Source organism: Heterocephalus glaber, unplaced genomic scaffold (genome assembly GCF_053883595.1).
Source record: "Heterocephalus glaber isolate CG9 unplaced genomic scaffold, H.glaber_assembly_v1.0 deba00000347, whole genome shotgun sequence".
Lineage (NCBI taxonomy): Eukaryota > Metazoa > Chordata > Mammalia > Rodentia > Bathyergidae > Heterocephalus > Heterocephalus glaber.
In genome coordinates this window covers 54,405,330-54,549,508 of record NW_028258143.1, presented here as the reverse complement: position 1 = coordinate 54,549,508, position 144,179 = coordinate 54,405,330, and the positions used below count along the sequence as shown (strand labels likewise).

General features: G+C 36.1%; 3 protein-coding genes across 6 annotated transcripts; all 3 read left to right on the top strand.

Annotated features, from left to right (window-relative positions):
- Positions 1–12,205: 12,205 nt before the first annotated feature.
- On the top strand, positions 12,206–15,305 carry Atp5mc3 (ATP synthase membrane subunit c locus 3). Its single transcript, NM_001279860.2, has 5 exons — positions 12,206–12,263; positions 12,452–12,561; positions 13,727–13,804; positions 14,319–14,512; positions 15,045–15,305. Exons 2-5 carry the CDS (start codon positions 12,523–12,525, stop codon positions 15,157–15,159), a joined length of 426 nt encoding a protein of 141 aa, NP_001266789.1. The 5' UTR covers positions 12,206–12,263; positions 12,452–12,522; the 3' UTR covers positions 15,160–15,305.
- Positions 15,306–24,400: 9,095 nt separating this feature from the next.
- On the top strand, positions 24,401–115,146 carry Atf2 (activating transcription factor 2). Its single transcript, XM_004857710.3, is given in 15 exon segments — positions 24,401–24,559; positions 42,426–42,518; positions 56,052–56,126; positions 57,325–57,394; positions 70,040–70,136; positions 73,573–73,691; positions 73,826–73,954; positions 77,987–78,165; positions 78,740–78,854; positions 81,050–81,136; positions 93,589–93,738; positions 97,481–97,687; positions 107,776–107,881; positions 112,615–112,820; positions 112,822–115,146. Coding segments are annotated over 13 exon segments (1,521 nt in total). The 5' UTR covers positions 24,401–24,559; positions 42,426–42,518; positions 56,052–56,094; the 3' UTR covers positions 112,846–115,146.
- Positions 115,147–127,841: 12,695 nt separating this feature from the next.
- LOC147829969 (uncharacterized) lies at positions 127,842–143,933 on the top strand. Of its 4 annotated transcripts, XR_015447155.1 has the most exons (6): positions 127,842–134,513; positions 135,318–135,380; positions 138,063–138,199; positions 141,858–141,934; positions 142,281–142,350; positions 142,456–143,933. XR_015447155.1 is itself a non-coding variant. In XM_087200640.1 (5 exons), exons 1-4 carry the CDS (start codon positions 134,478–134,480, stop codon positions 142,324–142,326), a joined length of 282 nt encoding a protein of 93 aa, XP_087056766.1. In that variant the 5' UTR covers positions 127,842–134,477; the 3' UTR covers positions 142,327–142,350; positions 142,456–143,933. The 4 variants fall into 4 exon arrangements, 2 of the variants coding, with proteins under 2 accessions (XP_087056766.1, XP_087056758.1); XR_015447151.1 differs by having other exon boundaries at positions 141,858–142,350; XM_087200640.1 differs by lacking the exon at positions 141,858–141,934.
- The last annotated feature ends 246 nt before the right edge of the window (positions 143,934–144,179 follow it).

Here is a 144,179-nt window from a genome sequence, read left to right as displayed (position 1 = left end):
TAGACAGTCAAACAACATAAGATGCAAAATGCCTTCAAAGAGAGTAAGCTGTCTGGCAGTAGATCAAAGACATTGCAAGAAAAAAAAAAAAAGAAGCGAAGTGGACAACCACAGCCAAATATTGCATACTCCACAACTCAGCCTTGGAACTAACTCTGCTTCAGTTTGTGTCTCACTCCCACCAATATTCTGTTTTATCATGGCATGAACCAAAAAAGGATTTTAATGGTTTTCTTTTTTATATGAATTCTTTAGGTAAATGAGAGTTGAAATACAAAAACCTTCATATATACATATGAAGAAACTTCCAAGTATTTTGAACAAATTCATCACCACAAATTTAAAAATATAGTACTCCTTTGGTTCTCTATGTTTGCATTTTGCAATACTAGAAAGAAAAAGAAATTCCAAAGTTCATTCTAATTTGTCCCCAAAGATTCAAGTCTTTTTTAAAACCAGGAACAGGACTTATTGCCCCAAATAATATCTGAAAGCAGGGAGTAGAGAGCATTAGTCAAGGCCATTCTGGATATTAACCTTATACCAAACCAGTCAAGCCCCCTTCCAAGAGACACCTGTGACATTACAGAAGAAGGTTGAACTTCACACCCAAGACCACATGTATGAAAATTCTAAGTACAATAAAATGAGCTAGACTTATTATAAAATATTTACATTGCAATCTAGATATGAAAGAAAACAACCAAGTCTCTGGGAAACTATACCAGACATTACATATTCCAATATATCAAAATATATTTAGGCAAGACATTTTAAACCATTGTCACCAACAAAGGTGTGATTTAATTTTAGCAACTGTTTCTATGATGTTGTGAAAAAATTAATCCATTACTATGTCATAAAATACCTTGTTTCACTATCCAAAACTTCATTTGGAACAAGAAAAGATCTAGAATAGCAAAAGCAATTCTAGGCAACAAAGACAAAGTAGGAGGTATCACAATCCCGAACTTGAAACTACAAAGCTACTGTGATAAAAACAGCATGGTACTGGCAAAAAAAAAAAAACAGACCTGAGGATCAATGGAACAGATAAGAAGATGCAGAAACAACTCCAGACATATTCAGCTACCTCATCTTTGACAAAGGCACCAAACACCCTCACTGGAGGAAAGATAGCCTCTTTAATAAACGGTGCTGGAAAAATTGGGTTTCAACTTGCCAAAGGTTAAAACTAGACCTATATCTCTCCATGTACTAAAACAAAATTGAAATGGATGAAAGATCTAAATGTTAAAACAGAAACACTAGGGCCGGGGATTTAGCTCAGTAGTTCTGCCACCTGCCTCACAATCCCCGGTACCAATAAATAAATAAATAAATAAATAAATAAATAAAAAATAAAACAGAAACCCTAAACCTGCTGGGAGAGGGGTTAGGTAGAACTCTTGAAGACATTGGCATAGGAAAAGACTTCATGAACAAAACCTCAGTCATATGTGAACGAGCACAAAGCATAAACAAAAGGGATCTCATTTTATTAAAAAGCTTCTGCACAGCAAAAGAAACCACCAAGAGAGTAGCGAGACAACACACAATCTGTGAAAAAAATTTTTACCAGCTGTTCCTCAGACAAAGGTCTACTATCTAGAATATATAAAGAACTTTAAAAAATCAGACCTTCCAAATTTAAAGACCCAATCCAAAAATAGGCATCTGAAATGAACAGACATTTCTAAGACAAAGAAGTAGAAATAGCAAATAAACATATGAAAAAATGTTCAACATCACTGGTCATTCGAGAGATGCAAATGAAACAATGCTGAGATGTTTACAGTGGCACAGTTTGTAATAGCTAAATTTTGGAAACACTCCAGTTGCTCATCAACTGGAGACTGGATAAAGAAGATGTGTGTGGGGTTTTTTTAATAAAATGGAATATTTCTCAGCCATGAAGAATGATAAACTAGCCTGGCCCAGAGGAAGGGGCTTCTGAGCCACTGTCCCACCACTCGCAGCCTAGAGGAAGGGGCTTTTGGCCACTATCCAGCTCGCCGCTCTGGGCCCAGAAGAAGGGGCTTTTGGGCCGCCATCTGTCCCACTGCTCCAGGCCAAGAGGAAAGGGATTCTGGGCCACCGTCCATCCCGCCGCTCCCGCCCACTGTCCCACCTCTCCCAGTTCAGAGGAGGTCAGCCAGGCAGGCATCAACAGCACCGCCCCCGCCCCCACCCCCACCCCCGGTCAAAATGAGAAGACATGTAAATAAATCTCAAAACCAGACTTCCAGATCACCTACAGCAACCCCAAAGGGAAATGAGATGGAACTCTCTGATACTCAACCACCTGGACCCACTGAACTGGCAACAAAAGGGGATCTGGAAAAAATGAAATCAGAAATAATTTCTCATATAACAACAGAGATTGTGCTCCTAGTGCAAGACGTGATTAAGAAATCTAGAGAGGAGCTGAGGAACATGATGGAATCCCAACATAGGAAACAAATGGAATCCATAAAACAGATGCAAATAGATTTCCAGGAGATGAAAATCTCCATTGAAAGTCTACACAGTAGAATGAGCCAATGTGAGGACAGAATTTCAGATACAGGAGATAAGATTGCAATTAGTGACCAGGAAAAGAAAAATTGCTTCAAAATTAAAAGGGAACATGAGAAATCAATCCAGCAGCTGCTAGATGATGCAAAAAAGAACAACATAAGACTGATTGGAGTCAATGAAGAAACAGGAGAGAGTGGAGATGACATAAAAAATCTCTTCACAGAAATAATGGCAGAAAACTTCCCAAGCAGGCGAAAAGAGCTTGACATACAGATAAGTGAGACATATAGGACTTCAAATAGCCTTGATCAAAAAAACTCTATACATAGGCATATAATTGTTAAGATTCCAGAAACTCAACAGAAGAACAAAGTTCTCCAAGCAGTCAGAGAAAAGAAACAAATCACATACAAAGGAAAGCCCATCAGAATCACAGCAGACTTCTCAACACAAACCATCAAGGCAAGAAGAGCTTGGAGTGACATATTCCAAGCCCTAAAAGAAAACACCCACCAACTCAGATTGATGTACCCTACAAATCTATCTTTCAAAATTGATGGAGAAATAAGATACTTTCATGACAAAGAGCACCTTAGGAACTTCGTGAATACCAAACCAACACTCCAAAAAATTTTACACAATATCCTAGGAACAGACATTGAGGATCACAACCCCAGGAAGCAAAGCAGAAGGAACCCATCTGGCATGACAAGAAATTAAATGTAAAGGGGGAGAACCCAACAAAAAGAAAAAGTCATGGCAATGACAAGTCAATACGTTTCAGTTATAACCATCAATGTTAATGGTCTCAATTCACCAATCCAAAGAAATAGACAGGCAGAATGGGTCAAGAAGCAAAATCCAACAATATGCTGCATACAAGAAACACACTTCATTCAAAAGGAAACTCATAGACTGAAAGTTAAAGGATGGAAAACAATACTCCATGTGACAGGAACCCCAAAAAAAGCAGAAGTAGCTATCCTCTTGGCAGATCAAGTAGATTTCAAACCAACACTGATTAAGAGAGACAAAGAAGGACACTACATCCTTGTAAAGGGAACAATCCAACAGGAAGAGATGACGATCATAAATATCTATGCACCAAACAGTAGTGTGCCCAACTATATAAAACAAATACTAACAGACATGAAAAGTCATATATGCACTAATACAATTGTAGTGGGGGACCTCCACACCCCACTGTCACAAATAGATAGATCAACTAGACAAACAATAAGTAATGAAATACTGGAACTCAATCGAACTCTTGAACAAATGAACTTAACAGATGTTTACAGAGTGTTCCACCCCACAAAATCAGAACACACGTTCTTCTCAGCTGCACATGGGTCATTCTCCAAAATAGACCACATACTCACAAATAGAACATGTTTAAGTAAGTGCAAAGAAATTGAAGTTATCCCCTGTATATTATCAGACCATAGTGTGATAAAATTGGAGATCCATAGCAAAAGAAACTAAAAAAATGTCATAAACATGTGGAAATTGAACAACACACTTCTGAATAACCAATGGGTCACATAGGAAATTAAAGAAGAAATCAGACAGTTCCTTCAATTAGACGGCAATGACAATACAACATATCGGAATCTATGGGACACAATGAAAGCAGTTTTACAAGGGAAATTCATAGCAGTGAATACGCATATTAGGAAAACAGAATGAGCCCAATTAAACAACCTGATGCTGAATCTCAAGCTTCTAGAAAAAGAAGAGCAGGACAACCCCAAAGCTCATACAAGGGAGGAAATTATAAAGATCAGAGGAGAAATCAATGCAATGGAGACTAAGAGAACGATACAAAAAAATCAATGAAGCCAAGAGTTGGTTCTTCGAAAGAATAAAAAAAATTGACAAACCCTCAGCCAGCCTGATCAGAAAAAGGAAAGAAAAGGCCCACATCCATGCAATTACAAATGAAAAGGGTGAAATTACAACAGACCCAGGAGAAGTCCAGAGGATCATCAATACCTACTTCCAGAACCTATATGCCAATAAGACGGAAAACACAGAAGAAATGGACAGATTCCTAGATATATATGAATTACCAAAGTTGAATAAAGAAGACCTAAAAATTCTATACAACCCAATATCAATCAATGAAATTGAAAATGTAATTAGAAACTTATCAATTAAAAAAAGCCCGGGCACTGATGGCTTCACTACAAGACATTTAGAGAGGAACTACTGCCACTACTGTTTAAACTCTTCAATGAAATTGAAAGGAAAGCAATACTCCCAAATTCATTCCTGGAAGCAAGCATCACCTTGATCCCCAAAGCAGAGAAAGACCCAACCAAAAAGGAGAACTATAGGCCAATCTCACTAATGAACATAGATGCAAAAATCCTTACTAAGATATTGGCAAATAGAATGCAGAAGATCATCAAGAAGATCATACACCCTGATCAAGTGGGATTCATCCCAGGGATGCAGGGATGGTTCAATATATGCAAATGTAATACACTCTATCAATAGAGCCAAGGACAAAAACCATATGATTATCTCCATAGATGCAGAAAAAGCATTTGACAAAATCCAACATGCATTTATGATAAAAACCCTACAAAAAATTGGAATAGACAGTCTCTACCTCAAACTGATAAAAGCCATCTATGAAAAACCAACATCCAGTATCATACTAAATGGTCAAAAAGTGAAATCCTTCACAATAAAATCAGGAACAAGACAAGGATGTCCACTATCACCAGTCTTGTTCAATATAGTTCTGGAAACATTAGCCATGGCAATTAGACAAGAGAAAGAAATAAAAGGAATAAAGATAGGAAATGAAGAAGTCAAATTGTCATTATTTGCAGATGACATGATATTCTATATCAAAGACCCCAAGAACTCCACCAAAAGGCTTCTAGACTTAATAACCAAATTCCAAAAAGTAGCTGGTGACAAGGTCAACACACAAAAATCAATAGCTTTCCTTTACACGAATGACAGACTCACTGAGAGAGAAATAGGGCAAATAATTCCTTTCACAATAGCATCCAAAAAACTGAAATACCTAGGAATCAACCTAACGAAAGAAATCAAAGACCTTGTCTCTGAAAACTATAGCATTCTGAAAAGAGAGATTGAAGATGATATCAGAAAATGGACAGCTATCCCCTGCTCCTGGGTAGGAAGGATTCATATAGTGAAAATGGCCATACTTCCAAAACTGCTATATAGATTCAATGCAATTCCAATTGAGATCCCAGCAGCATACTTCATGGACCTTGAGAAAACAATCCAAAAATTCATTTGGAACAAGAAGAGACCCAGAATAGCAAAAGCAATTCTAGGTAACAGAGGCATGGCAGGGGGTATCACAATCCCCAACTTGCAACTATACTACAAAGCTACTGTGATAAAAAAAAAAAAAAACCCATGATACTGGCAAAGAAACAGACTTGAGGACCAGTGGAACAGAGTAGAAGATGCAGAAACAACACCAGACACACTCAGCCATCTCATCTTCAATAAAAGAGCCAAACACCCTCACTCGAGGAAAGATAGCCTCTTTAATATATGTTGCTGAAAAAATTGGGTTTCAACTTGTCAAAGATTAAAACTAGATCTATATCTCTCTCCATGCACTAAACTAAAATCCAAATGGATTACAGATCTAGATATTAAAACAGAAACGCTGAACCGGCTGGAACAGAGGTTAGGTAGAACTCTTGAAGAAATTGGTGTAGGAAAAGATTTTATGAACAAAACCTCAGTTGCCCATGAACTAGCACAAACAATCAACAAGTGGGATCTCTTCTTATTAAAAAGATTCTGCACAACAAAAGAAACCACCAGCAGTGTGAAGAGACAACCCACAATATGGGAAAACATCTTCACCTGCTTTTCCTCAGACAAAGGTCTACTATCTTGAATCTGTAAAGAACTTAAAAAGATCAGACCTCCCAAATTTAAAGACCCAATCTGAAAATGAGCATCTGAAATGAACAGACATTTCTCAGACAAAGAAGTAGAAATAGCAAATAAACATGAAAAAAAATGTTCAACATCACTGGTCATTCGAGAGATGCAAATGAAAACAAGGCTGAGATTCCACTTCACTCCAGAAAGAATGGCTGCTACCATGAAATCAACCAATACGAAATGCTGGTGGGGCTGTGGGGAAAGAGGAACCCTGCTCCACTGCTGGTGGGAGTGTAGACTGGTGCAACCACTCTGGAAATCAGTATGGAGATACCTCAAAGAACTAGGACTGGAAGTTGTATTTGACCCTGCTATTCCACTGCTGGGTATCTTCCACAAAGAATTAAAAGAATCATACCACAGTGATATATGTGCACCTATGTTCATAGCAGCACAATTTGTAATAGCTAAAACTTGGAAGCAGCCCAAATGCCCATCAACTGGAGACAGGATAAAGAAAATGTGGTATTTTTAAATAAAATGGAGTACTACTCAGCCATAAAAAATGAGAAATTAGAGACATTTATAGCTAAATGGATGCACATTGAGGCAATACTCTTAAGTGAAATAAATAGGACACATATGTATAAATACCAAATAGTTTCTCTGGTGTGAGAAACTGAAAGTGTAAATAAGGACTAAAACTTATAATAGGTAATGTGAAATAGGAAGGAAAGGGGCAAAGGGGAAGGAAGTGGGAGGGGTAGGGGAAGGGAAAGAAGGGAATGGAATTAATATGAGAAAATGGAAAATAGGAACAAAATCTTTGTAAATAGGGAGGGATGGAGGGGTTGAAGGGAGGGCTAGGAATGGGGAAAAAATAAGAACCAAGATGCATCATGTAAAGGTACAAGTTCCCAATGAGAAATGTAAATGTGTTGTATACCTAAAATGTACCAATAATAGAATTTAAGTAAAGAATGATAAACTAGAGACATTTATAGCTGAATGGATGCACATTAAAACTATACTTTTAAGTGAAATAAATAGGACACACATGTGTAAATACCAAATAGTTTCTCTGGTGTGAGAAACTGAAAGTGTAAATGAGGACCAAAATGTATAATAGATAATATGAAATAGGAAGAAAAAGTCCAAAGGGGAAGAGGAAAGGGGAAGTGGGAGAAAGGGGAAAGAAAAGAAAGGAAAGTAAAAAAATATGAGAAAAGGAAAGAAATGGAAACAAAGCCTTTGTAAATAAGGAGGGGTAGAGGAGTTGAAGGGAGGGCAGGGGAATGGGGAAAATAATAAGAACCAAGATATATCATGTAAAGGCACGAATTTCCCAATGATGTAGATAAAGATTCAAACTGTAATTAAAAGAGAAGTATAAAATTATTGCAAATTACCTTCTACATGCTATTTACTTATTATTGAAGATATTTATCGAGTGACTACATTTAACACTTTCTATCAGGTGCTATGGAAGTCATAAATAAGAATTAAATGTAATTCTTGCCCTTGAGAGTCTTACCATCTGTGCTAGTTACTATTTCAGGGCTTTTCAGACACAAGTCCATCCTTGCAGTTTTGCTTTGTTATTCTGGAGCTGGACAATGGAGATATTTCTGCTTTGACAATTAGTAAAAAGTTAAAATTTGCCAACAGAGGGTGATGAGGAGACACTGTGAGGACTGCAGGAGGGAAGGGCTTTCTTGTCTTCTGCATATTGTTTTTTTAGTGGCCTGGTTTGCAGGACAGGCCTGGAGTGTTTGCCTCACAGTCCTTAGGATTCAGTTAGGGCTCTATGTTAGCCATGCCCTCTCCTGTAAAAGTCTAAATTTCTTCCTCTCTGCTCAGTCTCAGCCACAGGCAGTAGCTGTGCCTGTAGCACTACTTGTGTACGTCTTAGAGACCACTCGACACCTCCCACTGGTCAGCAACTTTTTATATTAAATTTTTCCTGTTCAAATTATCAGTATGGTTTCTGTCTCCTGGTTGGTTCTTACCATATATATTATTGAATAAAGAAGAAAAGAGAGATGTAAATCAATATAAATTCTGTGTGAGAAAGGCAATGTAAGCTATAACCACAGCTCAGAGACCAAACAACTTCCGAGATATAAAGCTATATAATTATATATCAGACAGGGCTATATTTGGCTAAGTATAACAGAAACTAAATTCAGGGTCATATTCAGAGGTGGGGCCTTGTTAGAGAAGCTAGTCACTGGAAGTGTGACCTGGAAGGATGCATTATTGTCCCCTGCTCCTCCCTTCTCTCTCGGCTTCCTTACTTTCATGCCAGGAGCATCCTCTGCCATGCTGTCCTGTCATACCATATCTGCCTTGGAGCCAGCCAACATGGACTGAATCCTCTGAAGTTAGGAGCAAAATAAACCTTTCCTCCTTTAAGTTCTGTTGGATATTTTGTCCCAGTGATAAGAAAGTGGTTAATACAAACCATATTTGGAAACAATCTATCATGCTTGTCTTTTTTACCTCATTCCTTGATTTCCTATGACCTATCACCCAGGCTTAGCAGATATTGCTAAATTATGATGTCTCATAACTGCTCACAATCCATGAAAAAGCAGAGAGAAATTAGGTCTTTCTCAGGTAAGCCCTGTTAATTGTTTTTGTTTGTTCATTTGTTTTGTGCTTTTTTTTTGAGACAAGGTCTCACTACGTAGTTCAGTCTGGGCTGGAACTCACTATGTAGTTCAGGCTGGCCTCTAACTCACAGTAATCCTCCTGCCTCAGCCTCCTGAGTGCTGGGATTACAGGCATGCACTACCATGCTTGGCTGGCCCTGTTCACCTTGATGATCTCACCTTAGTCCTCTCAGGAGTTGCTTATTTTCTTCAAACTTCTTCAGTGCAAATATTCTCTGTCAACATGAGGCAGTGTCACCTTCCTTCTATAATGCAAACCCAAGCAAAGTCCAAGTTAATCTATCTGGAATAGCTCTGTTACCATCCTGCTCCAGGGTTCTTCTCTCAACCCAGAAAGAATTATGAGGCAGACTCAAGAGAGAAATGAGCAAAATAATTTATCATAGAGTGAAAGCAGAAAGCTCTCGATACCAGGAGGAGACTCAAGTCAGTTGCTATAGGATCTCTTTGTCTAGGGGTTTTTATACACAAAAATGATTACATCTCACACCACTCTGGGCCGAGTTGAGGTCATCCTATGAGGTTATAAGCAGGAAAGTTTGACTTAGAAGTGGGCTTAACTTAGAACTCCTTAGAACCTGGGATATGTAGCAAGCAGAATTTTGCAAGCACCATTAATTATAACTTCTCTAAAATTACCAGCATGAGTAAAACAAAGGCACTCTTCAGAGGGGAGTAAGAATGGAGGCTTGGTGGGACTGGTTATCTATCACCTTGTTTTTATCACAGGAGGATCCCACTAGTTTAAATGGGACCCTTGCTCATCAGGCCACCAGGGTCCTGGCCTTGGCCATCATGTCCCCATCCTGGGGCCTGGGTTTTTGTTAGTTCTCAGTCCCAGGCTTCATTTTATCTTGTCCTTCTTTGGATCATCCTGACTCCCTCTGGACTTGGCTTTTTCCTGTCTGCCTGTCTTGCCTGATGAACACTCCCCTCATGGGCTAGTATCTCTCTGTAAAATCTTCTCATCTTCCCACAGGGTCCTGCTTGTTGTCCTCAACATTTTCAATTACACACGATGTTTTCCTGGAACTGATTGCTTAAATCACTATTGTGTGCCTCTCTGTAGGGAAATGGTACCTAAGTCTTAAGAAAATGAAATCCAGCTGGGGATTTAGCTCAGTGGTTCCACCACCTACCTCGAAAGCCCAAGGTCCCGAGTTCAATCCCTGGTACCAAAAAAAGAAAAACCCAAGGCCAACTGGAAATGTATAGAGGACTCTTGCTTCATCTCCCCCACATCATTTCAAGCACCATGAAAGGAGGCATGGCCATGGTAGGGTCCTCAACGTAACTGATCAGCTGGACTTCAGAACTTTGTGCTTCTCCTTGTCATAGGCATCGAGTGCATGGAATCTGGCTTCTCTCCTGCCTTCTCAATAATTACTGCGGTTGATTTTGTGCTGAAGAGATAGAAGCATCACTTAAAATAACTCTGCATACAAATCCACTTAAAATGACTTTTCCCCGTAGACTATCTATTGTTGAAATTATAGGTCCCTATCACATTAATTCTACGGTACACACCACAGGACAGCATATACTTCAGGTTAGAACGCCATTTACTTCAGGTTAAAACTGAGCACTTGAGAAACTATACTAAAATCTCTTGTTGAACTGTACATGTGAATCACCTCTATCTTATGGGGTAAATATTGAGTCTAAAATATTAGCCCTAGTGTTATTTTGAACCATTTGCTTCTGAACTTGGATCAGTGAATTCTTAAACTTTTTTTCTTCTTCTTTTGGTACTGGAGATTGAATTCAGGGGTACTCTACCATTGACCTACATCCCTGGTCCTTTAAAAAAATATTTGGGGGGCTGGGGATTTAGTTCAGTTGTTCCGCCGCCTGCCTCGAAAGCGCAAGGTCCGGAGTTCGATCCCTGGTACCAAAAAAAAAAAAATTTTTTTGAGAGAGTCTAAGTTGCTACAGCTGGCCTCAAACTTGAGATCTTCATGCCTCAGCCTTCTGATTAGCTCGGTAACAGGCATGTAACACCATGACTGGCTAAAGTCTTATTTTTCAAGTTTTAGTTCTAAGGGCTTCTCCTCAGGGTTGGTGCTAGATTATATTGTTCTTTTATGCTAAGTAGTAAATAGATGATCTTCTGCGTTAATAGTTTCACACAAGGGCTCTAGGCAGAGTCCAGTGCCCAGCCATCTCCTTAACTGGATTTCCGGCATGCCTGGTTTTTGTCTGTTGTTTTTTTTTGTTTTTGTGGTGCTCGGAATCAAACCCAGGACCTCACGCATGGTACGCAAGCCCTCTCCTCTGAGCTACATCCCAGCCCCTGGATAGTTAATCTTTTGTGTTGACTTGTATCACTTAATGTAATTCAAGGATCTATAACAAGATGAGAAGCTCAGGAAGAGCCATTTCTTTCCGAGATATTTCTGGATTCATCTGAAGAAAATGGTTTGTTCAAAGTTACCAAAATTCAGACGTCAAAGTTGAGTTTTAAAAACGTTTTTTAGTTCTAAATTCCTCATAAAATAATTATAATTCCTTAATTCTTCCAATTATAGAGGTAGAAGAAAAGTTAACCACCCCCACTTTACCCCAAGGCAACCCTGTGCTCCAAGTCACAAAGTTGTTAGGTCTATTCATTCGGTCATCCCTCTGTCTGTCCTTGATCAGGTCCTCTTTCAGGTAAAGGATTAGCCACACTTACGGAACCCTCTTTCGGATTCCTTGAAAGAAGTATCTTCAGTTTGTTGGGGGTCCTAATTTCTTGTCAAATAGTAAATTAAGCCCTTCCCTCCGACTCCTTTTTTTTTTTTTAAACAGAACGCTCAGGAAGGGAGCAGTAGCAACCAGTAAACGGCCAAATCCCCCAGATAAACGTAAAGAAAAAGGCCCATTATCCTCTGGCCGGCTCAGAGCAAAGGCGAAACACCTGTTCAGTCTTCTCTGCCAGGGCTCGTCCTGGATTTCTTTTTCTCGCCCCTGACTGCCAGCCCCACACCGAGTAGCTGTCTTTGTCCTTCCCGGTAGTTATCAATAAAGTTGTTACAAAGTGACCTTGAGCGTCTCCCCCCGCCCCGTAGATCCGCCACCCCGCCTTCTCCATCCGGGTGCTACGGCGCAAATAAGAGCCGGATTGCGCGTGCGCGCCCAGCTCCACTCCTTCGACCTCTGCCGCCGCAGCTGCCGCCGTCACCTCGTGGAAAGGTAAGTGGAGGGCGCGGGAGCCAGGCCCGGTCCGGGCGGAGCAGCGCCCAGAAGAGACCCATTCATTCTCCTGGCGCCTCGCTGGGCACGCAGCCCAAGCTGACGGCGTGTACGGGAGCCCTCGGGGCCTGGGTGGGAAAGACCGGCCCCTGGAGGACACATGACCTTAAGCTTCTTTGCCTCTGCAGAGAGGAAGCGGGAGAGGAGCTCACGTCGCCTGTTACCCACATCCTCCAGCCGCGCCCCTCCGAAGACTAAAATGTTCGCCTGCGCCAAGCTCGCCTGCACCCCAGCTCTGGTGCGTAGCTCCGCTGGCCTGGGGACCGAGGGCCGCGCCTCTTGGCCTGCAGCGTCCACGTCGTTGAATGGGGCAACCTGCGGGCGGGGCACACATCCCTCTCGGGAACAGCTCTCTCCTCGCTCCCTAACCCGATGCCCTTTTCTTTCTAATTTGGGACATCGCATATCTCTCCTTCCCTCCATGAGGGCGAAGAAGAGCGGCCAAGGCCTAGCTGTCAGGCCTGTTCGGCGTAGGTCAAACCCTCCATGCCCCGCGTTCCTGAGTCCCCCTCCCCCACCTCGGTAGTCTCTTCTTTGGGCTGGGGTCAACGCCAAGGTTGGGATATGGAGAGAGCGGTGGGGGTCGCTGAGGCCTAGTTCTCCTCAGCAGCTTTATTTTCCATAGCCTCCCTGTAGGTCAAACTAACTGCTGCAGAGGGAGGGACTTTGCCTCACCAGTGTGTGGGCGGAGGAAGGTGGCAGAGGAGCCCAGGCAGAGCCTTTCTTCCTGCCTCTGGGATATTATTTCCATAATCATTTTGGAGGCTTTCAGTTAAGTCTAATTCTGGAGGATTTGCCTTAGAAAATCAAGTCTTGGTTCTGAAGGGATTTTTCTGTGACCTTAGTGTAGTGGACACTCAAGGGCATAGAAGCTATGCTGAAATATGTCCTTGTGATGAGACTGTCTCACTGGTTGGTCTTAAACTAATACAGATTTGCTTATGCTTTTTTTAAAAAAATGTATAACTAATAGGCATACAGGAATAACCTTTGGGATAGTGGGAGCTCATATTAACTGCTGGGCCATTTTAACTGGCAGTGCTTATAGTAACACTACTAATGCACTTGTTGGTCCACATAACTTACAAAGAATATGTGGGTTTTCACCGAATTATGGTATTACAATAATTGAAATGTCACTAATAATGCTTATTCTCTTTTTAATTGTTTTTAGAATTTTTGTTCAGAGTACTACAAATACATTATGTAGCATGTTTTGCAATTTTACTAGCAATGAAAACTTGTTAAAATCACTTCATGTATTGAAAATGACCAAGTAGCCAAGATGATTTATTATAGACAAGTCTCTTACTTCTGTTGCTTGCTTTAGAACTCTTGGTACAAGAAAGGTCATTGATGTCTTAACTGTATTTTTAATACTTGGAATTTTTTTTAATTAATAGATCCGAGCTGGATCCAGAGTTGCATACAGACCAATTTCTGCATCAGTGTTATCTCGGCCAGAGACTAGGACTGGAGAGGTAAGAGAAGTAATTGTAGAAATTAGGTGATACTGCCAAGTAAATCTTGTAGTTTTGCTTACAGTAGCTGGGAGGGTAAACCTCAGTAATGAATGGTTTCAGGGCAGTCCTTTTTCACTCTTTTATCTAAAAACTATGTAGAGGATGACCCAGTGAGAGGATGTTCTGTATCTAAAACTTAGCCACCTCAGTAGGTTAATAAATATTGTAGTATTTATTTTGAAGTTTATAGTTTTGAATTGCATTTAAGAGTCTAATAGCCATTAACCAAAAAAAACTACTCTATTGAAAAGCATATTCGTGTATGCTGTTTCATTTACCTTTTAGCAACCTTATGAAGTGTAGAAATTGTTATCCATATTCTGTGAGATCAGAATTATTTTAAGCTCTTGATTTTTCTGTTGTGCTGTAAACTACCCATTTACACTTAGCTACAGTAGATATCTTGACAGTACAATATTTAAGATCGCTATTATTACTGATTTAACCTTTGCCTTTATTTCCTGTTCTCTAGGGCTCTACAGTATTTAATGGGGCCCAGAATGGTGTATGTCAGCTAATCCGAAGGGAGTTTCAGACCAGTGCAATCAGCAGAGACATTGATACTGCTGCCAAATTTATTGGTGCCGGTGCTGCAACAGTAGGAGTGGCTGGTTCTGGTGCTGGAATTGGAACAGTCTTTGGCAGCCTTATCATTGGTTATGCCAGGTAATCATTTCTCTCCCTGAGTAAGTTAAAGAAATAGTTGAAAATTATGCTTATAATACTTGGAAACTTAGAAAAGTAGTGAAATAACCAAAGCTATTTTGTATTAAGTGCCTACTGTGTGTCTTGCATTATATTTTCAGGACTTTGTATACATTATCTCACTTAATCAGAGGAATAAGAAAAATGTCAAGATCCATTTATTTATTTATTTTTTTTTTCTTTTTTGATACTGGAGATCAAACTTGGGTCCTTGCGCTTGCACAGCAGGCGGGGAAACCACTGAGCTAAACCCCCGACTCAAGATCCATTTAAATTGATACAAGGGACAGCTCCTTATCTTATACCATATGATTAGGATTGGGAAGAAAGGAATGTGAATGGCAGAAGGAAGCAAAAGAGATCTAGGCAAATACTCTTCCAGTAGACTTTGCAGTTTGCAGATATCCTCACAAGTAATTTGATTCTTTAACATTTATCAAAAATATTGAAATTAATATTTCAAAGTAACAGTCATGTGTTGTATCTCTTTTAGAAACCCTTCGCTGAAGCAGCAGCTGTTCTCATATGCTATCCTGGGATTTGCTTTATCTGAAGCTATGGGTCTCTTTTGTTTGATGGTTGCTTTCTTGATCTTGTTTGCCATGTAACAGAAATTACTGCGTGAAATGTTGGTATTCATAGTAATTACGGATATAATTCTGTGTATCTTACTGTGACTCCGAAAACTGTAGTGTTGGTGTCATGGAAATGTACATTATTTCCAAAGTGGTTTCATTAAAGATGAAAACTTTAATTTTTGCTGTGACTTGTACTTATCTAAATTTAGATCACCACAAAGAAGATGCATTCAGGCAGATACTGTCCCAGTTCAGAGGAAGCTGTAGCAGTTGCCCCAAGAAAAAGAGCCTACTGTAATTTTTATGGGAATTCTTTTATATAGTGTTTTGTACACTGTAATTTACAGGGCTTTTGTTCACATAAAGGAGAAATATTATAGTTCTTTGAGCTCCTATGAAATATGATTAAACCAAGATAATTGCTGAAGATGGTTTTGTTTTTAAGGGTTAACATGAATTAGAATATTTGGAAACAGCATCTTCCAAGTTGACTTAGGCTTACACAGCTGGAGCTAAAAATAAATATATCAGTTTTTTAAGTCATGAAGCCTTAAACTGGGGGGGAGGGTGATTTTTATTTTTCAATAAGTCTCACATTAAGCAATTGTGTGTTTATAATGAATCACCATGTGTCTTCTGACTGGCAGCTAGTTTCTTATTTGCACAAGACTCATTAAAAACCAATTATCAAAAAGTGAACTGAGATTGGCTACATTTTTAAAAACCGCAAGTTGCTAGTTCTTCTCACTGCTACTAACGTGTACAGTAGGAGTCTTAAGAATGATTGTTGGTTCAGCAGTATTTTGATTCTAATGTTGCATGTTGCTGCTTGGTCAAACTTTCCGAAAAGGAAGAAAGTGATGCTACTATAGAGACTGCCTTTTTACCCTAGAAAATAAACCATATCATCATATATTTGTCATCTAAGTTTCAAGGTTTATTTGAAGATTAAGACAATTAGGAAAGCTACATTATACTACTTGAGCGCTCTTTGATTTGCCTAATCTGATTTCAACTGAGAAAGAGTAGTTAGATACAAGAATTTCTGAAGTATGGAAAACCTCAGGGAAGATCTCCAAAAGAATCATGTAGGGTGCTTATTTAAAATATAAATCCCTAATCTCTAGACCTACTGAATTAGACTCTTTAGCCATGAGATTTAGCAATCTGAATTTTTAAAAAGACTTCTTTGCAGACAATTTTTGAGCTTAACTGTTTGAGAATCACTACTTACATTTGCTACCTTCCATAGAATGAAATGAGGCCCAAAAGGAGAGCTAGAACTACAGCTACTTAGTTGACTAATCATGTAGTCTATATCATATAAAATTACTGGAGTCCAAACTATTTCTTGAATAGTACTACCCAGTATTTGAACTTAGCAATGTCAAACATTTTATGTAACCCAGCAATTCCATCTTGGATATATACCGAAAAGAATAGATACTAATAGTTATTCAAACAAAAACTTCACAAATGTTCATAGCAGCACTATTCATGGTAACCAAAAGGTGAAAACCAGATGTCCATTAATTGGTGAATGTATAAACAAAATGTGGTATATCCATATATTATTCAGCCATAAGGAATGAAGTAAGAATACATGTAAAACATGAGCAATCCTTGAAAAAGTGCTAAGTACAAGAAGCCAGATGGAAGGCTACATATGCATGATTTCATTCAAGCCAATAAGCAGTTACTAGAGATGGGAAAGGGAAGGGACTTCTTAATGGGTGTAGTTTCATTTTGAGGTGAAGAAAATGTTACAGAACTAAATAGTGGTGATGGTTGCACAGCACTGTAAATATACTATTACTGAATTGTACACTTTAAAATGGCAACTACATGTATTTTACTACAATTAAAAAATAACTACTATGTAACAAAGTATATGGTAAAATCCTAACAATTTTAAAATCATAGGGAAATATTTAGATTAATCCTGTGGTCCAAGAGTTAAAAAATCAGTCTTGGTGCCGACCTATTCTTGGTGCTGGTTTGGTGGTTGAAACTTTTCTTCTGGGACAGGCTTCTTGCAAGAGATGGTCCAGCTAAGAGATCCTCTCAGTATGAAAAAATACCTGAGTTGTGGCTGCATAGTCTTCAGGTTACAGAGTGAAACAAAATTCTATCTAGGCAGGCAAAGGAAATACTGCATCAAAGGGCCAACATCCTGGAGTATATCCTTTGACTTACTATTTTATTTTTTATTTCTTTCATTTCTGACAGAAAGTACACCACTGGAATACATCTACTGTCAGCAGATATATTTATTATGTACCATTTATATCAGGTACCACCTCCCTTAGTTTATGAGCTTTGCAAACAAATGTTAGTAGTAAATGCTTTTTACTACCTTGTTTCTGAATACAGACTGATAGAGATGTTACTTTCACACCAATCAAACAAAATGAAGAATTTCCCTGTTGATAATAGTTGGTTTATTTTAAAACTCCAGCAGAGCACCTTAGAGGGTAGCAATTAGACCATATTTACTCAAAATATTCCTTAATAAGGCATTTCAGATTTCAGGCATCCTTTTTGTTTGGTAATATGTTGTTTCTTTAATGCAGCAGTGTATTTTTTATGTCTTTGGGATTCACTCAAAAAACAGATTTGAGTATGACGTCTGAGCTAAAGAGAAACTTGTCATTGAGGGACAAACACATACGTAAATGAAATTCAAAGTGAAATGGAATTCTGTGGGAATGGTTGTTAAGTACTAAGATGTTCAGAGAAATTTGAAATATTTTCCAATGAAGGAACACATGAAAAAGTGCTATTTGTCAAATACCAAGTGCTATAGCAAATACAAACTTGATCTGTTAAAATGAGGACAGGCCAATACTCTTAAGTGAAATAAATAGGACACGTGTAAATACCGAATAGTTTCTCTGTTGTGAGAAACAAAGTGTAAATAAGGATCAAAATGTATAATAGATAATGTGAAATACGAGGAAAAGGTCTAGCGGGGAAGGGAAAGTGGGAAGGGTAGGGGAAAGGAATAAATATGAGAAAAGGAAAAAATGGAAATGAAGTGCAAATAGGGAGGGGTGGAAGGGTTGAAGGGAAGGCAGGGGAATGGGGAAAAAATAAGAACCAAGATATATCATGTAAAGGTACAAATTCCCAATGATGAGTGTCATCATATTGTATACCTAAAATGCACCAATAAACTTAATGAAGGAAAAAAAATTAAAAAAAAAAAAAGAGGACAGGCCAGAAGAGGAGGATATCTTGGCTAGTGAATAGCCAGGGAAAGATAAATCAGCCAAACGTTGGTATGTGAGAAAAGAGTTGCCTTGGGTACGGAGGGAAATAGTGTGAAATAAGGCTGAAAGGTAGACTGGGACCAAATTATGTATTCTGGCAGATACAAGACTGGATTTTAATAATATGACCACAGGCAGTCATTGAAAGTTTAAAGCTATGTTTTAGAAAAGTTGATTTGAGACCAGTGTGTAGGATAGACTGGAGCCAAAATGACCAATGGCAATTCCAGTAGCTTTGCAGAGAGAAAGAGGCCTCATCTAGGATGGTGGCAGTAAGTATTTTAAGAGTCTGGCTAGATTGATGCCTAGATCTCTAGAACAAGTCAGGAGAGGAGAAAATGTGTACAGCTATGAATGCTAGTCCCTATGTTAGAAGCTTTATATATACTCTTTTAGCCCTCAAGACAGCCCTGCCAAGTTGGAATTCATTTTCAAGATGCAAAGGAGTTAAACAATTCCCCAAATCAGTTAGGCTGAGTCAGGATCCATATTTAAATCTTTGCTGATTCCAATGTCCATGCTTTGATTTGCAGTGTGACTCTGTTAAGGATGACAGGGGAAACAGGTTTGAGGAAATTTGTTCTTTTATATAACTTTAAATACAAGAGGTATATCTTAAAAGTGGACTTGACTAGAAAGAGGAATAGCATAGTGGTCAGTGTGGAGTAGATGTAAATAAAAGAACACAGCAGTAGTAAGGACCTAGTTCAAGATAGATGACAAATCCATAGTGAATCTTACTAACCTAGATTTGTGACTCTGCAGCAGTGTTGGGAAGCTTGTTAATCCAAACTGATACAAGGAACAGGGAGCATTATCAGGGCTGAGCACTGACAAAAAGAAACGACCGAAGGTCAAGAGAGCTGTAAGCAGAAAACAAACAAGTATATTGTTCAACAGGATAACCTATGAACCCCAAACAGCAACAAGTGAAGACACAAAGGTGATAAACTAAAATAGAAGAAAGGGCTTAAGGGCCCAGAGGTCTTAGTAAGGTTGATGATCCATTTCAGTAGGAGCTAAAAAATAATCAGAAATATAAATAGCTTCAAAATTCAAGGTCTTGGAAATCAGGTGGGTTCAAGGAATGATCAAACTTTTTGTCAAGTTGCTAAGTGACCTAAGGTGGGTAAAAGTAAATGTCACTGTAGTTACTGTTAAGGATTGTAGGCAAATAGGAAATACCAGTTGAGAACCAAATAAACTATATTCATACTTTTGCTTTAAGTTTTAAGATCTGTTAGAGAAGTTTAGCCAATATGATTTGGTTTGGGTGTTAGGTGTTTGGCAGAGGGAAATTTGTATTGTTATGGTGCTAAAAGCCTTTTAAAATACGTGATTTCTGCATAAGAAATTACAAAGAAATTGAATTCTCCATACCATATCAACTTAATAATGTCATGTATTATTCCAGTGATAAATTATGCACATAAGAGCCAAGCACATGGTCCATCAGTTACTTGCCCAATCTTTAGATTATTAAAGACAATTTATTTATTTTTTTTCAGATCCAATACCAGTCTCTTCTGGCTCAACAAATTATGGCAGTTGGATTCGGTCTCTGCCAACACTACGCCTTAGCTTGCTTTGATGTAGTTATAGTAGCCAAAACTTGTCATAGAAAGGGTTTTTTAAAAAATGCATTGATTTCATGTACTTTTAAAAGTAGGTAGTATAAATTTATTTATATTCCTCTCTTCTCTCACCCATTCCAATCCCCCCCATACACACACACACACACACACGTTCCCTTGCATATGGATGTATTTCATAATGCACTAGAGATTGCTAGTCAGTGAGGTCTGGGTCAGCAGCACCACCTGACAGCTGGCTGGAAAGGCAAGTTCTGGAGCCCCACTCAGCATGTGCTGGATCAAAATTTGCATCTCAGGTGTAGGGATCTTAGGTGATTTGTGTATATATTAAACTTTGAGAACCATTGTACTAGAATACTCTTAATTCCCAGGATGCCACAATTCACACTCCTTATCTTTTAAAATGCTGTCCCAAATTCAATGGGAGATATTCTCTCCCTCCCCACTGCCAAACTGGAATGTACTGCTAACCCAGTGATTCTCAAAGTGTGGTGTGATGACTTCTGGGGGCCTCAGGATCCTTTCAATGGGTTAATGAGGCCACCTTATCTATGTATTTAGCTGTTATATTAGGCTTTCCTTATGGGCTTCAAAAGAGAAGCAGATACAAGAAAGCAGTTGTCTTTTTTGTTTGTTTGCAGTTGTCTTTATTAAGCATGGCATAGCAACATACAAAAATAAAACCAATACTATCTTATTGTTTGTTTTGGAAAATACAGGTGTTTTTCAAAAATACAGTAATGTGCTGTTATGGACCCTGTCCAGGGTCCCAGAACCAAAAAGTTTGAGAACCACTGGTAAAATCTGTCAGTGAAAACACAAATTCTAATATATGTGCCATTTCACTTATAACTCTATACAGTTGTCAATTTTGTAAACTGAGGATAACTCTCTCTCCCTAGGTCACATTCTTTCAATTTACCAATCTGTTTATGCTCTCTAAAAACTGGCCCACCTTCCTTTTTTTTCTCCTGAGTGACATAAGTAATGTCTCCCCTGAGATGTTTGAGATGTTTAGTAAGTAACTTTTTTTCTCAAGGGACCTTGAATATTGAAGAGAGGAATTGACCTAAGATCAGCAAGGACTCACAAATCCAAGAGCTTTTGGTGGTTCCTTCTGTTAGCATGCATGAGCTAGCCTTGTACAACTGATCTCGGACAGAGACTCCTAACAGGACCGATAGTTATTGGCAGTGGTTGCTTTTCAACAGCACTTTACAGCCATGGAGATTCCAGGTTCTCTTATAGTTGAGTCCCAAGGTTTGCTTCCTCAAATAACTACAGTGGACCCTCAAAGTTACGATCAACCTGACATGTGAACAACTTCGGTTAATTAGGTTAATGCAAGGTTCATTTGCCTTTTGTTATCTATAGCATGTACTCAGGTAAACATCCAGATCTCAGCTGTATGATTTACAAGCAACTTGAGTTACATCCCACCCTTGGGAACCAATTGAATTTGTAAGCCAAGGGTCCCCTGTACAGTGGTTGGTTGAGTCTCTCAGTTGGTAGGCAACTCAGTCTCTCAAAGCTTCTATCTAAAGTACAGCTCACAGAAATTTCCCATTCTCTGAAGTTGTATAAAAAGACCAAGCTTGTAATATTCCAGGTTGTCACAACCCTGCTCTATTTCCACCATTGTACTTAATTCTGTTGAAATTAACATAGTTATATATTTAGTGTACACTGTCCCCCTACAAAAGTCTCCTTAAGGGACTCGGTCTTATTTAGAGTTGTAGCCTTAGAGCCAGGAGCAGTGCCTGGAATATTCACATTCAGCAAATACTGATGTTTCATGAGTGGAGACAGAGCATTCATTTGACAAATTGATCTAAAAGGTGGTATCCAAGGTAAAAATGTTACTGGAAAGAGCAGATTTTAGTCTAGGGAGGAAAGGGGAGGGGGTCCATTTGTAGAAAAGCTATAGTGAAGGAAGTGTTGTGGAACTAGAATTATGTAAAGTGTGTCCCTATGTTCTCGAGGCTGCTAATGGTAAAAATCAGACTTACGTAGTTTCCACCAGTTTCCCCTCTATCACTTTATTTTTTTCTCACTTCGGGCATGCCTTATCTTTTAAAAAGTTACTGAAACCAAAATTTCAAAACATGAATCAAAATACTCTTCATATTAGTAAACAACTTTTTATCTAAAAGAACTCAAAGACTCTTTAAAATAAAATGTTCCTCTAATGTGTAGTGTAGGTAATTGACTGCATGGTAGCAGACTAGAGAAGTAGGACTGGGAAAGAAAACTGTAATACAAATGGTACTGTCAGTTGAAACTGGAGAAAGAAATTAGATTTCTTAATATATATGAATGAAAAAGTAATTGTTTTTTAAAATTCTGCTCTAATTGACTCAAAGTACCTTTGAAAGGTGTTAAGGTTTATTGTTTTTTCTCACATTATATATTTTGTTAGATGGAAGGAGAAACATCATTTTACTGAATATTTTCTGGACCTAACAGTTTGTGTTCTGTTAGTCACATGTTCTTGTCTATCATTTTCACCATCAGTAGTCTGAGCAGCTGAGGTTTTGTTGATATATTTAGTGGTACCCTACAAGTAACACTACTACAGTGCTACTTATAGGCTGGTACTTCCATTTTAATTTAAGAACTAAACAGTGTTAATAATTTGGCTTCTTTCAGTGTTCTCCAGTAATTAAAACTGGTTTTAAAAGAAGATTGAGTTGGCTCACATACATATATACTGGCCAGAAACCTATTAAAAGGTCCAAAGCCATTATAATTTTACTTTCATGCCAGAAATCATTATTGAATTTCAGGTTCATTAACTCTCCAATACCATTCCCCACAATCTTCCAACAATTTTAGTTTCACTTTGAAGAGTGTGTTTTATGTGAATAATCTTTATTCTTAATTTTATTATAGACTAGAAATCACCATTTAACAAATGGAAAAATAAAAGCACTGAAAAAAACTTGTTTTTATTTGATGAGGTTTTTGAGATAAGGTGGCTGTGGCTGTCCTTTAAACTCACTATGTAGCACAGGCTACCTTCACTCCTGGAGATTCTCCTGCCTCAGTCTCTAAGTGAGTGCTGGGATTACAGGTGTGGTGGCTTTTTTTGAATAATTAATGCAAATTTTCACAGGGCCATTTATTGTATTTTTCATCTTGAGCCAGTTTATTGAACATCCAATATCCCCACAGTTAACATGGAAATCTTTGAATTGTATACAGCCATAAAATATCAAGAAATATTTTCAGCTCTGTCTGTCTTTGTTTTTAGGAGGGCTCTTGGGTTAAATGTAGAGCTGTTAAAGTAGCTTCTTTCTGTACTCGTGTTACATTAATCCAATGATCTTCTTGCATCCTGCCTTTCCCCTCGTTTTAAAAATGTTACTTTTAAACTTAGTGGGGTTTTCTTTTCATTTTTGCACTGCAGACAACCTAAGCAAGATAGTATTGTGGGAAGAGGTCCATTTCTATGCCATACTGAGATTGTTATATTTTAATCTGTAAATAAAGGAAAATTGATATAGTAGAACACTCCATGATACAGAAGATTTCCTCACAGAAACAAGTCATGGCATTGTTTTAAACTGAGGTGCTATACTGGAAGATACCGTATTTGTTTTGGGTAAATTCCTTCCAACATAATAAAGCTAATATCATACACTGTACTTGGTGCTGGGAAAAAGAAAAATGAAAAATCAGTTCCAGTTTTAGCTTTGCAAAATTGGGAGGGGTGCAATCAGAGTAAAGGCTTTTCTTTTTCTATTCAGAAATGATTTGGCTTCCTTTTCCCGAGTCGAGTGTGTGTGTGTAGGGGAGTAATTACCGTCGAACCCCACCTTGCCCAAACCTTAGCTTAGCAGAAACTCCCTTCTCGGGCTTCCGGAGAGCAGGAGGGAGGGTTTAGGAGCGCGCCTGCCTACACTTTACCCACATCCCTAGTGAGGGCCGGGAAGTGACAGCAACGGAAATATCCTACTTTGGGGGCTGGGCTCGAAAGTCGCTCCCTGTTTTCACTGCACCTTCGTGCAGCTCTTCCAGAGCTCACCTTTCGTCCCCTCCCCGCCAACTCCCTCCCGCGCCCTCTACCTGCTCCAGCGCCCGGGCACCATCCGGCTGCCAGCTAGTTGCCAATCACAGCTTTCCCCAGCTCCCTGGAGACGGAGACCACGCTCCTTCGGCCCAGGCCCGCCCCCTCCAGCACTGCTTCCCGCCCTTCAGGCTTTTTATCCGATCATCAGCTCTCGAGTGTTCCTCAGTGCCCGCCCTCTTAATCCCCGCCTTCCTGAAGACCCGGGCTTTTCTTGAAGTCTGACGGAATCACCTGACCCGGAGGCGCTGGCTCTGAAGGAAGGCAAGAAGGGGCGTGTGTGGATGGGAGGGGCGCGAAGAGAAAGGGGGATGCCGGGAGTGGGGCGGGGAGAAGGTTTGTCAGTCCGATCTCGCGAGAGAGGACGGAAGCCTGTGGGATCCCGTGGCCTTTAAAGTGCGGTTCAGCCTTTTCCTCCAGGGGTAGTTTGTAAACACGGCTGTGCTCGGGGCTCCCGGGTGACCGAAAGGATCATGAATTAGTGACCTGGACAGGTGAGTAGGGATGGACAGAGGGCCACTGGACTGGAGACCGTAGGGATACTGAGAAGGCGCTAACATGGCGACGTCGCTCACCGTAGTCCCCACCCCCCGCTCCTCATGCCCTAGGGCGCTCCTGCCAAGGTCCCGAGCCCTCTGGGCGATAATGGCTGTGCCGCCCCCTCAGAGGTGCGCGTGACTTCGGCCTCTGGAGCCGGACCGGCCGGGCGGGACCGTTAGGTAGCGTGTCCCTTGTTCCGGCCCCTCCCTCTCGCGCGCTTTCCTAACGAAAAGAAAAAGGAATAACGGCCCCTCTTAGACCCCTCCCTCCGATTTGTCATTTCCCCGTGCGGTCACTTCAGAGGTCTCTGGGGCGCACGCCTGATCCGCCCAGCACTCGGGGGACCCCCCCCCCCCCGCGCGCGCGCCCTAGTCCTTGGATGGGCAGGAAAAGGGCCACAAAGATTTCTCACACCCAGGACTCCCGCGGTGGAGACCGTGTGTTTGTCATGGTGGCTGGGATGGGGGATTGGGAAGCGCGGCAGAAGATAGGGTTGGGTCCCTGACTTCGGTGGAACCTGATGGAACGAATAATGGAGAACGTGGCAGCTAGAGGTCTCGGTCTTTTCTGTCCTTCTGCCACCCTCATACTCCCGCCATCCCCCACTTTTCTTCTAGGTGGGGCGGGGCTGAGATGTGGTTGTATGGTGATTCTGGTATTTTCCCCGATATTTTTAAACCTCCCTGAGTGAACTACAGAGCTTCTGTAGGGGAATAATTTCTGCTCTTTATCAGTGCCCTAGAGAGCAGGGCCGAGAGAGAATGTACTCGTGTGTTTTCTGTGCTGGATCTGTGAACTGAACCGAGGAGGAGGAGGAGCTGGGGCCTATTTTTGTGCCCCTAGGTAGTATAAAATTGTCTTTCCCTAATGGGGAGTCTTAAAACTGGCGAGCGCCATGAGTTAACCTACCTAATTATGATGGAGTAAAAGGTATTATTTTTTATTCACCTTGGGCCTATTGACTAATCCCTAAAGTACATTGTGACAGTTCTCATTTCTTCAAGATTATAAATTGAGACAGCCACAATACATACATCTAATGTATATATTTGAAATCAGAACAAAATATTGACTTCCTCTGAACATAGTTTTTGTCCTGTTTGAAGAAACTCTTAACCACCGTTACTCTTTTGTAGCCAGATAGACTTGATCTGTTGTACCAAATTATGAAGGTAAGACTGCATTTTTGTAAAGCTTGTTAAAAAGCCAATGCTACAGGAGTAAGTGCCCTAACATACTAACAAATAGCAGTTGTGGGGAGGGTGGGGTTTGAGACAAGTTCTCACTCTGTAGCCCAGGCTGGCCTTGAACTCTAGATCCTCCTCTCTCAGCCTCCCTGGTGCTAGGTAGGATTAGACATACATCACCATGCCCAGCTAACAGTTTTATTTTGTATTTAAATTTGTTTCTATTGAACTCTTTTTCAGAACTATAGAAACATCCTTGGTAAAGTATGTTTAAAAAAATGATACCCTTCTGCAGGTCAAGAATTAAGACAATTCATGGATCTTTAATTACTAGTAAAGCATTCTAATTTTTGTGAAAATTTCTAAAAATCTTCCAGATTTCCAAGTGATGTGGATGCTACTTCGTGAGACATCTTTAATCTTGCTTTGAGGATGCTGCTGTCTTTAAGTTGTTAAAAAATTATTTAAAATTTAATGTTGTGGTAATTTAGAACTTAAGTGTTTTGTATTTTGTCAGTAAGGAACTTTCTGAGACTTTTTGTCGGTGTGATTTAAAGTATGTAATACCTTCTGTAGATAGGATTGCATTCCTGGTGATCCTTTTTAAAATATGTACCTTTTTAGCAGAGTGGTGGCACATGCCTGTAATCCCCACACTCTGGGAAGCTGAAGCAGAAGGATAAGCCTGGGCAACTTAGTGAGACCTTGCCTTGAGATAAAACAGGTTGAGGGCTGAGGATGTAGTTCAGTGCAAGGATCTTGGGTTCAGTCCTCAGTACTACAAAATTTTAAAAATAAAATACCTTATTAAAATGTTTATTTTGTATTTGGCTCATTATTATTGCTTCTTGGCCTTTTGGCTAAGGTCAACTGTATTTGGCTCATATTTTATGGAAGGGGATGTGTTTTATTGGTATTCAGGATTTGGAAGCTATAGGTGTATTTAAAAATGATATGCTAGCCACCAAACATCTACTGTATGTAACTAGCACTAATTCTCCAGATAGCGTCTAAGTTTTTTCTGCCTTAATGTTTTGAAAATCTTGTCTTTTAATGATTTATATGTCATCTGCTAGTAAATTGCTAGGTCAGGTACACAGTCCCACCACAACATGGTGTATCCATTCATTTTGTCTTCAAGCTCTTCTAATATGAAATATGTATATAAACTGATAATTCTTTGTTTTTGAAATGTCTTTAGTTTATTTAAGACCAACTTTTTACCAGAGTCTCCCTTGTTTAAAACCCAGTGAAGGGTTGGGGATTTAGCTCAGTGGTTCTGCTGCCTGCCCCACAAGCGCAAGGTCCCGAGTTCAATCCCCAGTACCAAAAAAACCCAGTGAATAGGTTGGGTGACCCAAGCTACTTTGGAGGATAAGGCAGAATCTAAAGTTTGATGCCAGCTTGGGCAATTTAGCAAGACCCTCTCTCAAAAACTTAAAGGGCTGGGGCTGTAGCTCAGCACACCTGGGTTCAATCCTTAGTATAATTCATTCTTTTATAAATAAATAATTTGAGGGCCGGGGATTTAGCTCAGTGGTTCTGCCGCTTGCCTCGCAGTTGCAAGGACCCAAGTTAGATCCCCGGTACCAAAAAAAAAAAATGAATAATTTGATATTCAACTGATCCTTTTAAAAATTAATATAGTACTTGTTATACTATTCCCTATATTAAAATATCCTAGAACAAACCACTTTTCATTGTTATAGTCAGTAGCTTATTTTAAAATTTGTTTATCTTAAGCTTATACCTATTCCTTGAGGAAAAGAGCTTGTCTAAGAATGTAATTTTTAATATTGAAGAAGTAGTGGTAGTAGTCATCTACTTATACCTATAGGAAAAACATCACAAAACATTTCATTTCCTTTGTTCTAGTTCTCAGAGTTACAAAGTTATAGTAAAGGGCTGGGGATTTAGCTCAGTGGTGCCTCTGCCTTCCTTACAAGCACAAGGTCCTCAGTTCCATTCCAAAAAAAAGTTATAGTAAGGTATTATTGTATCAAAAATGAAGGTAGTTTATGAATCTTTAAGGCTATCAATAATTGTAATTATTTGTATTATAAATATATTAAATATATATGATTATAATACATGCATATTATATGACTTGTTTTTGTTGACAACTTTCAACTGCTATGTTCATTTTCATTTTAAAGTAGATTTAGTGATGCTTGTTTTCTTCTTGGCATTTTGGCAGTAATAATGAGGCTTTTTTTCATCAAGAAGAAATGAAAATGCTTTTGAGGCTGTTCCTCTCTGTCTACATTCTATGTCTTAACAAAGATATTCCACTTCAACCTTTGTATGTAGTGTGTGTGTGTGTGTGTGTGTGTGTGTGTGTGTGTGTTTTGTTTGGAGTCTTTTGGCCTTAGTACCCAAGGAATAAAAAACACCTGGAATGTAGTGATGACTTGCCACAAAGAATCTGAACAACATTGGTGGAAAAGGCCCGGGGATTTAGATCAGTGGTTCTGCCACCTGCCTCTCAAGCACAAGGACCCGAGTTTGATCCCTGGTACCAAAAAAAAAAAAAAAAAAATTGGTAGAAAAAGAGTGGAAATAATTGTGAATAACAAAATACTGTGAGAGGCTGAGGTAGAGCATCACGGTGAGGTAGAGCATCACGGTGAGCTCGAGGCCAGCCTGGGCTACATAGTAGCGAGACTCTGTCTCAAAAAAATTAAAAACAGACAAACTACCAAATGGACTTTGATTATTTAGGTAGTATATGGTTAACTTCATCTATAATATCTTAATTTTTTAATTATTTCAGTCTTTTTTAGTTTGCCTAATGGAACCTAAACTTTCACGTTCTAATTTTATAACTTTGTTCTTCCAATCTTATAGCTTTGTATTTTAAAAATTTTACTGTTTAGGCTAGCTTGATCTTGTATTTATTGAACACTTGTTAAAAATCAACTCCAGTTTTGCCATACTAATAAGTTATTGTTTTCATTATTTTTGTTTCCTTCTTCTTTGTGCATATTCACTATAGATTTTACAGAATTAATAACAGATAAAATTTTTATTTCACTTATCTAGCATTGTATTTTCCTGTTCTATAAGTTTGATAATATTTCATATTTCAGTATTTATGTGACAACAAATCACTTTTTAAATTTCCTCAATTTTAAGTGCTAAAAAGGAAATGTTTAAAATTTCTGCCTGTTTTAACATTGAATCTTTATGCATATTATCCTTTTGTTCTTTTGAATTGTTTCTGTAGGATACTAATCTCAAATGCGATTACTGGCCTTTCTACAGTTGCCAAATTATTGCTTCCCCTTTAAGAGCTGAGCAAGTTTACACTGCCTATTTTTGCTAAATTTTGGAGTTGTGATTATTGGTACAATGTCATTACTTAATTGGGAATTATTAATGGGAATAAGTTGTATTATTTAGTTGTTTTAAAATTATTTACTTGACTAATTTTGTTATTTTTATAACAGGGAACAATATAGTGGGATGGATATTGTGTGTTTTGTATTTTATCATTTCACTTTTTTTCTTAAAGTTTACTGAAACTTCTGACAGGCTAGTAATAATAACCCTTAAATTGTATGTAGTTTTACATAGCTGGCACATTGGATGTATTTTATTTTATGAGCTTTCTGAACTATAGATTTCATAGAATTTCGTGAATTTGTAATTTTGAATTATCAAGATTCATAATGAGAGATTCTTTACATATAGGTAACTCTTCAAGTACAGAATGTGTGTTATAGCCAAATTTATTTTTATTTAATATCTTTTTCTGACACATATAAGTATGAAATCAGTGTATTAGGAAAGTTATTGGAAGCCAAATTGTCATGAGTCTACCACTTATAAGCTATGTCATGTCAGGCAAATTACATGTTCTTTCTGTGCTTTAGGTCCCTGTAAGAAAAATAATACTTAACTCATGGCTTTGTTTTAAGCATACATATGCAGTGCTTAAAACTGTCATGAACTTAATGGATATTCTGTATATGGTGTGGAAATTATTATTGTTGAAGATCACTCTGAAGTAATAATCTAGCACAGCCCCGCAAGGCACGCTCATCCTGAAGCATAGAGACAGTACAGCAACCATCCATTTGGTAGCTTTGACAACAAAGTTGGGTTTTCTGTAGGGACATATAATTTGTGATAAAATTTGTTACCTTAGAATTTTCATAAATCTTTCTAAGATGTATTTTTGTTCCATGTACACCCCTTTTCCCTAAGGTTTTTTCTTTATCAATTTTATGTAGTAATACAGAATATCCATATTTTGAGGAGATAAAATTGCAATACTGTAGTTTCCATAAAATCCAGTTATCTTTTTCTTCAACCATAAACATTCTAGTGAGACCTATTCTACCTGCTAATAGAAGAAATTGTGATTAAAATACCACAGTTCCAATGTTTGTTCTTTTGAAGTCCTTACTAACTAATCAACTCATGGGTGGGGGATTTAGCTCAATGGCACCGCATCTGCCTTGCAAGCACAAGGTCCTGAGTTTAATACCCGGTACCAAAGGAAAAAATAATAACTATTCAAGTCATATTACTACGTCATGAATTCTCAACCACAGTGCTGAGAGTCACTGATGTCTGTTGTTTGTAAGATAGGTTTTAATGTTATTCAAGTACAAATAATTGGTTTGAGAGTTTCTCCTATAATGTCATTTTCACTTTCTTAAACTTCAACATATTGTGAGAGAGGAGTTTACCAGTGTTTTAATGGTAATCATGTATAATCTGTAGTTTGTCTTGTTTGTGCCCATGTTGTAATAAGAAATTTTTATTGATATGCTCAGTGATGGTGACTACTATGAATTATTATAATTTTTGGTGAGATGTTTATTTTCTAAAAAACAGCTTTATTGAACTAAAGTTTGCATACTATACAATTTACAAACTTAACATGTATGATTCAGTAGATTTTAGCATATTGATAGAGTTGTACAACCATGACCACAATCAAATTTAGATCATTTTTGTTATCCCAAAACAAAGTGCACTACCCACTAGCTGTCTTCTCTTAAACCCTCCCCACTAAATCTGAGCAACCACTGAGCTACCCTCCATCTTCGTAGATTTTTCTATTCTGAGATTTTTTTTTTTTTCAAATTAGACTGTGCTCATAGGAACAATAAAAACCGCAACATACCCAAAGAAATGGAAATCCCAGTCACCGTATTGGAGTGAAACTGGAAACCAATAGCAGAAACATACTTATAATACATACTTTTTTATTCCTCTCACCTCTTGTTACATCTTTTAATTCATATGTTATATATTAACTTTTTCATATAAAGGAAACCATGTGGTGTTCAAGCTTGTATGTATTATATATTTAATATTATGGTCTCAAGGTGTATCCATTTTCCTGCAAATGCCTCGAGTTTATCTGTCTTTACTGCAGAGTACTATTCCATTGTGCATAGATACCACATTTTCTTTATCCATTCATCTCCTGATGACCATATAAGCAATTTCTAAGATTTAGCAATTATGAATTGTGCTGCTGTAAACATGGGTATACATACCTCACTGTGGTAATGTTTTTAACTCTTCTGGGAAGAACCTAAAAAGAGAATACCTAGGTCAAATGGAATTTCTATTTTTAGTCTTTTGAGGAATCTCCATACTCATTTCCATACTGGTTGTATCAGTTTATACTCCCACCAACAATAAACAAATGTTCCTTTCTCCCCACAGCTTCGCCAGCATTTGTTGATTTATTGATGGTAGCTATTCTTTCTGGGGTGAGGAGGAATTTTAATGTTTTAATTTAGATTTCTTGAATGGCCAGTGATGTTGAACATTTTTTCATATATTTATTGGCCAGTTGTATTTTTTCATCTGAGAAGTGTCTGTTCCTTTCAGATGCCCATTTTTTGATTGGATCCTTAAATTTGGGGAGTCTTGATTTTTTTTGAGTTCTTTATAGATTCTAGATGTTAGTCCTTTGTCTGAGGAGTAGCTAGCAAACTTTTTCTCCCATCCTGTAGGTTGTCTCTTCACTTTGTTGGTGGTTTCCTTTGCTGTGCAAAATCTGTTTAATTTAGTGTGATCCCATTTGTTGGTGGGTTTTATTCAGAAAGTCTTTGTCTACACCAGTGTCTTTGAGAGTTTTACCTATTTTGTCTTCCAGCAGATTGAGTGTTTCTCTTCTAGTATTGAGATCTTTGATCCATTTTGATTTTAGTTCATTGTATGGTGAGAGATCTGAGCTTAAGTTCAACTTTTGACATGTGGATAGCCAGTTTTCTCAGCATCTTTTGTTAAAGAGGCTATATTTCCACCAGTGAAGAGATTTGGCTCCCTTGTCAAAAGTAGGGGAATTGAGTGTACCTGGAGTTGTTTCTGTATCTTCTATTCTGTTCTATTGATGTATAAGTCTGCTTTTTGCCAATAGCATGCTGTTTTTAATCAGTGTAGCTTTATAGTATACCTTGAGGTCTAGGATTGTGATGCCCCTATTCAAGGTCTCTTCTGGTTCTATATGAATTTCAGGATTGTTTTCTCCAGTTTTGTGAGAAATGTTACTGGTATTTTGATTGGGATTACATTAAATGTATGTAACAGTTTTGTAACTATGACCTTTTAAACAATATTGGTTCTACCTATCCAGAAACAAGTGATACCTTTCCATTTTCTGTTATCCTCTTCAATCGCCTTTTTCAGAGTACTGTAGTCTTCATTGTAGAGGTCTTTCACTTCCTTGGTTAAGTTAATTCCTAAGTATTGCATTTTTATTTTCATTTTACTTTTACAAAAACTAAGTTTTTGGTGAGAAGAAAAAAGTATTTTATCATCTACTTAAGCAAAAATGATGCTGTGTACATTATATCACATTTAATGCATGACTAAATCTAAAATGGTACTATTAGAAACTTGCACTACCACTTTTCATAAGTCATAATTTTAAAGTAAAAAACTAGAACTTGCTTACCTTACATTACCCAGGGAATAGAGGTCTGGGGATAATCAATATTCACTTTAAAAAAATAAGTTTACATTAAGAATTAAATCACTGATATTTTTATTAAAGAATAGTTTTAAGATACTGGGCTGATTTCAGTGTTCAATGGCCTCATAATGCAGTCAAGAAGTGTGTCATGCTCTTTATGGATCTTATCAACTTTGAGAGGAGTTTCATCAAAACTAATATACTCTTAGGAATTGTGATACGTGTGAAAGACATCGGCCATGTGTACTGAGTGGGGAAAAAATTAAAATTACTACATCCTTCATTAAATTTGAGCCTTTTTTTTTTCATTTCTGAGTTTTATTTCCCTATATTGATGAACTAAATGTTACATGTCCAATAAACTTGTGGATAGTATCTGATCCATGGACTGGGTGTTAATTTAATTTTCACAGACGATTTTGATATTAAATATGTAGTTTAGTTTCTGGCATTAAAAAAATAAAGAGTAAGATTTGCTGTTAAGCATTGGGAAAATATAAATTTATTAAAGTCAAAGTAAATGTTGTAAAATTTAATATACACTATTTGATTGCCATATACTATACTATGTTTAATATATACAATTTTCATAGAATATAAACTCAGTTCAAGAGCCGAGGAAGAGATAGTGTTTTCAGCAAACAGCACTAGAACACCTGGTATCCGTATATAAAAAATTAACCTCAACCCTTTATTTCCATACATGAAAATAACTTGAAGGGATCTATGAACCTAAATATGAAAGCCTAAAAGTATGAAACTTTAAGAAGAAATTATAAGGGAAAAAGTTTATGAATTTAGGGTAGGCAAGAACTACTTAGGATACAAAAAACATGATGTATAAAAGAAAAAAATTGATAAATGAGATTCCATCAAAATTTAGAACTTTAAATGATATCATTAAAATGAAAAGTAGTCCTTAAACAGACCATATTTACAATGCATATAACCTATGAGCAGAATATATAAAGAACTCTTAACAGCTCATTAATAGACAACCCAATTACAAAGTAGACATAAGATGATAGATAGCCAGTATAGCACAAAAAAAGGTGTGCAACTCTAGAATCAGAAAAATACTAATCAGTACAAAATGCTAATGTTAAATAATCTTTCAAAATTCAGTGGACCATATATTTGTGGTTCTATTTCTAGATTATCTGTTTTATTCCAATGATTATACGTCTTTCTTTACACCAACACTGCCTTGATTACTGTAGATTTAGAAGAAGTCTTAAAATTAGGTACTAAACATCTTCCAACACTGTTTTTTGTCTTTTTTTTTAAACTTTTCTAGGTCCTTTGTACTCCTACATAACTTTTAAATTTCAACATCCAATTCTTCATTTTTAGCACATATACACAGACCTGAACCACTGTGCTAAATCCCCGGCCCTCCTAGAGATTTCTTAGTATTTTCTGTGTAGATGATCATTTCATCTACATGTAAAGATTTTGCTTCTACCTTGCCAATCCTATCCTAATTGTGTCATTTTATTGCCAGCCTATTTTGGTTGGGCCTAGGTTTCAAAGTTTAATGGACAGATAAAGAGTAAGCATATCTGCCCTTGTTCCCCACCCTAAGGAAAAAGCATTGTATCTTCTCCATTCATATAAGGTGTTCTCGCTGGAAATATGGAGTACATGTCTTTAATCTGTTGAGAAGGTTCTGTTCTACTTCTAGTCTCCTGATAGCTTTTACCATGAACAGCTGTAGAATTTAGTCCAATACTTTTTCTCCCAACTAGTGACAGGATCATATGGCTTTTTCCTTTCCTCTGTTAAAATGATGACTTTTGGGGGTGTATCTTCCAGTGCTGAACCAACACTGCCATCCCTATAACAAAACCACTTTCTACATCCTGCCAGATCTGACTTCTAATAGTTTGTTTTGTTAAACAAATTTCTATCTATGTTCATACTTTTTTCTTCTGTTATCTTTATCCAGTTTTAGGATTAGCACAATGTTGAGTTCCTAAAATGAGGGGAGAAGTGTTCCTTCTTTTTTCTGCTTTAAATGTTTGATATAATTTATCAGTTAAAATGTATATGAGCCTGCTGTTGTCATATAGGTAGGTTTTCAAGCTAGGAATATACTTTCTTTAATAGGTACTATTCAAATTTTATATTTCCTCCAGAGTTAGTTTCATTAATTTATCTTCTAAGTTACTTCTTAGAAGTTATCAAATTTATTTCAAAACAGATTTTTGAAATATGCTTTCTCTACCCTTTTAAATTCTGTAAAATCTGTGGTAATGTCTCCTAGATCTTGATATTGTAATTTTAAGAATGTATAATTGATATTGTGTAATAGGAAGAAAAGGTCTAAAGGAGCAGGGGAAGTGGGAGGGGTAGGGGAAAAGAAAGAAGGGAAAAGAAAAAATATGAGAAAAGGAAAAAAATGGAAAGAAAGTCTTTGCAAATAGGGAAGGGTGGAGGGGGTGAAGGGAAGTCAGGGAAATGGGAAAAAAATAATAACCAAGATATTCATGTAAAGGTACAAGATCCCAATGATGAATGTAACTGTATTTTATACCTAAAATGTACCAATAAACTTAATGGGAAAAAATAATAATAATTTTCGTTAATTTTTGACAACCCTGAAATACATTATTTACAATTGAAGATCTTAGTGAAATATTACTTATGTTTCCCTAATATAGAAAATTGAAGGTGCTTTAACCTGGAAGGGAATGAAGTGTTGCTAGGTTGTGGCTACAGGTTTTCAAACTCCAGGATTAAAAAGTGCTGCTACCATTGAAGTCCTGGAGTCACACATCCATCCTCCTGATACCTTAAAATTTTTGTTTACTATATTAATTTTCTATTCCTATCTCAAAATTACATATGTAACATCTTAATACAAATTTATTATGTCATGTTTTTGTATGTTGAAAATCCAGTTATGCTAAGCTGGGTTCTTTACATGGCTTTTTTATGATACATAAAAACATGAAAATTGTACGTGATAGTGTGGGGTATTATGTAATGTTTATGGGGTTAATGTTTAAATTAGTTTCAACATAACCTGTCTCAAACATGAATTATTTCTTTATGGTGAAAACATTCAAAATAATTTATTCTAGCTTTTTGAAATGTACCATATATAGTTGTTACCTACAGTCATCCTACTGTGTAGTAGCATATTAGAACTTAATGCTATCTAACTGTAACTCGGTACCCATTGATCAGTGTTTTCCTATCCTTTGCTCCTCTCTAGCCTTTCCAGCTTCTGATACTCACCATTCTACTCTTAACTTGTATGAGGTTTCTTTTTTTCTTTCCTTTTTTAATTCCACATTCAGTACTTGTCTTTCTGTGCCTGGCTTATTTCACTTAACATAATGATTTCTAGTTCCATTTATGTTGTCACAAATATCAGAATTTCATCCTGTTACGAGATTCTCAACAAAGCCAAAATCAATGCATCGACTGTGTTGTGTTCCTTTTTGGAGCCTCTAGGGAAGAATCCATTTTCAAGTTCATTCAGGTTATTGGCTTGATTCAGTTCCATGAAATTGTAGGATTGCCATCCCTCTTTGCTTGCACACTGTTAGTCAAGGGTTACTCTTCTAGAAGGTGAAATGCTTTCTATGTGCCCATCTCTAGTAATGGCACGGCAGGTCCCTTTGATGCTTCTGACTTGTCTGATTTCTTTTTTCTGGCTGAATCTCTCTGACTGCAGATGGAAAATTTCTCTGCCTTAGATTGGACCCACCTGTATTAACCCAGAATACTCTCCCTCTTTAGGATCTGTAATGTTTTTACACCTGCAAAATTCCTTTTGTTATGTAATGAAACCAGTAAGCACATTTCAGGAATTAGAGCATGCACATCTTTGAGAGGGGGAGAATTATCATATTCTCCTGCAAACAAGTTTGAGTAGTCTTGAACATTCCCAAGTTGATTCCCAAAATTTAAATATTTGAAAAGTAAAGTTTCTGACTTTTCTAGATATGGACACCACTCTGTTGTAAGTATCAGATATCATAGTGATTTGATAGTGTCACTAGCTTTAGAAACAAACTGGAATTAACTCATCTTTATCAGTTGAAAATTTTCATTATTCCTTTTTAAAACTGAAACTTTTTCCATTCCTTCAACATAATTTTATTTGAATCCAGTGTATTCTGTTTTAAAATATTTTATTGATAATTTATTATGCTTTTTGTAACAAATACAAGTTTAATTTGTCAAAAAATTTAAAAGTTTCTTTATTTTCATGGTACTCCCTCAGGACAATGCATTTTTCGATAGTATTCTAACAATGGAAAAAACAGTCTTAAAATAAAAATTGCTGGGGCTGGGGATTTAGCTCAGTGGTGCCATGCCTGCTTCACAAACGTAAGGTCCTGAGTTTGATCCCCATTACCAACAAAAAATAAAAAGTAAAAATTGCTACTTTTCTTATCATCACATTATATATCTAAATTTGGGGCCGGGGATTTAGCTCAGTGGTTTCGCTGCCTGCTGTGCAAGTGCAAGAACCCGAGTTCAATCTCCGGTACCAAAAAAACAAAACAAAACATTATATATCTGAATTTAAAGTTTCCCTGAACACAGGACAGATAATGTTGCTAAAGCCAGATTTTGCCTTTAGCAAAACTATAAGGCAGAAATAGACATAAAGCTGAGGGTTAGTGATGTCTTGATTAATGGAGGCTTTAAGACACTTTAAATTATCCATTTGTTTTGTTGCATGGAAGTTTGTAGAGCCTGGGGCAATGTTTTTAAACAGGTTTGGGGATGGTTGAGACTATATTTGGTTATTGTTGGATTTTGGTTGTTTTGTTTGAAATATGTGAGAACGAAGATTCAGGGAAAGTAGGTAAATCATTTTTAGGAAAATGGACAAAGGGAAGTTGAAGATTTGGATGTGCAGGTATCCCTTGGAAGGCCTTCTTATACCTTTAGTAATACATATCCCCATTTGAATAAAGCCATTTTGTAAGACTCTCCTACTCCTGCCTAGGTCTTGTACATTCATGAGGACAGAAGTCAACTTGTCTCTCCCATCCAGGATTGCCCTTGAGTATGCTAAACTTCTGTGATCATTCCCAAGAAAGGATTAATTGTTTCTAACATTAATGGGTATCTTTGGGGCCCTGTTTCATGGTACAGTATTTAGCTTTTACCAGGAAACTCATTAATAGTGTTTATAACTTTCAGTGGAGAGTGAACAATATTTATACCCACAAATTAGTTATATCAAGTAGAATAAATACCTTACATCTGTGATATATTAGCTTCTTTCCTGACACTGGACAAAATATCCAGTACTTACAACTTAGAGGAGAAGTTTATCTGGCCTGTGTTTTCTATCAAGGTTCAGTCCGTGATTGGGAGGCTCCCAGGTAGAAACAGAATGTTGAAAGGGAATAGGAAAGCTGTTCACTGAATGGTGTCCAGGAAGCAGAGAGAAAAGGGAGGAGCTGGGGATAAGAATACACCTCTGAAGATTTCACTTCCGGTGACCTACCCCCTCTGGCCAGGCCTCACCTCCAAACATAAGACTTTTAGGGGACATTTTAATCTAAAGCATAATATTCTGCCTCTGGCCCCCAAAAGGTTTGTGTGCACCTCATTTTGTATAATCTAAATATATTATTTCTAAAAGTCACTAGTCTTTTTTTGGTACCGGGGATCAAACTGAGGTCCTTGTGCTTTCAAGGTAGGTGGCGGAACCACTAAGCTAAATCCCCGGCCCCTAAAAGTTACCATTCTTAACAGTTCCAGCATTGCTGAAAAGTCTGAGTCCGGTCTGTCTGAGACATAAGACAAGCTCTTAGCTGTGAGCCCCTGTAAAAGTCAGAAAGTTAAACACTTCCACCCTAAAATGGCACAGGGTAAACATTGCCATTTCAAAAGGGAAGAATAGAGGAATTGACAGAAATTAGACCAAAGCAAGACCAGAACTCAGCAGGGTAAACATTAAATCCATGTCCAGCACTCAGTACCGGTTGTGATGAGATATGACCTTCACAGGACTTGGGCCCCTATGGTCTTGCTGATTGTAGTCCACATGACCTCTTCATTGAGCCAGCTCTGCTTGCTGCCTGTGGCTTTTCTCAGCAGAGTTTCACATTCCTGGCATCCTCAGCTTCCTGAGGTCTCCACTGTACTTTCTACTTTGCTCACAGCTTTATGCACTGCCCTCTCCTGCATGGGCTCACAGGCCTTCTGAAATCTGGGTGAAAACCCTCTGTAACCCTACAGTTTTTGCCTTTTACATACCTAAAAAAACACTGCATGGATTATGCCTAGGTGTGCTGCCAGTGAGAGCAGTAACTGGCCTCCTTTGGACTGTGACTAGAGGGACCTCTGAGTGCCTGAACAGCTAACCTCTGGGAAACACTTCCCTAGGCAGCCCTGAATGAGCTAGGCTCCCTGGGGCCCTCTTCTGGTGTTAAGTTGTGTACACTTTTATACTCTTGGACCCTTAAAGATTGGATCTGGTGAGTTCCTGAGATGCCTTCAGACCACCTTTCCTGTTGTTCTTATGCAAAGTACTTTTTTTTTTTAATAGTCTTTTCAGCAGCTGTGCTCTCTTTTGCCCCAACTTTACATGTGCTTCCATTCTGGCAAAACTGCAAACTTTTCAAATCATTCAACTTTGCCATTAACTCCTTATTCTCACTGCAAATCTGGCTGAAAGCAGCCAGCAGTATCCATGCCACAGCCCAAACATTGGGCTGTCTTGAAATTTCTTCTGCCAGATAAATTAGTACACCACCCTTAAATTCAGCCATACACACTCTTAGCATACATACAAAATGTAGAGAAATTCTTTGCTAGAATGAAACAGACATAATCTCTAGTACAGTTTCCAGTACAGTCCTCATTCCCATCTAAAACCTCATGAGCCTGCCTTTACTGTCCACATTCCTATCAATATTATTGGTCTTCTGAGTTCTGACTAGAATCATCCATCAATCTCTGCTTACAGCAATCTAGGCTTTCTCTAGCCTAGTTCTCCAAACATTTCCAAATTTCTCCACAGATAAGTTCCAAAGGCTTTGGAACCACATGTTCAGATACAGTGACCCCAGTTTTCTGTATTAGGTTTCCTGTTACTAGGACAAAATACCCAACACCTGCAACTTAAAGGAGTAGAGGTTTATTTTGGCTCACAATTCCAGTGGGTTCAGTCGGGTAGGCAGACTCCAAGACAGATGTAGCATGGTCAAAGAGCACATGGAGAAAGGCAGGCAGACAGGAAGCTGAGAGAAAGGTAATATCAAAACAAGGTATACCCTTCATGGTTTTACCCTCAGTGACCCATCCCTGTGACCAGGCCTCAATTGTGAACATGAGACTTGGGGGACATTTTAGCTCTAAATCATAACATGCCCCTTTCAAGTTAAAACAAAAGACATTATTTTTAATATTTTTCAAAGTCCATCATTATCCCTACATTGCATGTGTAAATCATAAGCCACAAGGGCCAGGTATAGCTGATGTTTGAAGTGGCAGTAAGGCCATTCGGTCTTACTGTTTTTTAGGGTGCTAGTTCCTGATCATTTTGAAGAGCTGTTGAAATAACACAGATCTCTTTACAAATGGGAAAACATAAAGCCGTACTTACAAAATAAACATTTCTGAAAGAGGCAATTTACAGAAGTTCATCTCTACCTAGAATACATGAACATTTACATTATCTCAGAGAGCCATGTGTCCCTTGAATTGCTACTCCATTTATAGTCCCCAATTTACATTTATATAGCTGAATGTCCTATTTGCATCCTATTTCCTATAAGGAACAGTTTGTATTTAATTTTTTTTTTTTGCCAGGTTTGAAAGGAAGAGTCTTTCTAGTTTTTGGTATTCACATCGAAGTTTTTAACATTAACAATGTTAATAAGTTCTTTTTCCAACAGTCTGCAGTAGGGAGATCTCCTAAGTTTATACATGGCCTGATAATAGCTCAGTCTTGAGATAATAGTAGAGGAAGGTCTACTTTCCTGTTAAACATTGTGCTTCTCAGATCATTATCTTTTCCTAACGCAGTTGATAGCTGAACAGAAGTTCAGCGGAGTTCTTACCTGATCTCACATAATAGGGCTATCTAGTCATTTCTAAGTTTTGTGCACTGCTTGTGTGAATTTACGCTCCCAAACTACAATGATTTAGATTGTTTTTATGCTCTTCCATTGTGGTTCTGGTATTCAGATGTTTCTCTCCTTGTCACCTACAGATGAGCCTTGGATATTTAGGGAAATCTTTATAAAAGTTTGTCTTTTATCTGCCACTAGCAAGACCTGCTTTTAAAAGAGCACTTCAGTAGACTGCCCAGGCAGTCTATGAGGTATCCAGCCATCTTGCATTTTAGAATGAAATGAGTGTGACAGAAACAACTAGTTGTCCATGAATATTCATTTCCTTTTGTCCTATTGATAGGAACTGCAGATTTTTTTTTCTTGTTTTTTTGAGACAGGGTCTCACTATGTAGTTCAGGCTGCCTTGAACTCACTGTGTAGTCTGGGCTGGCCTCAAACTCATGGTAATACCCTTGCCTCAGCCTTCCAAGTGCTGGGGTTACAGGCGTGTGCCACCATGCCCAGCTAGGAACTGCAGTTTTTAAGTGTCCTGTATAGTGAAATGTTTTCTGGTTTCCCTGCCAGCTTTGGCCACGTGACTTAAGTTCTACCACATGGGAGGTGAATGAAAGTTTGCTATGAGATTTCTGAAAAGTTTTCCTAAAGGGAGGCTGTTGCTCCTGTCCTTTCTTCTCTTGCTCTCTGATCAATAGATGTGATGGCTAAAGCTTGAGCAGTTATTTTAAAACCAAGATATAGAAGACACATCTTGAAGGTAATGGAGCCACAAAATAGGTCTCTTGGTTCCAATGGTCATGGTTCTGGACTATCCTTGTTTGTGTGAGAGAATTAAAATTCTAAAAAAAATAAAACATTGTTTGCATTTTGTGTCATTAACAGCTGAACCTAATCTTACCATGCAAGCATTAAAAAACAAAGATGTTTTGAATAAGAACATAACCTGGGTCCCATACAGTGGAGTAGCACTGACACAAGGAAAACTGCAAACCTCTGCTCCAAAGAATTTTGATGATTAGATTTAGTACTACCATTTCATTATTATCGATAATTTCTTCCCCCTTCAAGCTTATTATGATTAAAATAGGGTTTTGTTTTCTTTTTTTCCTTCACCACAATTTCATTTCCCTACTTTTACCCTTGAAAGTCTTACATCTCTCATAAGTGATATGAGAGGCAACAAGACATGCATCATTTTAGACTATTGAATATTTTGGAGGAACTTGTTTCTTTAGAGCCACTGGAGATTGAACCCAGGACCTCACACATGCAAGGCAAATACTACCGAGCTACATCCCTAACCCAGAGAATTTTAATTATGTGTTAGATAATATAGAATGGAAGGCAAAAGTAAAGTGTATCTTTTAGTATATGTGCTGCCAAAGCGAGCACAAGTGTATCTTTTAAATATAAAATGAACTTCTGAAAATTTCGTAATGAAAAAAAAGTTCATAATGTAACCAAGATACATCATGTAAAGGTACAAGATCCCAGTGATGAATGTAACTGTATTGTATACCTAAAATGTACCAATAAACTTAATCAAAAAAATTTCATAATGGAGTTGAATTGCACCAGATTATTTCTTCAGCTCCCACAGAATAATCCATTCTTTTCTGCCTTTTCTCTTCTCCAGGGATATGGAAACTTAAGAAGCACTATTCACTTGATAAGAGCTGAGGGATTCCTAGCAGCAGTCAGTAAAACTCATGGCCCACCATCTAGAAAGGTAAGCAGTGTTAAGTTTTTAATGCAAAAGTGTTCTTTTTATTTTAGTTTAATTTCTCAAACATTACAGATGTTACCATACAATAGTCCTCAGATTACTAGTGACCCATATTGATGGTGTTTAGTTTTTTTAAACAAAAATTCAGAAATATTTTTGGCAAAATGTTTACCCAATTTAAGGTTGTACAAACTAATTAAAATGTCAAATTTATTTGGATTAAATTATATCAACTAAATTTATTACCATGATGCTTTCATGATGATCAGAAATATTAATTTGAAGTTGTATAGCCCTTTAATCATACCTTCTTTGAACACCATGACAGCCATAGCATGGTGATGTTAGAGACATAAAGCACTATAGTTTCTGGTCTCAAGCTATTTATAGTTTTGAGATGTAGCTTCAAAATATGGAAATGAAGTACTAGTTTTAAAAAATTAGTGTGGTATGCAGAATCTTTTGAAACATCATGGTTCAATAATAGATTTTTGTCAGATATATCAAGACACAGAAACAAATTGCCCTGTGCTTTCATACCTAAATCTGGAGGTTCAAATCCAGAGAAACTGTATAAATGGATTTATTCTTATTTTGACAAAATTTCCAAAAATAATTGAAGTATATGTGTATTTAAATTTTTAAAAATTGAAGCAAGCATAAGGAAGAATGAGTGGCCGTACTGAATAAACGTTTCTTACTGATACCTGCTGTCTTAAGTTACTTTTCTCATTGCTGAGACAAACTGTCCAACACCCAAAGTTAAAGGGTAAAAGGTTTATTATAGCTTACAGTTTATGGAGGTTTCAGCTCAGTTGACTGGCTCTAAAGCAAGGTGGCATAGCAGAGGGAAAACAGTTCATGGCAGGCAGAAGACGCAAGCAGTAAGCTATTACTGACAAGCAGGGACCCTCGTTATGTCCCTTATATTTTATCCAGGCTATCCACCCACAGCCAGAGTGGGGCACCCTTAATCCTACCTAGAACTATGCCAAGCCCATCAGTGGACTAATTTAGTAGTCACACACCCTTGATCCCAGCATGACACAGTCTAGATCCAGCCACTTTTAAAAAACCCCATCTATGACCGCATGAGGCTTTAGGGAGACATCTAGATATAAAATGTAGTACCTACATTAAATAATTTTGAGCTACTTGGATACCTTGAATATTCAAGTTTATAGTCTGCTAAAAGTATTCTCTATACAATGTAAATTCCACAAAGGCAAGAGACTATGTCTGAATCATCGTCACTGGAGTCGAGCATAGTTCCTACTCTGTGTATGTGCTCAGTAGTTTAATCAACTGAATGACTGACTAAATGAAATCTGGATTTTTTTTTTCTTTCTTGAGACAGTCTCACAGTGGACTTCAGGTTGGCCTTGAGCTCACTATGTAGCCCTGAGAGGCCTTGAACTCATGGTGATCTTCCTGCCTCAGCCTCCCAAGTGCTGGGATTGCAGGCATATGCCACAGTGCCCAGCCTGAAAGCTGGATTTAAGGGTATAGTAGTAGTGGATGATGGGAGATCAGAAGTGAGTGGTGTTAACCAAGAAAGGGAAGGATGAGTAGGAAGTGAGAGCATTCTAGCCCGCATAACTAGAGTCAGAGAAAGCATGAGTTTGGAGTAGGAAGCAGTGGTCATTCCATGCAAGAGTCTGGGATCAGTGCTAAGAATTTAAGGCTTTATCCTGAGAGCATTTTTCTTCTTAACTGCTCTTTTCCTCATATTTAACTAGCACTACTTGAGTTCTGACCATCACCTCTTGAACTGAGCTGTATCTTGTCCTGGTTTTCTTAGACATAGTTTTACTCTCTTATCCATCTTGATTTATATAGTAATCTTATCAAATTAAAATTCTTAAATTTCTTGCAGCAGGGTTAGGCAAACATTTTCTTTAAAGAAGTTTTATAATAAATATTTTAGGCTTTGTGGAAACATTGATCTCTACTGTATATTCTTTGCCCAGTCCCCTGCCCCCAACTATTTAAAAAAAATGTGAGAAACTTTCATAGTTCAACAAATGAACTAAGGTCATAGTTTATAGCCTTGGTTTTGGAGGAGAGGAGGGTAGTATGGTAGGGTTGGGGAGAGAGTTGAACACTGACTCCTTCCCATGGTATTAAAAGCCCTTCAACATTTGCTTTTCTCTCTGGCCTTACCTCTCTTCCTTTAACCTTATGCCCCGTGCAACAAGAATCAGAAGGTCTTATAGACCTCTCAAGTGTACTGTGGTGTATACTTCAGCATGCTGTCTCTTCTTTGTAAAATAGCATTCCTAACTTGCTGATCCTTTGAGAAGATTGAACTCAGGCATTGCTTCTTTCAGTAGCCTTCTGGAGGGAAGAGAAGGCTCATAGTAAAGTTTTTAGGGACTCTCGGGCCCCACCCCATCACAGAAATTTCCGTTTTCTTGGCTGTGGTTTTTCACCTCTATTTTTCTGTGCCTCCTCCATTCTGGCTTTTATTAATTCTTTATCAGGATGAACATGACCCCAAAAGTCCATCAATCCTAAGGTCTGATTTTGGATTTCTGGTGCCCACCTATTAAACTGAAGATGTGGTCTGATTGCTTTAACTTCAGGTGTCTCCCCAGATTCGCTTGAAGCAGGTTTGTCAGTGTTAGAGATATATAGGATCACCCTATACTGACCACTATGTATAGGCAGATCAGGGTGTCTAAAAGGGGAGTATGAGTGCTGAAGAGAGATGACCAACTCCAGCATACTCATGTTCCCATAGTGCCATAGTGTCTGTATTTTACTGTGTGTGCTTGTGTATATATAGTACTGAATTATTTTAGTCTATTATTAAGGGCAAAATCTGAATCTTATTTTCAACATGGTATCTGATGCAAAATAGGGAGTCAGATGTTTTTCAAATAAATTTCACAAAATAAATGATTTGAATTGGAAATGTTTGAGAATGGTTATATTGTATGTAACATTTAGTATTATCCACATATTAGAAATTTGGTTTTAAGTTTGGAGGCATGATTGAAAGGTAAGTTTACAAAATTTGTAGTTCTATAACCAACTAACTAGAAGATCAAATTCACACCCATTCACATTTTTATAAATTCATTTGCCAGCACTGTTTTCTATGAAGTGAATTGTTTTCCTTCTTAATCTGTTTAGATAGAAATATAGGAAAAGCAAAATCTTTATCAGCTAAACTATTTGGGTGATAGAATTCAAAATGGCATGAGAAGCTGGGGATTTAGCTCAGTGGCTCTGCACTTGCCTTGCAAGTGCAAGGTCCTGAGTTCAATCCCCGATACAAAAAAAAAAAAATGGCATGAGAATTTTGATTCTATAGCCTAAAGGATCTTCTGTTTTCCTTAATAGATTTAACCCACATTGCATATCTTAACAAGGTAACTAATGGGATAAATTATTGTCTAGTATCATCCCCTTGAGTCTTTATTCAGATTTTTAACTGTTCTAACGTAGTATGATTCTATTTACTGTTAATCTTACAATATAGAATGTAGTTCTTCAGTTCTTTGGTATGTCTCACAATGTGAAAATTAGAACCCAGAAAGAAGCAGAGAATTGTTAAAGAATCAATATATTTTATAGATTTTTTTCATGATCACTACTAAAAGCTACATGATGCTAATTATACAGTACTTATACAGTAAATTATTATAGTGCATGTAGTTATATACAATTTAAACTCCTGTAAGTTTTTCCTTTCTGTTTTGTTTTTGTTCAGAACTTGAAAGTAAATTCCCAGCGTGATGCCCTAGGATTTCCAAATAATTTATTGTCTACAAAATACTCTCCTACATTACCACAGTATAGCCATGAAAATCAGAAAATTAACACTGATATATTTCTACCCTCTAATATTCAGACCACATTTAAGTTTTGCCAGTTATTCCAATAGTATATATTATAGCAAAAGGATTGACCTAGTATCTTATGTTGGAGATATTTGTCTTATCTTACTAGTCTTTTTCAGTTAGAAACAGTTCCTCAGTTTTGCCTTGACTTTAACAACTTGCACACTTTTGAAGATTATAGGCCAGCTGTTTGTTTTTTGGTTTGGTTTTTTTTTGGTACTGGGGATTGAACTCAGGACCTTCCGCTGCCAAGGCAGGCGGCGGAACCACTGAGCTAAATCCCCGGCCCCTAGGCCAGCTGTTTTTACAGTTTACCTCAATTTGAAGTATTGCATTCTATCAAGGGCACGTGACTTTGATTTTCCTTATTTCTAGTGGTTTTATGTTGGATCACTTGATTAAGATTATGTTTGTCAAGTTTTTATATTATAAATTACTCTTTTGCCTTTGGTAATTAAATTTTATAAGGAGATATTTTGAGGTGATGTAAATATCCTGTTCCTTAACAAACTTTCAGTTTATTTTTTTACTGATCATGGAATCCTATTTTACTCAAAATGTGATCCATTACTATCATTATTTATTTTGATTGATTCTCAAATTGATTCTTAAATTTTCTCAGCTTTGGCCACTTTCAAATCTATAACTCTTTCCTTACTTTCAGACATAAGCCTGAAAATAAAGCCTGTACTATACTTTTTCCTGCCCCAGACCTAGAATCAGCTAATTTTTCAAGGAGCCCAGATCTCTCTTGGTGGAGATCTGGAGTGGTATATATACTTACTGCTACTGAGGTACCAGTGTTCCCAGGCCCTCTCAGTGGTCACAGCTAGGGAAATTAATGTATAGTACATACTTATATATACACATGTTAATACCTTTACTTCTGTATCTTTATGTCTATGTTGAGAGCCACAAGTTCATGTCATTATCCCCAGATCTCATCTAGTAACTGACTCACCTTATATTTCTGATTTTCTTCATCTGTACTATGAATTCACTTTTCATCCAGCACATCCTTGACATACTCATTTGATCAATATGTATGATCATATATGTAATGCATGCATGTATGTAATGCATGTATGTTTCTACTAGGCCCTCTTTCCACATCAAATAGATGTGTTATTGTTTGAACCCTAACACCCTATACTGGGCTAGTGCCACTTCTATTCCTTACCTCATGAGGATGCCTCTTCAGCCCACTAGGGCCTTGACACCTCATATTGACCCTTTCTTCCTGAACACAGACCTTTCCTCATTCAACTTAGAGTGCCACATCACATGTAGAAGTGACCTCTTCAAGCCCAGCCTCCATTCTCGTTCCCTCCCTCTTCCACCATGGGCCTCTTTCTTACTCCAAGCTCAGCCATTCTATACTGGGTGTGCCAATAGTCTAGCTGAGCTACCACCCATGTAGACACTCTTCCATTTGTTTTCTGGAGGCTTGCCTGTTATTAATTTTAATTTGTAAGAAATGTTTTGCCAGTTAATTTCTCCCACTTCTATTCATCTTTCCTTAAAGTTTTTTTCTTTGTCTTTACAATTCTTTCCTTATTTACCATTTCGTTTATATGTGATTCCATTTGATAATGGATCTTTTTGATAACTCTACAAGTTCCAAAAGAGTCTTTCTATAACTGTTTTTTAAAATGATTTACATAAATTTCTGTAGAGTTGATAGATATCAAATGGCAAGATACAACAGCTGGTGTGAAAACATAGCAGGAGAATGTTCTTAGCTCATTTTTGACATTGAATAAGTCACTTCACACTTTTAGTCCTCAGTTTCTTCATTAGGAGTGTGAATGGTTAGGACTAGATGAGGAACACAATGAGGTACATAATCAGATAACCATGTCATTCAAAAAAGCCTGTGGGCTAGTAGTATACCTCAGTGGTAGAACATTTGCCTAAGCATTGCACAGTGTCCTTCATTCAATCCCCAGCAACACAAAAAAGGAAGAGCCTAGGGTCTATATTCAAGAGAGAGAATTTTGTTGTTTGTTTGTTTTGAGACAGAGTCTTCCTATGTAGTTTAGGCTGGCCTTGAACTCACTGTTTAGCCCAGGCTAGCCTTGAACTCAGAGCAGTCCTCAAGTGCTGGGAGTAAGAGAGAGAATTTTGTTCTAACATTTTATTTTTTTTAATGGGAAAAGAAAATAATTTACAAAGAACAGTAACTTTTATATATAAAAGTTCAGCCTTCATTGATGTGTCAGAATCGCTAGATAGTTCAGAACTCACTATGTAGTTTAGACTGGCCTTCAACTCACAGTGATCCTCCTGCCTCAGCCTCCCAAGTGCTGGGATTACAGCCATGCACCACCACGCCTGGCCCTAAAAAACAAGCAATTTTAAAAGCAGGGTTTGTTGTTTTTTTTAACTAATCTGACAAAAAGTTTTAAAATAATATCCACTGTTGTCTAAGTGTTGGGAAATGAAGTCTTTCTGTACTGGTAAAGTAGAAATCAATATTCGTATATGGAGGGCAGTTTAGCAATGTAAATGAAAAGCCTTTAAATATGGCTTCACTTTGACATAGCAGTTTGTGTATAGGCTTATCCCAAATATGTTCATTAATGATTAAAAGTCCATTAATGGAATTAGTTAAATATGCCTTTATTCATATAATGCAATACTATATTGCCATTAAAAATGATACGTTATAGGGCCGGGAATTTAGCTCAGTGGTTCTGGCGCCTGCCTCACAAGCGCAAGGTCCCAAGTTTGATCCCCAGTACCAAAAACTGATACATTATATTCAGTGAAATTACTATTGAATATTATGGCAGAATTTAGATAATTATATTTTAAAGAAAGTTGTAATACTGTTTTTACTATTTTCAAAGTTATATATCTCCATATTCTGACAAGAATAGCATGTGTACTTCTGATTAACAGTAGTTATCACTGGATAGTTTTATTCTAGGTGATGCTTCTTTTTATCTTTTGTGTTATTCTGGGAGCAAAATAAGTTCTTTACAATGTTTTGGTTCAATAGAAGTAATTTAGTTTATATTATTGTAAAAGAACAAGTTATCTCCTTTAGAACTCAAATTAAAACTTCAGCTTTCATTTATTCCTAATAGTAGAAATTTGTTCTGGGTATGTTGTCACAAACAAAATTCAAAGTATAGTTTTGTTAAATTTGAGGTTCTAAAATAAAATGCCTTGTAGCAATAAGCAGAGAAAGTATAAGGAACATACACATATTTATTTGTGGAAATGTTTTAGAAAACTGGAAAGAGAAAGCTTCACTTTTGTACTGTTTCTCCAACAAAATTGAGCAAGTGACCTCAATTCATAGGATCCCTTTTATGCCTAAATTAAAATAACTAATGCCTGTTACCCTTTAAAATTTTCAGGGGTTTACTCTTCATTTTTTTTTTCCTCCTACCTCTTTAGCTAATCTTAGGACCAATTGTTAATTGCTTTTTAACTCATTTGAAGTTTGAGAAAGTTCACATGGAGGAAAATTCTTTTTTGTTTTTCTGAAATGATATATGTAGCATACATATTAAGGTTTTTGTGGATTCATATCCAAAAAGTATGTTTTTATTATATCATTGGTTCTATAAGAATTATGTAATCAGGTGAAATTTTAAAGTGTTGAAAAAAAGCTTCGTGCTGAATTTAGTTTTGTAGGTGTCAGCAGCACCATGTTAATCCACTGCATAGGAAGAGACAGAGAGTATGTTGCCATTTCTAGCCTGAGTTTTTATAGCCTGAGTTAATGCTGGTTTGTTATAGAGTGAGAAATGGAGACTGTAGCTCATGGTGGTATGGCGGGGTTAAAGTGAGTGTCACTCAGTTAGCAGATACTATTCATGAAAGGTCACTAGCCATTAGTCTTCAACTTCATGCAACTGTAGCAGGTTATTTCACAAACCTTAAAAGATATCAATATAGACTTCTTAGAAGAGCTTTTTAAGATATAGCTGACCTGCGATAAATTGCACATACGGAAATCATACAACTTGATAAGTTTTGACTTACATATATACTTCCATGGCAACCATAACCACAATCAAGATAGTGTATTCATCACCCTAAGAAGGCCCCGTATGCCCCTTTCTAATCTTCCCCTCCCATTCTTCTCACTGCTGATCTGCTTTTTGTCACCATAGATTAATTTGCACCTTCTAAAATTTTGTATAAATAGTACTATATTATAGCTTTTTTTGGACTTTCACATAACATAATTATTTGGGTTATTATCCATGTTGTAGAATGTGTCAGTAGTTTCCAAGACAGACTTACTTTTTTTTTTTTGGTCCCAGGGATCGAACTCAGGACCTTGCTCTTTCAAGGCAGGGGCAGTACGGTACCACTGAGCTACATCCCGGCCCCTGACTTTTTACATTTTTAAGAATGGTTCTGTCACTTTGGACCAAGTTGTCATTTTAGAAAACAGCACAGCAAGATAATCTGATTTTAGTCTTTCACCATTTTAGTCTACCTAATATTCTTTTAACCCACAAGGGATTTTAAACATTTCAAGACTAAAACACTTTATTGAAGTGTGTCTGTGCAGTGATTGCGTTGTACTTATTCATGAAATTAAACATCATTTCTCTTAAGTGGATTTGTTTCTGATTTCCTGTTGTGTTTTAACATTCCTTCTCAAAGGAAGGATTGTATTGTTTAATTTTTGACAGATACACTATGAAGTACTTTAATTTTAGCTTACTTTTGTGGGAATTTTGCCTTAATCTTCATTTTACTTTATGAACACAAATAAATATATTTTGGCAGTTTACTTTATTGGTAACATTGGTATTGGTTAACATAGCATGGCTCTAGCTATGGAATTAAAATTGTGAGGTTTTTACTTATACCACAGTTTCTATATCAGTAAAATGAGAATAATGAAGCATACCTCATGGAGTTTTTAGAAGAGGAATATAGGTTGTATGATTTACTTAGAGAGGAGTTGGTGTTCAATGTGGAATAATTATTCCTCATTGTAGTTATGAAATTTTTTTATTGAATCATATTACTGTACATTTTCAGTATCTTTAAATTGTCATCAAGTACTATCTTTCTGAGATATTGCTACTCTGGGGAAATATAGCCTCTGCTAAATAATGGTAATGAGGAATCAGAAATCTGAAGTAATGATACTTTTACCATAAACCATCTCTACTGCATATTATTTATTTGTGTTTTAAAGAATAACAGCAGCTGCTGTTTAAGTACTTACTGTAAGCAAGTCACTGAGCTTATCTTTTATTCAGTATTTCATTTTATATCAAATAACTGTAGTATAGATAGTATTCTCATTTATCAAACTTAACAGTGATAAAATGAAAGCTTAGGCTGTAAAGACCAGATACTCCTATCTGATGTAAACTGTTGTGGGGTTTTTTTGGTACCGGGAATTGAACTTGGAACCTTGTGCTTGTGAGGCAGGCAGTGGAACCACTGAGCTAAATCCCTGGCCCTGAACTGTGTTTTAAAAATATAATCATGTTTCTCCTGGTGCTGCTGCTATAGATGGCCTTTTATTCCATTTTAGGATCTGCTGTACTAATGTTCCATCTCACACACCAAGGCCTTAACACCTTATAAACATTAAAGGAAGTTTAAAGTAGTCTTAGTTCTCTGAGACCCGTGGTAGCTAGTGTTCAACCTTAGCACAAGTCCTATGCAATTCTGTTTTCACCTGTCATGAAACCTTACAATGGAAGTGTTTAGTTTCCTGGGAAATAGGAAAGTCACTTTTTGATCCTTTATAATATTTGAACTTCAGGTTACCCTAATTTAGTTGCTATCTTTAATAAAAATTATCTCGTTGCCCTTTCCCAATAAAAATATCTAGTCCTTTAAAATCCCAGAGCATAAGTTGACAGACTTTTTTTCAGTAAGGTGCAGTTTTTACATCTATCAGAAGTAAATGTGTGCCTATACATTTTTAAGTTGCAGTTAGTTTGGGGTTAATAATTCAACATTAGACCTGCGCATCATGGTGCACGCCTGTAATCCCAGCACGGGAGGCTGAGGCAGGAGGATCACCACAAGTTTGAGTTCGAGGCCTACCTGGGCTACATAGTGAGTTCAAGACTAGCCTGAACTACAAAGCAAGAAAACAATAATAATAATACTTATTATTATTATTATTATTAAACATTAGTTCTGCACTTGCTGTAAGCAAATAAGATACTATACCGATACAAGGATGCATGAAACTGCTTTATGTTAATAACAGTGTTCATAGAATTGCAGCTGCAATTTTATCAGGTATTTTATAAGGTATATGCTGATTTTTTTTTTTCGGTACTGGGCCTCAAACTCAGGACCTTGCACTTGCAAGCCAGGTGGCATGCTGCTGAGCTAAATTCCTGGCCCATATATGGTAAAATGTGGTAGACATTTTATATGTACTGTTTGTAGTGCTTAGAACTGTTTTCTAGTTTGGGGAAACTGAAGCTCAAGGAAGTTTAAAATTTTACACAAGATAACAAGTGGCACAACTAGGCTCTGAGGCAATTTTGATTTGTTTTTCCTGGTTATGATTCTTTGGGCATAGTTAGGATGGGGAGGAAGAAATTTAGAGATTATGTAATGGATTATATTCCAGAGCCCAATATAGTTGCTATAAGCAAAGTACAAACAACACGGAAAGTTTAGTAGAAGAATTTTCAGTTTGGGTTGGGGGGTTATCACAAAGGAAGTCTTATTTGAACTGAGCCTTGATTGTATACTGTCGAAGACAGACATTCATCTGAGAGGGCAAATTTTAGATACAAGATGAGAATATGTAAGTTGAAGGTCATTTTCAAAGGATGGCAGACAGTCTCCAGTTTTAAATGGGCTATAGTAATGGAACTAGCACTTAGCAGGAGGTGGGTTTAGAAACAAAAGTTGGCTCAGATTGTATCTCTCAGAGTCTAAATAAAGCCCTTAAAGAGTTAAATCTAGTAAGATTTACTCAGTGGATAATCAAACTTGTCTTCACAGCATTTAGGAGTTTTGCTTCTTAATTCAGAGTTGTACGAAATGAAAGTCTGAGTTGGAAGCCTTGATTTCAGTTGTGAGCTCCATCATTGTCTTTTTGTTATTGTTTTGTTTTTTTGTTTTTCTGGAACCAGGGGTTAAACTCAGGACCTTGTGCTTGAGAGGCAGGTGCGGTGCCACTAAGCTAAATCCCCTACCCTCTTTTTTGTTTTTTTGAGACAGGGTCTCACTGAGTATTTCAGGCTGGCCTTGAACTCACTATGTTGGCCTCAAACTCTAATGATACTACCTTGGCCTCCCAAGTTCTGGGATTACAGGTGTGTGCCACCACGCCTGGCTTCCATCACTATTTTGAAAGCACCATGAAGGCATATTTCTAAGTTTATCATAGCAGAGGACCAAGCACAAAGTAGACACTCAAATTTTTTTTTTTTTTTTGGTACCAGGGATCGAACTCGGGACCTTGGACTTGCAAGGCGGGAGCTGAAACCACTGAGCTAAACCCCCAGTACTCAAATATTTTTTGACAAAAGAAGAGAAAGGGGAACTTTGATGGCATTAGATCATGAGAACAAGAAAAATAAAAGCGTCTTAGAATAATTAAGAGAGATGAGAGAAACCAAAGAAGCTGACTTGTAAATTTTACCTAGAACTCTCCTGCATACTCTTATATAACAGATGCATGCCCAAAAGTGGAGTGATTAGGGCTGGGGATTTAGTTCAGCAGCATAGTGCCTGCCTGGCAACCGCAAGGTCCTGAGTTTGAGCCCTGATACAAAAAAAAAAAAAAGAGTGGAGTGATATATTAACAATTTCTATCTGCAGTCGTGCATTTCTCCAACAGTTTACAGTGTGACAAAGCCTGTTTTGCAGGCTTCTGTTATGAGTTATATAGAAATATTTCTAACTTTGCTGTAGAAAGAAGATAAACCTGGATTAAAAGGCTTGTGGCTCTATTAGATTAATAAAGGGATAATACTTCAGCCTCCCAGAGAAATTGTTATCATTTGTTTCAAAGATGTTGAACTGTTCTATTTATAGCTGCCTCAACTAGGTATTAGAAAATAGTAATAAGGCGATAGAAGTTTGTATTGATTGGCTAGGAAATAGGTTGTGTATGTAAGGAACTTTTGTAAGAGTTGTAGTAGTGAGAGTGTGGAAAGGATTAGAGAGAGCTACCAAGAGTTACTTTGTAGAATGTTTTCTGTAGTTCTAGATTGGTTCTTCCCCTTCCTCTATACTCTTGTGGGTTTTGTGTTGTTTTGTGGTTTGTTTTTTGGGGGGTTTTTTTGTTGTTGTTTTTGTTTTTTGAGACAGGATCTCATTGTATTACCCAGCCTTCTGGCCCTGAACACCTAGGCTCAAGTGATCCTCCTGCCTCAGCTTCCCCAGTGCTGGGACTGCCGGCGCTTGCCACCATGCCTAGCTGGTACTGTCATAGTATTTTAAGTTTTCTATAGTCTTACCATATTAATTGAAATTTTGTGTTTCTTTTTCTGCAGCTAGACTGAAAGTTTTTTGAGTGCAGCCTAACACCTGTTACTGATTTTTATTTTTGTGTCTGTAAATAGTTAATGCTTAAATGTCTCTTGAGCTTTATGAGGGAGGCACTGATTTAGGTAGCTAACCCACAGGTAGTTTTTTTGCCTTCACTGTGCTCATATTCTACTAGTAATGACAGGAGCATAATTATTATTATAGATTTCCTTTGTATTATTCTAGTGCGCATTTCCCTCTCCTCACAGGCAGCTTTGGATCTGAATGGAGGAATGGAACCCTACCAGATACTAACTTTTGCCTGGGGCAAGGGAAGAAACTTTCTTCTTCCTGTATTCTATATCAAGTTTCTCTTTACTATAGGACTCACTACTGTGGCTAGTTATATATTTCAGCACAGGAATTATCCATTTTTCTGAGCAAGACATTCTCAAAACCACACTTAGAAGCAAAGTTGTGAAATACAATTTTCTTATATGTACCATTGACTTACTTAGAATATAGTTTACTGTATTTACCTCTAGATGGAATTTTAGTAATATAAACTATTGGCAAAGTTTAAAAGTGGGTCTCTGACCTTGCTAGTTTCAATATACTGTACTCATCATTAAGCTAATATCAAATAAGTAAGTTGTAAAGTTGTGGAAAGGGGAGTTGTATAATAGGTTAACTACATTCTAGGTCAAATAAATTTAGTATATGCTACCGAAGCGAGCACAGGACAAATAAATTTAGACAAATGAGGCTGAGACTCTGACTGCCATTGAGTACATTTTTAAAAATTCAAAACTTCTTGAGTACAAATTTTTTTTTTTTTGGTACCGGGTATCAAACTCGGGTCCTTGCACTTGTACAGCAGGGGGCAAAACCACTGAGCTAAATCCCCGGCCCTCTGGAGTACAGATTTTGAAATGCTAGATCTTGTTTTTCTTCTCAGACTTTAAAAGTAAGAATTTTGGCTCTTTTAATCACTGCCCTTCAACCATAGCCATAAGGGCTGAATTAATTGTTTCTCTGTTTAACCTCTTTGGTGGAGTTGGATATGTTAATACCTATGGTTAGGGCATTTACATGAGTGTTCATATTTCTGGAGCAGTACTTTATTATAAATGTTCTTAGTAGTAACTAGAGTTTTGAATGACTGTAGTGTTACAGGAAGTAATTGAGTGCTTCTGTTTTCAACTGTGTTTCAAAACTATTTTTAATAGTTTGAAGCCATTTTGTTTTTCAGTATCCTGGCCATGAAAAAGAGGACATGATAAGTTGTTCAACTTATGAAATTCAAGTTACATGTGAAAGCTGCCGGGTAAATGCATAATATTTGGTATATTTAATCATTTTTTATATTTTCGATTATAAAAATTTTTGTGGTATATTTCTATTAGATAAATATTTTACTTTCTTTGTATAAATAAGAAATCACTTACTAATATGTGGTTTAACCGAATACGTCTGTTGTATCTTTAAATTATCAAATTAAGAACATCAAAACACACTTAATTCCAAATAAAATTAGTCCCAGGAGATGTTCCATGAAAAAGTGTTCAATGAGCAGTGGCCAAAAGTCATGTTCTGAGACTTCCCTAGACATTTTATTTGACCATATTAAAGATTCTGAGAAGTCCTGCAAAAAAGTATACTTGAGCATCTCCCAAATTTATTTGGTCATATACTTTTCTTCTGTAGTTAGATGTTACAGAAATGTTTATTGAATTAAATACCAGATGCTATATATAATTTCTAGAAATAAAAGCAAAAGCAAGAACCCCAAGTTTGTAGACGGAATAGTTGAGAACTTAAGGAAATTAAAAAGCAAGTAATTTTGATTTGAAAATGTCTTTTTATAGTTGTTTTGCTTGAATCAGGATCCAAAAATGTCTACTATACTTTGGTTAATGTATTTAGTAAATCTTTTTAAATATGAAATAGTTCTCCCTTCTACTCTTCTTTTTTCCTGTATGACATTTATTTGTTGAAAAGACTGAGTAATTTATCCTATAGATTTTCCCATGTATTTGATTTTACGGACTGCTTCAGGTGCAGAAGAATTTAGGACTGGAGATAAAAATTTTGCTGCCTTATCTCCAGAACTATACAGTATGATCCTTGAAGGACTGCATTTTATTCGCTGATTTAATTTTTTTAAATGAGTGAAATTTGTTCATTTCACCATAATTTCTTTACACTGTTGAACAGACAAGAGCCTGATGGCAGTCTTACTGACCTATTTCCTTTAGTGTAAAATCTGCATGTTACATATTTTTGTCTGCTCTCATAAGAAAGTGGTAGAGTTAAAATGTGAGCAAGTGTTTTATTGTACAAATAGGAAAGTTAGTAAGGTTAATGTAAACCAAATCTTGAGGTTTATGTTTTAAATTATATTTTTATTTTAAAATATATAGTTTTAAAACTAAGAAATAAAGCAGTTTTTACAATTAAAAAAGTTTAAGAACTGAAAATATATGTTGTAAAGTATTTTGCCATTTCTTCATGGTTTATTGTAGGCAATACAAGGACCTGTGGAATATGAGTGATGACAAACCCTTTCTATGCACTGCCCCTGGATGTGGCCAGGTAATATATCAATTACTTTAAAATCATTTTGTATATTCCCATTTATTAAAACATTGTGACAGAATATGTTGTCATTAAATAGAATTTTTAAACAATATTTTATAACATTTTAGAGTTAGAATGAAAACATCTCAGAAAACTTCGGGAAAGCAATTCTATTCCTTCAACAGCACATCTGAATTTTAGAAAATACAGTTTAATGAGAGGAGGGCAGTATTTTGTAATGGAAAGATGGAAACCTTGGACAAAAATCCAGGATTTAAAAGTATATTAATTGATTATTGGTTGAAAATCATTAGTAAAAGGCCTAATTAAAAATCAGGCATTGGGCTGGGGATTTAGCTTAGTGGTTTCACCGCCTGCTGCACAAGTGCAAGGACCTGAGTTCGATCCCTGGTACCAAAAAAAAAAAAAAAAATCAGGCATACATTGTCTTTTTTTTTTTTTTTTTTTTTTTGGTACCAGGGATCGAACTCGGCTCCTTGTGCTTGCACAGCAGGCAGCGAAACCACTGAGCTAAATCCCTGGCCCTAGACATACATTGTCTTATATAATAATTGTTTTACTTATTGAACTACAAAACTGATATTTACCTCTTACAGTATCACTAATGTAGTAATGTCTAACATCCTTAATATTGAGCATATGCAGAAGCTATTTGAGAAACTAGAATGTCACCTTTTTATTAAATGATTAAATTATTAATCTGTTATTATAGTTTTAATAATCTTAAAATAACTAGATATCAAAGAAGAAAATAAATTTAATGTGTAGTGAAATTACAAGTACTAAAATATACAGACTATAAGTCAAAGCATTAAAGTATTTCATTGATTCTCATTTTCTTTAAATTGAGATATAAACTATACTTACACTATATAATTTGATGTTTACATTATATATATTTTGTATGTGCACACATAAAATAGTCATGCCAGTCAAGATATTGTGAATATGCTCATTGCTCTTGAAAGTACCTTCTTGCCCATTTGTAACTTCTCTTATCAACTTTCTGTCACTATAGATTTATTTTCAATTTCTGGAATTTGATATAAATGGAACTGTATGGCATATAAACTTGTCTGGCTTCTTACTCCATAATTCACGATTTATCAGTTGTCTTACTCTTGTTTTCTGTTGCTCTAAGTAAATACCATGAGCAGGGTACTGGGTAGTTTATAAAGAAAAGAGATTTATTTAGCTCATAGTCCTGGAAGCTGGGAGACCAAGGTTAAGGGTCCAGATCTAGTTAGGGCCTTCTGCTAGGAGGGACTTTATTCAGAATAGCTAGGCATTACTGCAAATCACATAGCAAGACAAAGTAAGTTTGCTAACTTGGGTCTCTCTCTTCTTCTTGTAAAGCCAGTTGTATCATGTGGAACCTACCTTCATGATTTCATCTAACCCTAAATCTCCCAAAAGCCCAGCCTCCAAATACCATTAACATATGAATTTAAGGATTGTTTCTAACAGGTGAATTCCTAGGGACACACCCAAACCACAGTATATGTGTTACATGATCAATAGTTCATTTCTTTTCATTATTACACAATTTATACATTCACCTGTTAATAGACATTTTGCTTATTTCCAGTTTTTAGTTACCACACACAGCTGGTGTGAATATTTGTGTACAAGTATTTGTTTTTAATTATCACAAAAACAGCTGGTATGAATGTTTGTATACACGTATTTCATTTCTCTTAGATTATTACCGAGAAGTATAAAGACAGAATCCTGTAATACAAACATGTTTAACCTTTTCAGGGAATTATGACACTGCTTTCCAAAGTGGATGTGCCACTTTACATTCCCATCAACAATTTATAAGAAGTTTATGCCATATCTTTGTCAACATCTGGTATTGTCAACCTTTTAAATTTTACTCAGCTTGTGTGTGTAGAGTAGTATCTCATTGTGGTTTAAATTGCATTTCTTGGATGACTAATGAAAAGGTGAACATTTTCAGAATGCATTTATTAACCATTTGTATACTTTATTTTTTATCAATTATCTTTTCAAAGCTTTTGGATATGTTTTAAAAATTGGGTTGTCTTTTAATTATTGAGTTGTAGCAGTTCTTTATATATCCTGGATACCAGTCTTTTAGCAAATATTTTTCAAGTCTGTGGTTTGCATCTTAATTTTCATAATAATGTCCCTTGATACATACATGTTTTTAACTTTAATAAAGTCTAATACATTAATTTTTTTCTCTTTTATGGTTTTTTGGTTTCTGTGACCTGTCTAACTTTGATTGCCCTTAGGTCACAAAGATTTTTTTTTGTTTTCCTCTAAAAGCTTGTTTTTTCATTGAGGGCCTCTGTTCCATCTTGAATTAATTTTTGTATGATGTGAGGTAGGTAAGGGTTGAAGCTAACTTTTTAAAATAGATACAGTTTTTCAGGCAAGCTAACATTACATAAAAAAGATTTTTCTTTTCCACTGAATTGTTTTGGTTTCTTTATGGAAAATCAAGTGAGTATATACGTATGATGTATGGGCTTTGCTATTCTGTTTCATCAGTGTCAGCTTTTATGCCATTACCACATTAGCTTGCTTACTTTAGCTTTATAGTAGCATTGCAGTCCAGTTGGATAAGCCTCCAATTTAGTTCTCTTCTTTAAAGATTGTTTTGGTTTATCTTTTAATTTTTAGTAATTCTGATGGACTTGTAGTGGTATCTCATGATTTAATTTACATTTTTTCTAATGTTACTGAGCAGGGTAAAAAAGGGAGATATCAGGTTTGACACTATCTTTAATAGGTTGGTCAAGAGATGCATTTCTGGTAAAGTGACAGTCGAACAAAAGACATGAAAAAAATGTAAGTGAATGCTTTATATGTATTTCTATTGGTGTTAGAGAATATAATGATCAATGAGGAACAGGAAAAGAGAATAGTCAGAAATGGGAAAAAGAAGATAATATCCTGTAGGGCTTTATAGACTATGTGATAAGGCGTTTATGTCTTATTCATAGAGCATTGAGAATCCCTTCCTTAGGTAAAGTGGAAGCAGGAAGTGTAGAGGCTGGCAACAGTCGAGATGAGAAATGGAATAAGGGTTTTGGGCTAGGTAGTGACAGTGAACATAGAAATAGACTGACATAACATCTGTTTTGGAGATATATGTGATATACATTTTTCTGTAAAGAGACCTAAAAAGGATTCTCGGAATCCTTTGTTGCTGGAATTCTGAGTATGACTTTAGGTTCCACCAACCAGATTTAGTCTTTCTGCTAAATCAGATTTACTTTCACTTCTTAAATTTAGTGCTAAGTTAAATGGAGGGAGAGGTGGTATTATTATTCAAGTCATCCATTTTGCTGGTTTGGATTGAACTCACACAACATCATTGGTAATCCCTGGATTATAGCTGTGTTAGTTGGCTTTCTGTCACTGTAAAAAATACCTGAGATACCAACTTAAAAGAAGAAAAGTGTATTTTGGTTCACAGTTTGGAGGTTCCAGTCCTTGATGATTAGCTTTGTTGCTTTGGGCCTGTGAAAGGTAAGAGTGGGAAACAAAGCAAAACCACTCACATCCTGAGTCAGGAGATGGAGAAAAAGAAGGTGCCAGAGTCTCACAGTCCCCTTCATAGGGCAATGGCACCGGTTTAAGGACCTCCTGCAAGGCCACACCTCTCAAAGTTTCCATCACTCCCAATAGCGCCACTCTGAGAACCAAGCTTTTAACACTTGGGATTTTGAAGGACAGTCGAGATCCAGATGATAGCAACAGCTAATACAATTTGTTTCTAGAAGCAGTTTTTGGACAGTGACCAGTTTTACCATATGTTTCAGGAGTCATTCATGGAGACCCAACCTCAAACAGCCCTTGCCTAATTCCTTGTCCTAATTCTCTTCTGCTTAAAATGGTTAGAATGATATCTGTTATTTTGTGATTGACATGCCCTTTTTTTTCTTTTTTAGTTTTTTGAGACAAGGTCTTACTATGTGGTACAGGCTGGTCTTGTACTCACTATGTAGCCCAGGCAGGCCTCAAACTCGTGGCAATCCTCCTGCCTCAGCCTCCTGAGTGCTGGGATTACAGGCATGCACCACCACACCAGGCTTGACATGCCATTTTTAATAAAAAACCATTATGTTTAAATTTACTTAAACAGAAGGAAAACCAATTGTAAAACATTAGAATACTTGTACCATAAGAGATTGTTTCTTTAAAGACCTCTCTAATAATAAATAAGTAATATATGAAAACCATTAACAAGTTAGAATTATATTTTTAGACTCCCCACTATGAAAGAAATTAACATTCATTCTTTTTACACCTCCTCTTTTATATTTGCTATCTGATAATTATTCTATTATTACATTGTCAAGGTTTATCATGCTTATATTTTGTCTTATAATCAATAATTTTCTTATCTATGTTAAAATCATAATGAAGGGTGAGAACAAAACTTTTGGGCACTCCAGTGTTAACAGTCATAAAGAGAGGGAAGGTGTAGCGCAGGAAGCTAACAGAGCAGCCAGGGAGGAAAATTGTATGCTGGAAAACAAGTAGAAAAGATGTTTCAAAGGTAGGAGGAAAATGTAGTCATTTTGTGATAAGATAAAATGAGAATTTGGTATTTACTACTGGGTTTAGGAATAATAAAGATTTTTAGAGATTTTGGTAAGAGCAGCTTCAGTAAAACAGTAGGGCCAACTGTGTGGTTGGAGTAGGTTGTACAGAGAATGAGAAGAACCTGAAGTGGAGACATTGTAAGACAGATAATTCTTGATGTGTAGCTTGAAGGGAACAGTGTTACATGTAGCTGGAGACAGATGTAGGATTGAAGATGGAGCTTGTTTTGTATTTCAAGATGGGAATGTTATGGAATATTTGTCATTGCAGGGAAAAGGGACTGTTGGAAGAATGGGGTCCTTAAGTAGATAAGAGGATGGCATCCAGCACTCAAATGGCAAGACTGGCCTCATACTGAACCTTGAACAATTTGTTTGTAGTAACTCACATTGAAGAGAGGGGAAGAGATGTGGAAGATTTGAATAGAGAAAAAAAGCATATCAAAACTTAGATGTACAAGCATATTTTTGAACAAAAGAAATTACCTTTTGAGGCAATGGCACATTCTTTTAAATAGCCTGAGGGGTAGCAAGTTTTTAGTCCTTTGTATTACTTAAGACACAGGTTAACACAATGCTTCAGCATAAGGTAATATTTGTCTCTTATGTAATTATCCAAAAGTAGAAGTTCCAGAAGTCCTCAACGTGTGGCTTCTATTTTCCCTCCATGAGGCTTTATCAGTTGCTGTCATCAAGTCCTTAGCAGTAATAAGGGGACAGAAAGAGAAGCAGAGCAGAGCATACATATCCCCACCATGTGAGAGTCATTAACTGGAAATAATGCATACATACTTTTCACTCATTCCTTTTGGCCAGAGTTCAGTCACTTGGCGACCTAACTGCAAAGAAACCTAGAAAACTGATTAGGGTGGCTGCTCACCTAAAATTCAAAACTTTACTATTGGGCTGGGGATTTAGCTCAGTGGTTCTGCTGCCTGCCTTACAAGCACAAGGTCCCGAGTTCAATCTCCGGTATCAAAAAAAAAAAAAAAAGGGCCGGGGATTTAGCTCAGTGGTTTCGCCGCCTGCTGCGCAAGCGCAAGAACCCGAGTTCGATCCCTGGTACCAAAAAAAAAAAACTTTACTATTAAAGGAGAAAGAGAAATAGGTATCAGAGGACAGCTACCAGTCCTTGTCATATTTTTCAGAGATAGTTTTATATTTGGAGATGTAACAGTTATTTGGAACCTGAGACTAGTTAAGCTAATTTTAAAGTTTAAGTTACCAAAGTCTGGAGTTTAGTTAATATGAATGTATTAATGTTGGTTTCTTCATTTTGACCAGTCTACCACAGTAATGTAAAAAGAAAACATTGGCTAGTCAAGGAGTTGTAGGAGCTCTCTATGCTATCTTTTCTACTTTTCTATAAATTTAATGGTTTTCTAAAATATAAATTTGTCTATGGCCATAACCCTGAATGCACCTGTTCTCATCTAAAATATAAATTTTATTTAAAACAGAATAACAAAAAACACTGCGCTTCAGAAATACACACAACCATGCAAAAGTTAGCTGTGAACCACAGAATAGGGCTTCCAAATATTCATTAAGTACTTAACCATATGTTTTACTTATCTGTACCCCAACTTTTCTCAAAGGATTTGAAGAATTAAAGGTTCATATAGTAGTCACAGTAATGAAAACATTTATTATAATAGCATTTTTTAAATTTAGCCAGTCACCAGTGCTAACAACTTTATGTGAATTGTCATTTAATCCTTGCAAAAGGCTTTTGAAGTGAATGCTGTTAACCTCATTTTACGGGCAAGCAACTAAACTTGAGACAAAATACTGAACCTCTGTGAGTCACACAGCTAGAAAGTGTTAGTGCTGGGGTTGAACCCAACCTTACTCTTGTATAACATATGTATTAGAGATCTCTAAATAGCATGCTTGGATGTCAAGAGATGATTATTTGAATGCAGATCTTTGTATATGTGTATTTTTTCTTGACATTTAAAAAATGTATTTTTAAAAATTTTTTTTAATTTATGTTAAATTCTTTTATTGGTACATTTTAGGTATACAACACAATTACATCTCATTGGGAATTGTACCTTTACATAATGCATCTTAGTTCTTATTTTTTCCCCATTCCTAGCCCTCTGTTCACCCCCTCCACCCTTCCCTATTTACAAAGACTTTATCTCCATTTTTTCCATTTCTCATCATTTTTCCTTTCCCTTCTTTCCTTTCCCCTGCCCCTCCCACTAGCCCTACCCCTTTGAACCTTTTCTTCCTATTTTGCATCGATTATTCATTCTAACCATTGGTACATTTTAGGTATACAATATAATGACATTCATCATTGGAAATTTGCACCTTTCCATAATCTCTCTTGGTTCTTATTTTTCACCCTTGCCTATCCCTCCCTTCAACCCCTCCATTCCTCCCAATTTACAAAGATTTTGTTCCTATTTTTCCATTTTCTCATATTAATCCCATTCCCTTCTATCCTTTCCCCTAGCCCTCCCACTTCCTTCCCCTTTGCCCCTTTTCTTCCTATTTCACATTACCTATTATACATTTTAGTCCTTATTTACACTTTCAGTTTCTCACACCAGAGAAACTATTTGGTATTTATACATATGTGTCCTATTTATTTCACTTAAGAGTATCGCCTCAATGTGCATACACTTAGCTATAAATGTTTCTAATTTCTCATTTAAAAATGTATTTAAAGCCAGGAGTGGTGGCATATACCTCTAAGGCCAGGGGTCAGGAAGATCATGAATTTAGGGGTAGCCTGCACAGTATAGTGAGACCTGTCTCAAAACAACAGTAACGGAACATTTTCTATTTCTTCTTATTTACAAAAGGGCCAAGGGTTGGAGGGAGAGGGAGTGAAGGTGGAGGGAAGGGGTTGTAAGAAGAATTAAGATGTGTCATGCACATGTATCAACTCCCCACAACGAATGTAATCATTATGTACTGTAAACATGTACTAGTAAAAAAATATTTTAAAATCCTAGGAATACAAATAAAGTTAAGACAAAAGTATCATGAAAATGTTGACAAGTTTAAAAGGACAGATAAAATCTAAAGAGAATTTTGGTTAATATTTTAGAGCATTTCTTAAATCCTGCCTCCCTTTTATTTTTAAAACAAAACCAAGATCATACTGCACTGTTTTGTATTCTGTTTATATTTGGATGCCATTAAATGTATTATGAACTTACTGTGTATTAATTAAAAACATGATTTTAAATGGTTGCAGTATTCTTTTGCAAGAGCATATACTATAGTTTATTTACCCTTCTATTATGAACTTTTAAATTAATTCCAATACTGTCTGAAGTATTATGATGAATATATTTCTATGTAACCCTTTATGTCCATCTCTTGTTCATTTCTTAAAATACATTTTTAGAACTAGAATTATTGGATCAAAATGTATACGTGTTTATATATTTTGCCAAAAATTTTTTAAAAGCTAAATCAGTATTTTTTTTTTTTTTACTTTTACTGTTAGTTTAATTCTCACTAATGGTGACTGTTTACATTTAAGTGTTGTATAATTTTTGGCCTACATTTGTTCCCTAAGATACTTAAATAATCTCATGTTATGATCACTGGTGTGGTAGCTTTGACTGTTAGCTAAGAAAATGTATTTACTTTTAACAAGAAAATTAAAAAGAATGTGAAAAGTCAATGTGCTCAAAATGTAGTCACTAGGAAAAGTTTCATATATATGAAACATATTTCAAGAAATATTTATAAAGTAACTAGTATTACATGCTAAATTTTTTTGCAAGAACTATGTGAACTGCTTCCCAGTTAAACTAAAAGGTGCACTCTAAAAATAAGTTTTGCAGAAATATTATTATAATATTACTAGCAATATCAACATAAAATTCATATAATTTCTTGTAAGCAATTCAAAATGCTATGGTTATGCACAAAAACACATGTATTTTGTTAAACAGTAATAAGAAACCTGAGAATGTAGCTCAATAAGAAATGGGAAATGCAGTGAAGAAAGGTTTTTCTGGCTAGGTCCCTGGCACAAAAGGTAACCATCTCTCTTAAAAGATTAGAGGCCGGGTGTGGTGGCGGTACATGCCTATAATCTCAGCTGCTCAGGATGGCAAGAGGATGACAAGCTCAAGGTCCGGCTTGAACAACTTAGTGAGACCTGTCTAAAAGTTAGAAAGACAGAGTAAGGACGTGAGGGAGGGAACAAGCCAGACCTGTAGCTCAGTGGAAGAGCACCCCTGGGTTAAATCCCTAGTATTGAAAAAAAAAAGGTTAAAGACAATGGGTGACTCAAGGCAGCTGCTTCCATAACAAATTAATGTAAGCTCTTCTTTCTTCTTTTTTGTTTTTTCCTTTTTTTGGTACTGGGGATCGAACCTGGGACCTTGTGCTTGCAAGGTAGGTGCAGCATCACTGAGCTAAATCCCCGGCCCCAGTGTAAGCTCTTATTTCTGGGAACTCTGTTTCTACTCTTAATATTTCTGAGAAAGTCACTCTGCATTTTTATATTCACTTACATTCATGATATACTGTTATTTCTATTTAACATATTAAATAGGCACAAATAAATTTTCAAGTCATCAGAGCAGCAGTGCATTTTACTATTTCACTAGTTAATGATTTAATAGTAGAAAGTTACTAATTGTTGCACATGTACCTCCACTGACACTATAGACTAAATATAGTATGACTCTATACCTCCTTTGTAAACCAGCTTATAATGTATAATGTTTTACTCAAGAAATAATTTTCAATGAGAGGAACACGAATAAAATGGAAGAGTACCAATACTATGTGAATCTTTCATTAAATTATCATTTACTCAATTCAGTGCCGTCCACCTGTGAAATACATAACAGTTACTTACACATATTAAAAAAGATTTAATATCACAAGACTTTAATTAAACTTTGTGCTAATTTCTCTGTTTCTCTCAAGAGGTATATCACCAAAATATTTTAAATTGTAAAAGTGTGTTTGAAATTTATAATTTGTCTTATTAAGTGTGTTAAATAAAATTAAAATTTGGAATAATGTCATTGGTTACTGGTGAGAAAAAATTATTTACACTACTACCACTAAATTGGTGCTTCTAAAACCTTTCTTACAAAAACCTTCAGCTTCCTGGGAAATAGTATGTCATTCTAAAATGAGACTGTATCATTGCTGCCCTAGGCAAAAATTTAACAAAGGATGCTGACATTAACCGGTTATATTTGATCAGTAATAATTTAGTTTACCAATTCACAGTTTAGCGATTTAGTAAGACCCTGTCTTGATTTAAAACAAAAAAGGGGCTGGGGGTAGCTCACTACAGAGAACTTGGTTTCAGTCTCCAGTTCTCTTTCATATATCTGTCCCCTGTCTGCTCAGGATCAAACCTAGGGCCATGTACATAGCAGACAAGCACTGAACCACTGAGCTGCGCCTCTTGCCCCAGAGCATACCCCCAGCTCCAGTTGCTCTTTGATTTGAATATTTGTGGTCACAATAATCTAATCAGGATACTAGTTGAATAAAATTCCTAGGAGAAAACTTTTCAAGTTCTTTTTATTTATTTTGCCAACATTGCAATTTTAAAATCTGCCGCCTACACCAAAATGAATTCATTCACAAATGTTTGATGAAAAGCAACATTGTAAAATTCTTTGGAGTGTAAAGTGACTCTTCCTTTAAGATACTTTTAATGTGGGGTATAAGACATACACATTTAAAATTTTTAAAGTATAAAAAGCAATAAAATAATGTTGGTAAGCTCTGCAGGTATGTTCATTCTCCAAGGGCTTCATTTCTCCAAGGGCTTCATTACTCCACAGCTTGTCAAAACACCACTTCTTATTCCCCCAAATTTGGCAAGGATTCTTATAAAATAATGGGAAAATAGCACTTGAGAAAGGAAGAGCTGGTTGTGATCCCAGTGCCTGTAGATGATGCGCAGTCAGTGCTGAATAGTCAGTGGATGAATAGGGAAGGCATAGAAGTACTGTTGGGTCTGTTTCCTTCAGTGAGAACACAGACAGGTTCTGTAGAAAGGTAATAAAATTATAAAGTGAATTCTCTATTGGTGTGTGAAACAATCTAAAGACTGTATGACAAAATACAAAGTAAATTAAAACTTAATTCACTTTAATGAACTGTGGTTGAGTGGATTTTTTGTTGTTTTGGTTTGGTTTTTCAGTACTTGGCATTGAACTCAGGACCTTCACACTGAGCTTTATCCCTGGCCCTTATTTTATGTTCACACTGAGCTATATCCCCAGCCCCTTTTTAAAATTAAGACAAGGTCTCACTAAGTTGCCCAGGTTGAGCTCAGATTTGCAATCCTGCTTCAGTTTCTTGGAGTGCTGTGGGATTTTAGTTATGTGTCACCACACCCAGCCATGGATGGTTCTTTTATTTATTTATTTGTTTGTTTATTTATTTATTTATTTATTTATTATCATTGTTTTTCTCCTGTTACTGATTTGTAAGGTTCAATTCTTATATTGTAAGAATTTCGTTCTTTCAGTTAGTATTTATTAAGTACTTTATGCTAAATTTGGAGGACAGCAGTAGAAGGGCTGTCTACTTACAGGGACAGACATGAAAATATCAGTATAATATTGTGCTAGGTTCTCTTACCAAAGTGTTGTGCATAGTATAATGGACACAAGTGGGGTTTTAACCTCTTAAGTGTGTTAAAATTAAAATTTGGAATGTCATTGGTTTCTGGTGAGAAAAAATTATTTACACTACTACCACTAAATTGGTGCTTCTAAAACCTTTCTTACAAAAACCTTCAGCTTCCTGGGAAATAGTATGTCATTCTAAAATGAGACTGTATCATTGCTGCCCTAGGCAAAAATTTAACAATGGATGCTGACATTAACCGGTTATGTTCTCACCAGTTTTTAAACATACAGAATAAGAATAAATGGGAAAAATATTTCATTGTTTTAAGATTAGCCTAAAACTAATACTACTAGTTGTTTGGAAGGACATAGAGAATTGGTTAAGAGAAGGAGATCACAAGAGAAGGGATCCATTTTGATGGTTTGGGCAAACCAAGTTCAAGTATACATAATTTAAACATCCCTCTTTGTAAAGTTATAGACTAAAGAATTAGTTTAAATCAGATAACTTAACATTTTTAAATTATTACTCTGAACAAGGAAGTAGGCAAAATGCTCTGAAATAAGAAAAAGTAGATGCTTCCTTTTTTCAATTATAAATAAGGAACATCTTCAAAAAGGCTAGTTTCCAGACACACATATTTAAATATTGCGTTTATTATTTTGTAATAATAAATGTCCCCTGTGGCATGCAAAACTTAGCCAAGTTAAGTGTAGGAAAAAATGTGATAGCTTTGGGGCCAGGGATTTAGCTCAGTGGTTCCGGTGCCTGCCTCGCAAGCCCAAGGTCCAGAGTTCGATCCCCGGTACCAAAAAAAAAAAATATATGATAGCTTTAAAAATATTTTTGCTTAATTTTAAAATAAGAACTGTGATTTTAAAAATCACTGTCTAAGATAAATGTTTTATTTTAAAATGAATTTATTTATTGTATTGGTTGCTATTTCTTTGCTGGATTATAGCAAAAGCATTCTTTTTTATGTGGTAACTTAAAGCTTGATTTATTCTTTAATTTGTCCAGGAGTAATATTTTTTTAAAGAAAATTTTCATTTAAAAAGTGGTAAGTAACCATAGTTCTAGGTAAATATAGTGCTTTCTTCAAACGTCATTGTACCGTGGAGTATATCCTTGTACTCCAGTAGGACAAAAAAGTTAATAGTGATCTGTTTTTAGTATCCAAATAAAATTTATATAAAGTTTCTTTGTCGTGGATCTAGTTTTTAAATGCTGTTAAATAAGTTATGTAATTTTGTGATATATTTTTATCATTTCTTGGGTAACGAAGGTTTTCTAAGATTATTTGAAACCTAGTATGCTTATCTATACTAACAGATTTCTTTTATAGTTTACAAATTGCTATTTCACTGTTAATGGTGGTTTTACATGTTGTGGAAATGAATTTCCTTATCATTTTACTTACTTGATCAAATTGAAAATCTTAACTATATTTTAAAACTTTTTGCCACAGCGTTTTACCAACGAGGATCATTTGGCTGTCCATAAACATAAACATGAGATGACACTGAAATTTGGTCCAGCACGTAATGACAGTGTCATTGTGGCTGGTTAGTATATGCTTTTATTAATAGCTTATATACATATTTCACCTGGAATGTGCACAGTTTTTGTGTATTCTCTGTAAATATTATAGTCTGGTGATATTCCAATGACTTCATTTACAGTAAATGTTGGCAACATGTATTTTACCCATTACATTTCCATGTTTCGTTTTGATCATTCATTTCACTTTATTGTATGGTTTTCAAATATAGATTTCATTGTCAATTTTATGAAAGTTAATTAGAACCCTGGGAACATTCATAACCATCTACAAAGTTTACATTTAACTGATAATTGAACTAATGTAGTATTTAGTCCATGTTTCTTTTAGTTGCCTATACCTGGTTGACAGGGCTGTGTGAAGATAGAAAATGATCAAGCTCCTCTTGTTAGAGCAATTACCAGACTTGTTCATTAGAATTTTGTTATACTGTATATATTATTTTTTCTCAGAGTACACATTTTTATTAGTAAAATACTCACTATAAAGGACACCTAAATTCAGTCAGTGCTTTTTTGTGTGTTAACCCTATGGCCATACAGTATCATCTAAACAGATGACTGTTTTTCGTATTTGAAAAGAGAAAGCTGATTCATATATTGATTATTGTTCCTTGCTGTATTAGCTCCTTGTTCTGATATTTAAATGTATACTAAATATATACACACACATATCTGTGTATATGTATACAGACATATTATGTATAATGTAAGTACATTTGTATATTTTCTACATAAGCATTGTGATAAAGTTTTATATCAAGTTTTATATAAATTTTAGGCCTTTTTACTAAAATCACAGGTTTCTATATCATAACAATTCAGATAAATTCTAGATTATTTTCTCTTACGAAGCTTAACTTACACTAGTTTCAGTTCTGGAACCATACCTAAATACTGTATTATTAATATTTATAGATTATTATTCTATAGAGATCAAATTGTCATATACAGTGCTTCAGATAGATGATAAGACAGTATTGGATGATTCTTCCGGTATCAAAATTTTTGTAATAAAGAAATTGGAGGTAGCCAGAAGTTGGTAATTTATTAAAAGCAATTCATGTAGGAGAACTTTGAACATATCTTCAATTCTGTAAGTAAAAGGAAGCAGAGAAGAGTGAGGTACACAGTTCTTTGGAATATTGTGCATACTAAATTTAGAGCTAGAACCAAGAAAAGAAAGGGAAAAGGGGGCAAACAAGCAAAATAACAGCAAACTGGAAAAGTTCAGTCTCCTAGGCTTGAAAGTTTTTGTTTCCCTGAAACTTACTGCCTTACAGAATTCTGTTTTAAAAAAAAAAAATTTTTTTTTTTTTAGACAGGGTTTCTCTGGTAGTTCAGGCTGGCTGTGAGCTCCCTGTGTAGCTCACGCTGTTCTCACATTTGCAGTGATCCTCCTGCTTCAGCCTTCTAAGTGCTGGGATTTCAGGCATGTGCCACCACACCCAGCTTCTGTGTGAATTTTTAACTTACAAAGTGTTTTTAAAAGGCCCGGGGATTTAGCTCAGTGGTTTTGCCGCCTGCTGCGCAAGTGCAAGGACCGGAGTTCAATCCCCCGTACCAAAAAAAAAAAAAAAGTGTTTTTAAGTTAGTTTCAATTTGAATATAATACAAAATAGAACACATTCAAACATAGTACTTGAACATTTTTTACTAACATGTTGATAATTTAATATTACTATATAAATAAAATGCATGATGTGTATGGTATATATTTGATGATCAATAGCCATATTCAATCTGCATGTTAAACTGTTGTACCTATATTCTTAAGTCTTGATGGTTCCAATAATTGACAAAATGATTTATACCATATACGTTTTATTACTTTTCCCTTCTAGTGTAAGTTAAGAACCCCAAATAAACTTACATAAATCCTTTGAGTGTGAATAGAAGAGTCAAATTTATATTTGACCTGCTAATTTAGGCATGAGGAACTTATGGTGATACATGAACATGAGACCCTTACTATATGATTTTGGAGGTCTTTTAGATGGTAGGAGTTGGTGTATATTACAGATTAATAGATAAAATCATACAATGGAGGGCCGGGGATTTAGCTCAGTGGTGCTGCCACTTCCCTCACAAACTCAAGGACCCGAGTTTGATCCCCGGTACCAAAAAAAAAAAAAATCATACAATGGAATCCCCATAGTAATTCTGATATTACTAATACCGTCTGAGACTGGCCTACATTATGTAATGTGTATGACAAGAGGGTGATTTTTGTGTTAAGTATATTTATATATAGTAAAAATATTAGGGGTCTGGGTACACATGTGAGGGACAAAGATAAAATAGTAATACCCACTGTGGGAACACAGTAGTTAACAAATAGGAGTTTTAATTTCACAAAATATTTTGATTATTTTACCTTCAGCCAGGAATTGTCCTAATAGAGTGCTTTTATTTATTTTGTACTAAATTCCTAATCTAACTTATAAAACTGATGCTCTAAAATACATAAAATGTAGATTAAATTTGAATATACTTCCCAAGAGCCTTGAAAATAATAATAATAGGGCCAGGGATGTAGCTCAGTGAGTGGCCTGCCTGGCAAGTGTAAGGTCCTGAGTTCAATTCCTGATACCAGAAAAAAAAAAGAAAATAATAAAAATAAATGGACAAAATTTATAAATTTTCTGGTTTTCATTCAACATGGACCTCAACTGGCATTTGCTCTGTAGGCAATGTGTGAACACTCAGTACATATTTTAATATACATAACATGAAGGTATATTCAAGTATAGTTGCAATATTTCCAATTGTAAGAAAGTAGAGTTGACTTTTCCTCTGCTGTTTAGATATTAAGCTAGAACATTCTTTCACCATGTGATTCTTAACATTTCCTTCTATCAGTCTGATTAGATGCATAAAAATAAAACATTAGATAATAGTAAGGAAGGTTTTGTTTTGTTTTTTGGTCTCTTGTTTTAACTTTCTTTTCTATGTAGTATTTTAATCTACCTGCTAAAGATTCTGTTTTATCTTAAGCTTGCTTTTATGGTAAATTATGAACAATTTAAAGGGCTAGGTAGAACAGACATACATGCTCTTATTACAGTTTTCCCCAAATTGCATGTATTCAAACAACCATAATGTTTAATAAATGTAAAGTTTAAAAAATTCTTATCAGTGTGTTAGATATTGATAATAGTTTATCTCTTGAGTACAGTATGTTTATGCCACTCAGAGGAGTGGATTGAGGAACAAAAATGACTTCTTTTGTACTTTTTATCATCCATAAAGTTGGAGGAAATATCTTTCAGTGCATCAAAAACTTAACCAAATTCTGTTTGCTTTAAAGGAAGAGGTCTTTCCAAAGAGACTTAACAACTGACTGAACCAATTCTGCTAATTTGTTAATTAAGTAACTATACTTTAGAGCCTTTACATGATATTTAAATCTATGTGGTTACTTCTTGATGTTTATTTCAGATCAGACCCCAACACCAACAAGATTCTTGAAAAACTGTGAAGAAGTGGGTTTGTTTAATGAGTTGGCAAGTCCATTTGAGAATGAATTCAAGAAGGCTTCAGAAGATGACATTAAAAAAGTATGTTATTAACCAATGAAATTAAAAAATACTGATGGAAAAGCAGTGATAGTTTGCATTTCTCACTTTCTTCTTTTAGACATACTGACAGGCTGCTTTTGAACTTCTAACCTTTTCTTTATTGTTTATATTAGATGCCTCTAGACTTGTCCCCTCTTGCAACACCCATCATAAGAAGCAAAATTGAGGAACCTTCTGTGGTAGAAACAACTCACCAGGATAGCCCTTTACCTCATCCAGAGTCTACTACCAGTGATGAAAAGGTTAGAAATACGTTTTCATGAAATACAAAGGGGGGAAATTGGTACCTCAAGTAAAATTTATTTAATCTTCAAAAAATATTAATATATTAAATTTTACATAATTCAGTGTCAGTTTATAATAGTTTTGTATGTAAAAAATTGTGAATTCTCAAATGTTTCAGGAGAACATCCCACCCTTATAAATAAATATATTTGAAAATTATAAGGAAGAACAGTCATTTTAGAAGAACCTGTTATTTAAAAACAAATGTATAAATTTATAAATTTAGCTTAATTTTTAGCTACTTTTATATAGTGACAGCTTAATGAAGAAACTACAACTAACAAATTGATCAATGGTTATTTAGATTGTTAAAGGTTAAAGAACTAGTCATACCTAGGTACTAACAACTAAAATTATGATGGTGATAACATCAGATAGTCAGGTAACCTGAGGTCATCTGGGCTGTTATGCATTTGTAGCATTATTACTAGTACTTCCCGATCACACTTTCATTCATAATCACATAGAATGAACTCATGTTTATTTGGGAGCTCCATGTGGGACACATTGAAGAGACAGAGACAATGGCAGTATTCTGTTTTAGATTATGTTATTCTAAAACCGTACCATATTAATGGACTTCAGCCATGGGAGGGGGCCTAGAAATAAGGAAATGCAGTAATGTATCCCTTAATGACAGAGATATATTCTGAAAAATGCATTAGTAGACTATTTCATCATTGTACAAACATCATAATGTACTTAACAGAAACCTGTGGAACAGCTTACTACGCACTTTTACTATCTGAGATAACCTAATTCTCCTAGGCTATAAGCCTGTACAAATGTTACTGTACTAAATATTGTTGGCAGTTGTTACACATGGGTAAGAATTTATATATCTAAACAGAAAAAGTATAGTAAAAACACAGTGTAAAAGACATAAAAACATGTAAGTGCATTTGTATGAGGCACTAACCATGAATGGAGCCTACAGAATCAGAAGTTGCTCTGGGTGAGTGTTAAATTAATGTAAAGGATTAGGATATGACTGTATACTACTCCAGACTATATATATATGGTTAGGCTATGCTACGTTTTTATTAAAGTCTTTAATAATAAATTAATCATAGCTTACTGGAACTTTGTAATTTATAAGCTTTTTAACTTTTTTAACTTTTTGACTTGTGATAATATTTAACTTAAAAGACAAACACAATGTATAGGTGTTCAAACATGTTTTCTTTTTTATGTCCTTATTCTGTAAGCTCTTCTTCTATTAAAAATTTTTTCTTAGGGCCAGGGATTTAGCTCAGTGGTTCTGCCGCTTGCCTCGAAACCGCAAGGTCCCAAGTTCGATCCCTGGTACCAAAAAAAAATTTTTTTTCTTTTTAAACTTTTGTTAAAAAGTAAGACACAGGCACACACAGTAGCCTAGACAGACACAGAATCACAATCGTTTATATCAGTCTTCCACCTCCACATCTTGTCCACTTGGAGGGTGTTCAGGACAGTGTAGAACTGCATCTCTCATGATGACAGGCCTTCTTTTGGAATCTCTCCTGAAGTACCTACCTGAGGCTTTTTCTGAGGAGATGAGGCTTTCTTCAGAAATATGCTCATGGTGATTTGCTTGGTTTCTTTTTTGTCATACATTTTTCATAAGTAGATGATGTACCTTGAACATTCATCTCTATTAGTGAACACCTTTGGTGTCAGAGTCCATGTTTTCAAACTCTCTAAGGAGCTTACTGAAGTCTGCAAAACCTGCTAACCTCCTCACTGTGAATTTTCCTAAGGTTCTTCTTTTTCTTCTGCAGTTTTCTTATCCCCTGCCTCTTGTTGAAGTTTGTGTTCACTAATTAATAGAATTTTTGTTTCATTATTATTTTACAGTATCACCATTATGTTATGCAGTGGTATAGGAGTTCAGATAAAGTAACATTTTCAAGAATAAATGCTTTGATTTTAGTGATGGTTTGGGATTTTTTTTCTTTTGTAGATTACAAAAGTACATTCTCATTATGAAAATTTTAAGAATACAGAGAAATGCAAAGAAGAAAACCAAAATCACCTATTAGCCCATCATTGAATAAGAATTAGTAATATTTTAAAACATCTTTCTAGCTATGCGTGTGTATGTGTGTATATATATATATTCATACTGTAAATGCATAGATGTGTAGGATAGATATAAAGAAAGATCCTAGCTAACTTTTACATTGTGCTTGAAACACTCATCATTAATAAACATTAGAGATTTCCTTGTCATTAGAGACTTCCCCAAATCATAATTTTTAATGGTTTTACTGTATTTTATGATTATCCTTACATAATTAATTGCTCTGGGTTTTTTTTGTTTGTTTTGTTTTTGAACATAAATTTGTTTCCACATTATTACAGTTGCTAGAAATGCTGTTAAATCTTTTAGAGAATTTTTTCTGCAGAGCATTCCAGTCTCTTCACACTTAACAATTCTCACTGTTCATGGCTGCTTTATCATCTATGTTAGTTTTCCTGTCACTGCGACAAAATACCTAACATCTGAAATTTTAAGGAGAAGTTTGTTTTGGCTCAGTTTCAATGGGTTTAGTGCATGCTCAGCCTGCACCAGCATAGAAACAGTGTTGTTGAAGGGCCTGGCAGAGGAAAGCCATTCACATCATGGCAGCCAGGAAGCAAAGAGTAGGGAAGGAGCTGGGATGGACCTGCCCCCTCCAACCTCTGAACACTGGACTTGGAGGGATATTTTAGATCCAAACCATAGCATTCTGCCACAGCCCCCCAAAAGGCTCATGTCCTTTTTTTTGTTCAGTGTCACCCACCACCTTAGGCCAAGTCACATAATCTTTCAGTTTTTCTCCCCAACTCCCTTTGTTTTCCCTTTGTTTGCAGTGCTGGGGAATCAAACCCAGGGCTACAAGCATGCACTCTTTCAGCTGCACACCTAGCCCCCCTTATTTTTCTTGTAAGAGCGTCTCAGTGTTTCCCAGTTTGGCCTTCTGAGTAACTTAGGGACTGCAGACACATGTCATCATGCCTAGCTAATATTTCTTTCTTACTGGACTATTTGCTTCTATCTCTAATCTGTTTTTCATAGTTTTGAGGGGCTCTTAAAAATACATTAAATCATGTTCCCTGCTTAAAATCAGTCAATGTTTACTATTTTATTTAAGATAATTCACTGGGCCGGCAATTTAGCTCAGTGGTTCCGGCACCTGCCTCACAAGCACAAGGTCCTGAGTTCGATCCCCAGTACCAAAAAAAAAAAATGTGGGGGAGTCTGATTTCATTAATCTTTGAGGGCATGTTATTAGTTCTCAAACTTGCTGAATAAAGTTACAGTGGTACTAGTGGTTTATCCTTCTGATGTGGCATCATAAGACTTCAACAGTAAGTGATGGTGTAAAGACTATTGCAAAGAACACATTATTCTGTACCCAGTTTTTACACCAACTAGTTAAGGGGTTCTGGAGCCAGATGTGGTGGCATATACCCATAATTCCAGCACTCTGAGAGGCTGAAGCAGGAGCATCGCAGGTTTGAGCCCAGCTTAGGAAATTTAGCAAAATTCTCAGCCTGTCTGAAAATAAAAAGGGGTGGGGATGTAGCTCAGGGCAAAGGCCCTAGATTCAGTCCCTGGCCCTGCAAATCTATCTGTCACTGAATTTGTATTAATTATGACTTGGTCTCTTTAGAATAGTTTACTGTCTACTATACAGAGAGTAAGACTATGCAAGCCCTTGTAAATTGATAAGAAAACACTGGTGGCCAGTTCACTCAATTGGTTAAGGCATGGTGCTAATAAATTGATAGGAGTGCAATTTGTATTTTTTAAAACCAGACTTTTAAAAATTTAAGTATTAAACATTTTAATTGAAACTTTATAACTGCATCTAAAAATGTTCTTTTAATTAATTTTAGATATTTAGTGTGTTAAGTATTATCCTATGGATACTTTTAGAGGTGTGTTACATTCTGTTTACCAAGGTATATGAATTGATTTACATTTTTGAATACCACTCTTTCTTTATCTCATTATTAAATAGGAGGTACCATTGGCACAAACTGCACAGCCCACATCAGCCATTGTTCGTCCAGCGTCACTGCAGGTTCCCAATGTGCTGCTCACGAGTTCTGACTCAAGTGTAATTATTCAGCAGGCACTACCTTCACCAACCTCAAGTACTGTAATCACCCAGGCACCATCGTCCAATAGACCAATTGTGTAAGTAATTCAGGACAATCGCTGACTCTGAATTGTTAGATCTCATTAGGATTTTTCCTGAGACATTGAATTATTTAAATTGTGACCTTAGTTGTGTATATCTGTGTGTCATCTACATACTTTGATGTTTTTGAAAACTTCATTGGCCTTTTGAAAATATATATATCTAATAGATTGGGAAATAAATATCTAAAACTTAGTTAAAAACACATCACCATAGAATATGAATTTAAGATGGTCTCTTATTTTCAAGGTATTTCACACAAAACATAAATAAAATTCATCATGGTTACTACTCTCTTTGTAATTCTTACAATTTTATAAGTTAGAGATTGTCCCAAGTAAATGCAAAATTTTTCCCATTTTTTATACTGTTACATAGATTATACATTTAAGATGCACTTAAAATTTTGCATTTGCTTTCTGTGTCTAAGATGAAATTTAAAATAATTAAAATTTGCTTTGCAGGTTAAAAAATGTGTTTTCAAGTGATATGATGGAGTAAAACTACTGTTATATTTTCAATAAATAATATGAATGAATCTTTTCAGATTTCCCCCTTTTTTCCCCCTAGCCCTGTCCCAGGCCCATTTCCCCTCCTGTTACATCTTCCTAATGGACAGACCATGCCTGTTGCAATTCCTGCATCCATTACAAGTTCCAACGTGCATGTACCAGCTGCAGTCCCAGTGAGTGAGAAGTTCAGTCTGTTCAGATCTTTGTAGCAAAACTGTTCTTGGTAAAGTAATACGAAAATACCGTTGAAGCTGCTTGATTGGCATAAGAACATGAATTTAACAAAATCCTTAATAGTGACTTGTACTGTTTATTCACTGATATATATAGTAATAGAATATACTATTCAAAGCCAACCCAGTTAGATAGAAAACATTCTTCCTCCATCTGTTTTCCTTATTTTTTTATACTTTTATTCCTTATTCATCTCATTTCACTTTGACTAGGATTGTATATTCAAATATTTCAGATTTTTAACTTTTAAAACATTTATACTAGAATGCTGTCAAGTAATTCTGTGGTATGCATATTTTTAAAAAATTTTGTTTCTAAAGATAACATTCTATGAAACTTTGCAGTCAGACTAAGTTTATGGAATTCCTTTGATGGCCCAGGCATAGTAAAAATAAAATATATAACATTCCTAAATAAATAAATAAATTTATTCCATAAATAAACATTCCAAAGCAGTAGTCTCCCATTGTCTAACAAGATCTAAAAAGATAATTTTATTTATTTATTTATTTATTTTTTGGTACCGGAGATCAAACTCGGGACCTTACTCTTGCAAGGCAGGCACTGGAACCACTGAGCTAAATCCCAAGCCTCCAAAAAAAGAATTTTTTTGAGGCCCATGTTAAGTATATAAATTTTGGAAAATATAGACAAAATAGTTACATAACTACTTCTGATATTTAATGATTTAGTGAACGTTTAAAAACCGTTGTTTGGAATGACATGTTAGAAATAATGAGGTTTTTTTTTAATCCACCTATTGTGTAGAACAGTTTTATCCCAACTTCTCAAATGTGTCTTCAACATTTCAAGTTTTCATTCTGAGAATCACAGTTTGAGACATCTAGGAAGGTTTTCCAGAGTACATCATTTTAACTTTCACCTAAATTTTTTATGATGTACCTTTTGAATCTCTTATTATTTTCTGGGAAATCTTAACCTAAGCCTTAGATACTCATGTACATAATAGAAAGTTTTTTCTTTTAACACATAGGTACATATTACTTCTCCATACAATATAATCATTTGCTATATAGCTTTTTATACTATTTTTAAAAGCTTACTTACAGTAGCATTCTAAAACTTTTTTTTTTTTTTTTTTTTGGTACCAGGGATCGAACTTGGGTCCTTGTGCTTGCAGGGCAGGTGGCGGAACCACTGAGCTAAATCCCTGGCCGTAAAACTTTTGATGCAGTTATTAAGTACTGTTTTTAAAAAAAGGCTTAATGTTTTAATTCTTCTAAGTGTTAAATACCAGCATTGAAAAAAAATCAGCATTGATTGAGATAATTTCAAGATAATGTATCTTATTAAGTCACAGCTCTATTGTTCAAAATATATTATTTGGGCTGGGGATTTAGCTCAGTGGTTCCGCCGCCTGCCTTGCAAGCGCAAGGACCCGAGTTTGATCCCCAGTACCAAAGAAAACCAAAATATATTATTTGGGAAATTTTGTAGACTCAAGATCTGCTTTCTCTTTTCTGAGCATATTTTTGAGGGGAAATATTTTTACCTTGTGTTTGAGATTATATGGTTATCTTACTAAATGTACTTGTAATGAAAGCAACTTGAAATGAATGAAAAGATAGACTATTACACAGTAACAGTTACAGGTAGAATCCAAAGCGATAATTTCTCTTCCAGATTATTACTTGAGAAATTGTTAGAGGTCACCAGCTTAATCATTATGTGGTATGTTAATATATCAAAGAACTCATATTTTAGAAAAATTACGTATTTTAGAAAAGTGAAGATTTTTTTAAACATTTTGTATGTTATTTCACAAGTTTTGACATTCTTTCCTTTCAAATGCAAAATGAAAGGGTGACATCTCTGTGAGAAGGTTTACTTCAATAACTTTGAATATTATGAGTGCAAGAAAGAGCCATTAATAAATTGTGAAAATTGAAGATTCAGGAAACAGGTGTCTCAGAAAGGTTGACAACTTTTGAAGAGTAAATTAGGGTATCAGACTAATAAGGGTTTGATGTAGAGATACGATCAGCTAGGGAAAAATTTATAATTTTCTCATTATGAAGTTTCAGATTATTATAATAGCTGTTGTACAAATCAAAGTACAAATATTATTTTGAAAATATTTCATGGAAATTACTTTTCAATATCTTTTGCATAGCTTGTTCGACCAGTCACCATGGTGCCTAGTGTTCCAGGAATCCCAGGTCCTTCTTCCCCTCAACCAGTACAGTCAGAAGCAAAAATGGTAAGTAAGATTTATTGTGTACATTTCTTGAGCTTGTTCTGAATTAGTTTTTTCCATTAAAGCCTGCTTCAAATGCACAATTTAGATCACATTTCATAAAAATTGCAGATTGTATTACACTATAAAGAACCAAAAAGTTTGGAAAAGGACAGCTTCCATTAGCGTAATGACCAGTTTAAAATAAATTTCAAATGCACTAATGGCATGACTGGTTTAAAAGTACTGTACTATACTTTAAAAGTACTTTTAAATACGTAAATGGACACATTGGGATTAAAGTTCTAGTTCTTGCTTGTGATTTAACCTTGTTTGCTATGTTTTAAACAAACTCTCCTCCTGGTGGAGACTGGGAGTATTACAGCTGAAAGGTGTAATCTGAAGGCAGTGCCTGTTTTAAAATAGGATAAAAAGAATCCTGAAATACAAGTTGACAGACATTATACATGGTACATAAAAGGGAACTCATATTTGTCTATTCTCCAGACATTAAGAAATTATATTGTTTGAAGGGTTGAGTTATAGATTAGGAATCAGGAGGCGTGTTTTTGAATTTTAATCCTAACTCTGCTCCTCAGTATACTTCAACAACTTCAACTTTTCTGAGATTTAGTTCCTTTGTCTGTAAAATAAAAGGATTAGGCTTTGATTTCTGGAGTCACTCTTAGCCCCAAACCCATAAACTTTCTAACTTTGTAAACTTCCTAACTTTCTTAACTTTTTAACTTAACTTCCCCATAAACTTAACTTTTTCCATAAACTTTGTAATTTTCTTGGTAGAATACATGAAGAATACTTTTTTAAACCAGTGTATAATACAAGGCTAATTCTTTTTAACATCAGCTAATTACTGTGTCCTTAGGAAATTAACAGAAGTTACTAGGTACTTTTCATTTGCTTCAGTTCTTCACTAAGCATGTATTTTACTAGTAGTAATATAAATTTGTGCATACAAAAAACATTTTATAATGCAAGGCTTGAAATATTTTACTGGTATTCTCCATTAGTGCAAATAATCAATCTGAAGTTTGCACAGTACCTTTGTTAAACAATAAAAGTTACATACCACCTGAATGAACAACAATTTGTTGAGGAATGTACAAATTAAGTAGTTATTGATTGTAGTGAGAGAAAAATATAAAAACACAAGGGGAAAAGTTTTCATATCATAGCATATTCAAGTCAGAACTTTGGAAATACTTCCAGTGAATCTTCTTCAATTGACAGGAGAAAAGCTTCATGGGGGATTTTTTTTCCCCTATTTAAATATATTGTACATAGCCGAGTGTGGTGGTGCACACCTGTAATCCCAGTACTCGGGAGGCTGAGGCAGGAGAATTGGCACCAGTTCAAGGCCAGCCTGGGCTACATAGTGAGTTTGAGGCCAACCTGAGCTATATAGTGAGACCCTGTCTCAAAAAAATAATAATGATAATAAAATAAATAAACTGTACAGTATTAATTAAAAATGGATTTAATATGCCTTGCAGTGAAAACAGTAGAGTAGAATTAGGAATCAGAGCAATCCTGTTGTATATTGCATCTAAAAATATTTTTATATATTTAGTGGGCCTTTTATCCTACAAATTGATTCAAAAGGAACAAGTCCAACTTAAAGTAATTTTTTTTTTTGCTTAAATTCTTTTATTGGTACATTTTAGGTATACGGTACATTTACATTTATCATTGGGTGCTTGTACCTGTACATGATGTGTCTTGGTTCTATTTTTCTCCCCATTACCTGTACGCCCTTCACCCACTCCACCCTTCCCTATTTACATAGACTTTGTTTCCATTTTTTTCCTTTTCTCATAATTTTTCCTTTCCCTTCTTTCCTTTCCCCTTCCCCTCCCACTTCCCCTACCCTTTTGGACCTTTTCCTATTTCAAATTATCAGTTATTCATTTTAATCATTTTAATCCTTATTTACACTTTCAGTTTCTCACACTAGAGAAACTATTCAGTATTTACACATGTGTGTCCTATTTATTTCCCTTAAGAGTATGGCCTCAATATGCATCCATTTAACTATAAATGTCTCTAGTTTCTTGTTCTTTATGGCTGAGTAATACTCCATTTTCTAAAAAAAACTGCATCTTTATCCAGTTTAAAGTAATTTTTTTGACTACAAGAGGCGGACATATTTCTAGCAGTTATTAAAATTAATACTAATCTTTTTTGTTTGTTTTTTGTTTTTTGGTACCGGGGATCAAACTCAGGACCTTGCACTTGCAAGGCAGGCGCTGGCACCACTGAGCTAAATCCCCAGCCCATGAACACTAATCTTAATAACTATTTCTTTTAGGTCACTAGGTAATTAAAAAGAGTTTTCAATACTTGTATGTTAAAACACCAAAGCTATAACTTTCATAAATTTATATGTGAAAAACAGTCATTGCTTGAAGACTCAAAAATAGCATGAGGTATCACAGATTGCCCCACTTAAATTTCTTATTAGAATTTTGCTGGTGTAAACAAGCCGTGTTTATATGATTGCCTATTTCAGTTGAGATAGTAAGATTATCCTGTTTTGATTAAAAAAACTGAAATTCTACCTCCTTTTTTTTTTGGTACTGGGAATCGAACTCAGGGCTTCGTGCTTGCCAGGCAGGCACTGTGCTGCTGAGCTGCATTCCCAGCCTCTACCTCCTTTTTTTATCATGGGAAATTTCAAACATAATACGGGGTAAACAGGATAGTATACTGTTTCCACGTACCCATCACCTAGCTTCAATTATTAGTAACATACTACCATTCTTGCTTTATCTGTACCTCTGTCCACTTTCTGTCTCCATTCAATTATTTTTATAGGTGTTTCTTAATGCAGAATTTACATACATTGAAATGAACCAATTTTAGCTGTATAGCATTGATAAATAAGTGTTTTCACATAACTCATACCCCTATTACAATATAGAACCTTAACATCTCAGTTTTTCTGTTTCTCTTGCTGTTCAGTCTTCCTCCTCAACAAATATGTTTTGCTGATTATCACTGTAGATTAGTACTAAAATTCTGTATAAATTAAATCAGTATACACTTTTTATGTCCAGCTCCACACATATGTGAGGTTTATCTTATGTTGTAGGCTTTTTGTTGGAGAGCAGTTATTATTTTATTGTGTGAATATGCCAGTTTCTTTGTCCATTTTCCTGCTGATAGGCATTTTATATTTCCATGTTTAGCTATTGTGAATAAAGCTACTGTGCATATTCTCTTGTTTTGTTTTTACAGTGCTTGAGATTGCACCCAGGGCCTTGCATGTTGTACTAGGCAAGCCCTCTACCATTGAGCTACCCCCTCCTGCAGCCTTCACTACTATGCACATTCTTATGTAACTCTTTGATTCTTTTTGGTTTTCTTATATAACTCTTTGTGTTTTTATTTTTCTGGACAAATATCTGAAGAGTAGAATTATTGAGTCAGAGAGTAGATATACATTTAACTGTATAATAAATTTTCAAGCCTTTTTCCAAGAGCTTAAATTCCCTCCAGAATTCTTTTTCCATATTCTTACCAATATTTGTATTCTTACCAACATTTGATTTTCTCTTTTTAACTAGACATTCTAGGAGTGTGTAACAGTGTCTTGTGGTTTTAATTTACATTTTCTTTTTTGGCGAGACTTTGTGAAGTCTCTGTCCATAATTGTATTACTTTTATTATTGCATGGGAGAAATTCAAGTTTTTTTAATATATATATTTTATTAATATTTTCATTAATATTTTTCTCCGAGTCCCTAGCTTACCTATGTTTTTCTTCAGGATATATTTACACTCTTCTTGCTTGATCTTTTAACTGCTTCTTTAGGGATTGAAGGTATTGAGAATTGAACCCAAGGAAAACTGAGCTATGGTCCTGTTCCTTTTTTATTCTTTTATTTTGAGACAAGGATTTGCTAAATTATTCAGGCTAACCTCAAACTTGCAATTCTTCTGTATCAGACTGGGATTACAGGCATGTACTACCATGCCCAGCTTTTAGCTTCTTCAAGTAAAAGCTTAAATTGCGGATTTAATCTTTTTTTAAAGTTTTGCTTTAATATAGGCATTTTTAAATTTTCCTTTATTCACAAATATTGATATGCCATATTTTATCTTTATTAATTTTGATTTCTTTGGTGGATTTTCTAGAAGTACACTATATTATATAATTTCCAAATATTTGGGGGCTTTTCAACTTATCCTTTCTTACTGATTTTTATTTTAATTACATTGTGGTTTGGGAATTTACCCATCTTTATGTATTTGTCATATATTTCCATTTTCTCATCAAACATAGGTATTCATTTTGGTTCATTTGTGAAAACAGTAGATACTGCTATACAATTCAAGTAATATGAACTGGTAATGTGAAATTTTAAATATCAGTTGCCTGGAATACTGAGGGAATTCTGGATAATTGAAATTTTTCTTTGTGCATGACTTTATTTTATACCTCAGTATTGTTTTATATGTAGTTATATTTCTCCTCTGTTCTGAGTACTGAACCCAGGACCTCACACATGCCAGGCAAAAGTGCTTTATCACTGAGGTAGGCCCCTAGATGTTATTATATTTTTATGTAACTAGTCTGTTTTTCGTGGCTTCATAAGTAGTATAGAATAAATATTATTTAGCATCTCTTTGACTCTGGAATTTTTAGTACTTACATGTTGTTATCAACTATAATTATATATTTTATGTACAAAATGAATCTACTAATCTTATAAAAATGCAGAAATCGAGCTTTTTATTTGATAATTCATGTTCATATATTCAACAGCATCATTAAAGGACTATTTTTAACCATTGTTATTTATTTAACATTTTTCAGTATTAAGAAATTCAAAAGAAATAATCTTGAATTTTTTAGCGAATGTTTTCAGTGATGATAAGAGTGAAAAAGGAGACTTATCTTCTAGAACATAATTATTGATTTTTTTTCAACATATGCAGCAGTTAGGATTATCTTATCAATATTTAGTTTTTTAGTTTCATATTTTTGATGCCAGTGTTGGTGACTTGTGTGCACAAAAATGAGGTTTTTCAAACTGATTTCTCAAACAATATTAGATTTATTAAAGTTATCAAATTGAAAACTTAGTTCTTAAGGCAATTTACAAATATAGTTATGTAATGATTGCTTTTAAAAGGCTTAAAACATAATTTTAAACATGCTAAAATGCATTTATAAATGTAATATATCTTTTCTCTGTAATTATGTCAATTGCATAACATGTTCCCCAGTGCTTTAATAATTTAAATTTATAAATAGGGTAAGGCATGGTTTTTTTAAATACCTCTGTATTATTTAGAAGCTTAGTTAAGAGTGTCTGAACACTGAAAATAAAATCACAGGACTAAATCAATCTCTAGATTGAATATTTTAAATTTAAATCTAAAGTTAACCTGTTACTCAGTGTAACAAATTATTTTAGGCATTTATAGAACATAAAATATCAATTAGATACAACTTCTGAGTTTGAAATTAAAATATCAGTGTCATTAATTTGTTAAGCTGGAAAGACTTAGGAAATAAATATATATTTTTTTTCTTATTGAACTGGGGCTTGAACCCAGGGTGCACTGAGCTATATCCTCAGCCCTTTTTTGAAACTTGGTCTCACTGAGCATGGTGGTGCATGCCTGTAATCCCAGCACTCGGGAGGCTGAGGCAGGAAGATTGCTGTGGATTAGAGGCTAGCCTGGACTACATAGTGAGTTTGAGGTCAGTCTGAACTACACAATGAGACCCTGTCTCAAAAAACCAAAAAAGAAAAATGAAAAGAGAGTCCTGCAAAATTGTTTAGGCTAGCCCCAAACTTGCGATCCTCTGCCTCAACCTCTCAACTAGCTGAGATTATAGCCATGTGCCACCATGCCCAGCCCAAATAAATAATTGTCATAGCCACTAATAAAGAAAATTGAATTTGGATTCATATTGCAGTACACTAAGGTTTCTTACTTACTAAATAATCGTAATTATCATAAATAATCATAATCATTCTTGCATCAAAAATGTTGGTTACCACTCCCAACCCTTGAATTCATATGACATATTAAATAATTCTTACTGTTCATCTGTGTGTAGCCCTCACTAAATGTTATAACATTAAACTACTTCAGTTGGATGCTTTTGTAATATTGCACACACACATATATATACACACACATACACATAGATATTTAAACATCATTCTGGCATTCTACATTTTTCTAGAACTTATTTTACCTTATGATCACAATCCTAATGACATGCTAAATAGTTTAGTAGTCATGATTCTGCTAACATGATCTGTGGTTGAATAAGAGAAAAGGCAGAAATAGAACATGTATGAATGTAGCACACTACAAAGAGAAACTTAACACTTTCTTAAATATAGACAGGATACTTTTGTAACTTTTTGATTTTTCAGATGCTCAGTGCTTAAAGGTAGATATTTTAAGTCTTTGAAAAAGTAATAGTGTGGTAAAGTCTTTGAAACAGTGTGTTAAGAAAACTGAGAGTAGGGACTTAAATATACAACTGCAGGATTATCTATTACTTTTTAACATTATAGAAAAATTCCCAAGATCTACAGAATTATACTAAATCTCATCAAACTTAGGTTTAGATGTTTTGTCATTAAGCACATAATCTATAGATATTTGCTGTCTGTACTATTCTAGTAAAATAACTTTCTTATGTAATATTTGTGATCACAGAGTAACTCTTCTGAATATGAAAGTGCTAATCATTTAGGATTTTTAAGAAGGTTTATTAAAGTATTTAAGTAAAACCCTCCAGAACCAGTCCTTTAAGATTTGTATGACAAACTGAAATACCTTGGCACACAATGGGTAGCCAGTAGATTTTCTGCAGGGGGTTTCTGCTAAGAGCTGACAGAGAGCATCTTGGCAAATGTTCAGAAACCTCCATTAACTTGGTTGGACCCTGCATGGAACCTCATGTTCAGCAGAATTCTCCTGACCTGCCTCTGCATGCCAAGCTAATCAGCAAACACCTAATGAGCCCACACCAAAGAAGCAGACCCTCTCCCAACTCACTTCATTTTCCTGTGTTCTCTAGAGGTGGGAGACAAGACTGCATGAGGACTGATGATGCTGCAAAGACCACAATAATGATAATTAACTTGCTGAATGTAGAAGATTATGCTGTTAATTAGTTGCAAAATAAAGATAAGTAATAGAGTAGCAGATGGTAGGATAACACCCAGGAGAAGAAGGGTTATTACTCTGATGAGCTTTTGTGGCACATATGAAATATGGATCTGACTTTTTCATAAATTGTTTCTAGAGAACATTATCTTTTTTCCTTTGAACTATGATAGAGTAGTTTGCTCCTGCCAAGTTCTGACAGGTGTGATAAAATTTATTTTCAAGGGTGCAACATAAACAACTTGAACAACAAATTATTTTCAGCAGATCATGTCAGAAAATGAATGTATCAAATTGATCACAACAAACAACAAACTTACCCTTTAATTAATTGTCAAATGGTCTCTCTAAGAAAAAGGCTTTCAGCATCCTAGTTGAACTTTACATCATTAAAAATTAAATATTAAAATACTAATCTGCTTCTTAGAAATATAATAATAAAGTTATTTTAGTTTTCTTTCAAGGAGTATATGTCTTTACCTTAAAAATAAATTATACCCAGGTTTTATTGTACAATTAGAGATTATAGAACTTTTAAATCTTAATTTCTGAGTGCTTAATCTTCATTTCCTTGAGTAATTAATCTTATATTAAGTTTCTCTTAATTAGAGAAATTTTGATCTTAATAATGGAATGACCAGTATCTGATACTCAGCTTAATTGATTGCTAATGTACCTAGAATGCTTCATATTCTGAAATTCTGATATGGCAAAGCTTTTCTTTAAAATATGTTCAGTGAACTAGGAATCAACAGACAGAATTTTTAGTTTTATCTTTGTTACTAGCTTCCTTAATAATTTTGAAAAGTACACTCTGGAAAGTTTCTTTATCTGTAAGGTGGTGATTAGACTGATTTCCATTATCTCTGCTAACTCCATAATTCTATTATAAAATGAAGTTCATTATATTTATATTTGTTTACATTAAGTTTTTTTGAAAGCAAGGTGTTTGATCTTCTTTAAAATACCTCTGACAAATATATAGGGTGGATGATAGGTATCCTTAAATTAATTGTAGAATTTGTATGATGTTTAATAGCTGCTTTCTTTACCTCATTTTTAGAAACCTATATTTCTGTTGTTTTTTAAAAAATGAACCAGGAATTCAGAACAGTGTTAACTCTTAAAATCTCTTAGATTTTATACCCAGTGGCATACTTTCCAAGTCAGACCCATTGTAATCAGTGTAACAGCATGGAGCAAACATTAGTGCTTCCTCACTGGATGTGTACTGTATACCCTAGGGCAGTCAAGGGAGGATAATGAATGAATACTGATGTTGCTTTTAAGTGCTGTACAAGGTAATAACTTGCCCTACTAAAGATTATTCAAGAGAGTAATATTTATGTACTTGAGACTCCCCTATGTGCTGTTACTGTATTTCATTAATTCTAAGAGTTGAGCTCTTCACTGTAAAACTTTAAATGCTCTTCAATTCTGTGTTTTCTACCTAAGGACTTTAAAATGTATTACCAACATATAATTTACCAAGCCTCACAGCTCAGCTTGTAGTAATATATATGCAAAGCTCCAACCTGCACTGTAGACTGTTTGTAGTATTTTGATGTTTGACATTCTATTTATAAAAGATACATATATGTATCATCTATTTCATATATGTATTTCATACATATATGTACCATCTGTTTCCTCGACACTCTCCTCCTTTGTTGTGTTTATGTAACCTGCTCTTTTTCTAACTTTGATCTTTCTGCTTTCAGTTCTTGATCATTTCCCTAAGTATTTCTGTCTGATTCCAGTCAGTTACTGTTTTGTTCCCTCATCTCACTTCACTTTTAATCCATCTACTTCAATCTTATCTTAGCTATTAGCATACTAATCTCTTGCATCATCGCTAATAATACAATTGTTTGTGATTGTTTAGAAAACAAAGGAAGAAAAAAATAGAAGAACCAAGAATCTTGTCTGGATTCTGAAAAATACAGTTTATTATATAGGCTTGAACATATTTTACATACAAAATATGTGGCCAAAAATTGCTGAAGGTGATCCCTAAGTTCACTTTGAAAATAATGTCAAAACTCTCCTGATCTTTTCAACATCTTCCCACCCCGTGCTAAGAATACAGAGACCTCAATAGCTATTCTTGAAAAAATAAGGAAGCTGATGTTTGAGAAATCCTTTTATGAGTCAGTTTTGCATATTTACTTTTTACTTCAACTCCTACAACTTGTACATTTATTCCTAATTTATAGACAAAGAAACTGATTCAGAAACTAATGATTTATAACCCTAACACTCTTGGGAGGCTGAGAGAGGAGAATTGCAAGTTCAAGCCCAGCTTGGACAACTTAACAAGACCTGTCTCAAAAAAATAAATAACTTAATTAAAAAGAGCTGGAGATAGAGATGTAACTCAGTGTGAAGACCCTCATGGTATTGGGTTCAGTCCCCAGTACCATAATAATAATAATAATACTAACAACAACAACAGCAACAACAATAATGATTTGTTCAAAGTTATCGATAATTTGAGGTAAAAATGTTCTAATTATAAAGTGCTTTCTCAGTTATATGAGACTCTATAATACATTGTGTATACTATTCAGTGAAGATAGTAGGACTTTACATGTCTTATACTTTTTATAATTCATACAGAATATCTGTCAGAGCAGAGAGACAAAACGCCTGATCTTGGATGACAAGGCTTGACATTCTCAATCTTTAATAGTAATCTTTTGAATTATTAAGCCATATAATTATTCTCAGATTATCTTTCTAGCTCTTTCTCTGTATAGTGTATGCAATATGATACCATGGGGAAAAAATGTATACTTGGAAATTAAAGAGACCTGGATTCAGATCCAGCATTTGAACTAACTTAAGGTTGTATGACCTTGAGCAAATCACTGGTTTCCTAATCTATAAAATGTGGGTACTGTCCAGTTAAAAACACTGAAGAGCTTCTGATAACAACAGCCCAAATGATTCTCAAATCCATCATTCAGAGGGAAAGAAACCAGATTGAAAAGGCTATACTCTATATGCTTTCACTGATTTGTTAATTCTGGGCAAGACAAAATTCTTGGAATCAGAAAACAGATCATTGGTTCCTAGGGGCCATGAGTGGGAAGAGAGTATGAGGGGAAAGGACGTAGGGCATTTTAGGGTTGGAACTGTTTTGTATCTTGATTGTGGATGAAGTTGGATGAGCATGTGCACTTGTTGAAACTCATAACTGCACACTAAAACGTAAAGAGCAAATTTACTATATGTAACATATCTCAATAAAACTTTCTTTACTACTGACTTCATTTTAAAATTCATATCCAGGGCCAGGGATTTAGCTCAGTGGTTCTGCCACCTGCCTCACAAGCGCAAGGTCCCAAATTCGATCCCCAGTACCAAAAAAAAAAAACAAAAAGAAAAAGAAAAAAATCATATCCAGAATATATACAAGGATTAAGAGTAGAATGAAAGTATTCACTGACACATACCTAGTTATTATTGCCTCAGTTGAAATTTTAATGACCAGTAAACAGAAGATAGGCATAAATGAAAATAATGACTAATTTTGAATAATTGTAAAATTATCTAAATTTTCTGTTGTTTCATTTACTGAGATAGAGTCTAGGTATGTAGTTCGGGCTGGCTTCAAACTCGTGGCAACCCTCCAGCCTCAGCCTCCCAAGTTCTGGGATTATAGGCATGTTCTACCACAGCCGGCCTAAATTGTTCTTAGCATAAATGAAAGCAGTTGTATTAGAATCATTTGGGGGCTTTTTTTAGAAGCTCTTGTCTCACACTCAATCCTTTTCTACTCAGGAAAGAAAGAAAAAGACTGCCAAGAATATATGTTTTTAACACTTACACCCTAGACAGTTACTTCTAAGTTTGGGAAGCGCTGGATAGACTGCAACACAGTTTTCACACCAGTTCTTTATTTGAGGGAGGCGATGGGTGAGGTTCTCTCCCTCCATATAAATACCTGAGTATGGACTTTAAGAAAATGTAGTGGACATGTCTCTGACTCAGATATTTGTAGTAAAACTTACTTTGGACTTAAGGACTACATCTCAGTTACTAAGAGCAGTATCAGCAATAATAGCCTTAGGTTTCAAATCCTTGAAATCCATTTTTGAGACAGGGTCTCACTATGGAGGTAAGAGTGGCCACAAATCCATGGTGATCTTATTGCCTCAGCCTCCTGAGTTCTAGAATTACAAGTGTGCACCCATGACACCCAGTTTTGACGTCCTTTTCATCACTTGAAATATTACAGCGTGATTTTGTGTTAATTGCTTCATATTTTCACATCATAGCAATAAAATTACTTTTAAGAACCTGTTTTGGTCAGTCAGTAAATGTGTTTGTTATGCTAATCAACAAACCAGTTTTTAAAGGGGATCCAAAGAAATATAAGACAGTAACGAAGTGTGATGGTGCGTACCTGTAATCCCAGCATTTGGGAGGTTGAGACAGAAGGATCGCTAGGAATTCGAAGCCAACCTGAACTACATAGTGAGACCCAGTCTCAGAAAAGAAATACAAACTCCACTCTTAAAGAGTTATCTGGTTGGAAGATAAGATAGTTACTAGTCACATATTATAATTTTTTGCTGATAGAATAATGAGCTTCATTCAAATTGTATCTTTATAAAAAATACTTAGACAAAAATACTTAGATCAGAGCATCATTCTAACACTATCCCTGTTAATACTGTGAAAGTGAGTCAGGTCCAATTCAGTTAACTGGCAAAATAAAACATAGAGGAAGAGATAGATCTACCTACTGGGAACAGAGAAGATCTACAGTAAGTAAACCCACCTGTAGGTTCTAGAAGTATAACAGCTACAGTATCTAAACAGTACAATATCAGGTCATTGTCCAAGTAAGTACTGCCCCAAAATAAGCAGAGATCAAAAAGATCCAAACCTGGAAGAGATTTCAGTTTTAGAATCTAGGCAGAGCCTGGTAAGACCTATTGGAATTGGGTAGAGGAGAATAGGTGTGAAACTACATGATGATTAACTTGTACTGCATATTTTAGCAAAGCTTTCAATTAATAGTATTTTCACTTTTAATTCTCAGTTGACTAGGAACAGCAAAGTATAGAATATTCTAGTAGTGCTAGACAAAGAGAAAGTTTTTCAAAGATCCTGTTAGTTTGTCATACTGATATTTATAATAACATAATGAAATAAAATAGATGGAAAGTAATTTTAAAGCTAAATGTATTTATGTGTTCCTTAACAAATTATGTATTTTTGGCTAGCAAAGAATATGTTTAGAGTTAGGTTTAGGTGTGAAGCAGGAAACCTTTTTTTTTTTTTAAATGGTATTTGCATTTCAGAGATTAAAAGCTGCTTTGACCCAGCAACATCCTCCGGTTACCAATGGTGATACTGTCAAAGGTCATGGTAGTGGATTGGTTAGAAGTCAGTCAGAAGAATCTCGCCCACAATCATTACAACAGCCAGCCACATCCACTACAGAAACTCCGGTATGTGTATTGTTTTTATCCTTTACCTTATCCTTTACCTGTCTTGTCTTTCTTAAAAAGACAAATACAATGTAACATAAATGACTTCTGTATATACTTTGAAGAAAAATATTTCTGGTCATGTTGTTTTTCAAAAACTCTATAAAAAGCCTTGGGCTGAAGATGTAGCTCAGTAATAGAGCCTAGGAATGTGTGAGGCGGTGAGAAACCCCAGCACCACCACCTGCCCATATCTACCCCCTCCCCATCATTACCAAAAAAAAAATCCAGAGCAAAACTGTATCAAGCCTTAAGGGAAGGTAGGTCGATATGTAAGTATTGATACAAAAATAAATAAAAATAATGTCAGTCATTACTGTGCAGGTCACCTGTAATTTGGGGGGTTTGTTTTTGGCTTGGGGATTTTTCTGTTGTTTTTTTACTGGGAAGTTGAACCCAGGGCCTTCACACTGGGCTACATCCTCACCTCTCTTTATTTTTTGAGCCAGGGTCTTGCTAAGTGGCTAAATTGCCCAGGCTGGGCACAAACTTGTGACTACTTTAGCCTCCCAAAGTGCTAGGGATACAGCCATGTACCACCACACTTAGCTCCCTAGAAATGTTTCTGTGGGTGTTTATCTTCATCCAACATGGCATAATAGTTTTTAAAGAAACTGGTATTTCTATTCTAGTACAGTTAAACTGAAACAGCTTTGAGAAACGTACTTCATTCTATATTTTTTGATTGAGGAACTTTAGAGTTAAAACTTTTTCTTCTTTGGAAAAATTTTTATATAATTAGAAAAATATTAGAATCTTCTGTTGAAGAGGGTACAGAGTTTTGTTCTTTTAATTGTCACAAAATATAGACTTGTCATAAAACAAATTATAACTTAAGATATTTTCCTTGCTTAGATGTAAATTGCTCCTGTATGACCTGTTCAGGTTATATAAAAATTTAATATGATGTTCTATAAATGTTATAGACGGTAACAACTTGAGTTGTTGAGGAATGTAGTATTCTTCAGAAATGTACAAAACTTTTTTTCAAGTAGCAAAACCAACATCTTTATAGAGAATCTTTTTGGATCTCTTTTTTAAATTGTCATAGATTTTCCTGTTTCCTGTACTGACATAAATTCATAATGCATATTACATTACTATTGTGATGGTCTCTGTAGCCATTAACTACTAGAACTATTAACTACTATTCCACATGTTTCAAAGAGACATGTTTTTCCTTTAGTAATTCTTGTTTCTACTTTTAATATTTGCTCACTCATTGTAAAGTATTACTCTTGTATTTATTTGTATTAAACACTCTTACCTTACTTGTAGGTAATCAGAAGTCTTTCAGAGAAATATATAGATATTCACACATACACAAGTATATATCTATTATTGACATCCAGTGATTTTTGAATTAAAACTTATGAAATACCACGAAAGGGCAGATATGTTTTATGGCAGCTGTTGACACTAGGGACCCTTTTCATTTATCTCTAGCCTGTGAGTCCCTATCATGATTGATGTTTCTGTATGTCTTCTCTGTATTTCTACAGTAAAGGGTTACTGTATTTCTATTAAATGTTTCAGAACTCTAGACCTTTTATGTTCTGTATTTGAAGTATTGGCATTAAAAATCAAAAGTTTTCTATCAAAGAAACACAGGTAAACAGAAGTTTTAGATTGTGATCTATGCAGAGGTATTTTAACTATATTTTATCATTATAAAACATAAGATAAAATGGAATGTAGTTGTGGTTATTATCCACTAAACAACTTTACTTGGCAGTAAAGAGAAAAAGTGAATAAGTTGTGGTCTATGTGTGCTTTAGTAGTGTAATTCTAGGTTTACCAAACTATGTATCTTGTATGTAGCTCCTGGCTTTTTGTTTTGGTATGGTCTACAAGATAAGTGTGATTTTTTTTTATATTTTTAAAAGGTTATTTTTTAAAGAAAAATTATTGTGTTGGGTGGAAGCCAGTGAAAGCAGGACTTCATTTGTTTTCTTACTGTGATATTGCTCAATTCTAGAATGGTTCCTATAAATATTTTCATAATAAAATAGATGAATCAATGGAAGTAGGGCAGAGAAGGACCATTATACACTTCTAAATAGCCATAAGTCCTTGTTAGACATAAAAATATACAAATGTAACTAATAATTTCCACTATTCCACTAGTACTTAAAGATTAGTCTTTGCTGTAATTAGTTAAATCAGTTTAAAACAGCAATAAAAATATGTCTGTCCTGGGCCAGGGATTTAGCTCAGTGGTTCCAGTGCCTGCCTCTCAAGCGCAAGGTCCCAAGTTCGATCCCCGGTACCAAAAAAAAAAAAATATGCCTGTCCTATACAGAAGATGAATATAAGAAAAAAAACTATTCTTATTGAGAAAAATGAATAAACTAAACTAAACTCTTCTCAGCAAGAAAGATAACAGGATAAAGAAATAAATATTTCACATTTGCAATTCTTGAAGCCAGCCGTAGACTTGTTTTCTGAAAGATTAAGTTGCAGTATGTTGAAGAAACAACCTAATTTAATGCTTGATCGTTTTTTACAATTAAAATACTTTATACATGAAATAACTCTCATTTGTTTGCTTTGCATTACTGGAGATTAAACCCAGAACCTTGCACTTGCTAGGCAAGTGCTGTACCAGTAAGCTACATCCCCAGCCCTAACCCTCTTTCTTTTTGATGCTAGTCATTTGGACAAAGAAATTAAATGATAACTTCGTATTTGGGGGAGCTTCTAAAATTAAGTGTAGTTTGGGGACTTACCTGCAGAACTTATCTTGGTCTTATGTATGATTTTTGCTTATTATATCAAATAGGGGGATGCAATTTTATTTGTTCACGTCATTTTATAATATAACTTATTACAAAGGATTGTTTTCAGGTTTCTCCATAGGATCGTGTATCCTTAGCCACAAAATACTCTTTACTCTGCATTATTTCCTGCCTTCCACATTCAGATGTTTTGTGGCACAGTTTTGGGGTTTGTAAGAGATTTGGAGGTACCTATTGTTCTCTGGTACTGTACACTAGACAGTATACTGGTGACTCAAGATCTGTGTCCCTGACTAATCAGAAGTAACTAAGCTGATCCACTGGGAGATGGGAGGACCATTTAAAATGAAAATCAGGGTTCCTGTGGGACTCTCCCTACCAGGAAAATGAGCATTAAATATAAGAACCTGACCCTAAATTTCAAAACTAACTACACGAAATGTATACATATTTTACCTCCTTAATTTTAGAAAAACTACTGTTTAAAGCAAGTTGACAAATTTAATATAAGATGTATTTTATTTCAAAAATAGCATTGAAAACATGGTTTCCTGTCATAAATTAATTAGAAAGTTATTAAGCTTTTTAATTTAGTAATTTATAATCAATATCTGAAGGATTGAATAATAAATTCTATTATAAAGTACATTCAGAAAAATACAAGATCTACATATGATCATTTATATTGTATTTTTAAATTTTTTACATTATACATAAATGAAAATATACATAACCTTAAAGAATACATTCACTAAAAAAAAAAAAGAATTACATTCACTGTGACATTGCAAAAATGCAAATTTTGTTTTAACCAGCTCATTTAAACTACAGGGTGATCCTCATGTTCCAAAATACTGATATATTCAACAAGAGTTAGAAAATAAAGTTAGTAGCTCTCCCTCCTTGCTACTGTTTACTGCCTATGTTAATACACTCACTAAACATAACATCTATGTTTATTATAGGCTTCTCCAGCTCACACAACTCCACAAACCCAAAATACAAGTGGACGTAGAAGAAGAGCGGCTAATGAAGATCCTGATGAAAAAAGGAGAAAGTTTCTAGAGCGAAATAGAGCCGCAGCTTCAAGATGCCGACAAAAAAGGAAAGTTTGGGTGCAATCCTTAGAGAAGAAAGCGGAAGACTTGAGTTCATTAAATGGTCAACTGCAGGTATGGTGCATAAATGTGAATTATGTTTTGTGAATTCATTTCTAATAGAACATAGCTTTTCCCTGTGTTTGTCTAGTTGGCCTTCCAGACATTTTAGAACATAGCATTGGGTGCATGTAGAATCTATACTAAAATATAGTTTTGTAAAACTGTTTCAATATTGAGATGAAGAAGAAGACTTTCAACACCGACACTGTGAGGAAATGTAAAATATAATTGTTTGCCTGTGAAGTACAAAGTACCTAAACTACCTTGCTTGAACTTCATAAAGGTGTGAGTAAAGTTCAAAGAAGTTTAGGGCCAGGGATTTAGCTCAGTGGTTTCGCCGCCTGCTGTGCAAGCGCAAGGACCCAAGTTCGATCCCCGATACCAAAAAAAAAAAGAAGTTTAAAATTTAGAAGTATCAGTAGTATTTTACTTTTCTTGATTATTTTTGTTTATATCATAAACATAAAGTTTGCTTCAGCAGCAGTTTTTATTTTTAAACTCTTAAATTGTAAATTTTACTTTGTTTTATTTTAAGTGAATATAGTACTTGTGAAAGGTGCCAGATTGACAGCTTTGGAAACTGAAGAACTCTGATTATCCACAGAACAGGTACAAATTGGCCAGTGGCAAACAATCATTTCATACTGCTTTGCCAATGTGCCTCAAATACCTTTCTTAGGACCTCATGCGGTAGAAAGGTTTTAAGGCTCCTTCCTCACTCAGTCTTCAGTAAGATTTCCAGTGACATTATCTAACAGCACCAAGTGTATTTCCTTCCTTCTGTTCTTTCTATTATTTCATTGTTTTGTTTTTAACATCATGAATATTCTTCAGTAAAATCTTTTAAACTACTAATTAATGATCACGAACTAAAATGAATTGTAGTTGTTATTAGCATAGGCCAATCTTTTTTAAAATAACTTTTTACTATAACGAGGTATTAATTTTAAAAACACAAAACTTTTATGAAAAAAATTTTTTAATTTCATAACAGAATAACTATGGTTAATATACTGTGTATCATGATCTTAAACAAATGACTGGATAAAGAAAACATGGTATTTATATACAATGGAATACTATTCTGCCACAAAGAAAGATAAACTTTAGGCATAAGTAGGCAAATAGATGCAACTTGAGGACATAATGTTAAGTAAAATAAGTTAGACACATAAGTTTAAATATTGTATGGTTTCTCTTATATGTGAAGCACGCAATATTACATACATATACATGTACTCTAATATATCAACATGCAAATATATATTATATATAATATGTATATATTAGAGAGAGTGTATGCACAAAATAAAAGATAGATAAATAGGAAGTAGGGAGAAGTTCAAAACCCAATCTTTTGTATTACCCTTCCCGGTTAAAAATTAGTCTTGAGGGCTGAGGGTATATCTTAGTGGTAGAGCACTTGCCTGGCATGTGCAACGCCCTGGGTTCAGTCCCCACCACTACACAGATTAATCTTATATGGTCATTCCTGCTTCTTTCTTAAATCTATTTGTGTAAGTGTTACAAATGTGGTTGTGTAAATGCTTCAGAAAAAGTTTTTAACAACAGGCGTAGCATTTAACAGAATTAAATTTTACAACTTAATAAAATTTCTTATGTGAGGCACACATCTTTTGACAGACCTTGTGCTTTTGAGTATTCACTAGGTAGAATAGATTGCCTTACAAAATTAATTTTAACCATTTCATTTTAATTATTTAGAAAAAATTTAAACATGACTTAAAAATACTCCAGACTCAAATATATGCTAGTTTACTAGGGTTTACTAAGAAATATTATCTGATAAATGAATTCTTGTCTTAGAAAATTTTCGAATTCTTTCTCTTAAATAAAATGAAGCAAATTATAAGTACTGCTGATTTAGGTATATACTACAAAAATGGCTATTCTTTACCAAGCCTATTAAAATATTAACTATTACCATTTAAATTTTCAAATATTTATATTACATTAGCAAAGTGATTTAAATATCTTTTATTGTTTTTGACTAACAACTTTCTCAGTGACTTGGCACTTTTATAGTTGTATAGTATAAAACATGGTTTCTGTTAGCCTCAGTTGTCTTGTAGAATAGAAATGATGATATTTCTCCTGCTTCTCTGGGTTGTTGTATAAATCAGTCAAATTTAAATCAATGATGTGTTATGAAAAATATATATGAAAATTTTAATTAGACAAATTTATCAGTATTTTTCTTTGTAATTTGGCCTATTTTGCCTGAAGATATGAAAATGTTTGACTGTAAGTATATGATATCATTTACAAGTTATTTCAGAAAACTGAAGTCTTATATTCAAATTATGATCTACCTCATTTATTATTTCCAGCATATGACAAAAATAATATTATTATAACAATATGCCTTTTTTATAATCTCCTAGCTTGGGTAGATTTTTCTTGATTGGAGAAATAAAGGCAGGATTTATTGTCTAGGTAGAAGTTAACTGTCAATCATTTTTAAAGCATGAGACTTACATGGAAATCAAATTCAGGAAATTATTAAATTAAGCTCTACAATTGAATATGAGCTCAGCTATCTCAAATTGGAAACAGAACAAGTAAAATCATCTTTTTAATCATTAAAAAGTGAATGGGGCTGGGGATTTAGCTCAGTGGTGCCACCGCCTTTCTCACAAGGGCAAAAACCCGAGTTAGATCCCTGGTACCAAAAAAAAAAATTGAATGATAAGATCATCTTAATTTTAGAAATGTATTCTAAAATATGAAGAGATAAAATGATCAGAGATTTCATTTAAAATAATTTCCAATAAAGATTTTTGGTTTGTTTTTTTTTTGGTACCAGGGATCAAACTCAGGACCTTGCTCTTGTGAGGCAGGCAGTGGAACCACTGAGCTAAATCCCCAGCCCTCCAATAAAGATTTTTTAAAAACTAAGTGCATGTATATGTATTAACCTAAGAAAATATCTATAATGTATTTTTATTTGAAAAAAATAAAGTTGTTGGGCAAGGTCCCGAGTTCGATCCTAGGTACCAAAATAAAAATAAAGTTGTTGAAAGTCAGGCCTGATGGTGCATGCCTATAACCTCAGCACACAGGAGACTGAGGCAGAAAGATCACCGTGAGTTTGAGGTCAGCCTGGCCTACACAGTGAGTTCGAGGCAAGCTTGGACTACATAGTGAGACCCTCATCTCCAAAAAATAAAATAGAAAATAAAGTTGTTGGAAACAGCCCAGATGTCCAGATAAATTTTAGTATGTATATACAGTGCAATATTACTCAACCATAAAAAAGGAAGTAGGTGCTATGATGAGACAGCATATTGCTGCCAGGGAAGAGAAAAGAAGAGACTGCTTGACAGGTAAGGAATTTTGCTTTGTAGTGTTAGAAGTCTTTTGTAACTAGAGAGTGGTGGTTGCACAACTTTGTGAATGTACTAAATCCCACTCTAAAATCATTGTCTGTAAATTACATGAATTTCATTTCAAATTACTCCAAAAGAGTTGCATATTAAAAAGTATAGCACAACCCTTTTGTATTAATGAAGGATTTGCACATAGATGTATAAAGGTGTAGGTATTGGAATGGGTACAGAAATGACCCATTGTACCCTTGAGTACAGAAATAACCATTTTTTTAAAGTAGCATTTTACTTTTTGAAGTATGAAGAGTTAACATGCTCATGTTAGATTCAGGAAGCAAAAATTTCTTCCAGGCTACCAGCAGCAAAACCAGTAACTGTGAAGAACAGAGTGACTTGTAAAGAAAATCAAATGTCAAAAAAATAATTAAACTCTTCTTTATGTGAAAACATTCATCAGTCCTATATTTCCTTAATAATCTTTCATGTGACATATAAGCTTAGCTGATCAGTGCGGTGGGCAGTAATGACCCATGATTACTTACTTACATATAATACACAATAAAATGTTTAACATGTTGAGGGGAGATTGTTCATATTTTTGCCAAATGTAATTTGATTTTAAAGAGAGTAGTAATAATTCAACCTTATTACCCCATACACCGAATGAATCATGTTTTAGTTTTCTAAAGATCATTGCGAAAAGAACAGTTTCATCAAATTATATTAGAGACATTTATGGTAATCTAGAACAAGAATTGAATATTATTATCAATTCCTGTATTCTCTTTTTTTTTTTTTTCCATTACCGGGAATCGAACTTGGGTCCTTGCTGCCTACAAGGCAGGCAGCGGAACCACTGAGCTAAATCCCCAGCCCCTGTATTCTCTGTTTTTAACTTGTTTGATTGATTGATTGATTCGGGGTCTCACTGTATAGCTCAAGCTGTCTTGAACTCCCTGTGTAGCCCAGACTGGCCTCAAACTCAGGGAAATCCTCCTGCCTGATTGTATTTTTTGAATGTAATATCTGTTCTCTGACTTTTATTTGAAATGATTTTAACTTGTTTATACCTTCACCTTTCAGTTATACTCATTGTAAGGGTTAGTTTTTAGTTTACAATTTTGTTGTTTCTTTGTGTACAAAAAGGCAGACTCTTTATGAATAGTCTGTAACACTCGGTGAGTAAACCTTAGAAAGATTTTTTTCTTACCGATTTTATCTTTAAAGCTTAAATATTGCAAAATAGGTGTGGAATAGCAGCTCAATAAATTAGCAGAAGCATACTTTTATCTGGATATAGGAGGATTTTTCATTCAAAAGTTAATGTTGTAGAAAAGGTTTTGTTTATTGGTTCATTGACTTGGAGGAAATGGGATCAAATCTTTTATTTCTGGTACCTAAACTATTTTATTTCAGTATTATAAGTTAAAATAGAATGAATAGCAACAATTAGATAATATGCAATGCCTATTTGCTTTAATTGCTGAAAAAGTTGATGTAACATTATTTTCCTCCCAGAGTTTAATACTATGTTCTACAAGGAGTAAAGGGTAATGGTGCTACTACCTCTACCTCATGCATTTTATTGTGGATTTGAGATCTAGTACTTATTTTTACTGTCCATTACTAAAAATCTTTCTGAGCCTTCTCCATCTGACAAGCTGATAGAGTAAATACTATTATGAAAATCAAATGAGACAGGTAGAGAAGTATGTTGAAACCATACTATGAAATGCTAATTGTTTATTATTTATTCTGTTATTATGTATCAAATGTATGCAAGGAATATGATTAGATACAAGGAATGTAGCAATGAAAAAGTTTCTGCACTTAAAATTTGGGTTTAGTCAAGGAGACAGATATGAAACAAGTAATTAAATAAGTGAGAACCCTATCATCTTTCTTCCCTAATATTATAAATTAAATAATTTGTTGTTAGGTATAAGGTTTTGCATCCAAGATAACCCTTGGAACTGTATGGTGAGAATCTTGATGCTTAACAACTGACTTTTGAAAAGACTAAATATAAAAAACAAGTCATGTCTCTGGCAGTGAGAAATTCCTCAAAAGAAAGAACTATTCAGTATTATTTCTTCAGTTTGGAGGTAGTGGCTATACTAGAATCTCAAAGATCATCAATTTATGGACTACCTGGTTGTGGGCTGATGACATCAGTAAAAAGTTTTGATTGGTAGTGAATTGGCTATCCTGTCATAATTTTTTCAGTCTTATGTGCTTCAGAGAAAGTCTGTAGAAAAATATTATTTGGTCACTAGTGTTTAATTCGCCTTTGAATAGCCACATTATTAGAGTGAAGCAATGGAACAGATAATGTCAAAATAATTTACTTTAGATTTTAGACGAGAATAATTTTTTTTTTTTTTTTGGTACCAGGGATCGAACTCAGGCCCTTGCACTTACAAGGCAAGCGGCGGAACCACTGAACTAAATCCCCGGCCCCCCCAGAATAATATTTTTACAGCATCTCCTCTTTTTTCAAATCTATTTAACTTTGACAAAATAATAATTCTTCACATCTGACTGGGTGTTTTACATTTTCAGAATGCTTTCATGTTCCTTATTTCATTTAATCTTCAAAATGATCCAGGAGACTAATCAAAGACTTGCAATATCCTGCAAGTACTAACTCACAAATAGTAGGACTTTGGAGCCTGGATCTAGTTAAAGTCTACTCTAAAATAATCTACAGAGTAGATGGTAGAGGGATAAATATTTCTTTTTTAATTTAATATTAAATCTATATCCCCTCAGATTTATTTTGACTGAAGCAAAAGGTCTGTGGTAAATTACCTGTTTCTCATTATTTTCTAAGGTCTCTGTACAGGAGTTTTCATATATGTTATTTAGCATCCCTGTCTTTATCTTTTTTTTTTTTTTTGGTACCGGGGATCAAACTCAGGTCCTTGCACTTGCGCAGCAAGCAGCTAAACCACTGAGCTAAATCCCCGGCCCATGCCCTGTCTTTATCTTCTGATTTTTTTTGCACAAAAATTTCAGAAACTGGGCAAGATGGTACACACCTATAATCCTAACAGGCAGGGAAGTTGAAGTAGTAGGATCACAAGTTTAAGCCTAGCCTGGGCAACTTAGCAAGACCCTGTCTCAAAACAAAATGAAGAGGCCAGGGATGTAGCTCAGCAGCACAGCACCCGCCTGGCAAGCACGAGGTCTTGAGTTCGACCTGTGGTGCATATATATGGCTGGGAATGTTGCTAAGTGTCAAAGCCCTGAGTTCAATCCCAGTATCATGAAAAAAAAATCAATCAGAATTAAAGTCTTTTCCAAATATTAAATTACTCATGTCTGTATTTTTAAGAATAAAATACTTCCTTTATAACTTATGTATATGAGACTACAATTCTTGAATGCTTCACATTAAAGAAGTTTGTTGACTTTTACTGTTTATTATAAGTGACCCAGAATCCACTTGATCCTCTCATGTAAAAGGTGCAAAAGAGAAAATTGGTTATTTGTGTTTTGGACAAAAATAACCATACACACACACACACACACACACACACACACACGGGATTATCAAAATACACAGTGAATGTTTAAATTTTTAAAAATTCATTATAATAAAAGACATAATTGCCATTAATTCCCCTCAGGAAACACCCTCTTGATTTGAATATATGTAACCATTCATTCTTGCCACTTTCTGAGGCAGTTTTGGAAGTCTTCTTTCATGTGTGTCTTTAGAAGGTATAATTAAAAAGAAAATATATGATGAATGTTGCTAAATACTATTCATCAGAAAGCAGGCCTGTAATAACATTACAGCGTGTCTTCACCTACCCTGTTTACCAGATCTGGCACCATGCATCTTCTGGCTTTTCTCCAAAGTCAAAATGACCATGAAAGGTAAACGTTTTGAGTCAATTCAGGACAATGAGGCAGCCATGACAACACAACTAAAGAGGACTTCTAGAACTGCTTCAGAAAGTGGCAAGAAAGCAAAGGAAAGTATTTTGAGGGGGGTTAATGGCAATGTGTCTTTTACTATAGTACATTTTTTAAAATTTCAACATTCATTGTAGTTTTTAATCATACTTCAAACTTTATAAGACTTGTGAATATCTTTTACATATATGTAAATAAATATGCAGTTTTTATTCTAAATTTTCTTATTTCCTCTTCTCTTTTTGATCTTTTCTGTAATTGACTCCAGTGAAAATTCAGTGAGCACAAATACTAATTCGAGTAAGAGTCAAGTGCCTTACCTTGTCAGTCTTCAGTGTTCATTTCCCATTGTTAGCCAGTGGCATCTTTACATTTGTTTGTTAGTGGACCAGTAATCTAATTAGATTAACAGCCATGCTACCACCAGCTGTTAAGTTTGAAGTATAGAGACTGATGTGTCGTTCATCAGTTTCAAGCCTGCTCATTTAAAGAAACAATTTAAGTGTATATACATTTAATGTTATTGAGTGCAAAGAAATTTTCTTTTAATACTCATAGAATTGCATAAATTAACTTTTATATTGATAACTCCTTGCAGCAATTTTATCACATTTTATGTAATTTATTATTTTTTTATGGAGCATTTAGGAGAGAAGACAGTTGTGATTTTTTAAATTTTGTAATTGAGATGATGCAGTAAAATATGCCAAATTTCATAGAGGAGAAAATTAACAATATAGCTGTGTTGGCAACATTATTGGTACAAATAATAAAAGTAGGACCTCAGACAAGTTTCGTATTATTTAAGCTCTTCTATTTTTTTTTGGTATTTTTTATTGTCTGGACATAAAATTACCATAGACCTCTCTAAAATGTAACTATCAAGGTGGCAAATAAGTATTCCAGAAATTACAATCCAGTGTGATAAGTACTGTGTAACATATCTATTCCTAAATATACACATGTGTATGTGACTATGGAACACGTATGGAAACTTATTTACCAATGCAAGTTTTATGCTGTACTGAATTGATAAATCTTAAAGATGAGTAAAATAACTAGCCAAGATAAAGACAAGAGGAAAAGGTTTCCAGATAAAGACAACAGTATGTTATTAGTCATTGGAGATGGCTATTTTTATAGGACAAGACAAATATTGGCTATCTCATATAGTTTAGCCTGCTATAAAGGCAGCAAGGATGTGGTAAACTTGAGGTACATTACTAGTGTTTTGGTATGTTTAAAGGATAGAGTATTTTGGAAAGGGAGGCAAGAGTTGAAAAGCAATATGGTTGTTTAACAGATAATAAAAGATTTATGCTTCACTAAAAATAAATACCCAACCCCATTTTATATTACATAAATTAATGAAACTTGTAGATATCAGTGTCAAAATCAAAGTGACAACATGGGGAGACTTGGATATGTATTAGATTGTTCATAACATGATTTCTCATCAATATGCCATTAATAATGAGCTATATCTAGTGGTATTGACACCAAGGGTACTATTGCATAGAAATGAATTTTCTTAATAACAGCTTATCTTTTAAAGCAAGCTCTTTTAAATTTTACCTTTTGTACTTTGATCACTATTCATTCTTTTCTTAAATACAATATCCTAAACATAATTTAATCTTTTTAATTATGGTTTAGAAGTATTATAAACATTAATTTTTGTTCTGTGTTTTAGAACAGTGTTGCAGTTCATTTTTATAGGGATGTGAGAGACTTGAATGGATAGACCTACCTCTAGATAGATTGTTTTTATTTTTTGATTTTTATGTTTCTGTCATTGGCCACTTAAGGAGGCCTAATGACCCTAATCTACTAAATTACCTTATATTCTGTTTTCTAGTTAAAAGATGGAAAATTATATGCCTGAGCTTTTACATATCGCTGTATGCTATTTAGTCTCACTTTGGGATCCATTGGTTAAAATCTAAATGGTTAATGTTAAACCTCAGTGGATAGAGAGAGATGTTTATAAATCAGGAATTTTTTAAAATGTTACAAATTCATTAAATTCATAGTATTTCTATCTCTTGAGTATTGGCATTGATCTATGAATTTATGTGTTTTTAATACTTGGGGTGACCCAAAGGAATTGATTGGACCCATTCAATTTGGAACTTTTACATAGAGCTTACTCGATTAATGCATTCCAAACAAAGGTTTAAGTGTTCATTCTGTTGCAAACATTAGGGCAAATCACCACTAACTTATCAGATTTAAATTTAGATAAAATTTAAAATGTAAAAATTGCCTCTGCCAAAGGCAACTAAGCCATTTAAATATTGAATCTGCTTTCGTGAGTTCTCGTGCCCAACACAGTACCTTCCAATGAATTTCAGGTATCCACAATTCTTTGGTTATTGTAGTTTCCCCTATAGAGCATTTCTTAGTTTCTAGGAAGCTCACTTATTGAATTTCCAGGATGAATTTTTCATTTTCAAGTAAATGGTGTCAGTGAAAATTCATCCTGACTCCCTGGGCATTTCCAGTTTTTCAAATTAGAAATACCACCTTCAACAGGTAACCTAAAATACATAAGGAATCTCAAGACTAAAGGTAATATAAAATTTTTAAAATAGAGTATCCAATTGTGTTATTTACATTTTTATGCAAGTTGTAATTTTTATACAAATACTAAAATATTAAAATTGATATGTCCTGATTAGACATATCTAAGCAGCATATTTTCTTTATTCCTTAATATGCTGCCAAAGAGGTCCAATTTTCATGTCTTAATTCTCACTTATTTTAAACAGTAAAAAATATGTTTGGTGTAATACTGAGAAGGTATATATGCTGGTTCTTCTCCAGAGTGAAGTCACCCTGCTGAGAAATGAAGTGGCACAGCTGAAACAGCTTCTTCTGGCTCATAAAGATTGCCCTGTAACCGCCATGCAGAAGAAATCTGGCTATCATAGTGAGTAATGTTCCATTACCTACAGCCTTAGGCTATGTCAGTGAAATACCACCAGTGAGCAGAGCTACCGTTAAAAAGTGGAGACTGCAGTTCTAATATTTAAGATTAAACGTCAGAATTTCTGCAAGGTTATTATAGGGAGGGTGGAGCATATTTTTAAAAGTCCAGACAGTTTTTGGGTTTTCGTATTCCTAGCTTTTTCTAGGCATTACTATAGATCAACAAAATGGGTTAGCTGATAAATTTTAAATTGTTAAGTAACAGTGATACTTTGTTTATCTTCTCAGGATAACACTGTCTTAGATTGAGAGGGTGAAACACTACTTCCTTTCCAGTCCCCATTCAGTAAATGAAATATTTTTCTGATCAGCTATCTCCACTAAACAACAATATATAATATCCACTTACAATATGCTATCAGGTCCTATTATTCTTTCTTAGATAATGTCAGCATTGTGCAGTGTTTTTATTGTTCTGAACTTTCTACCTTGTTGATCATAAAAATGCTAAAAAAGAACAACATTTCAGTTACCTGCTTGTACATGTCCTCCTAAATGTTTTCCCAAGAATGAGATTTCTTCTGTTTTCAGCATTTTAGACGTTAATTGTACTTTTCCTTTCTGGTGATGTCCTTCTTTTTTTGATAAGATGCACAATGTTGGAACCAGCTGTTTACTCTTGAATAAATGGCCTATTTTGTCCATCGCACACAAATTTGTAACAAATAACAAACAGAGTTGGGAATGCATTAGGCAACATTCATAATATATAACCCACAGCTTTTGTTTTTATGATTTAGTGATTTTTCAGGATATTTGTAAATGTGAAGATTGTTTCAACCATATGTATCCACTTCATTTTAATTTGCCAGTGTCAGTAATTCAAAAGAACGAAACATTTTGTATTGGATGTAAACATTTCCTCAGGTGCTCACAATAAAACTTAATGGCTACCATCTTTACTTGTAGTCATTGTAAGCAGTTTCATCAGAATGGGCAATATTTTTTAATTTAAAAGATTCAGTAGATTTAGCAACTCTCGATTGCCATATATATTTAGAACACTGATTTTTTTCAGTTTTGAACATAGAAATCTCAGTTGTTTGATGTCTAGTCATTTTGACGAGACAGTGAAACACATTGTGGAGTAAATTGCAACGAAATAGAAATGTGTTTGGGATTTATATTAACAATGATTGCTGCAGGAATGAGGCCATTATTGTTCCCATCTGACTTAACATAATTTCTTATAGAAGCTTCTGAGTTCAGCATTATGTGTATATGATTGTCTTAAACAAGAAGGCTCTCAAATTTTGATAGTTTAAAAGGAAATAATTCTGTAGATTAGGAGGAAATGAACACTCAGCTCCAATGGTATTAAATTCAAAATTTTTCTATACATTTTTTTCATCTCTGATAATTGTATAATCTCAGCACTTTTAACTCTTATTATCCAGACACTATTTGCCCAATAAATGCAAAACAATTGTTCATTTTAACAATTGATTTATCAAGATACTTGTATTATATAGATGTGTAGTTTTACTGTTTAAACAACTGCAGAGGCAACTCACTTTCAGGTCCCCCTTCTGTCTCACTTAAGCAGAAGCTTTCTTTCTCTCAAACTTCCTACTCTTAAAAAAAAAAAACTGCAAATCTTGATTAATAAATTGGGGGGGGGGTTTTGGTACCAGGGATTGAACTCAGGTCCTTGCACTTATGGGGCAGGCGGCATCAATTAATAAGTTTTAAGTGAATACATTTTGTATTCAGTTGTGAGGATGCAAGAAATGAGTAAGACATTTTTGTTTTTTGGAAATACTTCTACCTTGTTCTTGTGTAGTTATCTAGGTAATTAAATTGAGGTACAGTAAAGGATAGTTGTATCTTGAGATTAATTCTCTTCAGCTCTTAAGAGATACTTAGAATTTGTAGAATTTTAATTGCTATTTTCAAATTTTAAATCTTTAAAATAAATCTGATTTCTCTTGATTAATAGTTAAGGTAGCCATAGAGATTAAGTGAATATAACTTGGAGAAATTCAGATTTCACACTCTTCATCATGTAGCACACAGAAGTTGTTAAAGGTGGTGAACTATAAAACTAGATGAATCTTTCCAGACACTTATGAAAGAAAACTGACATTTAGTAGAATGTAAGGAATATTACAAAATATTGCAGCTAAAGGTGACAAAGACTACTAAGTCGCATAAGGTCTCAGTTTTAACACTGAAAATCCTGTGCCACATTTAGGAAACCTCCCAGTCATAGGAAAACCATGACTGTTGGCCACCCTAAATTAATATAAAACCCAGTTGAAGATAATAACACTTTAATATTTGAGTTTCTTGAAGAATAAAGCACTACAGTGGTATTACTGTCATAAATTTATATTCCTTAGATCTGGGCATATGTAATAATTATTATTGTCTCCATAATTATAACTAGGAAGGAAAGTTTCTTGGACTCTAATTGAGCACTAATAATTTCATATTGAAGATGTATATGAACATAGGCAGTGAACTTTATAGAAATAGAATTGTCAAATGTCTGATTTCTTTTGGCATAAATAAAGCTGAAAGTGGCTCTTTTAATGCAGTTTGATTTCTTGTATCTTTCTAGTACATAAGATTATACCAATAATTTTCTCCCCTCACCTTCTAGAACTGGACATAGATATATCACAATGTGAAGGTATTTTATATATAAAATTTATAATTACATAATTTATAAATATCTCTTTGTACTGAGTAAATATTTGCTTTGCCTAATTCTGAAGGTTTGTAGATATTATAATTTACTGTTTTATGTTGAGTCATTGCCTCCAGTATACATACATATATATTATATATATATATATATATTTTTTTTTTATACTACTCATCATCCATCTGCATCTTTGGTTTTGAAAGCTGATACATCCTCAAAACTTGAAAGGTTGTCTGTTCAGTTGAATAGTAATGGTGAAATAAATAAATAAAGCTTCTTAGTATTCTCTCCAGTTAAACCATCAGTGCCAGTTTGAACATGTAACTGTTGTATTGCTTACCTAAAGAACTGAATTGTATTTTATAATATTCATTATTTGATCAGAAAAGTATTATTTCTGCTCTATATTTATATAATTATACCTTTTTAAAATTATATCTTGGAGTCAAGTTTGATCCAGGGGGTATAGTTTTGCATTTATAACACATAGAAAACATGGGATTACATCTCATTTATGTGTTTTGAAACTTGGTTTTTAAAAATGTGTGTATTTGAGACAGTGTGTCAAAATACTGTAAGAACACTATTTCAAAAAATTCTCTAAATGACAAAATTTTTTTTTTAGCATAAGCTTGCCAGCTATTCTTTCTCTCCATCTTCATTACAAATCATGGGATAATCATGGGAAATCATTGTTTCATAAGGTCCAGTGTTTTATACTAATTGACTTTCATTATGGGCATTGGATCCACAGTAAGCAGAGCAGTCTGCATTCCCAGATGTAATAGAAAGCCTTCATCTTGTCGTGTTTAAACACTAAATTAAATTTTTTTTTTGGTACTTGGGATCAAACTAAGGACCTCACATTTACCAGGCAGACACTGTGCCATTGAGCTACATCCCTGGCCCTAATTAAAATTATTTTTAATGTCAACTGAAAAAAGTTACATTCCATTATGATCCTGTTTTTACAGTGTTTAAAAATAAACAAAGCTAAACCATGTTGTCTACGGAGGCATACCAACACAGTATCTATGAAGAAAAGACAGGGGGCTAATTGAAGGAATGTCAGGATAGTGATGACCTCTGGCAAGGAGAGGAGTGTCCAGAAGCAGCAGTGTCACTGGCAATGTTCTGTCCAAAACTGGGGCCTGGGTTCACAGATATTCATGTCAACATTATGTCTTCTTACCAGATACTATAAATATTTGTGTGTATTGCACATAACACATTTTTCACTAACTGAAATTACTGGATTTTGTTCTGCTAACATAAAGAATGTGTAAGAGATTTGTTGTTCACGGCTAAATATTCGTGTTTTTTAATTTTCATAAATATTTAGAATGCCCTTTCCTGAATATCTTTTCATTTGCATTATCTAGAGTTTTATATGGATTTTTATTTGAATCCCAATTAATTCATACAATTCTAACAGCTGGTGGCATTTAGACTATAAATATTGCTTATTCTCATGTGTATGCATCATTAGAATCAGGTGTTGTAATCATCCATGACTGCAGTAGACAGAAAGTCAGCCAGAATAGTATAATTCTGGAGAATGCAGAGGGAATAATTTTTAAAATATAATTTGTACGTAAGATTCATTCTGTTTCTGCATGTGGTTATATCTTTTAATAAGAATGACATTTAGCCAAACACTGGTTTTATTAAATGTGATGCTTATAAACATTTGATTATATCTGTAAGAGGCTATCAAACTCCTACCTCATTTTCTTTAACACTATTTACTACATATTTGTTGAGCTCTATTCTGTGAAACACTGGACACTCAGATGTTCCCATATGTATGGTTGTTCCTCTGTTTGACCTGTTGCAGGTAAAAATTGCCTACTTTGTGACTTACAGCTACCTTTTCAGTTACTCAACTCCAATCACACTGGTTTGTCTAATCAGTTTTATAAAATATCTTCTAACTTTTTACTTGGTATATTGATTCAGCCTAATGATACTTTTTAATAGATCCTTTATTTAAGAAAATGAACGATTTTTTTTTTTCTGCTCAGCTGCTGATAAAGATGATAGTTCAGAAGACCTTTCGGTGCCAAGTAGTCCACATACAGAAGCTATACAGCATAGTTCTGTCAGCACATCCAATGGAGTCAGTTCAACCTCAAAGGCAGAAGCTGTGGCCACTTCAGTGCTCACCCAGATGGCAGACCAGAGTACAGAGCCTGCGCTTTCACAGATTGTCATGGCTCCTTCCTCCCAGTCACAGCCCTCAGGAAGTTGATTAAAAACCTGCAGTACAACAATTTTAGATACTCATTAGGTTTTAGATACTCATTAGTGACTTCAAAGGGAAATCAAGGAAAGACCAGTTTCCATTTATGCGAAATCTGTGGTTGTAATTTTTTTTTTTTACTTGAAATTAAATTTGGCTCTAAAGTTGATGTAGCAGCAGTTGATGATCAGACTGAACAACAGTTTTTTTAAAAAGTCTGGAAAAAGACTGATTTTGCTTTTTTTATAAATATTGTTAGATTTATTAATTTTTCTGTGCTCAATGTGTATATTATATTATAATTCATTGTGGCTTATTTTGGTTTTAATTTGGTGATGTTTTAATAAATGGGGGTGTTAATGAATCTCTTCCCACTTCCATTTTTTGCCCACTCCTTAACCCTGGACTGTAATGGTAGTTTTATCATTTGTACCAAAGTTTTGCATAGGGACTCTTGACTTTGCAATGCAAACAAAGTCATAAAGCACTAGGCAAGAGAAAGATAAATTTTCTTTTAATCTTTTTGCCTTTTATTTTGCACATTATGCAAAAGGAAGAATATTAACACCTTTTTTAGTGAAAACATGGTAAAAGACATACAGTGCTTTTATGCGCATTCTTAAACTAAATAAGGTCAATAATACTGCATTTTCTTTTAAGATTTTAAGTAGAAAAAAATTTTGAAAAATTCAGCATTTCAAAATTGACTTTATTTTTTAAGTCTTAAATTCAGTGTTTCAAACTTACGTTTTGAGGCTGAAAATATGAAATATAATGTATGATACAGGGTTATCAGATATCTAATAATTTTTTAAATTAACTCTTATTTGGAGTTTTTTGTTTTATTTTTGTTTTTTGCAGATTTCAGGTTACAAACTGAGAAGTTTATGCATAATCAAGTATGGTATGGTTGCCAGAAAAGCCTAAAATTCTACTTAGAACATTTAAGACTGTTTACCCCCATTGTCTTGTACTTGCGAGCTAACTTGTACTTATTCTTGTGAAAGCACTGTCATCTTTTAGTAGCAAATTTTGATAATGTTTCTTGTGGAAAAAATCAGTATCTATCTTTAGAATAATGTAATTATAATGTGGGAAATGTGAATGAGTGAGTGAGAGTGTGTATGTATGTGTGTGTCTTTCAATAGTTAATGCCAGCAATCTTTGCTTCAATGTTTAACGATGCCTTCAGTGTGATGCTGGCCAATAGATGATTGCAGTTTAAAAATGTCATTATGTGCAGGCTTGGATAACTAACATTCCATGATGTAGCTTGTTTCTGATGAGATGATTGTAGGTACACTTTTCTCATTATCCAATCATCTGTGGGATACTGAGTTTTCTAATGTGCCATTATCTATTTTTATTCTGCAGTTATGTTCAAAATACAGTACAATATTTTAAATAGACTAAATTGTTAAACAATAAAAATTAAAAAGTAGTAGATGTGCGTAAGAAAACTTTGTAAAATAGTTGAGTCCTACCCAGTAGCAACTTCTGGCATTCAAGCAGGATTCCATCATGTAAATATATGTAATACATTTATAGTAAGTTTGTTCTGCATCCATACTACACCATTTGCTATGGTCTCAGTGCCATCTCCTAATGAGACTGACATTTTAAAAGCCTGTATGGAATATCCTTGATAATTCAAGGGAGTATCCCACCTGCCTAAGTTCCAAACTGGGAAACATACAAATTACACAAATGACATTTCAGGATTTTTAAGTATGAAGATAATAGGAATTTTATTGTTGGAGTATTAAAAATGAGAATATTTTTAGTTGATCTACTTCTAAAATTTTTCATTTTTAACTGATTTCATTATTTTAAAATAATTTCTAATCATGATTTTCCTATAATTACACTGAGTTGATCTCAAAGGCACAAAATATGAATTCTACAAGAAGGCTTATTTTTTATTGTAGTTGGGTGAGTTAGGAAAAGCCTCAATTTTTCACTCTCCTAAGTCCTTCACTGCATTTTTTTCCCTCTTATTTATGCAAGTTAAAGTTTTGGTAACAGAATTCTTGCAACTGTAAAATAAGACTACATAGATGTAAGAAGTCATGTAAACGGTTAATGAGCTTACCAAGGTTAGCAAAACTTTCATTGTAAATCAGTCTGTACTCAGCAAATAAAAATCATTATTAGTTGTATAAACACAAATTCCATTTTGACTTTCAGGATGTCACTCTACTGTACCTAGCATTTTGAGTCCTTATATTTGCAATGTTACACAAACTGTACTATTTTCTTTTATGTGCAGTTTGCATGAGTAAACCATCAGAGAATAAATTCTATCTTTAAATTACGTTCATAATTTGCTTGTTTTTACCTGTCTTTCACAAAGTAACATCACCTGGCAATGATTTTTTTCCTTCGGGGCATTTATTACCTGAGAAAAACCTAAGATTCTTTCCAGTTCTGTAATAAAAATCATTCCCTCTTGATCTTTTAGCCGCAGGGTGCTCATGCCTGGTTTCTCTAATCTGTGCTCACTTTAAATTCCATTCATATACAGTGACCTTTAATTTATGTCCTCTGCTTGGGACACTCCCTGAATTTTAGCCACAGACCTACCTGCCCACTATCTAACAAAATATCTTAAAACATACCATGTCTAACACTGAACTAACCTTCCCTTGCCCTACCTCCAAATGTGCTCCTTCCACAATCTTTGATTAGTCTGTTGATGACAACACAGTTCTTCCTATTGCTCAAGCCAGAACAACCTTCTTGTCACCCTGGAGTTCTCTGTTTCTCTCACATTCCACATCCAAGCCATCATGAAATTGTTTCCTTTACCTTCAGAATAATTTAAAATGCAGTCACTTCTTATTTACCCTGCTTTCACTCTCCTGTGCCTTCATGTACCTTAATTATTGTAGTTGCCTTGTGTTTCTGTTTCCACCTCTGCCCACCACAGTCCATCCCCAGTATAGCAACCAGAACGATGCTTTTTTTAGGGGGAGGGGTTGAGACAAGGTCTTGCTTTGTAGTTTAGGCTGGCCCTGAACTCACTATGTAGCCCAGGCTGGCCTCAAACTCATGGTGATCCTCCTGCCTCAGCCTCCCCAAGTGCTGAGATCACAGGCGTGCACCACCACACCCAGCTCAGACTGATGGTTTTAAACCCTAAATCAGATTACAGCATTCCTCTGCTTGGCATTCCACATTTCACTCAATAAGTCAAGTCCTTAGATTGGCCTACAAAGCCCCAGACTGTCTGTTCCCCTATCACACCCCATTACATCTTTCTGAGTGCCACTAGTCAGGCACTGTGTTAGGCACTTAAAATACCACAGTAGCCAAAACCAAAGCTCCCTGCCTTTGTAGAGCTTACATTCTACAGGATGTGGGATGATGTTGGGAAACACAGTCAACAAGTAAATTGTACAATAGAAGAGGTGAATACTAAGTGAAGGAACAGACTTGTACCAGTTTTCTGGAAAACGTGGAATGACAGTGTCAGATTAAACCATTGAGATGCAAAGAATTGCATACCTATTTTTGATGCACCCATTCTACCAATAGTTTAAGTTAGATTATATGATATTAGATAAAACGATTCTTAAAGACAAGCTCATGTAGAAACATACCTCATTTCACTGTACTTTACAGATAATGCTTTTTTTTTACAAATGAAGATTTGTGACAACCTGTTTGAGTAAATCTTAGCAGTGCCACTTAGCAATAGCATATGGTGAAAGCTCAGATTATCATTAGTGTTTTTAGCAATAAAGCATTTTTAATTTTGATAATGTACTTTGCACACTTAATAGGCTATAGTACAATGTAAGCATAACTTTTCTATGACTGGAAAAGCAAAAAGATTGATCTCACTCACTTTACTGCATGGATCTGGAACTGAATACACAGTATCGGAGGTATGTTTGTATTTCTCTAACAAGTAATGTTCGGCAAACAGGTGATATATTAAAAGATGAAACGAGCTGGGCATAGTGGTGTGTAACTGTAATCTCAGCTCTTCAGCGGCCTAATGAAAAAGGATTGCAAGTTTGAGCCCAGCCTGGGCAACTGGGTGAGACCGTCTCAAAAAAGAAAAAGGACAGGCTGTAGCTCTGTGGTAGAGTGTTTGCCTAGCATTCATGCAGGTCTGGACTCAATCCCCAGTACTCTCCCCGCCATATCAAATTCATGTTTGCTTTTACCTGTTTCAGAGGACAGGAAAAATAGTCTCTTGTTTGTGGCATATTCTTGCTGTTAAATGTAGTTTTACTAATTCTACATCTATGAAATGTAGTTTGATAGTGACTATGGGGATAGAATTAGGAAAATCTCATTTCCTCCTAGGGCTTCATCTTAGATAAATGTACAGTGGACCCTTGAGTTATGAGTGGCCTAACATACCAACAACTTGGGTTACAATCAGAATTTTAGTTTTAAGTTACGACCAAAGTTTTGAGTTACAACCCAAATGCCAGTCTTTCCTGTACAAGATTGAGAAATCCTGGGCCAATGTCTCTCTAAGAACACTTGAGATCTGCCTGGAGAAAGTGTGGCCTAAAATTGTACAGGAGAGAGACTAGAGGCTGTGTAGAGGAGCCTGAGCCTTCAGTTGACCCTGTGGTTGAGGACACTGTCACTCCAGCAGAGTCCATAGGCTTGCAGGTAGACAGTAGTGATGTTGAGGAACTGGTGGAGGAACACGCAGAGGAACTGTCCACAGAGGAACTTCAGCAACTCCTGGATGAGCAACAGAATGGCAGCTGAGGAGCTTTCTGAAGAGGAGGGGGAGCATCAGCAATCAGTGCAGCAAAATTCTTCTTCTGAAATAAAGGAAATCCTGAAAAAATGAACAGAGCTACAAACATTTGTAGAGAAGACACAACCAGGCAGAGAAAAAGCCAACCATTGCATTCACTTGCTTAATGACAGTGTCATGACATGGCACAGAACAGTGTCACAGAAAAGACAGAAACAGAAAGCCATACACCAGTTTTTAGTTCTGAAAAGATGGAGACCTAGTGAGCCAGAAGAGGGTCCTAGGGTCCCAAGGAGAGAAAGGAGGACACCAGAGAGCCAGATTCCTGATGTTCTTATGGAAGGGGACTCTCCTTCCAAACACTAACACCTTCTGTTTCATCCTCCCTTCCTGCAAGCCAAAGATGTCAACTTGAGTGGTGAGTACAGTACGAAATGGTTGTTTCTGGTAAACCAGGCACATTTTATAACTTTTTGGTGAATACACTAGGAAGATTATTGGTGTTTCTGGTAAATTATGCACATTATACAGCCCTTTTTTACTATGAAAAAGGTTAGTTAAGGGGTGCTTGGGGAGGTTGGGGAGGCATTATGGGTATTTCCATTATATGGTATTTCCAAGATTATAGTCTTGACTTAAAACGAACTTGAGTTACAACCAGCCCTCATGAATGAATTGAGTTTGTAAATCAAGGGTCCACTGTACATCTGTACAAACATGCTCACAAAATACCTACAGAATACAGTTATTAGAGCAAGTAGTTTTAAAAACAAATAATTTTTAAGTCTGACATTTCTAAATGATCTTGACCAGAGATTAATTTTGAGGCCCTTAAAGCTATTATACTATACTTATGTTTGAGGTAGTTATGAAAAGTCGAGTGAACATTTCCTGATCTTTTTAAAGTGCGGGTCTCTCTAGTTGTCAGTACTATAGATTGAGACTTGAGTTTTTGTAGAGGCAGAGTATTAAGATCTTAGAGAGCTAGGATTCTTCTGAGGAAAAAAACTAAACAAAATGTAAAATAAAGGCCTTTCTAAACAACTAAATAGTTCAACCATTTAGGTAAATAAATTAAGCAGATTACCTATATTGCCATAGGAAAAGTACAGTCGTTAAAAATGTTCCCAAAATTAAAGGGCTTTTAGTAAAAGACCATGTGACATTGAAACCTACAATAAAAGAAAAAACATTTGTTGTTTTATTTCATTGTAGCAGTCCAATACACCAAAGATTAATGTAAATAGCAAATCTGTCTCAGCAACCAAGCTGGAAGGGTTCTCAATAATAGGCCAATGACTTGCATTTTTTTCCCTCAGATGCTCACTCAAGTTCTTCCAATAGCTTTCTGAGGAGAGTACATTCACATTTCCATTGCCTTGTCATTGGCACTCCCTTACCATAATCATCGTTCCTTTCTTTGCCTGTTTCACAGTACATTTTACACTTAAGACATCATTCCTCTAGGCAGAAACTTTTTTTTTTGGCTAGGCAGAATTTTTTAAATAAAATAATTGCCATGGCTTTACCTAAGTATTTGGGAAAGGATGTCTAATTCTAAATCTCAGTTATGTCAAGTAAGAATTGGCTTATTTTATTCACTAAATTTTGGAGCAGGTTTTGCTTCCTGTGAAAGTATATGAAGGAGAATATTCCCCCAGAGCTCCTTTGAAAATTATTTTTGCTTAATTTTTTAAGAAGTATGTAAATTGAGAGATGAGTTTTTCAAAGTCTGACACAAAAATTAGGCAAAAATTATTTAGTGTGATATATTTAGCAGAATTCAAGGTAGTGTTACCTATTATGAGTTTCTCACAATGAGAAACAGATATGAGATGTTTATGAGGAAATAAAAAAAATTGTCAATACTATTATCTTTAGAAATAAACCCTTTACATTATCCATTAGTATTATATTATCTTTTGTTTGATTTCTTATTTCCACCAATAATTTTTTTAGCTCTGTGTAATTTAAACATGTGGCTAGTTCCTGTCCATTTTTGGGAGGTGTGCTTGTTAAAATTCATCCTCATAGGGTCTAATTAACAACACAAAATAAAATGAGTTATGTAATATAACAGCATAGTTAATTTGAGTATTTAATTTTTTTAAACATATAGTGGACACTAGGACCAGCCTGACATACGAACAACTTGGGTTACGACCAGAATTTTAGTTTTATTACCAAAGTCATGAGTTATGAACTGAATGCCGGCCACTTGTGCTTGCAAATAGTGTCAGATACAGATTTAACCCTTGAAGAGTTCTGGAAGGAACATTACAACATCCTTTTCTGTGTGGGGTTAATTGAGAAATTCTGGGCCAGTGTCTCTCTAAGAACACTGAGATCTGCTTGTATACAGGAGAGAGACTTTGAAGGCTGTATAGAGGAGCCTAACCAACTTGAATTATAGCCAGCTCTCATGAATAAATTGAGTTCATAAGTCAAGGGTCCACTGTGTAATTGACTTCTCTCAAAACCCACATTTTTCGGAAAAATATCTTCTGTGTTACGTCTTCATTTATTCAACTCACCTGGTGGTTTCTCAGGTGACTTCAAGCACCATGAGACAATCTGCTGAATTATAAACCACCATATCAGTAGCAAGCAAAGCGCTTCACATTTTTTTTCTGAGGTTGAAGCCCAATTCATATAAAACTAGCTGCAGTTCTTTGTGACAAGATAGTGTTAGATAACATTCCAAAAATAAGATATGCTCCCATTGTCATTTTCATTGTGTTCTATTTATCTGTAGAAACTTTATAAGTCTCAGAAGTAGTAAACTATTTTTGAAAATTGATCAATAATTTAATAACTTGCATAAAGTAGATTTGTATCCCTGCTATAACTGCTTGAAATACATAGGTATGTATAATTTAAAAACATAATTTATAAAGCTTAGCCTCTTGCTTGAAATTTTCACCAAATAAAATTTTTTTACCAGAATTCTTAACATATAAAAAAATTGTCTTGGATTTCCCATTTCTTTTATAGATGGAGGTACCTGTGAGTGTTAGTCTACTAAATAACAGGCCATGGAAGAGAAGACTTTGGTCAATAAGTATCTATTAAGCATCTACTTTGTGCTAAGGTATCAGGACTGCAGTAAAAATAAAGACCAGCATTTTGTCTGCAAGTAGAATCCATTTGGAAAGTCACCTTATTTACTGTACCTCTGACAGGAAAATAATCACAGCCTAACAGTTATAAATTTAGCAAGGTAGGAGATAAACTTAGATTTAGGCTTCACCTTAAATTATGGTTGGGATTTGGGTACAAAAATGTACGAAGCAAAAGTTTAGATTAACAAATGTGTTATGGTCATAGGATAGTGGGAAGATGGCACGTTAAGAGTGAGAAACGAAGTTGCATAGATAGAAAAAGCTTGATTATACAGAGATTTGAAAAGCATGAAAATTTAGACTGGAAAGCATGGTTATCTTAACTTTCAGAAAAGAAACATGAGGAAAACAGTATTTAAGAAATAGACAACACCATGAAGCCTGGCCCATATGGAAACCAGCTAAAAGGTTGTTGCACTAACTCTGACATGAGTAGTTATCAAAGTATCTTAGTGCAGTTGGGCTGCTATAATGACAACAGACAGGGTGGCTTAAACAAAAGAAATTTTTTCTCATAGTTCTAAAGGTTTACAAGTCTTGAAATCATCAGGCTACCAGCATAGTTGAGTTCAAATGAAGCCTTTCTTCTTGATCTATTTCTTCTTGTGGTCTTCTTACTCTGTCCTCATGTAGGGGACCACAGAGAGTTAGAAAGGACTTTCCTGTCTCCCTTTATAAAAACACTAATCCTATCATGAGAAGTCTACCACTGTGACCTAAGTACTTCCCAAAGGCCCCATCTCCAAATACTATCACATTGTGGAGTAAGGTTCAACATAAGAATATTTACATATTTGTTTCTCTGTTTAAGTTTTTTTTTTTAAGGTTTTGGAGACAAGATCTCATTATGTAGTTCAAGCTGGCCTTGAACTCGCTTTGTAGTCCAGGCTGGCCTTGAACACATGGTAATCTTTCTACCTCAGCCTCCCAAGTGCTAGGATTCCAGGCAGGTGTCACCACTCCCAGCTAAGAATTTTAAAAGGAAGGAGATCACAAGCATTAAGTCCATAATACAGGATTCAGGAAAAAGGGTCATTATGGAGCAAAAGAAATAAGTATGAGGAATATTTTGCAGGAAATATTGTATCTGTAGACTACTAAGGTAGATGATAAGCAGAGCTCAAGGACTAGATTTTCAGGCCTGAAAGACTGGGAAAATGGTAGCATCCTTGTGTACAGAAAGGCTGTAACAGGAAGCCAGCTTGGAAATGAGGGATGATTTGTATCTTAGAGATTAAATATAAAAGTCTAGGAAGGGCCGGGGATTTAGCTCAGTGGTTCCGCCGCCTGCCTCGCAAGCACAAGGACCAGAGTTTGATCCCCGGTACCAAAAAAAAATGTCTAGGAAGGATGGGAAAAATGTAATAATAGCTTCTGTTGAGCATCTATTGTTTAATAAAGTGCTTGGTTATCTCACTTAATCATTGTCACAACTGTGATAATGCTGCTATAGTAAGAGGATAATACAGATTTAGCAGTTGATAAAATCCTGAAAATGAATGAATTTTTTCAAAATTATTTGAAAGGCATGACTTAATGGGAGCCAGATGATTAAACTTAAATTACAACAAATGATAAGAAGATACAGAAGTCAAAGAAGAAATAGGAAAAAAGATAGTATAATTCATTTCTATAGTGGTCTATATTATCTGCTTTTCTAGAAATTAATTTAGAATTCCTGAATGCTATGAAGATAACATTATTCCCCATTTTAGATAAGAAATCAGCCTCAAAAGTTCAGTTATGGCCAACCTCTCACACAGTCATTAAGTGGCAGGATCAATATGTATACCTATCTATTAATGCCAAATAATAACATTCTTTCCACTATAGACAAAAGCAAAGTTTAAAACAGAAATACTTCACATATAACAAGCGGTCAGGAGAGTTCCATATGCCCCTGCAGTCCTAGGTACTACAGAGGCTGGAGGGAGGATCTCAAGCATAGCTAGACTTTGTATATATGCATGCAGATACATACCTGCATACATACCTGTATATGGCTAGCTGAGGGAGTAACTCATTGGTAGACTACTTAGTGCTTGCCTAGCATGCACATGACCCTGGATTCACTAGTCCCTAGCACAACTAAAAAAGGGAGAAGGAGGTCCATGGGGTGAGATGATTTAATTAAATTGCCACTTAATTTGGCAATTTCATGGCATGAGGGAACATTTTCCATGCAGTGATTGAAACTATGCCATCCTAGAAAATCTGTGCTCATAAAGATACAAAACAAAAGAAACTTGTCTGTTTCTCCCTAAATTTAAAGTTTAAGAAAAATAATCTGAAAAATAAGACGTTCCCACTGCCCTGTGCAATTGAGATTTCAATGTTTAAGTGAAATGTGGTCCCATGGTCTACGAATCTCTGGTGAAAAAGTAAAGTCTTTTGGGCACAAGTTTAGAATCTATAAAGACCATTCCCCTAATCCAGGTCATATTCAAGTGTCTCACAAAACGATTTTTACCTACTGAAAATGGGCAGATGTTTTGGGAAGGGTACTATAAACCAGGAGCAACAAAGAATAGGAAGATTAAAGATCCAAGGACTCATAATAATGAAACAACTATCTGAAGGAAAATAGAAAAATGTATGTTGAAATAATGAAAGAATGAAAACCCCACGAGAAGAATAACATAGTGCATTAGTCCATTTTATGCTGCTATAAAATACCTGAGACTAGATAATTTATAATGAACAGAATTTTATTTGGCTCACACTTCTGGAGACTGGCAAGTCCAAATGCATAGTGCTGGCATCTGGCAAGGGCCTTGTTACATCACAGCATGGTAGAAGGCATCACATGGTAAGAAAGCGCCAGAGAGAGCAAGAGGAGGGTGAACTCAGTTTTATAGCAAACCTGCTGTCAGTAACAAACCCACTCCCATGATAAAGGTAATACATTCATGAAGGTTCTGCCCTCGTGACTGCATCACCTCTAAAAGGTCCCACCTCTCAACACTGCTGCAATGGAGATTAAGTTTTCAACAATAAACTTTGAGATAAATTAAAATTTACAGATGGAAAAAGAAAATATGGTATTTATACACAATAGAATACTACTGGGTCATAAAGAAGGATAAAGGAGTCATTTGTAAGAAAATGGATGTACCTTGAGATACCATAATGTTAAATGAAATAAATCAGACACACAAGCTTAAATATTGCCTGTTTTCTCTTTTATGAGAAGCCCACATCATACATAAAGAGATAATAAAAGATAGGTAATAGGAAATAGAGCTTTGGAAAAGGGATCTCCTATGGAAAAGGGGTCAGGAGATGGAGAGAAGCAGGGAAAGGAGATTAAAAAGAAGAAGATGCTTTATGTACATGTACCAACTCCACACAAGGGGTGTAAACACTATGTAGTGAAAACATGTACTAAAACATAAAAATAAGTAAAATTACAAACACTAAAACAAACTTTGGAGCACACATTCAAACCATAGCAGATACTAGAGAATATGAACAGAAGAATTGAAAAATAATAGGATTTTTTAAAATGAAAAGTATACACAACAAAATTAAAAGATCATGATATGTTTATTATAGATTAGAAACAGATAATACTAGCCTTCAATTAGATCTGAGAAAATTACACAAAATGTAGCAAGGAGAGAGAAAGGCAATATGAAAGAGAGTGCCAGGGATTAAGTTTAGTGGTTCCGCCTCCTGCCCCACAAGCGCAAGGACCTGAGTTCAATGCCCAGTACTAAAAAAAAAAAAAGAGACAGCAGCCAGCTGCAGTGACGCGAAGCGGTAACCCCAGATATTGAGGAAGGAGGCTGAGGTAGGATGATCCAGAGTTCCAGGCCAGTCGGGGCAACTGTCCAAAAGAGTGCTGGGCTGCTGCTCACTGGTAAGACACCCCTGGATTCAGTCTTCAGTACCCTTGGGCAGTAGGGTAGAAGCCCTTGTGTGTCCAATAGGAACTCCAGAGGAAGGAATTCAAATAATAAGATTATGTTCAAAGAGAAAACAACTGTAATTTTTCTGCAGTAAATGAAAGACATGAATTGTCACATTCATGAAGCAATACAGTGGAACCTTGACTTACAAACTCCACGAGTAACTCAAGATAGTTTTAAGTCAAGACTATAATCTTGAAAATATCATATGATGGAAATACCCATAATGCCTCCCCAACCTCCCCAAGCACCCCTTAACTAACCTTTTTCATAGTAAAAAAGGGCTGTATAATGTGCATAATTTACCAGAAACACCAATAATCTTCCTAGTGTATTCACCAAAAAGTTATAAAATGTGCCTGGTTTACCAGAAACAACCATTTCGTACTGTACTCACCACTCAAGTTGACGTCTTTGGCTTGCAGGAAGGGAGGATGAAACAGAAGGTGTTAGTGTTTGGAAGGAGAGTCCCCTTCCATAAGAACATCAGGAATCTGGCTCTCTGGTGTCCTCCTTTCTCTCCTTGGGACCCTAGGACCCTCTTCTGGCTCACTAGGTCTCCATCTTTTCAGAACTAAAAACTGGTGTATGGCTTTCTGTTTCTGTCTTTTCTGTGACACTGTTCTGTGCCATGTCATGACACTGTCATTAAGCAAGTGAATGCAATGGTTGGCTTTTTCTCTGCCTGGTTGTGTCTTCTCTACAAATGTTTGTAGCTCTGTTCATTTTTTCAGGATTTCCTTTATTTCAGAAGAAGAACTTTGCTGCACTGATTGCTGATGCTCCCCCTCCTCTTCAGAAAGCTCCTCAGCTGCCATTCTGTTGCTCATCCAGGAGTTGCTGAAGTTCCTCTGTGGACAGTTCCTCTGCGTGTTCCTCCACCAGTTCCTCAACATCACTACTGTCTACCTGCAAGCCTATGGACTCTGCTGGAGTGACAGTGTCCTCAACCACAGGGTCAACTGAAGGCTCAGGTTCCTCTACACAGCCTCCAGTCTCTCTCCTGTACAATTTTAGGCCACACTTTCTCCAGGCAGATCTCAAGTGTTCTTAGAGAGACATTGGCCCAGGATTTCTCAATCTTGTACAGGAAAGACTGGCATTTGGGTTGTAACTCAAAACTTTGGTCGTAACTTAAAACTAAAATTCTGATTGTAACCCAAGTTGTTGGTATGTTAGGCCAGTCATAACCCAAGGGTCCACTGTATATATATTTGATGTACCAGATTTTTAATATGCCTTACAGTCAGATGAGGAAAGGTGTCCAGGTTGCAAGTGAGAGGCTGTTATTGGGCTCCCACTATAAAGCCTGTGCCAGGAAAGCATAACCCAGTAAGACTACACTCACTGCTGTGGGCACTGACAGCAATATCTCTATGTTATATAAAGAGAATAGTCTGTGGTGGGAGGCGGTCTTACCCACAACAGTCTCCCTTTCTGGCCACCAAATACATGGAGCACACTTTCTTCCCATATTGGATAACCTCTTATGTTGTAAGAAAAGAAGACCGAAGTTCCATCAGCTTACTTCATATGTAGGTCCATTTTGTGTTGCTGTAACAGGATATCTGAGGCTATGTAATGTGGAAAGAAAAGTTTATTTGGTTCATGATCAGGTGGCTGTTAAGTCCAAACAACATGGCAGTGGCATGTAGTGGCAGCCTCTTGTGTGCATCACAAAATGGCGCAGAAGCAGAAGCTGGTACATGCAAAGAGACCCAAAAGAAGTGCCGATCTTGCTTTAGGACAACCTACTCTTGAAGTAACCAACCCAGTCCCATAAGAGCAAGAACTCACTCCTCAGAGAAGAGCATTATTCCTTCTTTAAAACTCCACTGTATTATGCTCCCACAATACTATTGCACATTGAGGTCAGGATATTGTGATTGGAATCCAATATGTCTCCCCAAAAGTATCATTATATTGAAAGCTTGGATGCTGTTGGGCTTTTAGGAAGTGATTGAATCATAAAGGCTCTAACATCATCAATGGATTCATCACAATTTGATGGCATTATTGGGTTGGAAACCAGAGGTGGTGCCTAGTTGAAGGAAGTGAATCACAGGGGTACTATACCTGTTCCCCAATGCTTTCCTCTTGGGCTCTTTTGCTGTCTCTCTCTGCTTCCTAGATGCCATAAGCTAAGCACCTTTCCTCCACCATGCCCTTCCATCATGATGTTTCTGCCTTAACCACAGTCCTAAAAGCAACAGAACCAAGTGACCATTGACTGAAACTTCTGAAACCATGAGCTGAAATAAACCTCTCTACTTAGTTGTTTTTCTCAGGTATTGAATCACAGTAACAAAAAGCTTACACATCTACAATAGAATAAGGACTGATGGTATACACACAGTAATCATTGGTGAGCACCAATTATGAAATATAATGGGACAGGCATTTTGAGCAGAGGGGCCTCTTTTCTGGAAGTTGTGGGGGATTTCCTTGATCAGACTTGATTCCAGTCATTGGTGGAATTTCTCTTTCTTTTGTGGCCTCCAGCAGTTCTTCCATATTCATTCCCTCCCTTGGCCACATCTATAAAAGATGTTGGAGATTATGCCCTTGTGCGGAGCCTCAAGACATCACAGTCTACTTCCAGCCAGTACAAGTGTGGAGGCCAAGGATTGTTTGTTAAAGTTCTGTGGTTTCTTCTGCAGTATAACTTTATCAAAATCTAAATTCCAATCTGTTTGCTTTGCATCAGTTTCATAACCAATAGATATACCCCAGTGTTTGTTCTTAATTTATCAAGTCTGGTTTACTAAGTATCTCACTACTAGACCTCTCTCTTTCTATCAATAGCAGCTTGAAATCATCAGATTTAAATGAAAAGACAACTCCTTTTTTTTCATTTTTACTTATTGTATTTTTTAAATTCTATTAATAGAATACATTTGTGATAATGTATATGTAATATATGCAATATGTAATAATTATATTGATCTTGAGGAATTGTTACCTATACAAATTGCATCTTGGTCATTTTCACAAATTTAATTCTTTGCTGCAGAATTTAATCTTGATTGGCTTTTGGCATTCAGATCTTAATGTCTGCTATGGTTCAGATCCAGAATGTCCCCCAAAGGCCCATGTGTTAAACACTTGGGCTCCAGCCTGAGGCACTGTTGGGAGGTGGTGGAACCTGTAAGAAGTGGGGCCTAGTGGGAGGAAGTTAGGTCATCTGTGCCCTTGGAGAGGGGAAGTTGGGACCCCTTCCTGTCTCTCTTTCACGTTCTAGCAATGAAGTGAAAAGTTTGTTCTGCTGCATGCTGCCACCAGGATGAACTGCTTCACCATGGTCCTGTCCGAAAGCAGCAGGGCCGACTGACCATGGACTGAAACCTCTGAAACTGTAAGCCAAACCTAACAATTTAGTAGCAGATGGTTCTCCAACTCTGCTTCTCTAGTATCCTCAGCCCTGGATATGAGAGGCTGAAACCCTGAGCCCTATACTTCAGAGGGCCCCTCTGTCACTAGGGGTCTGATGCTCAGCACTTGTACAGCACAACTTATAACACTAAGTATCAACAGCCATTATTCACACTACTCAGGCCCCAGAGAAACACTTCTCTACATCTTTCACATGCTGTCAAAAGAAAAAGTGACTGCATTGGAAACCATGAAGATCTGTGAGCTGTGTTACTGCTGATGTCAGAGATGAACACTTGTGTAGTGCAGGAGAGACTTAAGTGGTGGAAGTGTTGAGGTAAGAAAAAAAGACATACAAACTTGTCAGAGCTTTTCAGTCCACATTAAATTCAGTAGATCTTTGTACAACAAAGTATCATTTCCCAGCAAAATCAAAATGCCCATTTTCTTCTTTTCCTGTTCCAATTTGTATCATTGTCAAAAGATACATATGGTATCTTAAGAAAAATCTGGCAATATTAACAATTCATATTACACTAGAGTTTAGATTTATCAGTTCTAGATGCATGTATATTGGCAACTAAATGGACATTAAACTATAAAATTAAGATATAAGTACAATTCAAAATATTAAAATTATTTGTTTATTAAATAATTTCTTATACAAGCTCATCAATTAAATTTTTATTTTACCTTCTCATAGATAATATTATGCCATGGGAAAAATGTTTTAAAATAATTTTAATATTTGGATTTTTGAATTTTCTTAAATTTACATTTTGATGAAAATATATTTAATTTGCATATTTTGACTAATTATATTATTTTATCATTGCTGTGAAGAAAACAAGTTTACATAAAGATCATATTTAGCATGATGACCTTATTGAAATGAATATATATTCAAATGTCATAAATTTTGTCTTAATTTTTTATTCACATAAGAAAATTGTTAACCCATCAAAGAACACCCAGAATACATATAATAAATATAGTCATCTTTGACAGTTCTCTAATTCTCAATCATAAACAATAGTTTTACATGACTTTAATTTTGTCATTATGTAAATACACTTGCCAAGGTAGAAGACTAGAACATATTTTATTTAATAGTTTTTGTTATGGTTTGCTTTGGATCATAAATGTTCCCCAAATTCTCATGTGTTAAAAGCTTGGTCCTCAACTGATTGCACTATTGGGAAGTGTCAGGAATTTTTTTGTGTGTGTGGTACTGGAGCTCGAACTCAGGACCTTGTGCTTTCAAAGTAGATGCAGTGCCACTGAGCCAAATCCCCAGCCCAGGTGTCAGGAATCTTATAGGGTGGTGTCTCATTGGAGGAAGTAGATCACTGGAAAGTCCTTTCAAGGGTCGCTTTTGTTCCTGACTCCTAGCTTCTCTGTCTGTCTTTCTCTTTTTTCCTCCTGTCCACTATAAGATAAGCTGATTTGCTCTGATTAGGCTGCCTTTCATGATGCTCTGCCTCACCATGGACCCAGAAGCAATGAAGCCAAGAGACCATGGACTAAAACCTCTGAAATCATGAGCTGAAATAAACCTTTACTTCAAGTTGTTTATCTCAGGTATTTTGTCACAGCAACAAAAGGCTGACTTACACAGTGTGGTTTGTGACTTTTAAGTATTTAGATACTGTGTATGTAGGTCTCCTTTTATATTCTGGCCCCATACCTCACAAACGTTAGAGCAGGCCTACCTACAAGGTCTCAAATTTCAAGATGCTTCTTATGCCCTTTCATATCTGCATGCAAATCGGCCAGTTCTTATCATCTTAAACTTTGCTTGTCATCATCCCAAAAGGTAGGCGAGGGAGAGAGAAACGTGTTGAGGGTCTCAGACCAGCCATTCAGTATTCTAACCTGGTTAGTGACCACAAATGTCTTTTTTTTTTTTTTTGTACTGGGGATCACATTTGGGACCTTGAGCTTGTGAGGCAGGCAGCGGAACCACTGAGCTAAATCCCCTGCCCACAAATGTCATTTCTAAAACACAACTAAGAACTAGTCATATAGCTTGACCCAGCCACAAGGGAACCCAAAAGAAGAACTTGAAAGATTTGCTCAGCACAATACAGTTGAAATATGATTTGTTCTTTTACAGATGAGGCAATGGGAGTTTAGATTTTCCAAACCAATTAAGGTTATCCAAGCAATAGAGTTAGAATTTGAACACAGGTAGCTGCAGAGGAGAGCCAAACCTCTTACCCAAACCTCTGGGATGAGAAGAAATCTAGAGAAGCACTCTGAACCTGTGCAAAATGTGGAATAGAGCTTCACACTGATCTTACATAATCCTCAAAGATACAAGACACTCTGCATCTAAGAGTAAAGTTTACAGTGTTTTGACTCTAGAACTCCACACTGGTCAAATAATCTTTTATATGTTAGTATAAAAGTTACTGAGAAAATGAAAATCCAGAATCTCTGGGGCGTTCATTTCCTCAACTCTGAGCAAGAAGCCCAGATACTAGGTCTAAGTTGTCTGAGTAAAACAGGTTGCTACCAGGTGCTGAGCTCTGAAGGGGTTTTTCCTCTTTCTTTAAATCTCAACAATGCTCCTCAACCAGGAAGCCCTACTGTTATGGTTTGGGTCTGGATGTCCTCCCAAAGCCTCGTTTGGTCAGAAGTAGCTGAATCTGGGATACGTGATGCTGGAATTAAGAGCATGTGATTACTAAACCACTACACGTGAGTGAATGGTTTGGCACCGCCCTATTCCTCGGTAGTCTGAATAAGTTAAAAGGGGCAGCAAGATGCTGTTAAACTTTCTCATTTCCTTTGCTACCTTGTGTGTGCCATGTTTCTCCTCTCCAATGCCTGTTTGCCATTCCTGCCTTGGAGCCAGCCAATTATGGAATGAAACCTCTACGAACTGTAAGCCAAAAAAAACCCTTTTCTCCTTTAACTTTTGATGCCGGGTATTTTGTCTCAGCAATGGAAGAAAAGTAACTAACACACCCACTGTTGTATCCACACCCTCCCCCTTCCATGCTCCCTATACACCTGCAGAGCAGCCAGGGGTTTCTCTCCTGGAACGTGGTTCAAGTGTCTGTACTTCAGCCATGCGGGTCCCCCTCTGTGGAAGAATGAGCACTTGAACCACAGTGCCCTGCCCCAAGTTTTTGTCTGTGAAATAATTTTAATTCTAAGTCACATGGCACCAGTGGATATATACCCATGCACTCCAAGACACATTCTTAGTACCCATAGATTATGGGTATTACACATATATCTATTGTAAAAATAAAAAAAAATTCCAGGGAAGAAAAAAGAATCAAATAACCTTATGAAACAGGAAGAGATATTATAGCAGAAAAATTGGGAAACTTAAAACCAGTAAAATATAGTTGAATCTATTGTTACAGTACAATATTTATGAGTTTAAGTGGAACTGCGTAAAGAAGTCTTAAAATGATATGAGCATGAAGTATAGAAATCTGGAACAAAAGCTCAAAACTGTGCCAACAAAACTTGAACGGATGGTATGGTATGGGGAAGGCTAAAATTGTACTAAAAATCCTACTCTGCTCTGAGAAGTGATAGCTGTCCCCAGTATTCATTCTCCTCTTCTTTAAATGACAGAGTTTTTAATGGCACTTGGTTACCAGCTACAGGTAGCATTCAGGTAGGATCCACAAAGGAAGACAGAAATCATGCCAGTACTTAACAAAGAGAAGGTAACATGGGAAATTTTGTTTTTCTTCTTTTTCATTCTTTTTTGTAGTACTGTGGATTGAACCCTGGGCCTTGTGCATGCTGAGCAAGCACTGTGAAACTGAGCTACATCCCTAGCACTTTTTATTTAGAGACAAGGTCTCAGTAACTTGCCTAGGCTGGCCTCAAACAACTTGCCTTTCTCCTGCCTGAGTCTCCTGAGTAGCTGGAATTACAGGTGTGTGCCACTGCACCTGGTGGGAATTAGTTTAATAGATGTTCAAAGACTGAAAAGTCCAAGCAGGACTTTTGTGAAACTGAGGAAGGACTGGGGATTTAGCTCAGTGGTTCCACCACCTGCCTCGAAAGCACAAGGTCCCGAGTTTGATCCCTGGTACAAAAAAAAAAAAAAAAAAAAAAAAAAAAAAAACTGAGGAAAGACCTGCAGGGAGGAGCTACAACTCCTAGGGCTGGGGAACAAAGAGAAGCGTGAAAGTGATAGAACCTAGAACTCAAAGGAAGTGCCCTACAGAGCAGTGACTCAACTCAGACTTCAAAGAAGGCAATGGGCCTGGTTCTGCGAGTTCCAAAAGAAGTTGGAGACTGGAACCAACTGATACTACTAGGGCCCAAGACCCCAAGGTAGAGCCAGCAAGTATGGAAGAGGCATTCCCTTCTCTTCTATGGTCCAGTTCTCTTCTAGTGCCCCCTGTTGGCAGAATATGAAAACCAGAGAAAATGCATTTGAGAGAGTAGTTTAAATGGCACAGCTGTACAAGGTGGAATGCACAAATACAGTAATGTTTAATTGAAAAACTTTATTACCATAAAAGACACATTGTCATTAATCTCAAAATACCCCCCCACACACACTTTGAACACATTTATCTCATTATGCTGGCCACTTGCTGAAGCAGTTCTGAAGTTCTCTTTCCTGAGTGTCTTTAGTTGTGCTGTCATAGCCACCTCAGTGTCTTGAATTGATCAAAACATTTACCTTTCATGGTCATCTTGACTTTGGCAAAGAGCCAGAGGCCCAGAACTGCTTCACATGAATGAAATGTGTTCACAGAGAGGGGTAATATTTTGAAATGGATTGATGGCAGTGTGTCTTATATTGTAATAATTTTTTAAATGCACACTTATCTTGTATCACCCCTTATATTTCCCAGCCTCCTCATCAGTGCTCCAGGTAGTTGACTAAATTCTGGCCCGTTGAATGAATGGAAATCACATGTAGAATTCTTGGGATGTATTCTTTTTTATATTGAGATAGGTTCTTGCTAATTGTTGAGGCTGGGCTAAAACTCACAATCTGTAGGGAACAGGGAAAGGGGACATTACTAGGACCTCTGCAGTAAGTCCTAGTCTCCTGCGAGCCACGGCAGCACAAGGCGAATTAACTTATTTTACAGGAAAGGTAGAAAAGTGAGAGTTTGAGAAGAAGCTGAGCTTTGGGTCTGATCAGTGCTGCTCTGGGTGGCAAAGACGAAAGCACCTAGCTTACTGCACCTTTTATTCAGCACATCGGGAGAAATAGATGTAACAAGTGACTCAGGACAGAGTTCCGTACATCGGGATAAACAAGGTGTAACAATCCAAGAACAATGAGGAACTGAGTAGATGAAGATTTTGTTCTCCCAGGATGTCTTCAGCTGGTGTAATCTTGTCCTGGAGAATCACAGCATCACCAGATCATTGAGGTCTCAGTTGTGACCAGGGGCCAAAACGGAATCATGTCTCAAAATGCCATAGCTGACCTGTAGGCAGGAGAACTAGGATTTTTCCCTAAAATTATGTAGCATTGCTCCTGACAACAATCCTCCTGCCTCAGCCACCTTGATATGTACCACCACACTCAGCATGGAGTCTACTCTTAAAGAATGTTTCTCCCTTCTCCCTTTCACCTGTTTGCAGTGTTGATGTGGTGATGGGCTCTGTGACCAGGACAATGACGCTTAAGGCTATAAGAGGTGCTAGAGCAATAAGATTACAGGGGCTTGCCAGGGATTTAGCTCAGTGGTGCCGCCGCCTGCCTCACAACCGGAAGGTCCTGAGTTCAATCCCTGGTACCAAAAAAAAAAAAAAAAAGATTACAGGGGCTTGAGTCCTTGAAACCATGAAGTTGCCCACACGCTGATGAAGGAACAAATTGAAATGGTTGAAAATTTAAGGCAGTTTAGAGAGGAAAAATAATAGTGGAAATCATGAAATTCAGTGAAAGGAGGAAACAACATAGAACATAATAAAGATATAGTTGGATAAAAGCAACATCAAACTATCTTTATACAAGAGAGACATACAAAACAAAAAGACAGTTAAAATAGATGAAAAAGATATCCTTGGGAAATGCAGACTATAAAACTGGAGAGTAGAACAACATTAACATCAGGCAAAGTAGCCTACAGTCTGAAGCCTAAAGTAGTCAATGAGACAAAAAATCTATATGAAATGGTAAAAAGCCATCAAAATATAAATAAGCCTTCTTATTCTGTACAACACATCACCATAATATCTGGTAACAAAGTGAAACATGGGTAAATTGGATCCTCAAGCCTCTAAAGCCTTCATGGGACTGAAAAAGAAATAGGCTTAGCTTGTCACGTGGCACAATTTTAGTTCTGCTCTTGGTGTTCCGAGCCTCCTCTTATATTAGACCAACCCAGATTCTGAGAAATAATAATTACTGGGTGAGGATCCATTTGAGTCTTGAGAGCCTTTGTGAGGGGAGTGGATTTCTCCTTTAAAGAGCTGACTCCTCCTCCTGCGGGTCCTCTTGGGAACAGTCCAGCCAGCGCCAGGGAAAGGTCTGAAGCTGAAATGAGTGGCAGAGGCATGGGACATGGCCAGACTGGGGCTTGAGGCATGGAGATGCCTGGTGAGTCACTCTGGTGAGCCAAGGATGAGGAAGGGCTGCTGATTAGGAGCCCTGGGAGGGTCTGAGCTTTTGCAAAGGTAACATTTTTCTTGTTTATTTGGGTTTGTTTTGTTTTGTTTCGTTTTCAGTACCGGTCAAACTCAGGACCTTACCCTTACAAGGCAGATGCCATGCCACTGAGCTAAATCCACAGCCCAGGTTTTTCTTGTTATTGGTTTCTGTTGTTGTTGTCATTGTTTTTGGAGTATTGGTCATTGATGGAGATTTGAATCATTCTTGGTTTTTGCTTTTTCTTTTTCCCCCTGTGTGGTACTTTGCCCCCATTATTCCAGGGCCTTCAGAAGTCTCATTAGGCGTTTTTAAATATTGCTACCTGGTCTCAGCTCTCCCTCTTGGTACCCGGGGCAAAGGTGGTACAGAGAGGGCAGCCACAGGCTAAGAGCAGAGTCCTGTAGCAGCAGGTGAGGGGCCAGGGACACCTAGAGGGGCTTTGTGGCTTTTTAGCTCCCACACCTCTCCGGGCCCATTTGGACTCAATAATCAGATGTGGTTTCCACTGAGAGTTGGCCAGGCCTGTGTGGCCAGATCTGCATTCGCTGCTCACCTGGTCAAAGACAGTCCAGGTCCAGACCTCACCACTAGCCCACCTCCTGCTTCAAGAGGAGAGGGCTCAAGTTGAGGACCCACAAGCCCTAGGCTAGGGCTCCTTCTATGGCCAGATTTTGTTCTTTGGTCATTTTTCTAGAGGTGGTATTAGTGTTAGTATTTACTTGGTGATTTAGAAGAGCTTTTTATGCAAAGCAGTGGTGGAATACACGGAAGGAGAAGCTCCACAGGACTTGCAGCCTCATCAAGGAAGCCCTGATGGTAAATCTTTTTTTTTTTGGTACTGGGGATCGAACTCAGGACCTTGCACTTGCAAGGCAAGCATGGCACCACTGAGCTAAATCCCCAGCCTGGTAAATCTTTGATGCTCAGAGGCCTTTAGTTTGTTTCTTGCTAACTCCTCCCAAATTGTCCACTCCTCCAGTTGGACCAGTGGGCAGGACCTAGGCATATAATTTCGGTTAGATAAGGAGTTAGTACACATGTGGAGTATATTAGGTGATTCTGCAACTTTGCTAATTCTGTCCATTTTCCCCAAGGTTCACGGTGTCAGACAGTTTTGTCTCATGGAGTCCCAGAAGATGGGACTCGAGGGCTGGGACTGAGCTGTCATGAGTGGTCCAGTCAGAGACAGTGGGAATGTGGTAGCTGGGGAGCCGGATGATATGAAATGAACAGAATGGGTGCCCACTTGGCAGAGGAACAGATTTTTGGAGGCCATGAATACAGCTGTAGGCTGGATGGGATGCTATAGGGTCCTTCCCTGTGTCACTCCCACTCTTCAGCTAAGTCTCAGAGCATCAGAAAATGTTGAAGTGTTCAAAATTCTAAGGGCAAAGGAGAAGGGATGGAGCCCACCCACAGGGGAACCAAGAAGACTTAGACTCTGAAGCAGCAGAAGGAGCAGGGCCATGTCATGAGTAGACGTGGTGGGAAGGCTTTTGAACTCATCTAGATCCTGAAATTTGTATTCAGACCAAAATTTCACCAAGATTTTGAGGGGTACAGAGGCCCAAGTACTAAATAGCCTACATGTGTTACTCGGTAGCCTGGAAATTAGCTTAATGCCTGGATCACTGGGACCCAGTAGGAAAAAGATGACATGCTTGAATTAGCAAGTCTATCCATTACGTTTAGGCTTCACACCATGAGTTCAAGGAGTACAAGGCCCTCACCAAAGGCAACCACCAGATCCTGGACTTCCCCACCTGTGGAATCATGAGCCAAAATAAACCTCTTTCCTTTATAAATTACTCAGTCTCAGGTATTCTGTTAAAGCAACAGAAAATGGGCTAAGACAGTAGTGGAGTTAGGTTTCAAATCCAGGCTGAACATACTGGGAAAGGAAGGATGGGCATTTTAATGCATAAAACCCTGTTTTGTACCTGTAATGAGATAAAACATTTATTTGATTTAAGTAGCTTTTGGATTAAATGAGAATCCTTTCCTAAATGATTCATAATTAGACAGTTTGGCTTTAATGAAGTGTTTTTAGTAATGAACTTATAGAAGACTTAGTATGTATAGCATAGGAGTGGTAAAAACTATTAAATAGAAAAAAGACTAGTATCATTGGGTGTGATGGACACATGTGAAATCCCAGCACTCTGGGAGGCTGAGGCAGGAGGGTCATAAGTTGGAGCCTAGTCTGGGCAGTTTAACAATTTAGTGAGACCTTGTCTCAAAATTTCCAAAAAGGGCTAGGGATGTAGCTTAGTGTGAAGGTCTGGGTTCAATCTTCAGTACTTGGGGAAGTGGGGTGGGGGGTGGGGTGGGGGCTGGTATCTTTGGTTTTAAAAAGAATTTGATAGGCTAGCACTTTGAGGCATAATATTAAGTGAAATAAATCAGACCCACAAGCTTAAATATTACATAAGTTTCTCTTATATGAAAAACCCAAATTATAAACAAAGAGCAAAATAAAAGTCAGCTCATAGGAAGTACGGAGCTAGATCTTTCTGAAGTGGGAAGGGGATCAGGAGGTGAGAGGGGAGGAAGAGGAAGATAAAGGGATGAGAAGGAATTTAGATGTGTTTGTACATGTACCATCGCCACACTAGGAATGTGAACATTATGTGCTGCAAACATCTACTACTAAAAATAAAATTAAGGTGTGAAAAATTGTGATTTTACACTTTTGAACATTTTACTTCAAAAAAATATATAAATTCAAAATGATTTCTCAGGCAAGAAAATATTTATGCTTTTCTCTTGCTTCCTCGATCATTCCATTCCCCCGCTCTTTTTAAAGGAAGAAAAAGAAACACATATTTATTTCCATCTCACTTAAAGACAAAAAAGAGGGTATAAGACATTAAAAAAGCAGAGTTTTCACTTCTGCTGTAGCTAGTCTAGAAAATTGGACATAGCCAGAAAATAAATGTTAACAGCAAAATATAGCTCATACCATATTTACTTTTCTGTATTTTCCTTATGAAATAGGAATAAAAAGAAAATTTTACCCGAATTGAACAAAACATCACCTAGTGGAAGGTGAACATTTTTTAATGTGTTGAGAATGTTAGTTGCAGACATTTTAAAATTGATTCACTCTCTGTTTATTTTACCAGATCACTGTATTTAATATCAAAATATCAAAGGCCTCATTTCATTGAGGTGCTTTGTTCTGTTGGTTGGTGTTCAGCTGTAACTGTACAGAGCTGTGCAAATTAAATCCTGTCACAGCAAACGCTATCCCCCTGCCTTTATGCATGTGTTCTGCTAACGGTGTATATCACCAATGGAACACATGTCATCTCTGATACTCAGAAAACTCTCCTTCCCCAATTTCAAATTGTTTTTATTTTAGGAACCAGAATATAATGATCATGTGCTATATTAGGGTTAGCAATGAGCCCTGCAGAGCAGCACCCTTCTTTGGATAGCCCCATTAGTCCTCGCTGCTCTTTTTGAAACTTTATCCATGTTCCTGCCCCCCTGAAGGAGCTGGCACTGCCCACTGCTTCACAGAGAAAAGAGAAGTCATCAGACGGGATCCACCCAACTTCCTCCCCTGAATCTGTATGCAACCTCGCTCCTGGACCCATCTTCTCACCTCCCCTCCTGTTGGGAAAGGACAGGTGAGCTCTTCTGTTGGAGCTTCCATCTAAGCCCTGGAATCCCTGGGCAGGACATCCTGCCACCTACCAGCTCCAGGTTCCCCACCTTCCTCTTTTCCTCACTACGATCGTGTCTTACTTAGTAAAATAGGATGCATCTCCCATCCTAGAAACGCAAACTTCAGACTTACTCTGTGACTCCTGCTAGCTTCAGCCCTTTAGCCTTCTTCACAGGCAGCCTTCTTTAAAAAAGTGGTCTGCACTTGCTGTCTCCAGTTCTTTTTCCACCATTCATTCCCTATCCTGATGCAACCTGGACTCTGAAGCCAGCTCTGCAGCATTTGCTTCAAAAGTAGCCATTGATTCCTTACTGAAGTGATTTTGTACTTCGACTACTTGGCATCACATTCTCCTGTATTCCCAGCCACATGCTTCTGATACTTTCTCCCTGGAAATTTAATCCACTCCTGTGGCTTGGGTAACTCAGTGTCCTAAGACAGTCTACAATCTGTTAGTGTTTGTAGCATGTACAATCATCTCACTGTTGTTCAAAATATCTAGTACATTCTTTCGATTCATTTATCCTTCTTGCAGAATGGATCAAGAACTATGTGCTGTGTTACACTGAGCACTTTACACAAATTATCTCATTTCATCCTCACAACACGCCAAGAAGTCTCTACTTATTTCTCCGATTTTGTAAATGAAAGCACTGAGCCTCTGAGCAAATAAATAATTCTCCCAAGATCACACAATTAAAAGTAACAAAACAGAGCTGAGCCAGGAATTAGCTCAGTGGCACCGTGCCTGCCTCGCAAACACAAGGTTCTGAGTTCAATCCCCAGTATCAAAAAAAAAAAGCAACAAAACTAGTATTTTATAATGGAGTAATGTTTTAATACTGAATTAAAACATTAAATTTCATTATTTTACCCTTCTCACCCCAAATGTCAAGCAGTAATAATTTCTAGGTGCATGACCTACAGAGGAATGTTGGAAACTATCTAGAATAAGAAAGTTGTTGCTGGCTTTGACTTTCATAACAGACATTTTAAAGCCCCCAGTAGAAAAAGTAGTAATGAGAAGCCAGCTTTCTACTGCATAAATGGAGCCTTTGAATAAGACAGAAGTTGTTTTTAGTGTGGATCCAAACACTGAGAAATAAGCTATGAAAGTTAATCGTAGAAGGTACCATGAACTGCTGAGAAGACAAATTGCAGAATGTGATGTACAGGCCACACTTCCTGACTGGGGAAGGTGCTTGCAGAGATCTGGGAGAAGAAGAGTATTGGACACACATTGCCCTGTGTTTGGAGTGGTGTCAGAACCTAACTCCAGGAAGCAGATCAGCTGTTGAAAGGGCTGTGGAGGAGAGGCCCAGGGCCACAATCTTCCAGAGACAGGGAGGGCCACTAAAGGGCCTGTCCTCCACAGGAAGGGCACACACATGCTGAGAGACCTGGGAACCTGCAAGAGTTACAGGATCAGAATAACAGGGCCTCAGGAAACCCTGAGCTCACAGCCAGATGCTTGGGCAGGACCCAAGCAAGAGCGACAGTGACAGAGGCCAGGTGGCCCTTGTCCCAGAGGGAAAGGCCTCGGAGGATTCCAGCAAAGGCAGGATGACAGCTTGGGGACTGGGCCATCCTTCCCCATCATCATTATGTTATTTGAGGTTTGCCCTGAGCCAAAATGTCACTTGGGAAGAACAGGATGGAAGTGGAACAAATCCCCTGACAGATAAAATGTTTTTGCCAAAGAAACCCAGTAAACTTAGCAGACCTGAGGCTTAGAGAGAGGAACTTAGGAAATGAGATTCTAGGCATGGAACTGATGAGTCATGGGAACCACCCACCCACCACATCACCTGTCTTCTAGAGCTTTGTTTTCCAAGTGACCAGTCACAGGAAACCTGGGACCCAACTCTCCTGAGCATGTGTGGAGTGGAGCGCTCACTGCTGTCCATATTTTTTCCTTTTTCCTCATTTTATCCTTTGTCTGGCAGATTGGGGGTCAAGAAAACATTGTGGATAATAAGAAATAAATTAGGTTTTATTTCCAAGTAAAAAATAATTTCTAAGAAAAACAGTAGTAAGAATGTAAATATTAAAAACTAAGTAAAGAACAATGAATAAAATTAGTCTCATTAAAGTCTAAAAGCTAATTAAAGCCAGGCACGGTGGCATATGCCTGTAATCCCAGCACTCTGGGAAGCTGAGGAAGGAAGATCCTAAATTTGAGGATAACCTGAGTTACTTAACAAGTTTGAAGTCAGCCTGAAATACAGTGAGACCCTGTCTCCAAAAACAAAACAAAACAAACCAGTGGGCTAATTTGAAACACCAAGCATGAAAGTTTGTCTTTGCTGAACATTTCTGGGTATAATCAAACAAACCAGGGTTAAAGTAGAAGGGACTAACTCCTCTCTTGGGGGCCACTGAGTTCTGCCCTAATGCACTAGGTTCCTCTTCTAGCTTATGTTGTAGGAGTAGCTTTATTTGATTTTTCATTCATGTGAGTAATTTGTGTGTGTGTATTCTTCAGGACCCAAAGGAACCTTAGTAACTAGAACACTCCCTTCACTGGCATCTGAGCTGTGATGAGGAATGGACCTTCAGGCAGATGGTGCAGCACATACTCTGGTTGTCTACCCCTAGCATTCCCTCCCCTTCTTTCATTCATCCAGACCATCATTCTTCATGAGTCAGGCATACACATGCTTCAGGGAACCCACCAGAACCAATCATTGTCATCCCAGGACCTTTGCCAGGGATTCGTTTAGTCATAGGCTAAATTCTACCCAATAATGCATAAGATAAGACCACCACAAAGGTCCTAGGAGTATTTTGTGATGGCAGCTATGAGACTGTATCTTGTATATTTGTTTCCTGGGGCTGCCATAACAAAGGCCTACAAACTAGGTAGATTAAACAACAAGAATTTCTTGTCTCACACTGCTGGAGGCTGGAAGTCTAAAATCCAGGTGTCGGCAGAGTCAGTTTGTTCTGAGGGCTATGAAAGAAGAGTTTGTCCTCAGCTCTCTCTTTGACTTGTGGATGGTCATCTTCAAGCTCATATGGTGTTCTCCCTGGATGAAAGGCCTTTTGAATTAAATTAGGACCCACCATAATGATCTCATTTTCACTTGATTACTTCTATGAAGACCTTACCTCTAAATAAGCTCACGTTTTAAGGTACTGAGGGTTAGGAGTTCAACATATGAGTTTGAGGGGAACACGATTCAACCCATAGTTATATCTCTTCTAGCCTTTAGACAAAGTTGGGTCTGTATGCACCAGGTTTCCTTTCTTTTTAATGACACTGGGCATGACTGGAAGTCTTTCCTGTGTCTCTGAAAAAAGTGTAGGCTGATAACAGGAGGATTTACCACCATCCTCAGAGTTCAACCTTCCCCTTCCATGGCCATCTTCAACCAAAACTGCTTCACTTTGGAACCTTTAAGTCTAAAAATACCTCTCTCTGGCCCTGAACTCATATTCCACCCACACTTCACTTCAGTCACTCAAACACATGTGGTCCCCTTATGTCCTATCAGTTCTTCTCTGCCTTTGCTGTCTTCTTTATCCAATTAAGATGGCATGGTACACCATTCAGTCACCTCTTTCCATAATTCTAACCTCGTGTGCCTTGTTAAACTTCTATGGCACCTGCCTGGCAGAATCCTGACCCTTCATTCCACTTGCCTGCTTATGTCCAGCCTCAAGGGAACGACATGAAGATCCACAAGCAAAGAAGGTTAGTGCTCTTGTGATGTCATGAACATGTGTTGATAGACCACTCAATGATATCTTCCATCCTTTGACCTATAATGATTTAAATCATTCCTGTTCTTTCTTTGTATGAGCAAAAGCCACTCTCTGATGACCCTGTCTAGCTACCGTCCTGTTTACTTTGCCCCTTCTTAGTAAAAGAGTCTTAAAGTGATGTACTTTTACTTTCTCTCATTTGTCTCCCTTTTATTCATGAAGCCACTCCAGTCTGCCCATTATACTCAACCCTTCCACTGAACATGCCATTGCCAAGATTTCCAACAGCCTTCATGTTGCCAAATTTAATGAATATTTTCCTTTCTTTGTTACAGTTGGCATACTGGGATCATTGCATACAACTGGCCCTCCCTTCCTTAAACAGCCTCTTCTTACAACTTCCAGGTCACTATAGTCCCCTTGTTTTCTTGCCTCTCTGGTCTCTATGGCAGCCTTTTATTCTTGTATTCCCCAAATCACTCTTCTAACCTCCTTTTTTTCCTACTCTAGGCATTCCTTGGATGATCATTCCTGCTCCCAATGGCTCCCATTACATCTACTCAAGATGACCCCTGCATCTGGATTTCTACCCTGGGTCTCTCTCCTGAGCTCCAGACCCATGTGCAGCTGCCTGATGAATATCTCCACATGAGTGTTACCCAGCCCCTTAGTCTTCCCATGGTTGTCAATGAGCCCCTCATAAAATCTGTTCTTCCTGTTTCTCCTATCTCAGTAGATAGCCTCCTCATGGGGCAGTGGCTCTGGAAGCAGACTACATAGGTTTGTGGCCCAACTCCACTGTCCTCCCAGGTGGTAGATTACTTTGGCAAGGTAATTAACTTCTTTGTGTCTTGGATCCCAAATTCCAAAACTGTGGATTATCATACTTCCTCTATCAGAGCATTGTGGTGAGTCAAAAAGGGAGATTACACATAAAACACCAAGAATAGCTCCTGGCATATATTATGTAAGTTTTAGCTAGTGTATAAATGACAATACAGTTGGAATCCTGGGACTCAGCCTGGGTTTCTATATCTAATTATAAAACTATTTTTATTTATCTCCTTAATACCTCTTGAATCTGTTCATGAGAACTGAAGGGAGGAGTTATGAGGAGAAGTGAGAATGAATATATCTCCAATGCCACCACCATTATTAAGCCCACAATTTGCTCTCAGCTGAACAGCAAGAATCACTTCCTAAATGGTCTCACGTTTCCAGGCCTGCATAACCCAGGTGAATTCTGCACTGCAGGCTAAGCTGTCTTCATTCAACACAAATATCATAATACTTAATGCCATGCAATGTTGTATCTCTACCTTCAAAGTAAACCCACATACCTTGTAGGAGAGACAAGGCCCAAATGAGGAGGCCTCCGCCTGCTCTTTTAGAATACTCTTGTTGCCTTCTGAGCTCCAGCTGTGGGGAGCTGATTGCAATTTTATGAAAACAACATATTCTTTGCATACATTGCTCCCCTTCATCTGTGTTCTCTGTTTAAAGGACATTTTCTTCAGAAAGTTTCCCTGGACCATGCTGCATGTGTGTTGGTACAGATCTCACACCGCACAGCTCTGGGGGTGCTTTTCACAAAGGCTTTGATGTACAGTGCTCACCCTGCAGAATCATTCACGGCAGACTTTGACCCTCAGAAGTCATTTTGGAAGTTTCTGTATGGGTTCCGACAGTATGCTGACTGTGTATCCATCCATCCATCACAATTTTAATCCTCTTCTTTCAGTCAGACTATAGGGCTGGGGATTTTGCTCAGTGGCACTGTGCCTGCCCGGCAAGTGCCAGGTCCTGAGTTTGATTCCCAGTACTGGAAAATAAATCAATCAGACTATAAACTCTATGAAGACGTAGACTGTGCCTGATAAGTTCTGTGTATTCTATAGACATACAGAATATTTACTGAATGGAATATTTATTGAATGGAATAAATGAATCTAATCAGAATGTGAATGAATAAACCATTTTAAAATTTAGATGCAATGTAGTTCAGTAATATGTGATTCTATTTTATTCTACATAGTAATTATAATCTTCCATCTCTAAGAGTTAAAATGTTGGTTCCAGCGCTAGGAGATGTATACAATAACTTCCCTACCTAGCTCTTTCCACTGGGAGTACATCATTCCAGCCAGGCTGGTGCTTTGTTTTGTTTTTTTAATAAATCAGAACATGAGTGATACCTTCTGCTTACTTTTAGCAGAGTCCATACATGATGAGAC

What these genes read in the sequence shown, in the direction of transcription:
- LOC147829969 (XM_087200632.1), top strand. Translation starts at nt 134,478, where the DNA reads ATGGCCAGACTGGGGCTTGAGGCATGGAGATGCCTG. An exon ending in TTGAGGCATGGAGATGCCTG is followed by an intron (nt 134,514 to 135,317) that starts GTGAGTCACTCT and finishes TATGCAAAGCAG; the next exon opens with TGGTGGAATACACGGAAGGA. An exon ending in TCATCAAGGAAGCCCTGATG is followed by an intron (nt 135,381 to 138,062) that starts GTAAATCTTTTT and finishes GCCCCCCTGAAG; the next exon opens with GAGCTGGCACTGCCCACTGC.
- Atp5mc3 (NM_001279860.2), top strand. Translation starts at nt 12,523, where the DNA reads ATGTTCGCCTGCGCCAAGCTCGCCTGCACCCCAGCTCTG. An exon ending in TCGCCTGCACCCCAGCTCTG is followed by an intron (nt 12,562 to 13,726) that starts GTGCGTAGCTCC and finishes TTTAATTAATAG; the next exon opens with ATCCGAGCTGGATCCAGAGT. An exon ending in CTTATCATTGGTTATGCCAG is followed by an intron (nt 14,513 to 15,044) that starts GTAATCATTTCT and finishes TATCTCTTTTAG; the next exon opens with AAACCCTTCGCTGAAGCAGC.